This window comes from Monodelphis domestica, chromosome 4, assembly GCF_027887165.1.
Source record: "Monodelphis domestica isolate mMonDom1 chromosome 4, mMonDom1.pri, whole genome shotgun sequence".
Lineage (NCBI taxonomy): Eukaryota > Metazoa > Chordata > Mammalia > Didelphimorphia > Didelphidae > Monodelphis > Monodelphis domestica.
The window spans coordinates 437,300,244-437,440,063 of NC_077230.1; the positions used below are offsets into that span (position 1 = coordinate 437,300,244).

At 47.4% G+C, this 139,820-nt stretch overlaps 7 protein-coding genes across 20 annotated transcripts; 6 read left to right on the forward strand and 1 right to left on the reverse strand.

The window, feature by feature from the left end:
• The first annotated feature begins 125 nt into the window (after positions 1-125).
• Positions 126-7,256, forward strand: LOC130453488 (E3 ubiquitin-protein ligase TRIM39-like). The gene is made up of 4 exons (XM_007492275.2): positions 126-228; positions 4,893-5,021; positions 6,143-6,513; positions 6,919-7,256. Exons 2-4 carry the CDS (start codon positions 4,991-4,993, stop codon positions 6,967-6,969), a joined length of 453 nt encoding a protein of 150 aa, XP_007492337.1. The 5' UTR covers positions 126-228; positions 4,893-4,990; the 3' UTR covers positions 6,970-7,256.
• A 587-nt stretch (positions 7,257-7,843) lies between these two features.
• LOC103103579 (zinc finger protein 570-like) lies at positions 7,844-25,938 on the forward strand. Its single transcript, XM_016422357.2, has 5 exons — positions 7,844-8,836; positions 15,483-15,568; positions 16,623-16,749; positions 17,139-17,240; positions 21,455-25,938. Exons 1-5 carry the CDS (start codon positions 8,773-8,775, stop codon positions 22,423-22,425), a joined length of 1,350 nt encoding a protein of 449 aa, XP_016277843.1. The 5' UTR covers positions 7,844-8,772; the 3' UTR covers positions 22,426-25,938.
• A 6,214-nt stretch (positions 25,939-32,152) lies between these two features.
• LOC100619289 (ubiquitin carboxyl-terminal hydrolase 10-like) lies at positions 32,153-36,748 on the reverse strand. Its single transcript, XM_016422361.2, is given in 3 exon segments — positions 32,153-33,353; positions 33,356-33,928; positions 34,893-36,748. Coding segments are annotated over 3 exon segments (2,418 nt in total). The 5' UTR covers positions 36,364-36,748; the 3' UTR covers positions 32,153-32,979.
• A 2,162-nt stretch (positions 36,749-38,910) lies between these two features.
• On the forward strand, positions 38,911-63,707 carry LOC100019334 (zinc finger protein 260-like). Of its 3 annotated transcripts, XM_056796503.1 has the most exons (6): positions 38,919-39,457; positions 50,752-50,836; positions 53,084-53,210; positions 53,588-53,680; positions 57,170-58,999; positions 59,033-63,707. In XM_056796503.1, exons 1-5 carry the CDS (start codon positions 39,318-39,320, stop codon positions 58,978-58,980), a joined length of 2,256 nt encoding a protein of 751 aa, XP_056652481.1. In that variant the 5' UTR covers positions 38,919-39,317; the 3' UTR covers positions 58,981-58,999; positions 59,033-63,707. The 3 variants fall into 3 exon arrangements, with proteins under 3 accessions (XP_056652483.1, XP_056652481.1, XP_056652482.1); XM_056796505.1 differs by having other exon boundaries at positions 38,911-39,457; positions 53,464-53,680; positions 57,170-63,707; XM_056796504.1 differs by lacking the exon at positions 53,588-53,680 and having other exon boundaries at positions 38,921-39,457; positions 57,170-63,707.
• Positions 63,708-74,790: 11,083 nt separating this feature from the next.
• Positions 74,791-88,790, forward strand: LOC100019153 (E3 SUMO-protein ligase KIAA1586-like). Of its 7 annotated transcripts, none has more exons than XM_016422356.2 (6): positions 74,791-75,310; positions 80,153-80,223; positions 82,615-82,741; positions 83,310-83,411; positions 84,442-84,638; positions 84,719-88,790. In XM_016422356.2, exons 1-6 carry the CDS (start codon positions 75,217-75,219, stop codon positions 84,722-84,724), a joined length of 597 nt encoding a protein of 198 aa, XP_016277842.2. In that variant the 5' UTR covers positions 74,791-75,216; the 3' UTR covers positions 84,725-88,790. The 7 variants fall into 7 exon arrangements, with proteins under 7 accessions (XP_016277842.2, XP_056652476.1, XP_056652477.1 ...); XM_056796498.1 differs by having other exon boundaries at positions 74,836-80,056; positions 85,258-88,790; XM_056796499.1 differs by having other exon boundaries at positions 74,836-79,975; positions 85,258-88,790.
• Positions 88,791-108,476: 19,686 nt separating this feature from the next.
• On the forward strand, positions 108,477-123,142 carry LOC103105276 (zinc finger protein 883-like). Of its 6 annotated transcripts, XM_056796506.1 has the most exons (6): positions 108,502-108,581; positions 110,361-110,525; positions 111,112-111,292; positions 114,749-114,875; positions 115,560-115,688; positions 116,788-123,142. In XM_056796506.1, exons 2-6 carry the CDS (start codon positions 110,497-110,499, stop codon positions 118,392-118,394), a joined length of 2,073 nt encoding a protein of 690 aa, XP_056652484.1. In that variant the 5' UTR covers positions 108,502-108,581; positions 110,361-110,496; the 3' UTR covers positions 118,395-123,142. The 6 variants fall into 6 exon arrangements, with proteins under 6 accessions (XP_056652489.1, XP_056652484.1, XP_056652487.1 ...); XM_056796509.1 differs by lacking the exon at positions 110,361-110,525 and having other exon boundaries at positions 111,112-111,188; XM_056796507.1 differs by lacking the exon at positions 108,502-108,581 and having other exon boundaries at positions 109,714-110,525; positions 115,587-115,688.
• Positions 123,143-126,255: 3,113 nt separating this feature from the next.
• On the forward strand, positions 126,256-139,042 carry LOC103101890 (zinc finger protein 184-like). The gene is made up of 3 exons (XM_056796521.1): positions 126,256-126,758; positions 133,243-134,710; positions 135,796-139,042. The coding sequence occupies exon 2, from the start codon at positions 133,257-133,259 to the stop codon at positions 134,055-134,057; it is 801 nt and encodes a 266-aa protein (XP_056652499.1). The 5' UTR covers positions 126,256-126,758; positions 133,243-133,256; the 3' UTR covers positions 134,058-134,710; positions 135,796-139,042.
• The last annotated feature ends 778 nt before the right edge of the window (positions 139,043-139,820 follow it).

A 139,820-nucleotide genomic window follows, 5' to 3' on the forward strand; every position in this document is an offset into this window, starting at 1 on the left:
ATTTTTTTATTCCACCCCTTTACCTTCAGTCTTAGACACGCTACTAAGACTGTTTCCGGAAAGCTGGCGTTCTGATTGGCGAGTTTGGAAATCTGCGCTCTGATTGGTGAGGTGGATAAGCTGTGCTCTGATTGGTGGGTGGGCGTGGCGGCGTTGATTGGCTATATGCGCCGGCGTGGCGTGCTTGTAGCCATTCCGAGATAGAGATCTAGGCCCAGGTTGCGGGAGGTGAGTGTCGGGCCTGATCTTGCAACGGGTCCCCGGCATAGGGGCGGTGTTAGTGGGGTAGGATATGTGGGGAGCCGGGGGCGCGGCGGCAAGAAAAAGCAGAGGAGGCATCTGCGAGTGGGGTTCGGCTCTCCGCGGGGAGACGGAGCATGCGCACTGGATTAAAAACCCGCGGTTCAGCCCTCAGTATCTGTATAGAGCTAGGCCGGGCAAGGAAGGTCCTAGGTTCGAATCTCCCCTAAGACACGTCCCAACTTTGTTACCCTGGGCAAGTCACTTACCCCAATTGAATAGCCCTTACCGCTCGTCTGCTTTGGAACTGATAGTTATTGCTTCTAAGACAGAAGGAAGGCCAAGGTTTTTTGTTGTTGGGGTGTGTGTGTATGTGTTTTCATTTTTAAAGGACCCCTTGGAGGGTGGCAGAAGGCAAAGAAAGAGGCAGGTAAACGGGGGTCAGGGCGGAGGTTAATACTCCGCCTCGATTCCCTACGTCTTGGGGAAGGATTTAAAACCCCACCGGCCGCCACCCCAAGGTGAACTGGGTGTGTCTAGCTTTCAGCCCTGTTGGGAGTGCTCCATCTCCTCTTGTAGAAACCCTGCCGGCTGCTGTAGACTACCGACGGGACTGTCTGGTTCCACAAGCCCACGGGGTTGGGGAGAAACACTCGGACCCACTAGACTGAGCTGCCCGAGGGCAGGGGGTATCCTCCGCACCCAGCCCTTTGTGGGTGCTTGAGAAATCCTAATTGAGTGACTGCCTGAGATCTAATCACGGAGCGCCTGTACTTTGTGGCTGTGTCAGCCACTCAGTGAGGGAATTCTCCAGTGAATGGGCATCTATATGCTTTAGTTCCGGTTCTTAACTATAACAAAAAGCCCTGCTATCAGTATTTTGGAGTGTAGAAGGCCTTTTTTCTTTATCAGTGGCTTCCTTGGGAAATAAGCCCAGAGGTAGTGTTCAAAGGGTGTGGACATTTTAGCCACTTCATTTACTGAATTCCAAATTGCTCTTCACAATGACTTTACCATTTGTAGCTCCACCAACAAAGTATCAGTGTGCCTGTTTTCCCACACTACTACCAACATTGACTTTTGACATTTTGGGGTCTTTTTTCCCAGTTCACAGGGTGTAAGGTGAAACCTCACAGTTGTTTTGACTTACGTTTTTCTTATTATTAGTGATTTGAAGCATTTTTTTTTCATGTGGTTGTAAATAATTTGCAGTTCTTCTGAGAACTATTTATTCCTATTTTTTCACCATTTGCCTCTTGGGGAATAGCTGTTCATTTTGCATGTATTGTTTGTATGTCTTGGATACCAAATCCTTTATCAGAAACACAAACATTTTCCCATTCTACCCTTTCCCTTACACATGAATATTGTCTGTGCAAAAGCTTTTCCATTTCAAGCTAGCCAAGCCATCTCTTTTATCTTTTGTAATTACCTGTCTCGCCTTTGGTTAAAATTACATCTCCTTCCCATCTGGTATAGGATCTGTTTCTCTTGTAATTTTTTGTAGTATGATCTTTAATATTAAGGTATCTATTTTTCCAAAACTCTTCCCTTCTGTCTTATAATCAGTTCTAAGTATTGGTGCCAGGGCAGAAGAGTGGTAAAGGCCAGGCAGTGAGGATTAAGTGACTTGCCCCCGGTCTCAGGCCAGATTTGAACTGAGGACCTCCCATCCCCTAGCTAGTTGCCCCATATCCATTTAGAAATATTGTAGTGTGAGGTATTGGTCGGAGACTAATTTCTGCTAGGCTTTTTTTATTCCCAAAAGGAAGTTTTCCCCTAAGTTATTTATTTTTCCCTTCATAAAACAGTGGGTTATTGAATTCTGTTATTTCTGAATCTCCCTTGTCTAGTCTTGTTCCATTATTCTCTATTCGATGACTGCTGCTTAATGTAATTTGAGGTCTGAAAGTGCCCTGTGTCCTTACCTTTTCCTCATTTCCCTTGAGAGTCAGGATCTTTTGTTTTTCCAAATGAATTCTGTTGTTAGTTTGTCAAGCTCTGTAAAGAACCCCCTTGGTAGTTGGATTGGTGTAGCATTAAAAGTAAAAATTAATTTTTAGAGTTTTGCCATTTTTGTTAAATTAGCACATCCTACCTATGAACATGAATTAATTATAAATAGTCATTTAATTGTGCTTTGGAAGGTTGCTGAGAATAATTAAGTCCTTCCCAGGTGATCATTGTACAGTATTTGTTACTGTATTCAGTGTTCTTGTTCAGCGCCCTTCACTGTTTCAGTTCATATAAGTCTTTCCAAGGGGAAAAAAAAACTTATAAAGCCACAAAAGTCTACACTGGCAGCTTCTTTGAACCCTGCCCAGAAAATAGTAATGGCTGGATTGTCAACCTTATTTTCATGGGTTTTCTTTACCTTTGCTTCTGCCTATGTGATTTCAACTTCTGGCTGTGGGTTTTGACCTTTACTCTATAACATGTGGGTGCAGATTGCAAATTGTTTTCTAACTGACCAGTTTTCTGAACTCGTTATTTTGCTGCCAACATTGTACACTTGCGATGATCTCTTTTTCCTTGAATATGAGCAAACAACTCTCTTTTGAGTCCCTGGATCCCTTGTCTTATTACCCATCATGCTTTGTCAAACACCAGACTTCCATCTACTCAAGCCCACCATCACTGCCTTTACTCTCCTACACTTATGCTATAGAATGAAAGTTGGGCAAATCATGCAACGATTTTGACAGGGTCAGGGATAAAATTATGTTAAATGACCTGAACTGGGCCCTTTTTGCTTCTAAACAGTCCTTCTCTTCCTCCCTTATCAACTACTGTCCCATTCCCTGTGGTGGTTCCCCTTTTCTACTGTTCTCAAACCTTCCATGGCTTCTACTCTCCCTACCATCTCAGCTGAGGGCATGACCTCACATTCTACTGTAGAATATTGAGGCCATTAACTGAGACTTCCCTCTTCTCCCTTCTTATATTACACCATTCAGATGCCTTCTGCCACTATTTCTTCCTTTAACCCTGTTCAATAGGTGGTCCTTTTTGCCACGGTTACCTGCAAAAGTCATCTCATTCCATCCATTTCCTTCAGCAGAGTTCCCCCTTGTAATCCCCATTCTCTTGCTTTGAACAAAACGAACAAAAAAACAGCTCTTTCCTTCTATCTTAGAGTCAATACTAAGTATCAGTTCAGAGGCAGAAGAGTGGTAAGGCTATTGGCAGTTGGGGATAAGTGACATCATTCTCTCTGCTCATTTGTACGTCAAATCAGCCACTTTTCTGTCCTTCAAGTGTAAGATCATTGCTTTGGCAGAGAGAAACGAGAGTGAAATGATTCTGGCATTGGCCAAAGTCCATCCCATTCTCTTGTTTCTCCCCAATGAACGTTTTTGAGCTGTCCTCATTTTTCCTCAGTGGATCCTGGGTATAAGCAATACCAACCCATTTTGCCTGCCCATCCTACATTCTTTTCTTTTTTTAACCCTTCCGTCTTTGTATTAACTCTAAGACAGGAGCACATGGCACTTGGCAGTCATGGTGAAGTGACTTGCCTATGGTCATATAGCTAAGAAGTATCTGAGGTCACATTTGAACCCAAGTCCTCCCAACTCCAGGACTGCTGTTTTTTGTGGTGAAAAATCACCTTTAAAGATTGTTATAATATTAATTTATGACCGCCAAGGAATTTACTTATGAAATTCCTAAAATGAAACACTCAAGTCAGAATGGAGTTTATGGTGGTTTAATCACAATGGGAGTAGGGAAAAGCACAGGGAGTGAAGGAGAGAGGGTGAAAGGGAAAAAGGTTAACTCAACCTTCTGGCTGAGTCAGAGGGAGATTAGGCCCGAAGGCCAAGGTAGAAAGGAATCAGTCCTTGACTCACGTGACTGATCTGAAGGGAAGCTGTCTGTGGGCCTCCTCTCTGCTCCAGTTCCTAGCACAAACTGGCTTCTTGCTCTGTCCACAGGAAGTGAGCGAATTCCAGAAGCTGTTCCCTACCTCACTTCCTGTGCCTCACACGTGCCAATGGTGGCTCAAGCTTGACTTAGGACAGCCCAGGTGGGCAGTTAGTTATTTCTGATTTGTCATTGACTAGCACATGCCCCTGTAGTGTGGGTGTGCACAATTTTGGGTGCTAGACCAAGCAAGATGGAGATTTTAAAATTCACATGTTGTATCCACTGTTCCACTTGCCTGTACCCACAGCCATATTCTTAGAAACCAGATTACTGGTGGTTCTCAAGGCTGTCAGGAGCAGAGGAGCCATCCTTTCCTCAGGAAGACCTCTTCCCTGGCAGAGGCAGAGCACTCAGAAGCTAGAGCCAGATGGCCCAAGGATGCAGCCCGAGAGAGAGAGAGAGAGAGAGAGAGAGAGAGAGAGAGAGAGAGAGAGAGAGAGAGAGAGAGAGAGAGAGAGAGAGAGAGAAACGACACGATTCTCTTTGATCCTAGAGGATAGAATTAGGAGTAGGGTTGGTAAGACATTTAAGCTCAATGTGAAGGAAACGTTCTCAGAAGGGCTATTCCCCAAAGCAGAAAGGATTATCCCAGGAGGTAGTGAGCAGAGCTTATAGGAGGAATTGACACAGAGGCTGTATAACACCTTGTGAGTGAGCTTCAAATGAATTGCAGCAAAGATCCATAGTGACTCCAACTGACTTTCCAGAGCTCCCACTTCCCACAGGGGAGAATTTCTGTGGCCAGAGAAGTGGACTGAGGTGCCAGAGCCTGGGAGGCAGACTTTTCTGAAGCTGGAACTCTTGAAAACAACACAGAGGAGAGATGGAGAAAGATAATAGCCCTGTCATTGAAGGTGAGTCCCTGCAGGGACAAGTTCTGGTGGATTAGGCCCAAATCCTATCCAAGCCAAGAGTCCTAAGAGTCCATTCTGCCTTAGCTGAACTCTGGAGGATGGGCTTCATTCATGTTTGTGGAATGGACTGGATGAACTGAAAAGAGACTGAATAGTGGCAGAGATCATAAGTTGGAGGGACCACTGCCAACCCCCCAAACAGAGGCAACTTTTCTGCCCGAGCATAGCCACCAAATGCCAGGGAGGCACCTGGGCACTTTGTCCAGGGTTAGCCTTCTGCACTCAGAGTCCTTTGGAGCTTTGGCTCCATGCTTATTCCACATTGGGGGCCGGGGAGGGGCATTCTTGAGCACAAAGAACAAGCAGGCACACCCAGCTTGCTTTTTGATAGAGAATTTTAATGAGCAAACACAGAGTGAGGAAGTTTTCTGATGATGATGACAACAGGGAGTAACCATCAAAGCTGGGATTCTCTTTTTCTAAGTACGACTCCCATCCTGCTCCATCTGACTGCCCCGTATGTACCCCTGCATGGCACTTGCATACGGGAGCCCTGGGACCATGCTTAGCTCCAAACTGCCTGCATGGATGACTTTAGGGAAGTCTCCTCCATGAGGAGAGCTCGGTTTTTCCTTCCCAGGTAATGAAGAGCTTCATGTGTTTGGTCTCTTCTGGAATCTCAGCATTTACCTTCCTCTTTGGAATTCCATCCCTCCTCCTGAGGGGTTCTTAGTTATGTTTTGCTTTGAAACCTTCTTCTGTCTCACAGCCATTCCTTAAAGGATCCTTTCCAAGGCAGAAGAATAGTAAGGACCAGGCAGTTGGGGTGAAGTGACTTGACCAAGGTCACATAGCCAGCAAGTGCCTGAGACTAGATTGGAACCCAGGATCTCCTGTCCCTAGGTCTGGCTCTCCATCCACTGAGCCAACTAGCTGCCCCCAGTTGTGTTTGAGTGTGGACCAGTCCTTTGTCCTCTCTGAGCCTCACTTTCTGGCTGGGGCCTCTGGGGCTCATGAACACTGCCTTGTCTCTGTCCCTGGACTTTGAACAGAGGGGAGAGCATGGTTGAAATGGAGCTGTCTGTGGTGCTGATTCTCATTCTGTCTTCTTTTTCCTGTAGAGCCTAAGACTGACTGGAGACTGTCTAAGGGCCTGCAGGACCTCCTCACCTGCCCTGTCTGTGGAAGCTTTTATAATGATCCTATAACGGATGATTCTGGCAAAACCTTCTGCCGGGGCTGCCTCCCTCAGGGATCCCAGCTTTCCTACCTCCATACCAACTGGAAAATGCAGAGCATGGTACAAGTGGCCAAGCAGCTGAAGCCCTTCCTTGAGCAGCCCCAGGGCCTCCTAGAGGACTGGTGTACCAAACACCAGGAATGCTTGAGCTTTCTCTGTCGAGAAGACAACGAGAAAATCTGCCGGGTCTGCAGCTACTCCAGACTTCACCAGGGCCATACCCTGACCCAACTGCAAGACCCCAAACTGGAGGTAAGTCAGCTGCTGAGGGAGGCTCCAGGGAGGCAAGAGTCCTGGTTGTGACTTACAGGAGAAAGAAGTCAGGAGGAAGCTTAGAAGGACTCCCAGGGAAGCATTCTGGGAAATCTTCCCATCCCAGCCCCTTGCACAGTCTATCCTCCATGTCTACAAGACTCTCTCCCTCTGCATCCAGCTACTTGGAATCCTGGGAATCACATAACAATGAAATCCCTCCTTGATCCTTCATTCTTACTCCTCAAATTCCATCCTTTCCAACGCCCACACCAGATCTCCCCAAGTTCTCAGGGGGGTGAAGGCTCTGAAGGAATCTTTGGGTCCTTAGACCACGGAGTCATGCTTTACACTTAGGAAGCCATTGGTCAGTGCTCTTGGAATTGAGTTCTTTTTCCTTCCCAGGATAATTCTGAAGAAGGCAAAAAGAAGAAGAAGAAAAGGAAGAAGGACTAGACCATGGAATTGTCTTCCACTGGGGCAGGATACAGGGCCCCATATGACACTGTTTGCACCTTTACCCAAACTCTTATGGACTCCTGCCTGGAATCCCAGTCAGTCAGTCAGTCAGTCATGGACCCTTTCTCAAGGACGAGAGGATCCAGGACGGAAGAAATTTCAGATTGAAGCTTCTTCCCAGACTAGATTGTCAAACTGATTCAGCCCTGGCAGCTAGTGGCCTCTTGGGGCAGTACTTGAAGTTTTTTATCTGATGATCATCTAATAAAATGGCTCTTACCCACTGGGCAGTGTCAGTTTGGCCTGTAATTTAGCAGGAAGTGAGATTTAGGGAAGGGAAGGGCAACCTAAGGTGTGTTTGTTTTTTCTTAAGCAAACTGACCAAATTCACCCAAAAAGAATTTGGAAAGAAAACAGTTCCAACTACTTGTCCTGGAGAAGCAGCCAGGATGACAGGCAATGCAGGACGTAGCATCAGTCAGCTGAAACTGGGGCCACTGTTTATTGGTGGGTGCAGTAGTAAATAGGTACAGAGACCACACAGTCACCTCCCTTTATAGCCAAGAAGCCCATCTTTCCATGGTCATTACTTTGGCCAAGGCATATATACCTGACCTGTCCTCCTATGTGTCTAGGAGTACTGGAATCATTGGGATGTTTTTTCTGATATCGGGCCTGAATCTGCCTATTTTCAGCTTCCTTTTCCCAAGGGATGGTCTACAGGGCCAGAAAGAGCTATCCTGAAGACAGCTCCCAAGTGAGTGTCATCTCTTCCAGAGACAACATCCCTATTCTCTTCATGAATTTTATTCAAATGAATGCCCTGAATGGAGTGCAATCATGAGGCCAACCTTTATGCCATAATTGAGAAGTGCTATAAGAAAAGGTCGCCTTAATATATTAAGGATTGCAAATAGCTTCTGACTTGAAGGAAGAGGCCTTGTATGCCTGTATGTATGTATCCCAAGGATCTGATGCCGTTGCCAAGGGAAATAGCAGGAAGGAGGAAGCAAGGGCAGATTCTGGGGGCCTTGATTGGTGAGCTTGAGGACGCTCAGGAAGCAGTCAGACGACCTCGGATTCAGTCTTCCGGGTCACATACCGCCAGTGACCCTGGGTAAAGGGCAGGATATCCAGGCCTGTTTCTCCGCTGGGGGAGCCCCAGGGGCCTTCCAGCTCGCCAATGAGCTCCCTTCTGGCCACGGGAGAAAGCGAAGAAGTGACCGGGGATAGGGAACAGTGGGAGAGGTCTCGTTTCAGGGAGCTCAAAATGTGGAAGGAGAAAGTGCTCCTCCCTTTGGGGGCAGGGCGAGAAGCAAACGTATCTTCTGATTGGCGAGTTTGGGCGGGAGCCGGATGACTCCAATTGGTCGAGTTCCTGTGAGGGCGGGGCGGGGCCTACTTACACTTTTCTCAGTCCGGAAAAGAGAGCTGTGGGAGGGCTTGGAGAAAGGAACTATGCGCCTCAGGGCTGGAATCCTGGCGGGGAGACAGGGCATGCGCACTGACTGAACTGACCCCCTCCTCTCGGTCTTTGGGAGGGAGGAGTACAACGAGGTGGGGAGTCGGCCTTGGGTAGTTGAGACTGAGCATGCGTAAAGCCTGATGAACGAGCGAAACCTGAAACTGACTGAGGGGATGAGACTGATCATGCGCAGAGGTTGGCTAACGGGACTGAAGGAAACCTGAAATGACTGAGGGGATGAGACTGAGCATGCGCGAAGGCCAGTCCTTGACCTTGTGGATGGGCTTCCGGAAAGAAAAAGACTTACTTTGGGGGATCCTGGAAAGAAGCTTGGGATGGAGTGTCAAAAGGACAGCAGAAGAGTCGGAGAAGTGACTGGGAGAAAGCTGGAGGCGGGAGGTGAGCTGGAGCTTGGGGGCAGCGGACTGAGTCCTGGCCATCTGGGGACCTTGGCAGTGTTTGGGGTGCACCTGTAGGGCAGGAGCTCCTGCGGGCCGGGGGCTCCCTAGGGGCCTTTGATTCCTGCGCTGGAGAAATCGCCTCGTAAGGGGGTTCTCAGCCTCATCGCTGGTCCTGGCACAGCGTTCTTTGCTTGACTGGGCGTTTTTCCCGGCTGTGCCCTCTGCTGGAGGGTTCATTGCGACCCCTCATGAGGTTAATGGCCTCCCTCTGCTGACTGTACTTCCTCCCTTTTAAGTCTCGTTTATAGAGTTCTGTTCGCGCGGGCTCCTCATTAGACCGTGTGCTTGTGTGTGAAGGTAGTTCTGACTTGACCCCAGGCTCCCTGGAGTAGTGCTTCATTTTCTGAGGAGAGTTTACCCAAATAGAAGCGCGAAAAGGAGGCAGTAGCTCCTGGGTTTCCTGACTCGGGGAAGGGGGGGCAGTTTTCTTTCGATCCTGACCTGTTGGGTCAGTTGCTAGAACTGACAGAGGTTCCTTTCTCCTCCTGGAATGTCTTTTCTCCGAGCCCCAGCCCATTCCCATAATAGAACCTGAATAGCCAAGGCTGATGCCCTCTTCCGGTGCCATATTCCAGGTGAACTGAATGACGGTTTCCTGCTTCTCTCCTGCCCTCTGTGGTTTAGTGCCCTGGTTTATGCTTAAAATGGATTCCCGCCTCCTCTCTCCTCCTCTGCCATATCTTGCTTATCTCTCCTTCCTCCCAGCCTTCTGATTTGTCATCTGGATTATTGAAGCAGTGTCCTCAGGAGGCTCAGCCATCAGTTACCCTTTCTCCCCCTCCAGCATGTATTCACTTGTCAGTATCTTCATTGTCAGACATTCCAAGGTTTCTCCAGAGTGACTAGTTTACTTCTCTCAGCTTTTGGCCTCCTACTCCCAACCAGAAAGTTCTATTCTCATTAAGGCCACTCTTCCCCCTTGAGGGGCCCCTTCAGGATTTTTTTGTACTAGGAAAAAGAGGAGCTCTGAAATCAGAACCTGGCTTCAGCCCCAGATCTGCTCCCTATGTGACCCCAGCTAGTTCCTTGTCCAATCTTGGCTTTAGCTTCCTCATTTGTAAATGACTTGGTTGCTTTTGAGTCTTCTGAACCATGTTCCCAGGAGAGAGCATCTCCTTGATGATCACCATTGACATGATCCTTCCCAAATTGTCCATAGTGGCAAACAAGTCCTAGAAAAGTCTTTGCCTAGAAATCTTTGGCTGGACCAGTTGATAGCACCCCACCCCCTCCACCTTCTTAGGTTGTTTCCCAGGTGAGACCCTACGGGACTCGCCTACTTGACAGAGACTGCAGAACTAGTATGTGTTAAGTGGTGGCTTCAGGCCAGCATCTTCCAGCCCCCGGATCCTTTGCTTGGCTTTTTCTTGAGCTCCGCCAGGGTCTTCCGCAGTTGTTGAGATGCTCCAGATACAGTGACACTTCCTAGTGTCTCCAGATGCTCCTGAGGAGTGGCAGGTATCTAAGATAACTGAAGACCCAGGCTCTTGCTAGGCTGGTAAGATCTGGCTGAGCAGGTGCAGGCTGTCTGCTGGTTGTTCCTATGCACCTGGGATCAAATAGCACCCTCTGCTGCACAGGGCTGAGGACCTCAAACTCTGGTGTAACCCCTAATGGACTGATTTTATCAGTAGAAATGGCTGGAAAGAACAGGCCTGTAGGGACCACAGGACCTTTTCACCTTACTTGGAGCTGACACCTACAGACACTGTCCTTGAGACAGTATACCAGCTCTTTTTTGATTTGTATCAATATTTCTTCCCACAATGCTTCCCAAATAGTAAGACTCAATAGAGCCTTTTTCATTCATTCGTTTATTCACTTACTCATTTGATTCATTCCTTCACTGGGTGATAAATTGATGGGATTAGAACCATTCACCAACAACTGCCCACTAAAGAGTAGGATGTTGACCCCAGAATCATTTACATGTCCACATGGGCATCCATAGGCATCCCCACTCAGACTGCTGCATGGATTCATATGTGAAGTTTTGGGGCCTACATGGCCTCAGCCCCAGATTCTGATGCTCTCATTATGGAGCTGACAGTGGGTTTTGCCAAGGAACTTCTGCCAAGCATTTGCATATAGGGGATGTGTGAGTTTATCTTTGATTCCTGGGAAGATTCTAGAAGGAATTATTTTTAAAGTATTTACTTAGTGAACATTTTTAGGAAATTCAGACGTGAGTCCTGTGGGCTGGCCTGACATTCTCAAGAAGAGATCCTTAACTGGGTTACTAAGCTCACTGTTTAGAAAATGCTACAGGTAAAGTTGGCTTCAGTTGACCAAAACCTTTGATGAAGCATCTCTTCCTCTCCTTGAGAGATGTGGGCCAGACGTCTGGTTGTGATCAATGTGATGGATTCAAAACTGGCTGAACGGCCCAAATCCCAGAGTACTCTTTAATGATATGTAAGAAAAATTCACTAGTTGGGTTTTTTACATTTTCGTTTTTATTTTGAGGTTATACACTGAAAAAGAGAGAGTATTTCCACAAATGCAGAAGGACACAGAGAGATCATTAGATATAAAACCATGAATTTCTATTTCATACCTTGCTTTAAAAAAAGGCTAGAAAAAATCCCACATTACATTTAAAACTTCAGCATGTTTGTGCCCCACTATGAACTGTCTTCTGGCCCTTTTAAACAGGGTTTTAGCTCCACTGTAGTTAAGCCTTCAACCCCTTCCATTTAAAAAAAAATGAAAAGAAAAAAAAAACCCTTTTAATAAATAAACATAGTCAAGCAGAACATATCCACACAGTAGCCATGGCCCAAAGTGGACTCTTTCTGACCTTGAGTCCATCATCTGCTCAGAAAGCTGATTCCATGATTCCTCACAGGTCCTTTGGAGACACTGGTGGTCGCTGCAGAACTTTGGAAGTTCCTTTTCTTTATTTCCTGTGTCCCTCATATAAAGGGTTCTCCTACATCTGTTCATATCTCTGAAATAGCCTCCTTGATCATCGTATTGTCCACAATAATAATCCGTTCTAGTGAGCTGCCACAGTTCATTTCAGCCATTCCCCAGTTATTGAAGAGCAAATTTAAGGCACCTCCATAATTCATTTTTCATTCTGGTTCTCCCCATTTCTAGAAAGGTGGTTTTTGCCACTCCATTATCTCCAGAAAACTTCAAATGGAGTTCCAGTGAGTCAAACACAACTCAACAACTATAGAAAGTAATAAAAGCAGGGGCAGCTGGGTAGCTCAATGTTGAGAGTCAGGCCTAGAGACGGGAGGTCCTAGGTTCAAATCTGGCCTCAGATACTTCCCAGCTGTGTGGCCCTGGGCAAGTCACTTGACCCCCATTGCCTAGCCCTTACCACTCTTCTGCCTTGGAGTCAATACACAGTATTGACTCCAAGAAGGAAGGTGAGAGTTTAAAAAAAAAGTAATAAAAGCAAATTGAGGACAAAAACAAAAGGTGGTTTTGCTTGAGACTGTCTTCCTCCTGATACCAGCCTAAATCCTGCCTTCCCTATTGTCATGTTTCCTTGTTCAAGTTGATGTTTTGATACTGCAAACTGTGTATATGTTAGTATGTATATATATATGCACATGTTCATTCTTCCTGTGTCCACTTCAGTTCAGAGTGAGATTCTTTGCTGTCCACATCCTGATTCCTCCATATTCATCTATTAAGCTGCTCGGACACCCAAATTATGAGAAATAATGAGTTCCACCCATCTTCCTCATTCCTCTTTCTATACTCCCTTCTCTTTATCATCTTCAAATAGTCAGAACAAAACTAATTCACCCCCCGGACTTCTTGTTTTTCCTCTTTAACTGACAGTATCCTTTGAGGACATTCAGGTTCCAAAGGGTGAATTCCTTCCTTACACAACATTATGCCATCCTGTATAGAACACTCCATTGGCTTAAGTAGATTTTTGATTTCAAGATTACTCTGAACTCTTGCATTTGTATGTCAAAGTTCTGACTCAGCTTTGGTCTTTTCATCAGAAGTATTTGATGGTTTTCTATTAGATGTCTGTTTTTGTTCCCCTGTCAAATTAAGCTCAGTTTTGCAGGGTAAGTTATTCTTAATTACAAACCTCTCTCTTTTTACTTTTGGGGATACAGACAGTTCCTGCTTAACATAAACAGACCCTTCTGAAGCCCCCTCCCTCAGGGCCTACATGTGACCCTGCCCTCTCTGGGTCTCCATTTTCCCCACAGCTGGAGGGGCCTTCAGTGCCTGGAGCAAAGGACCACTAGCACACAGCCACACTAGCTCTGCCACTGCTACTGCTACCCCTGCTGCTTCCTTCTGGGAGCTGGAGCTGGAGCCTGGGCCAGTGCAGGGTCCTGCTACCCTCCTGTTGGGCCATCAGATTACATATTGCAAATTTAAGTAAGACAAGGACTGTATTGTATGCCAAGATCTCCTCTGGTTTTTAGTAGAAACTGTCTTGTCTTGTGTGATCCTGATGGTGGTTCCTTGGTTCTTGAACTGCTTCTTCCTGGGTGCTTGGTCCATTTTCCCCTTGATGTGGGAACTCTGGCTTTTGGTTGGGGAATTCCTGGGGCTTCTGGGGGGGTTCTTTTAGGAGATGATGAGTGGATTCTTTGTATTTACACTTTGCACTCAAACTGATTGCAAGAAGAGAAGGAATAGAGAACTTGGCCAAAATGTGGAAGGAGACAGGTGAGTATTTCATAAGGGGAGAATGACAGGTAGGCAGGTGAAGGGGGAACTTTCCCTTTGAGCCCATTATAACCCAACTCAGGCCACCTTTGCATCTTAAGACCTCATTCCTCCCTCTATGGTCTAGAGTTTAGCCACCCTTGCTGCCTCGCCCATCACACAATGTTCCCCCTCCCTTCCCTTTGTTTTTTGCTTTGACTGTGTCCCATGACTGGAAGGTCTCCCAGAACCGCTTGTTTCCTGCCTTGCCTGCTGCTCTGCCCCAATCAAATGCAAGACCCTCTAAGGCGGGGAATACTGTCCCTGGCACCATGCACTCTTCCTGGAACGTAGTGATGAGCAAAGGAAAGGAAGAAGCCTTTATGAGCCCCCACTGTCTGCAAGCACTGTGCTAAGTACTCTACAAATATTATCTGATTTGATTCTCTCCACAAAGGGAGATAGGTGCTATTATGAATCTCATCTTACAGTTGAAGAAACTGAGACAAGGGCTGTGACTTGCCCAAGGTCAGACGGCTACTACATGCTTGAGACCAAATTTGAACTCAGGTCTTCCTGATTCCAGGCCCAACACTGTATCCTCTGTGCCATTGACCTCCCTCTAGTAGATCCTTAATCAATACTGATAGAAGAGTTGGGGTGGGAGAGAAGAATCTTAGGGATATACTCTTACTATTCTCTGCTTTGCAATTCAGCCTGTGATAGCAGATGCTATTTTGGCTGCCACATCACCTTCTTGGCATATGCTAGTCTTGCAACCCACCAAAATCCCTAGTGATTTTTCACAGAAACCATCTCATGTGCTATGATTCCATTCCACATGTGTAAAGTTGTGGTTTTTTTTAAGCCAAAGTATAGAACTTTCTGATTTCCCCCACTAAATTTGTCTGAAAAAATGGAGCCCATTGTTGTGATCTGTGGAGATTTTTCTAGAGTGTCCATTGTTTCTTTCAGCTGTGTACCATGAAATTTGACAAGTAGTCTTCCTTGTTGTCAGTCATGTCCAACTCTTTGTGACTCCATTTGGGACATGATATTAGAGTGGTTTGCTATTTCCTTTCCAGCTACTTTTACAGCTGAGGAAACTGAGGCAAACAAGGTTTAGTGACTTACCCAAGGTCATATAACCAGTAAATGTCTGAGGTCAGATTTGAATTTGGGTCTTCCTGATTTTAGGCGTGGCCACCCAGCTGCCCTGTTCATCCTTTCCCTTTATTAAGAAATAATAGAATTATCAAATAGCATATGATTAAAGAGAAATCCTTTGGCCACCCTCCTAGAACGTTCAACCATCCCATCAATCAACAAACATTTATTGGACTCAAGGAGCTCGCATTCCCTCGAGGGAAGAGTATCCTATTCACATCCGCTTTGGGGTTCTAGGGCTTCGGGTATTTCTCCATTTGGTTCCCAGAAGAGAGGCACAAGTCCCAAACTGAGCGGGAATTGGGGATGGACAGGATACCTCCAGCTTTGGGTCTGGACAGGAAAAAGAAAAGGAAAGTGGAGACACCGAGGAGGCACCAGAAGGGAATCGGAGAGGAGATAAAACCGTTCCAACTGGATTTTGTCATCCTTGATCCCAGTAGAGTCAGCACAGGTCATGTTGAAGGGGAATTTAGAGAGGGAACTTTGGCTTCAGGTTGGTGAAAAGCACTTGTCCAAGCTGTCATGAAGCCTATCAAAGGGTCCACAGAGGGGATGGACCCGTTGTCAGTGAGGAGCCCGCGGGAAGTGGCGTAGATGTGAAGCTTTTCTGGTCTGAAATAGTTTTATGGCAGTCTTCAGATCCACTTAGCAGCTTAGGGAGGCGGCGGGGAGTGTTGGAGGGCGCCTGGTTTGGCAGAAGGGCGACTCCAGGGTGCTGGGGAGGACTTGGGAGCTCTAAGGTGATGCCGCTCACCTTCATTTCTTTTTCCCTCCTGTAGCTGAGCCTTCTAAAGCTCCTGCCTTGGCCCAGGACAGGAGTCTGGAGAAAGGAAGCGCTTTGGAGTTGCTGACAGCCGGATACCAGGTAAATGAGCAGTTTATTTTCTGAAATGCCCACTTCCATCTTGGATGGCCTTCGCCTAGCCAAGTCCCCTCCATAGACCTCAGCCTTGCGTAGTCTCCCAGGATAGCTTGGCCATTCCGATGGAGGATACCAACACAGGACCCAGGAGCCGTGACTCCCCCATCTTTGCCTTCTGGAGTGACTTTGCTGAACCCTCGATTCTAGCCTTCCATTTAGCCACATTCCGCTTTACCATGGACCGCCTGGCATGTTTGTATCCTGCGTGTGGTGTCCAGTGCAGGAATCGGACCTTCCAGAAAGATTTCCTTTACTTGTTCTGTCGCCGCACTTCCCTTGTTCCCTTATGGACGCCTTTTCCATTCAGGGAAACTTCTTTGTCCCCTTCAAATGGGAATCTGGACGGGCATCCTCGGCTCCCTTCATCCTTTTTTGTTTTTGTTTTTACTTCCATCTTAGAATTAATACTCTGTATCGGTTCCAAGGCAGATTAGCAGTAAATGGGAGTTAAATGACTTGCCCAGGGTCACACAGCTAAGACATGTTTGAAGCTAGATTTGAACCCAGGACCTCCCATCTCCAGGCCTGGCTCTCAATGCACTGAGCCCCCCAGTCCTGGAGCATAGATGGCAGGCTCTTGGCTGTGGCAGAAATAGAAACTCTGCACAGTCAGGGGCCGCTTTCCCCTGCTCTCCCCCCAATCCAGCTCTGCTCAGCGGAGGCTTCTGAAGCAGTTGAGGGGTTCTGCCCTACCCCATGGTATCTCCTTGGGAGCTGGGCGCTCACCTGATGGCCACACCTCATCTTCGCCTCCCATTTCAGGGGAACCAGCCATTTGACTCGGCACTTCATCTAACTTCTCCTTCCTTCTCACATTTGTCCTCCCGCCTTCTTTTTCTTCATGGAGTCCCTCTCATCTTTTCCAAGTTCCCTCCCCGGGTCCTGCTGCCGCCTTCCCATAGTGAGGCTGAGCCGTCAGACCGGCGGTGCTTTGAGATCCCCTTGTCTGCGCCCCTCCTGTGGTCCCCGCTCAGCGGGGCTGTGTTTGGTGTTTCAGCGCCCGCTGACCTTCGGGGACGTGGCCGTGGACTTGTCGCTGGAGGAGTGGAGGCGCCTGAGCCCGGCTCAGCGGGGCCTGTACAGGGAGGTGATGCTGGAGAACTACGAGCACCTGGTGTGCGTGGGTAAGGACGGCCCTCCTCCGCTGACTCCTTTCCAGCAGCTGTGACGCAGGTGGCGCCCGAGGCCTGCCGAGCCTGGAGAGTGGAGGTGTCAGTGCTTGACCCTTCTGGCCCTGCGCCGGAGATTTCCGACACCAACCCTGCAGGAGGAGATCCTCAGCCCAGTGCCGAGACGGCTGGCCAAAGGCAGGAAGAAAAGACCCCCCTCTTAGCGGCCATTCCTCCAATGAGGCCGCTTTCTTTCTGTGTCCAGACACAAGGGTCGCCCTTGAGAGGGCCTTCGTAGCACCCCCTGCGCCTTCTCAGCATTTCTTCTTTTCCCCACAGAGACAGTGGCCAGGATTGGCCCCTGGACGCGGCTTTCTCCAGTCCTTTCCCATCTCTCTCCCCAGGAGCACAGCTTCCATTTCCCAAACCACACGTGATCTCCCTGTTGGAAAGAGGAGAAGCACGCTGGACAGTGGAAGCAGGCGTCCCCAGAGGCCCTGCGCCAGGTGAGGATGGCACGTAGCGATGGATTCATTCGCACTGCAAGCTGTGGGATTCTTGAAATGCCGCGTGTATCTGTCGCCCGCTTGTTCATTCGGGAATGGCTCGTGGCATCTGCTCTTTCTGGCACGGTTCCCTGTAGTAGAGAGAGCCTTTACTAAAGTTCTTTGATGCAGGGAGGGTTTTTGTTCCTTCCGCCACCCATTTTCCTTCTTATTCTACTTGTATTGCTTTTTAGTAGGGCAAAAGCTCTCAAATGTCATGCCATCGCCTCTGCCCCTCTTTTCAAGATCGAAGCTCCTCCTCTTGGCCATAAGCGTTCGAGTGACCTGATCCGGTTCTCTTCTCGGTTTTTCGTGGTGTGCTCTTTAACGTTCAGATAACCCATCCCTTTTCTCTCCCTTCCTGCATCCATTTTGACCCAACTGTCATGCTGTCTAAGATGCTAGCAAGCCTCTTTTCAGATTTCCCCAAATTTCTGAACAGATAAGTTCTTTCTCAAGGAATTTTTGCTCTTGTGTTTACAGAACACTGGGTTTATAGTTCATTCATTTCTAACTTATTCTTATCTAGTCTTTTCCACTTATATATGATTTTAGTTTATTTTTTAACTAAAGACAAGTAAGTTTGAAGAGAAATAGAAAACTTTTTAAAAAATTCTTACTTCCTGTCTTGGAATCAGTGCCTTAGTTCCAAGGCAGAAGAGTGGCAAGGACGAGGCAATGGGGGTTAAATGACTTGCCTAGGATCCCACAGCTAGGAAGTGTCTGAGGCCAGATTTGGACCCAGGACCTATTCTGATCTCTAATTTTGGCTCTCAATCTATTAAGCTACCAAGCTGCCTCAAAAAAAATTTTTAATGAAATTTTATTGATAACCTTTGTGTATTACTCCCCTAGAATTTCTCCTAGTACAGTATTGGCGAAGGTGTGGCACACATGCCCTGAGTGCCAGAGGGGCCTGCTCTGTTTCCCCCTCTCCACCACACCTGTCCAACTCCCCAATGTGAGCACTTCTTCCACTGTCTGGGGTAATGCAGGGGGCTCACAGACAGCTTGAAGGTGCAATTTGGGCATACAATCTAAAAGGTTCACCAACGCTGTCCTAGTACCTCTCCCCATTCCTTTTCCAAGAGAACCATCTCTCCTAACAAATAATATTTTTTTAAACATTCATTTTGGGGCAGCAAGGTAGCACAGTGGATAGACCATCAGGCCTGGAGTTGGGAGGACTTGGGTTCAAATATGACCTCAGACACTTCCTAGCTGTGTGATCCTGGGCAAGTCACTTACCTAGTTGTTGCCTTTCTGTCTTAGAGTTATTACTAAGAAAGGAAGTAAGGGTTTTAAAAAAAATAATATATTAATATTTTAAAATTTCACTTCCAAATTTCCTTCCACCAGCCCATCTCCTCCCTATTCAGAAGGCAAACAGTATGATACCCATTATACATATGAAGACATGCAAAACATAGGAAATAATATTGTTTAAATAAAAAATGAAGAGGGGAAGAGGCAGCCAAACCAATTTACACATCAAAGAAGTCTGAAATACATCCTGGAGGAATGAAGTTGGGGCCTTCTTAGGTCTCTTCTTTAGGGCTTCTTGGTATTTCTGCAACGTTCACTAAGGGTGGCTTTTGTATTCTTGTTTTTTTTTTTATTTTTATTTTTTTGATCATTCGATTTACATTGTTATAGTTCTTGTGTCTACTGTTTCTAGACTGCTTCCTTTGTATCCAATCATGTAAATATTCCCCTGCTAATTTGTGCTCATCACAGTCATCATTTCTTACAGAACCATGGATAGTTTTCCTTTCCCAATGATGGGGTTCCACTTGGTTACCACAAAAAGGACTACCATAAATATTTGGTGGAAGAGGACTTTCTTATCATTAGCTCCATGGGACAAAATCCAGATAGTAGTGGCATCTCTCAGTCAAAGGGGATAGACATTTTAGTCACTATTTGCATTATTCCAAATTAATTTCCAAAATGCTTGTACTGTACCACAGCTCTACCAACAATGTACTAGTGTGTTTATTTTCCTACAGCCCCTCCAGCATTGATTATTCCCATATTTTGTCATTGTTGCCAATTTGGTGGCATGAGATAAAACTCCTGAGTTGTTTTGCTTTTCATTTCTCCTCCTATTAGTGAGTTGGAGAATTCTTTACTATAGTTACTAATACTTTGCAGTTTTTATTTTGAGAATTTGAGAATATACACATATATACTGTAATATTTAAAATGGTTGAAGACCTTAAACTGTAGTGAGTAAAATAGTGGAAGATAGATATAAGAGTGGGTGAGTAAATTGTGACCGCAGGAAATATGTTCTCACCACAGTGTCTTGGTTTTAAAGCAAATATAAGGTGGTTGCCAGGGAAATATTCCCAATTATAAATCTACCCAAGTCAACTGGGTTTTATAGCGAATTTAATTTATAATACAATGAGGAATTAAAGAAAAGAGAGAAAAAGGAAATAAGTATGAAGGGCCCTAAGCCAACATGGCCTAGACCTGAGTCTTAAGAGAGAGATCAGTCAGTTAGTCTTTTATCACTCACCACAAGGTCTGTCTAAGCAAGGATTCTAGTGACAGAGTCTCCTCAGAGAGAATTCCAGCCAGAGTCCTCCTCAAAGAGCCTTCCAGCCAGAGACTGTTTCAAAGGGCCTCTCTCAAGAGCCTCCAGAGGGACACAGTCCCCTCAGAGGAGCTCCAGCGAGACCTCCTTAGAGATTGTCCTCCAAGAGCTTCCCTTCTCCAGAGCCTCTCTCAAGAGATTCTTCCCAAGTGATCCTCATCACTGATCCTCCAAAAGGATTTTTTCTCTCAAGAGATTCTGCTTTTTCTTATATAGGGGGTTTTCTCCTATGTCACCTCCCCTAAGTCCTTACAGTTACCAATCACAGTAGACGTTTTTCCAAAGGACTGCCCATTCTAAAAACACTGCTGGGTCGACTAATCCCTTTAGTAAATTTGTACCAGAAAAAACTTCTGAATAAGTTTTTACCTTTTTGCTCCTGGCAAGTTTACAAGTTACCTGACTTTTAATAGGTACTTAGCACCCCATTGTATTAATTCTAAAAGTAGGCGTGGCTTAAAGAACTTTTTGCCTTATTATAAGTATGGGTTAAAGTACTTTCATTGTTTAGCAAGGAGTTTTTTTCCCCTAAAGCAGTCTTAAGTATGGTGGAGCAGAGGTCCTCCCATTTCTGAACCAAGTAGAGTTCTCACTGTCAAAATGGGGAATTTTCCCAGTAGGGAATTTTTCCAATGGAGAATTCCCCAATGGGGAAATTTTTAACATTCACAAGTCTGAGAAATTTCCAGATTTACAATACCCCATACAAATTTGTATATATATATATACACTTCTTTGTGTGAGTTTTCCAGATATTGTGAATAGCAGACTTTTATGTTTTCAGTCCATCAAGAAACATTAAGTACCTACTATGTGCTAGGCAGAAAGGAGGATAGAGCACTAGACTTGTAATCAGGAAGACCCTACTTCATGAGTTTAAATTTGACCTCAGATACTTACAAGCTGTATGACCCTGGCCCTCTTAACCCTACTTGCCTCAGTTCCTCATCTGTCCAATGAGTTGGAGAAGGAAAGGGCAAATCGTTCCAGTATCTGTGCCAAGAAAACCCCTAAATGGAGGCACAGAGTCAGACATAACTGAATGAAAATGATGTGCCAGGCATTAGGGGCACAAAAAGTCAAAAGACAGTTTTTGGCATTGAGAGGCTCATAGCTTGATGGGAGGCCCAACATGCAAATAGACATACATAGGATAAGTAGGTGATAATTGTGGAGGGAAGACACTGGAATCTTAATTCTAGTGGTTGGGAAAGGATTCCTGTAGAGAGCAGAATTTTATTTGGGACTTAAAGGAATCCAGAGAGATCAGTAGTCAGAGTAGGGGAGGGAGAAAACTCCAGAGAGAATGCCCAAAGCTGAGAGACGGGGTGCTTTATTCATGGAACAACCAGGAGGCTTGTGTCACTGAATCGGATGGCACATGATGGGGAGTAAGGTGTAAGAAGACTGGCGAGTTAGGAAAGGGAGAGATTATGAAATGAAACAGAATTTTGCATTTGATTCCAGAAACAATAGGGGTGTTCTCAAGATGGTAGCATCTTTTATTTAAAAAAGAAAAAAATAGTCCTTCCTAAAGGAATTTATTTTTCTGATACATTTTTCTTTCTTCTAGATTCATTTAATGGGGAGAACGGGTGTGAGAACAAGGACACAGCTCTTACAGAAGCCACTTGCCTGGGAGCATCAGCCAAAGAAAGAGGACCTCACAACAGACCCTGCTGTCTTACTATGGGAGAGTGTGCGACATGTCAGGTCAAGTTGAAGGCCAAGGAAGGAGAGTCCCACCAAATAACAGTCACTCATGAAAGAACATCAGGCCAGGGAAATGTCCCAGGAAGTAATTCTTTGGTGAGACATCTTACACTGGGGCCAGTCTGTTTTGCTGAAGAAAGAGCTACTGTAGGAAAAAGTCTCCACGAATTTAATACACTTGCAAAGAGCCTGAGAGACTTTTCAGACAAAGATCAGTGTAACAGAGGCTCCTCAGGGAAGAAGCTTCATAAGTGTAACATTGGCAGGAAATTTTTCATCTACCACTCAGATGCCATTAAATGTCATATAGCTGGTGAAAAGCTCTATGAATGTAGTGAATGTGGAAAAGCTTTTGACCAGAGGTCAAATATCACTGAATGTCAGCAAATTCATTCTAGAGAGAAACCCTCTGAATTTAACAAATGTGGGAAATATTTCAGGGAGAGGGAAACCCTCATTAGACATCAGGAAATTCATCCCAAAGTAAAACTCTTCAACTGTCACGAATGTGGGAAAGTCTTCAGGGAAAAGCGCTATCTTAAAAGCCATCAGAGAACCCATACTGGAGAGAAACCTTTTGAATGTAATGAATGTGGGAAAGCTTTCAGTGTTAGGCAAAACCTTTCTAGACATCAGGGAATCCATATTGGCCTGAGACCCTTTCAATGTAATGAATGTGGGAAAGCCTTCAGAGTGAAGGATCACCTTAAAATGCATCAGAGAACTCATACTGGGGAGAAACCCTTTAAATGTAATCAATGTGAGAAAGCCTTCAGCCACATAGGAAGCCTTAGTAGGCATCAGAGAATTCATACTGCAGAAATCCTTTGAATGTATTAAATGAGGAAGAACCTTGAATGACAGGCTGGATTGTAATAGCCATCTGGGAATTTCACTGTAGTGTAACTCTTAAATGTAATGAATCAGGGCAGCTAGGTAGAATAGTGGATAGAGCTACAGGCCCAAAGTCAATAGGACCTGAGTTCCAATCTGGCCTCAGATACTTCCTGGCTATGTGTCCTTGGGCAAGTCACTTAACCCCAACTGCCTAGCCCTTGCTATTCTTCTGTCTTAGAATGAATACTAACACAGAAAAAAGGTGGTAAGGATTTAAAAAGAAGAAAAGAATGCAATGAATCTAGGAAAGCCTTCAGGGTGAAGGATCACCCTAAAAGCAATCAGAGAACTATTCTGGAGAGAAGTGCTTTTAAATATAGGGAAAGTAGGAAATAGTTCAGAAGAGGCAGCTTTTTGGTAGACATCAGGGAATTCATCCTAGAATAAAACCTTGAATGTAACAAATGTGGGAAAAACCTTCAGCCCATACTTATCACCTTAGAGTGCACCAGACATCATACTGGGGAGAAATCATTGAATATAATGGATGGGGTAAGCTATTCAGAGAGGCAAACCCTAATTGTCCATCAGAGAATTCATGCTGGAATGAGTCTTTTTGAATGTTAGGAATATAGAAAAGCCTTCACACTAAAGGATCACTTGAAAAGACATCAGGGTACTCAGATTGGAGACAAACTTTAAAATGAAAGAATGGGAGAACCTTCAGTGACAAGCAGAATTTTTTCAAATAATTCCTAGTGAAAGGAAACTGAATTGAATAGATGTGGGAAGTCTTTCAGAAAGAAAGAATACCTTGCCAGCCACCAAACAATTCATACTGACATGAAAAGCTCTGGATGTAATGAATGTGGGATAATCTTCAGCCCCCAAGAAAGACTTAATAAACATTGGAAAACTCATACTGGAAGTAAGCCTTTTGAATGCAGTGAATACCAGTCCTTCACTGAAAAGCAGCTCCTTATTAAAGATCAAAAAGCTCATAAAGTGAGAAAGATGCTCTCCACATTCAGAGGAAGAACTGTGGGAACAGAAACACAGAAGAAAAGCAACTTCTTGATCACATAGGTTGATGGGGATATAATGGAGGATGTAGACTCTAAGCGATCACCCTAATGCAAACATCAATAATATGGAAATGGGTCTTGATCAATGACACATGTAAAACCCAGTGGAACTGTGTGTCAGCTACAGGAGGGGGTAGGGAAGGGGAGGGAAAGAGTATGAATCTTGTAACCATGGGAAAATATTCTAAATTTATTAAATAAATTTTTCCCAAAAAAAAGGCTCATAAAGGAGTGAATCGCTTTGAATATGGTGAATGTGGAAAAGCCTTTGATGGAGAAGTATGTCCTCAAGGCATCAAGGAGTTCAATGTAGAGTGAAACCCTTTGAAAGCAAGGTTCTGGAAAGCCTTCAATGTAAAGTAAGTCCTTTTTAGATACCAGAGAGTTCCTGAAGAGGAACCATTTGAGTGTACAGCCTTCACTGAAGCAGTTTTTCTGTCTATTAGAGGACCCAGTCTAATGTTCAATACTCTGGATGTAATGAATGTGAAAGCCTGCAGCCAAAGAGGAAGATTTATACCTCGGGAAACTTACTGGAGAAAGAGATGATCTGTGAATGCAATGAACATGGGAAAGCCCTCAGGAAAAAAGACTGCCAAAAAGCCTTGCTTTGCCTCATACAAGAGCAAAATTTTACAAAAAATCAGCAAAGTCAATATAATGAAAAATAACTTCACACATTTATAAATAGATACAGATTGACATCATATCTACACACATACATACATGACTGTCACACACACATTGTTCTGTTCTTGTGGAACCTCTTGCCTCTACAAAGGAATAATGAAAGTGTCTTTTCACATGTCTTTGGGGTCAAGCTTATTCTTTTTATTTTGGCAACATTGATTCTTGATTGTTTTGTTTTGGTTCTTCCCATTTGCATTGTTCTAGGATGAATTTATAACAAAACAGGATCAGGGCAATTAGGTTGGCTCCACTGAGGCTCTTTGAGGACACAGGCCAAGCTTTATGGTCACAAAAGCTAAAGAATAGCCCAGGAGGGTCTCACTTACAGGCAGATATTGGGGGTGTCAGCTTATCCCGACTCAGGTCAGGGGTTGAACAGCCACAAGAACAATCTGTGAAAGGGAATTCTTTATTCTCTTTGCCTATATTGAGTTAATCAACCAAAAACTCAAAAACACCCCTACTTAGCAGTAAGTAAGGGAGTTCACAGTCACTTTCTTTTAACTCAGTCAGAAACTTGTGAATCCTTTGCTAAGAGTTGATACCTTCAGAGGATGAGAGGTGGATCCCAAAGACACTGCCCCTGGGCAGTGCTAGACAATTTGGAAACTGTAATCAGCCCCTGTGAAAAGGGGGAGGGACAAGAAGTCACCATAAAAGCAAGCCCCAAACTCCCTCAGAACAGATTGTCTTTGAGAAGATAGTCTGAAGAGATTGTCTTCTGGAGATAGTATTCTGACTGGGAGTCTTGGAGATTGTGGCTTCAACTTGGACTCTGACTCCTGGACTACTTTGTTAGGTGAGTGAAAGGCTGACTCCTTTCCTACTTTCCTAAGAGACTAGCTTGCATCTTGGAGGAGGCCTTGAGGTTACTCACCACCAGCCTTTCTGGTTGAGAGCTAATTAATCTCTGCCTGGATTAAGCAGACCCAGAGTAAACATTTAGATTGATAGGCTAGATAACCGCTCTAACCTCTTCACATTTCTCTACTTTAGTGTTTCCTCTCCATTTTGTAAATATTTGTAAATAAATTTCTGACTTGAGATATAATAAATATTGGCAACCACATAATTTCATAAAATTATTGTCCAACCATTAAATTTAACCCTTACAAGTCAGAGCCCTCTCTATACTGGGGGCATAGTCTAGGTGTCAGGAAAAACAGAATGTGGCTTTGCTGCTTATGCTAGCTACCAGGCATGGTAAGGGACAACCCTATCAATCATTTTGACCAGGTAAAATTGTAACGCTTTTTGTAAAATATAGATGCATTTGGGTGAAGAAAGGAAACCATTGGGGTCCGGGCAAGCTTTATATCACTTCCAGATAAGGATTTGCTTTTCAGGATACGGAGGGCCAAAAATCTATTCCTCAGTAAGTCATTAAAAGATACACAAACACTTCTCAAAGGATGAGTTGTATCACCTTAACAACTGGGGAAAGTGCCCCTAATCACTAAGATGAGAAATATGAATCAAAGCAAGCTTGACGTTTCATCACAGCCCTACAAACTGGCCAAGATGACCAAAACAGGGGATGGCCTTGTGGACGAGAGGCTGCAGAAGGAGACTACAATAATGGATTGGGATATGAAAAAGCCACTGAGAGGTTTCAAAGTTCTGCTTGCAGATTCTTTTTCATGTTGGCAAATGAAGAGGCAGAGGGAGCAGTATCTATTTTCAGTAAACCATGCCTTTTATCCTTTGTCACAAATAAAATAATTTGATGGTACTTTCTTGTTCACAAATGTCATTTTGTGATCCATTCCTGTGATGGAATCACTGATCTCTCATGAGTTGGACTTGGAACAGAATATTTAGCATTATTCAGCAAATGTGAGTTGCAATAACTTTATATTTATGATAATTAAAGTGGGGAAAAGGGAATCTCTGATGACTGGATGGGGTTTGTATTATACGGGGAAGCCTCCCTGTGGAAGAAGCTTACAGAGCTTAACAAGGAGAGTAAAAATGTTGCCAACATCAGGATCCCTTGACTGTTACTGATGACTTTTTAAAAACCTGGATTGCAAGGATAAGGAAAACAAAAATACATTTTCTTTTCCCAATTAAGGAAAAATATAAATGGGCTTTGGATTTGCAGGGATTCTGTCTAGAAAGCAAAGGCCTTAGAAGCCATGGGCTTTGTAACAATATAAGTGAGAAGCCTGGGATTGATACATGTGAAGAGAAGCCCCATAGGCTGCTGCACGTGCTGACCTCTTGGTGCTCCTAGATTACATGTTAAATCCTCTGAGTTTAGGGGGAAACAGGAGGACATTTGGATGGGGAGTAAGGATGAGATCAGTCCAGAGCAGTAAGAAAGTCTTGGTTTGTACTATCTGCCCTAACCAGGAGGAAGAACTTCTTTGCTGAGGGCTCAAAGGATAGTTGGGCTTTCAATTAAGATTGTAAGAGGAATGAAAAAACTAGTGATTACAGAGAGTGTGGTCTAATGAGTCATTTCTTCTGGTTTTAGAGTTCCATTGTCTTCAACTCAAGACTTTGCAAAGTTCAATCAGCTAAAGGTCTTGTCTTTGTCCTTTGTCCCTCAGGTGATTCTCATTATGAGTTATGTAAACATTACTGCAGAAAGAGTTCCTGTTTCCCAGTGACCTGGGAGTCACCAACAGAGGCCAGGTTGTAAAGGTTAAAATTAATGGCTGGATGATGATTATATGAAATTATGTGGTCGCCAGTATTTATTATCTTGAGTCAGAAATGTATTTACAAATAGAGAGGAAACAATAAAGAAGAGAAATGTGAGAGGGATAGAGAAGTTATCTCTCCTATCAATTTAAATGTTTTGCTCTGGGTCTACTTAATCCAGGCAGAGATTAGTTAGCTCTGAACCAGGAAGGCTGGTAGTGAATAACCACGAGGCCTCCTCCAATATGGAAGCTAGTCTCTCCAAAAGCTAGGAAAGGGGTCAGCTTTTGATTACCCAACAAAGTAATTCAAGAGTTAGAGTCCAAGTAGAAGTAGAAGCCCTGCTCCAAGCCCACAATCCAAGCCATCATCTTCAGTGAAGCTCTCTCAAAAACTATCTCCAGAAGACAATCTCTTCAGACTATCTTCTCAAAGACCATCTGCTCTGAAGGAGTTTGGGGCTTGCTTTTTATGGTGACTTCTTGTCCCTTCTCCTTTTCACAGGGGCCAATCACAGTTTCCAAATTGTCTAGTACTGCCCAGGGGCAGTATTTGTAGGATGGACTTCTTATCTTCTGAAGATTAAGTTCTCATCAAAAAGATTCACAGATTCCCAGCTGATTGAATAAAAAAAGTTCACAGTTTCCTGATTTGATTGAATTTGTGAGGGTGTGAATTCTCTAAGTATCTTGCTAGCTTCTCACCTAGTACTAAGTAGGGTGTTTAATCTTTTGTTGATTCAATTCAAAAGTAAACAAGGGGGAGTAGATACAAAAATACTGAATAAAATGTTATCAAAGAGGCTACAACAAGATATTTAAAACTTATGTGCTCTCATTAGATTGGATTTTTATCAAGATTAGGAAAACTCTAAATATAGGTTATATTATTAATAAAAACATTTGAAAACACATGAATATATGTATGTATATGGGTGTGTATATAAATATGGGGAAGACATGTACATAGATTTATGCAATATATATAGAAAATCTTTTGACAAACTATCACATCCATTAAAATCAAGGATTCTATTCTATGATATAGTTCTAGAAAAGTTAACTATAACAAGAGCAGAGAAATTGAGGGAATAAAAGAAAGAAAAACAGGAAAAATGGTTATTTTTTGCATATAATGTGATGATTTCCATAGAAGATTCTTAAAAGCCAACAAAAACAGATTGAAATAACTTCAACCAACTAACATATAAAATAAGCTTATATAATTATCCTCAGTTGTTGAGTTTTTTTAATATTTAGCAAAAAAGCATGCAAAAATATGTGATAGTCTACCTATTAGAACTAATAGAGGAATTTCATGAATACATCAATGAAATGTTCTACAAAAATACATAGAGAAGTAATAGTTCCTCTATTGACTGAAACAATATAATGAAAATGAAAATACTATGCTAAAAGCATTAATCTTTAAGATACATTTGATATTGGTTAAGAATAGAAAATTTCAGATTGTCTTGAAAGTGGAGCCAAGATGGCAGAGCAAAGACAGAGACCCTCTCAGTTCTTCCAAGTCCTTCTACAAACAACTTTAAAATAATGTTTCAAATTTAATTGTGGAGCAACAGGACCAAGGAAAAATCTGGGTTAAACAATTCTCCAACCCAAGACAACTTAGGAAGTCAGCAGGAAAAGTCTACCACCTGAGTGATAGTCAGGCCTGGAGCACAGTGCAGTGCAGGCTATACCAGGCATGCCAGAAAATGTGTGAGTTTTGTGATTTTTAAATCTCCATCTTGCTTGGTCTAGCACCCAAAATTGTGCACACCCACACTACATGGGCATGTGCTAGTCAATGACAAATCAGAAATAACTAACTGCTCATCTGGGCTGTCCTAAGCCAATCTTGAGCCACCAGTGGCACTTGTGAGGCAGAGGAAGTGATGTAGAGAGCAGCCTCTGGAGTTCGCTCACTTCCTGGGGACAGAGCTAGGCACCAGTTGGTGCTAGGAACTTGAGCAGAGAGGAGGCCGGCAGACAACTTTCCTTCAGATGGGTCACGTGAGTCAAGGACTGATTCTCCTTCTACCTTGGCCTTTGGACGTAAACTCCCTCTGGCTCTGCCAGAAGGTTGAGTTAACCTTTTTCCCTTTCACCCTCTTTCCTTCTCTCCCTCTCCTTCTTTTTTACCCCCGTTGTGATTAAACCACCTAAACTCCATTCTGACTTGAGTATTTCATTTTAGGAATTTCATAAGTAAATTCCTTGGCAACTATAAATTAATATATCAGCCTTTAAAGTAATTTCACTATAACAGTTTCTGCATCAGGGCAGTGGCAGCTTTGAGAACTCCCAGCACACAGTCAGCAAGGGGTTGGACAATTGGTCAAAAGGAGATTATAAAGGACCCTTACCTGGTATTAGGTGCAATACTCTGTTGTATCTCCTTTACATAGTCCCAGGAAGAAGAGGAACATTAGTGGCCTCCAGGGACTAGGAACCATGGTTGTATTTCCATCAGGTAGAACAGCAGCATGAAAAACCTAGAGCATTTCCCCTCCACCTCTGAGAGCAGAACCCAACTTTAACAGAAAATTGAAAGGCTAAAGAAATAATCTGGAAAAAATGAATAAATTAATTTTAAAAAGTACTTGATCATAAAAACTTACTTTCAAGACAGAGAAGACCAAGACAAACTCAGAAGACAAAGTCAAAACAGCCATATATGAAGCTTCAAAGAAAAATATGAATTTGCCACAAACCCAAAAAAATTTCTAGAAGAGCTCAAAAAGGTTTTTAAAATTCAAATAAGAGATGGAAAGGAAAAATTAGGGAAAAAATAAGTGATGCAAGAAAGTTATGAAAAGAAAGACAACACTATGGTGAGTCATAAAAATACTGAAGAAAACAACACTTTAAAAAACAAAATTGACCAAATGATCAAAAGGCACAAAAGGCAAAAAAACACCTCATGGATGAAAATAATTCTTTAAAAATTAGAATTGGGCAAATGGAAGCTGATGACTCAATGAGGCATCAAGAAACAGTAAAACAAAAATGAAAAAACAGAAGAAAATGTGTCAGTTGAAAAAATAACTGACCTAGAAAATAAATCCAAGAGAGAGAACTTAAGGATTAATGGGGACCATGATCAAAAAAAGAACTTAGACATCATATTTCAATAAATTATCAAAGAACATGGCCCTGATATTCTAGAACCAAATGGTAAAATAGAAATTGAAAGAAACCATCAAAGATGGCAGAGTAGCATAAAAAGCTAGGATCCTTTTGAGAGTCCTCTCAAATCAACCTTAAAATAATTCCCCCAAATGAATACTGGATTGACAGAACCACAAGGGGACAAAGTGATGTACCTTTTTTGTAGAAAACAAATTGAAGGGTAGATAGAGAGTGTCTATTTCACTGAGGTGAGAGGGGAGAGCAGTCAGAAGCAAAGCCATTTACTGAGGAGTTCAAGGTGCCCTCTCCCCATCTACTGCTCCGGGTTCTGAATTGGGCACAAGCCAATCTCAAGACCCCAAGACTCTGTCTAACCTACCAACAGAGCACCCCATGCCTATCACTAGATACACCTCGTGTAAGGCAGTCCATGGTGCCTGGCTGGTTCAAGCCTAAGGGGAGGTCTAGAGCACTGCCCAATCCTGCACTGAGGTCCCATGCCCCAAGGCAAGACAGTTCACAAGGATGCCTTGCAATAAGCCCAGGGTGAGCCTCAGAGTCCCTGACTAAGCCTGCAGCAAGGCCCCAAACCCCATTCTGCAGTGACCTGTGTAAGCCCAGAGTGAGGCCCAGAGCCCCTGCTTGGTATGAGACCCTGAACACTAGCACAAGGTAGCTCACAGTTCTCTGAGCCCTGAAAACCATCAGCAATCCCTAGAGGAGACTGAATCAGAAGTGGGAGATTGCTTTCAGAACTCCCAGCCCACGGGCCATCATACCACATTGGAAGCACTAAAATTTGCAGAAACATAGAACTACAGCTGAAGATAGCAGTAAGGAAAAACTACGTTTAAGAGGGGTTCTCCTCTACTCAAAAAAGCAGAGCCCACCTTTAAGATAAAAGTAAGTTTTTTAAAAAGGACATAGGAAAACAAAAACCCCTAACAATGGAAAATTATTATGTAGACAAAGAAGAACAAGGTACAGACTCAGAAGGGGACAGTGAGAACAAGACAGTTACACACAAAACTTCAAAGAAAAATGGAAACTGGTCTCAGGCTCTGGAAGAGCTAAAAAAGAAGTTCAAAAATCAAATAAGAGAGGCAGAAGAACAATGGAGAATAGAAACAAAAAGTAATGCAAAAAGAAAATAACTGATTAAAGAGCTGAAAAATGGCCAAATGAGAAAAGAGGCCTCAAAATCCAATGAAGAAAAGAGTTTCTAAAAAAATAGAATTAACCAAAGGGGAAAGGAAATTCAAAAGCTCAGAAAAGAAATTCAATAAAACACAAAACACATACATTCTGAGGGTTTTATGCCAGGAATGCAGGTCTGGTTCAATTTTAGGAGCATTATTAGCATAATTGTCTAAATCAATAACAAGAACAACCAAAATCATATGATTACCTCAGTAGATGCAGAAAAAGCTTTTTATAAAATGACTCATTCCTATTAAAAACACTAGAAAGCATAGGAATCATGGGGATTTCCTTAAAATAATAAGTAGCATCTATTTAAAACCATCAATAAGCATTATCTGTAATGAGGATGAGGTAGAAACCTTCCCAATAAGATCAAGGGTGAAGAAGGATACTTATAACCACTTTATTATTCAAAATTGTACTAAAATGCTAGCTATAGTAATAAGAGAAGAAAACAAAAGTATTGCTCTTTGCAGATGATATGATGATGTAAAGGGTAGAAATGTGAGGATTTTTTATAAAAGGTTGGATTGGGTTATTTAAGAATAGGGTGGCCAGGAATTTAATTAATTCCAAAGAGATTTATTTTAACACTTTATTTATAAAATATGGAAAGAGTGAAAGTAAGAAAATCAGAGAGAGGATAGGGTAAGATATCTAGCCCACACACTAAGTATTTTGCTCCCACCCCTGGATCCACCCAGGCAGGGATTATTAGACCTTGGTTAGAGGGGCCCCATCCTTGAGCCAAAGACCTGGGAATGTAGGGAGCCTCTCTCAAGAGGGTAGCTCTCTCCTGAGGCTAGTCCCTTCAGAAAATCCAGGAAAGGAGTCAGCCTTTTTCACTGGCCCCACGTGGTAGTTTAAGGAAAGTAGAAGCAGTCCAAGATCCTCAGTCAGCGCTCCTCCAAAGTCAAATCAAAGACCAAAGAGGTTTCTCACAAGAAGTCATTGGCATTTTTTTTTAAACCAACTTTGTGATTTTTATTGATGGGCGACAACTTTATATTCCTAGATATCACTAAACTGTGTACAATTAGAAACTCAACATTAAAGAAGAGCAGACAGCAAAATTAAACAAAGCAGACAAATGGAATATCAACCTTCATTATTTTGCCCATTTTAAAATCTTGTGTACACAGAAGCATAAATGCAGTTTGAAATCTTTAATAGCAATAAACTTACAATCGCCCATCTATTTAGTCTAACATTTTAACTCCAAATATTTGATCTGCAATGTATACTTCAGCAGTTTCCCATCGCATAATTATTAAAAAAAATTTTTCCTATTTAGAACCAGCAACTTATTTTTTGTTCTTTCTGTACATTTTCTTTTTTAAAGTAAGAATTCTTGCTCCTCTAAGAACTGGCTCATATTTTTTTTTCCTTTATCAAAAACTAAAGGGGATAGGGAGGAGAAGGTGTTGAATTTTAAAAAGTTTTTCACTTTTATAAGGAAAGATAAAATTCATTCTCACAGAAATTCACAAGTTGTGTTGTTGGTGCAGGATTTCTTCTACTAGGCAATTAAATTGGGAATCAGATGCAAATCCCCTTTATCATCACAGGAATCAGCATTATTCAGAAATAAAGGGGCTTTTGTATTTTTTTAAATCAAGCACTAGTCTTTCAACCAAATGATTTTGATTTGGAAGTTAAAAATCAACGTAAACTATGCTGTGCACAAACTCCAAGAGAATTAAGTTTCTTTTCCATTCTAGCCCATTGTTGCAAAGGAGAAATAAAGTTTCACTCAAAAGAGCCATTGGAGAGAGGAAAAAAAGTTAGTAGAGTTGGTATTCTAGAAAGCAGGTATCTTGCACACACAGCACAGAGAAAGAAGTTTTAGAGCAGGTCAACTCGGCGATAGTACAGGAAGCAGAAGGCTTCACCACCTGGTCATCAACACATAACCAGCCATTCAGACCAATCTGGAAGACGTCTGCAGTAGAATGACCACCAGGCGCACTGTTTCCGTGATGATAGACCACTGCAAAAAGACGATAGTTTCTGTGGCCTTTAAAATGTTTGTTTTTTACACCTGGAGAAAGCAGCTCTCTGCTCATCTCCAAGACCACAGGATACTCAATATTCTTGATAAGCGTTTGACATCCACCAGTCTTTTCATACACAAACCGTTTGAGGTGCAGAACAAGAAGGGGGGGAGCTTTTCCAGGGTCACTCTCTGACTAATCTCAACCTCTTGCTTGGTTTTTGTGGTATATCCTTGGACAGATTCTCTTGCTACCAGACTTTCCAATGCATCCTGGACTGTGTGTATCTTGTCAGACTGGATTTCCAACTGCAAGGTAAAAAATGGCTGCAAAGTGGCAGATTCCTTTGAACTCTGCTGGTAAACTACAGATCTTAGGTGTCCCCCAAAGATGCCAGTAATTGGAGTCTGAATAAAGTCAGCTTGCCGAGTGACTGAAGTTTTGTTCCGGGGACCAACCTGTTCCCATTCATCCTCACTACCTTCTCCTTGTCCCTGTTCATCTTCATGTACAGACTGTGCGTCAGGTCCATTGGAAACTGAAAATTTTTCATTATTTGGTAAAAGAAGTTTCTTTAAGTTCAGCATTTCCTCATGTAGTCCATTTAGAATAAATCCTAGATATTCTTCAGCATCTTCCTGTCGACCCTTCTCAGAGAGGCTTGACTTGATAACTGTCAGTAGTCTATATATATAAGTAGGTTCAAAGGCAGCTCCAGGGCTGTGTGACAAGGAAATCACTTTAAAAGACTGATATATATTAATTTAAGGTCGCCAAGGAATTCAGCTATGTAATTCCTAAATGAAAACTCAAGTCAGCAGTCAACCTTTTATAGAGTTTAATTACAAACAGGAGAAAGAAAGGTATTAGAGATAGAGAGAAAGGGGAGAGAAGGGAATAGGGCTTAAATACCCCTTCTGTTTAGGCTGGGCCAAAAGGCCCAAGCCCTTAGATAGCTGGGGCAAAGAAAGGAGATCAGTCCCTATTACTCACATGACCAAAATGGAGAAACAGTCTCAGGGGCCTCCACCTCCAGCTTCCTTTAGAGCCAACCCTCAAAGCACCACCTCTCAGACCAAAAACCACTCCAACCAACCACCCCTCAGTCCTCAGACCCCCCTATCTTTAAGGAAACCATCCAAGTTCCCTCCCCTCAGTTACCAATAACTGTCCATGTCTTCCCTGTGCCAATGGTGGCTCTAGCTTAACCCAGGACTGCCCAGAGGTCTGTGACTTTGCACATGTCTGTTGAAGGTCATATTCGCAAATAATTAAATCTTGATCCTTTGCTGCAGCCCTTCCTAAATCCTGTTACCCTGAGTAGGGTAGAGATTGGAATAATTAAATTTTGATCTATGCTGCAGCCCTTCCTAAATCCTGTTACGACTGAGTAGGGTGGAGATTGTAATTTCCAAGACCTGGTTCTGTCATTCCAAGTATCTCTATTGTATCAATTCTAAAATCAATCATGACTCAAAGAAATTCCTGTTCTATGCTTAAGCATAGGTCAAAGCCCTTTCCATTGTTCAGCAAAAGGTTCCTGTCCTAAAGTAATCTTAAGAAGGGAGGAGGAGGAACCTCCCATGCCAATGGGGTTCACATTCCAATAGAGTTCCCACTATCAATAGGAAATTTTTCAAGTATGAAATTTCCCAATGGTGAAATTTCCAAAATTTATAAGTCTAAGAAATTTTAAGGTTTACAGCTGATATCCCTCACTATCTTGTCACCAAGAGCTTGTTTGGCTTTTGGAGGTATTGGCATATTGGTGAACTCATTCATTAGTCGAACAAAACTGTCTACCATGGGTGTTGATGTGCATGGCCGCTGCACTTTTGAATACACTGGAATGAACTTCATGAGGTGATACATTGGGGGGCAAGCAACCAATGCCTGCAGTGTAGCATTGATGTAGTACCAGTTTCCTTTATTGATCAGCCCCCAGGGTTGCAAAGATACTGGTTTGTGTATTAGCGTTACATTTTCTAGTAATTCTGCAATCTTTATGGCTACAGGATCCTCTGAAACTGGAACAAGCCCTTCTTTGACTTCAACCTGTTTTTCAGGGACCAGAGCAGATGTGGCAGGAGGGGAATATTTAGTTTCAACATAAGCCACAGGTGTGGAAGCAGAGGGCTTAGAATTGTGAAAAAGGCTAGCCCAAGATTTAGCAGGTTGATTAACAGAAACTGATCCTGTAACAGGGGTTGTGACTTCAGCAGTAGGTGAGGCATTGTCATGCTTAGCTGGATCTGAGTCAGTGCTTTCCACAGTGTACAATTCTACCCCATTGGCAGCTGGGCCCTCAACAGAGGATTCAAGTGTTTGTCCATTAGTAACTCCAAGATTTTCAGTAGTACCAGAATAAGGCTGTGCAACAGCTGTCCTTAATAGGCTACCCCTGCCAGCCTCTGAAGGGATGCAAGACTGTTCAAAATTAGTAACATGGCATACCTCAGGCTGCCCTGCAGTCCTGGTATTGTCTAGTGCTCTAGGAAAAGAATCATCAGTCACAGTGTCACTGATGAAGTCCACAGAATTTTCAGGGCTACAAGTCCTTGGGCTAGCTGATGATGGTATATTTCTCATAAATTCTGTATCCTCTGTGCTTATACTGTTCAGTACTGATGAATTTGCATGACCATTTACAAGGGCTTCTGTAGGGATATGATCACTGCCATCTTTCAAATAACTGTAGTATCCAGGTGGCCTTTTTTTCTTCTTTTTATGTTCCCTTTGTCCAAGGCTGCCAGAAAGGCTGTCATTTTCTATATTTTCAGCTTCGGCATTAGAACCATTATCCAAAGCAAGCACAGGGCTTGTGAACTGGCAGTCGATGGAGTTGTAGTTGGTTTCGTTGTGTATGTCATCATGGTTCTTTTTGGAAGTTGTGCAACCAAGAATAAATTCTGGGGCCTGAGGATTCAGTGTGCTTGAAATACTATAGTCAGTGTTATTCAGTAAAGATTCATCTTGTTCAATAACTTCAGTAACACCAAACTCAATTCGTTGATACTCTTCTCCATCATGCAGTTCCTCTGGGGTTTCAGTGTCACACAAAATTGTTTCATTATATGGTGGAAGCTCAACAGAAGAACGAGGAGTCACAAAAAACTGATTGAACTCATCAGGAATAAAATCTCCAAAAACATACTGGGGGCCGCGGAGGGCCATGTCGCCCCCTCCTCAGGGAGACCCCGCTCGCCGCCCAGGCTTCTCACGCTGCTTCCTCCGTCGCCGCCATCTTCTCCTCTTGCTCGTCATTGGCATTTTAAAAGTGCATTCCTTTTCATCACTTCCTGTGACTTTCCTCCTCCTTACATGTACCAATTACAGCTAAAGTTTTGCTTAGGACTGTCTAGGGGGCAGTCAGTCAATTCTAATTTGTCACCCACTATCGCACTGCTGGGTAACAGACCTCCCCCACTCAAGTGTAAGTGAGGTGTATCCATTTTTGGTGATTAAATCTAAAAATGGGCAGAGGAGAGCTAATTTAATCTTCACAATCAAGGGAGAGTTAATTTAATCTTCACAATGGTATATTTAGAAAGTCCTAGAGAATCAACTAAAAAACTAGTTTAAATAATAAGTAATTTAAGCAAAGTTGCAGGATACAAAATAAACCTTCATAAGTCATCAGAATTTCTATTATTCTATTCTATTCTATTCTATCATATATTACCAACAAAACCCAAAAGCAAGAGATGGAAAAAGAAATTCCATTTAAATGAACTATAAATAATATAAAATACTTGAGAGTCTACCTGCCAAACAAACCCAGGAATTATATGAACATAATTGCAAAACACTTTTCACACAAATAAAATTAGATCTAAACAACTGGAAGAATATTTAATTGCTCATGTGTAGGCTGAGCCAACATAATAAAAATGGCAATTCTACCTAAATTAATCTACTTATTTAGTGCCATGCTAAAGAATCTGCTAAAAAATTATTTTATAGTGCCAGAAAACGAATAAATTCCATCTGGAAAAATAAAAGGTGAATACTATCAAGGGAACTGATGAAAAAAATTGTATAATTGAAAATCTGTTACCCTAAAAAAAGAACTACATTTCCAGGAGCCCACTGACTTCCTGTCCTTGCATACTTCCTGTAGACAGGCTATTAGGCAAGGATATGAAGGATTCCCACCTCTTTACTTCCTGTCCTGGTGGTGGTAAGGTGGGTGTTTGAACTGGCTGATCAGCCCCGGGCATGTGGTCTTCATTATGTATCTTCTTTTATTCCTTGATTTCTAATGATCATTAATAAATGTCTTAAAATATATTTTTATTACTGATATTTAATTTTAACTTTTACAAAATGTGGAGGTGGTGTAGCAGTACCAGATCTCAGGTTATATTACATAGCAGTAATCCTCAAAACAATCTCACTGGCTAAGAAATAAGAATGATAGATCAGTGGAACAGATTAAGCCCACAATGCCTAGCAGTAAATGGCCAGAGTAATTCCCTTAGTGTTTGACAAAACAAAAGATCCAAACATTGTGGATAAGAAGACTTTCCAAGGGGAACTTGAAGTACATGCATTATGAATGAAGGACAATTGCTGAGATGGATCTGTAGAACCTGAGTCAAACTTCCTGCCATCTTTGCGATGAGATAGACCTCTTGGGCTGACTTCTCAGCATCTGTGGCCATCAGTGCTCCAGGGCTCCTTTAAGTCTAGCAAGAATCACAGCCGTTAGAAGCCACCCCACTATTAACTCAGAATTCTCCTGACTGGACTATGGTCCCTCCCAAGTCCAAGTGATCCTGAGCCCTCAGCACTGCCTCATTTTCCCCAGGCTTCACTGCTCATCAGTTCTGGGTGATGTACCTATTCCTGGTGAGCCTCAGATTGCAGGGCATGGCCAGTTTCATTCATCCTCTTGTCTCTGACCATCTTGCCCCTCACTCCCTGGAGAATACCGGCCAAGACTGTCCTGCCCTCCTGGTGGATCCAGTAGAGGTGAGAGAGAGGACAGCACGATGAGCTCCTTTTAGAAGGGTTAACATGGAGAGAGAACACCATGGGAAAACCATGAGGATCTTTCCTTGGCCCAATGAGGGCTGCCATTATTTTTTAACCCTTCCCTTCTTAGTGTCAGTTCTATGGGCAAGGCAATGGGTTAAGTGACTTACTCAAGGTCATCCGGGTCTAAGGCAGGGTCGGGGCCACATGTGGGCCTCTGAGGCCATGTATCCGGCCCCCACCGAACTTCCAGAAGGGGCCCCTCTTTCATTGGTGGTCAGTGAGAGGAGCCCTGGATGTGGCGGTGCTCTTTGTGCCCAGCCTTAGCAAAGGATTCTGTGGCTGCCCGTGGTGAGCGGTGATCTGGAGGAGGAGATTCCGCACTGTGAATACTGCTGCCCGGTTAGGGCTAGGGTTAGGTGTTTATAGTCTGGCCCTCCAATGGTCTGAGGGACACTGAACCGCCCCCCCCCCAAGAAAGTTTGGGGACCCCTGGTCTAAGGCATCTGCCATCCTTATCAGGGTCATCAAGTACTTAGTAAACCCAGGCTGTGCGCAGGGCCAGGCTAGGCAGATAGACTGGGGTCAGGAGACCTGTGGGGGGCGGGGCAGAGAAGCCAGCCTGGCTTCCGATTGGTGAACGGAGGCGAGGCCGATGGGCTATGATTGGCCTAACAATCACGCTCCGCCCCGATTCCTGCGTGCAGATGCACGTCGATTTATGTATCTTTCGCAAATGGGGGGATGAGGTGGGACCTAGGGTGACTCTGAAGTAGGCTGGGAGTAAGGTGGGGGGGAACTGGGTGCGTAGCAGGGACCCAGGCCCAGAGGGGCTGGGGGGATGCAGAGAGGGAAGTACAGCAGGAAGGAACTGGAATCCCGGAGGAGAAACTGAACATGCGCAGAGGCTACACAATTCGCTACCCTTTTGCCCATTGTGGGGGTGAAGCTGAGCATGCGCATTAACTGAATACTACCACAACACTCCTAAAGGATTGTGGGCGGTAAAAAGGCGGAGCAAGGGGGATAGGGTGGTGGAGAAGCGTGTGGGTAAGTGGCTGAGTATGCGCACTGGCTGTGGTCGTCAAGCAGGATTCTGGGCTGCCATAGGACCGGGGATAAGGGCGGAGTAGGGGCGCGTGAACCTGAGCATGCGCAGAGGCCGGACCTTGACCTTGTGGGTGGACCCGGGGAAGGGAAGCTCAAGTCCCGGGGATCCTAGGGGGAGGCCTGCAATGGAACAACCGGAGGGTGCTGTGAGGGCCCGGAGGCTGCAATGCGGAGGCGGGAGGTGAGCCAAGGCCGAGCGGCGGATGCTGAGCCTGGGCGGTGGGGGAGGGAGAGGAGATCCATATAGGAGCGAGCCCGGCGACCCTGCCAACCTGTGACCTTGGGGTCGTTTTGTCCGCAGCCGCGGGCGCCTCTGTTTCCTCCTGGGAGGTGGAAGCCCCCTGAGGGCAGGCTGCTTTCCCCTGGGTCTGGTCTCCACGCACGGCGCGCGGCAGGCGCCTAGTAAGTGCTGGGGGATGGGGGGCGGGTCCTGGAGGGAGCAGGATGTGGAGGTGCTCCAGGGTGGAGGGAGGCGAGGGGGGCCTGCCCGGGTGTGACTGTCAGAGGCTTCCCGGTCACTTGTAGACGTGGACGAGAGGGCCCGGCTCCTGGGGGCGGGCCCTGCTTGCTAACTTGTGCGTGTGGGCACAGCGCGTCCTGCCCAGGGTGGGGCGGGGCTGACTCTAGAGTCCTGGCGCTCCCCAGAAGTAGACCGATGGCAGGAGATGCCAAGCCGCCCTTGGTGCCAGGCTGGGGGTGGCTACGCTGTCCACAGGGCTTAGACATCAGGCGGACCGGAGGTTTTCTGCAAGCTGCAGAACAGCTTGGATTCTAGAGCAGTGAGACTGGCTCAGAAAAGGAAGTGGTGATCCCTGTCTATACTTCGTGTAGTTTCTCCGATCAGAGTTGGAGCTCCTTGAGGCCTGGGAGGGTAGCTCCAGCACTCGGGGCAATGCCTGGCAGAAAGGAGTCCCTCCCACTGCCTAGTGACTGGCAGAAACACCCAGCGTTGCTTCTCAAGCAGAGGTGGCCCTTTTTTTATTTTGGCCTGACTGGTCAGGGAGTGATTTTCCTCTGTTTTAGCCTTTGACTGTCTCTTGTGGTGGTCTTGCAGAAAAAAAAAATAACTGAAGTGAACAATAGACGTTTATCATTGGTGCAATGACTAGACCCAAAGAGAAGCTAGTAGTTTGTTGTCAGCGTAGAGGGAAGACTATTGCAGTGCCCCAGGAATCCGGGAAGACTGTTTCTCTTTGTAGCTTTCGCACTTGGCACAATGCCTGACTCTGGGAAGCATTAAATAAAGACTTGCTGATCCTGTGCCATAAGTGCCCCCATCAGGACTTTGAGAAAAGAAGCTGTGGCGTAGACAGTTCTACCACAAAACCAGGAAGACCCCAGCTAAGATTTTGCCTCTCACTAAATACTAACAGTAATAATAATAAACTGTATTAATTATATTAGCACTGCGTCTCTAATAGTATTATTTTTCTAGCCCTAGTTATTCTTATTAATAGTTAGCATTTATATTTAAGGTTTGCAAAATAGTTTACAAACATATCATTTTGGGACAGCTAGGTGGCACAGTGGATAGATCACCAGGCCTGGAGTTGGGAGGTTCTGGGTTCAAGTCTAACTTCAAACACTTGTTAGTTGTGTGACTCTGAGTAAGTCACTTAACCCTGATTGCCTAGTCCTTGTCCTTCTGTCTCAGAGTTGTTAATAGGACAGACAGTAAGGCATTACACATACATACATACATACACACACACACACACACACACACATGTTCAGTCCATCTTCACAACCTTTGAGATCAGTGCTAATGTTGTCTCCATCTTACAGATCAGTAAAGTGAGGCAAACAGAGGTCTCCTGTCCAGGGTCCCACAGGAGGAGGAGGGGTGTTCTGAAGGGCTCCAGCTTGTTGAGTCTCAGAGTCCTGGAATCTTCCTGATTTTCCCCTTTTCCTCCCAAGCTGTGTTCTCTCCGGATTCTGCATATCCATCCCAGGAGGACAGAGAGCGGGAGGCCCTGGATCCTGGCGAGTCCTATCCAACAGGGATCCGATGAGTCTGTCCCTTTCTTTCCACCCTGCCAGTCCCTTCCTGGAGCCAATAGAGGTTCCTCTCTGCTCCTGAAATGTCCATGCAGAAGCCCTTTGCCTGCCAGAGCAGGAGCCCTTCCTATTCTGGTCCCCGAATCTACCCTGTTTCCCAGCTGAACTGGGAGACTTGATCTCCTGCTTCCTGATCCCTGGTGCATTGGGCCCTTCCTTCTGCTCCCCCAGCTTCCCTTCCTCCCCCTCCTTGACCTAGTCTGCAGTATGGAATCCTCCAGGTCTCCCTGCCTCCACTTAGTGCTCCTCCTCCTCCTCCTGCATGGCCACACGTGCCAAATTAATGTTCTGAGCCCCGCACCCCTCACCCCCCACCCTGTCTTCATTGACGGACATTCCAAGCCATCCCCAAAGGGACCACCATGATCAGTGGCTCTAAGCTTATGTCCTGCTACTCCTAACCAGAAGGCTCTGCTCCCAGTTATCCCCACTGTTTCCCCCATGATGCTCCCCCCAGGCACCTCAAGGACCACTTCTTCCCCGGGGCAAATCTGGGCTCAGGCTTGGATCTGCTCCTGGCTCCCCATGGGACCCAAGCCAGTCCCTTCTCCAGACTCAGCTTTTGCTTCCTTAGCTCTCAGTGAGTTGTTTGTTTTTGAATCTTTTTTTAAACCCTCATCTTTCATCTTAGAATCAGTACTGTGTATTGCTTTCAAGCAACAGAGTGGTATGGGCTAGGCAAATTGGGTGAAGTGACTTGTCCAGGGTCACACAGCTAGGAAGTGTCTGAGTACAGATTTGAACCCAGAACCTCCCATCTCCAGGCTTGATGCTCTATCCCCTGACCTATGCTGCCCCTGCCTTTGAAGCTTCTGATTCATGCCAGGAGAGAGGTCCCTGAGCATCTCCATGACGATCACCATAGAGATGATCTTTCCCAAACCTTCCATAGCGGCAAACAAATCCTAGGGAATGTCCAGCCTAGAAATCTTTGGCTGGGCCGGCGGATAAGCCGTCCACCTTCTTGGTGTAACAGTTAAAATTTAGGGAAACTGAGGCAGGTAGAAATTAGTTTCTCTCTGCAAGGAGTATTATTTTTATGAGGTTTATTAAAGGTCAAGGGTTAAAGAAAATACAAGCAAGAGAAGCACATGTTAGGTGGGCCATGAGGCCTGCCCAAATTTCACTCACATCATGAGACGCGTCTGTTTGCCAGCAGAGACAGGAAGAGAAGAGACCACCATGGGCAGAGACCGTCTAAATAATGATTTTGCTCTCAGCCCAGGTGAGAACCCAGTGAGATTACAAAGCACTCTGGGGAAGTGGAGCAAGGATTTCTGGAGATTGAAGTCCTGGATTCAAGTCTATTTTTACATTGGTTCATTTCTCTGGGTGATCCTCGGGGCCCACATGCTTGACAGAGACTACAGAAGCAACCTTTAGTAAGTGGTGCTTCAGGCCAGCACCTGCCAGCTCCGGGCCCTTGTGTAAAGATTAAAATTTAGGTAAACTGAGGCAGGTAGAAATTAGTTTCTCTCTGCAAGGAGTATTATATTTTTATGAGGTTTATTAAAGATTAAGGATTAAAGAAAATACAGAATAAGAAACACGTGCCTAGGCCAGAGAGGCCTAGACAAGACAATCTCACATCATGGAAGAGCCGCGTCTGCTCCAAAACGGAAGTCCAAAAAAGAGCCCCCAAAAGCCTTTGCAATCGGGTTAAATCCCTTCTCGATCTCGGCCCACCTGAGAATTCAGTGAGATTACAAAGCATTTTGGGGAAGTGGAGCAAGGGCTTGTGGGGATTGAAGTCCTGGATTCATGTCTATTTTTTACATTTACCCGTGTGATCATTTGAAAAAAAAAATAATTTTTTTTCCAAAGGATCATGAAAACACAATCAATTTAAAGATTACAATAATTTGTGGATGAGAAAAAAGAAAAAAAAGGATAAAACCAATAATTGCTGAAAGCATTGACAAAAAAAGTTAGGGGGCAGTCCCCTTTGGCATGAAGGTATACATACAAATAAATGTTCAATCAACCACACCCAAAATTCATTTTGATCTTGTGCAGCTTGTGGTCTGGAGGCTTCTTCATAGTATCTTCTCCAACAGTTCAGTTTCTGGATTCAGAGAGGTAGCATCTTCTTTACCTAAAATTCTTCTCAAAAGGAATTTAAACTTTGCCATTTAAAATATAATATTTTTTACATGTCCCTGTGTTGTGGGTAATTGAAAAATACACGATCACTTAGGGATGCATGGCTGAGGTATGAGGTATATGAATCAATTGGTAAGAGAAATTAAAAAGACATCAGAAAAATCCAAAGAAAAAAAGAAAAAACTCTGGATGAAAATATAGACTATCAAAGTTTTATGTGTAAAAATTCCAAGTAAAAAGAAAAATCTGTAACAGGTCCTTGAATCAGGGCCCAATCAAAATGATCTAAGCAATGATGCATTTACCCAGTTAGTAGCCAGGACTACAGAAAGGTACAACACTATGAGAGGCAGAAAAGGGGACCAGATTATCAGAGCCAAGGTTTTTTGGGATACAGAATCATTAAGCAAAGTCCCATAATTTTTTAAATAATTAGTGGCATCATTTTTATAGTCACAAGCTTTCTGGGCATGTTCTGACAAATGTATTTCAAACTTATAGTACTAAAAAGTCAAAAAGTTAAAGAAAATCTTAATGCTGGTGACATGTGCTTCAAATATAAAAAGGAGAGAAAAAATTAAAAAAATAGTATATTGCACATACAAGAAAAATATAATAAGTCTTTAAAAAATTCAAAAATATAGCTTATAATCATTGACATTCTGTGTCAGCTAAGAAAATATAAAATGCAAGGCTTTCTCACCAAAAATGAGATCCATTTCTTCTTCATGTCTGGCCATGCTCCACTGTGAGTTGAATGCAAATGAATTGAACAAGGTAACAATTTTTCATTTTTAAAAATACATTAGTACAAATATGTAGTTATCAATGTCCCCAAAATTCTCAATAGCCCAATTAATTACAATAGCAAACAAACACACTTTCATATTTCACATAAGTTGCTGTATGGCATTTTTTTAAAACCTATGAATTGATGGATATTTGTCACAAGTTTTTACAGTCATAGCAATCTTTCAACCTTGGTAATAAACATATTTTTTAAACAAAGTAAAACTCATCTTGGGTTAAGAACATAATCAAGAAATCTATATATCATTCTGGTGGAAGTTAAGTAGTGAGCTGAAGAGTATAAATAAAGGGGTACTCCTTTTTTGGAGACTTTTTTAGGGGTACAAATGCCCTGAGATTAACTGCCCCAACTTCCATTCACATATTTAGAAATGCGGGAAGGTGGGGGTTATAAAATGTATTTCCCTTCAGCCAGAATTGGCCTTACACCTTGTGTTAGGGGCAGGCAAAAATAACCAAAGATTGTTTAAAAAAATTACAAAAGTCATGTTTAAAAAACCCTTAAAATCATTTGAGATATTTAGCACATAAAATTTTCCAAAGGTTGTTATAGCAATTGTAACCAGTTCTGAAGTCCATCTATCCTCTATGTGACAATTTACAAAGGCAAAAATAGAAAGGCTGTTTTTTCATATATGGACTTATTCGATAGTATTTGTTCAGCACAGTTATAGGGGAAAAACAACAGAATTTAACAGTAGTTAACTCAGTACATTAAATGAACAGTATAACAGAATAATATTGAATACAGTAATATATGAATTTAAAATCACAAAGTTAAACCTTAAACAAAGCAATTAGGAAAATGCAATACAGAGATTTTTTTTTAATAAACCATTGGAGTCTGAAATGCCTTTGAACCTCCAGTCTTTAAGTTCCTTAGGTGTGTTTTTTAAATTATTAATTATCCATTTAAATGTCTATTGTCCGAAGGCAGAGTGGTAAGAGCTAAGCAATTGGGGTTAAGGGATCTGCTCAGGGCCCCACAGCTGGGAAGTATCTGAGACCAGATTTTAACCCAGGACCGCATGTCTTTAGGCCTGGCTCTCAGTTAACTGAGCCACCCATTTGCCTCCCCAAAGTTAGCTGAATCTTCTCCCTGACATGCAGGTGAAGTCAATAAAAGGATCAATGCAATTAAAAGACATCCTCGTAAAATAGCCATGTTTTTAAGTTCCTGCTTGAAAAAGTCTTCTCCTCTCCCTTTTTTTCCCTCTCTCTCCCCTCCTCTGATACCTCCTCCTGCCCCAGTCCACGTGGAGCCCAGGCCACCCACGTGGAGCCAATACCACTGTTTTGTTACCAGCTGGTAGAAATGAGTCCTGAGCGATCTGCTCCAAGGATCTGGGTTTGTTGGGCAGGCAGGTCACCAGGTGGTCGAGATCCGGGTTAAACAGGGACCCTGTGATCAAGAGAGAGGTCAGGAGCAGCAGCAGGAGAACCAGGCAGGCAGGCAGAAGCGGCTGAACCGGGTGGGGTGGGCAGCAAACACAACAGGTCCGGAGCAAGCCTGTGAGCTATCTAATGGCTGGAACGAGCAGCAGCTTTGCAAGGGTAAAAAAAAAACCTTGGCCAGAGAAACATGGATCAAAAAAATTTCTAGATACTAGCTATTAAAAACTGAACTAAAGATCAGAAAAGAATCAGAAGATTGAGATATTTCATTTTCCCAAAGTGGTTATGCCAAACTGTAACAATTAAAATTTAGGGGGAGACTGAGGCAGGTAGAAATTAGTTTCTCTCTGCAAGGAGTATTATATTTTTATGAGGTTTATTAAAGATTAAGGATTAAAGAAAATACAGAATAAGAAACACATGCCTAGGCCAGAGAGGCCTAGACAAGACAATCTCACATCATGGAAGAACCGCGTCTGCTCCAAAACGGAAGTCCAAAAAGAGCCCCCCAAAACCTTTGCAATTGGGGTAAATCCCTTCTTGATCTCGGCCCACCTGAGAATTCAGTGAGATTACAAAGCATTTTGGGGAAGTGGAGCGTGGTCATGTGGGGATTGAAGTCCTGGATTCGTGTCTATTTTTTACACTCGGCTTGGCCTTTTCTGGAGCTCCTCAGGTGCAGCAATGCTGCCTGTCATCTCCATCTTCTCGTGGATAGCCTGGCTCCTGCCAGAGGCTGTCTGCGGGGTGTCCTGGCTGCCCAGCGAGGGGTCTGGGGCTCTCCTACTCATGGTGCGCCCTGCGAACCTTCTGTTCACTCCTGGGCGCCAGGTGTCCACACCAGCAGATGCCTGAGGAGGGGCCGACAAGCAGCAAACTGTTTTCTACTGATTTCTGTGGTATCAGGAGCTCACCAAGTAGCCCGAAGTCTGATAGCTAGCAGTGCAGAGAAGGCAGGCAGGCAGGCAGGCTTGGTGTAGACACAAGGCTTCAGGGCCCCGTGGCTTTTTGGACGTTCAGTGCTTTTCCTCTCCTCCAGACGTAGCCAGACGCTTCCAACAGCCCCCCCCACACACACTACCCTCTAGATTCTCCCATCGCTTCTCCTTCTCTGTTTAATATTGTCACTGGAGTCCCCAGACTTCTCCCTGAAAAAGACACCATCATCCTAGTGACCCTCAGAGAGCACCTACTATGTGCCGGGCACTGGACTAAGCACTGTACAGGTTGGGCTCGTTTAATTCTCACCACTGTGGGTGGTGGGTGCTGTCGGAGGCAGGCAGGGCAAGTGATTTGCCTGTGTGGGTTTTTAAATGAATATACAACAACTCAACTATTATATTTATAAGATTTATTAAAATTAAAAAAAACTAGAGTAAAACCTGCCAAACTCAACCATGAGGAAGAAGAGAGGGAGGAGTTACAGCCAACTTAAAGCCAAGCATGCCAACGTGAGGACACAGGAAAAGGGAAAAGGATTCTAGGTAACACAGAAGGGAATTCTGGGTAACGTAGTTTTTAGGGGTCCAAGACTTTCCAACTACACACCTAAAACGGCATAGCCAAGTGTGAGACGATTTGAACTTGGGTCTTCTGGACCACAAGTCCAGTTCTCTAACTGCTATCTGACCTCTCTGACACCTTGTTGCACATTAAACGCATAAGCAAGAGCAGGGAGGTGGCTCTGTGGATAGGGTGCTGGGCTTAGAGTCAAGAGGATATGGGTTCAAATCTGGCCTCTTAACACTTCCTCACTATGTGACCCTGGGCAAGTCCCTTAACCCCAAAAGCTTCGCCCTTAGGCTCTTCTGCCCTAGAGTGATATCTAAGGGTTTAGAAGAACCCCAGAGCCCGGGCCCAGCCCAGCATGCACCTGGAGCTCAGGACCTCTCTGCCGATGTTCTGGCTGCTGGTCCCCCTTTGCCCTTCTGACCTGCCTTCTGATCCCAGTGGGTGTTCTGGGGGACCTCTTTCTCTGTCTCTGGAGCTCAGCTGTGAAAGGGTGTCCCTGAGCTAGTCACCGACTTCTCTCTTCTTCGGGGGCGGGGGAGGGTGCAGGGGGGGCCAGTGAGCTGCCCCAAACAGCCTCACGCCACAGCATCTGATGAATGGATTTGCAGTTTGCCTTCTAGGCTTGCAGGGTACAGGGCTGGCTGGGGGCCCCCTTAAAGCGACTGTCTGCTGCTTCTCCACCTTCCTTGTCCCTCTGGCAGCCAGCCTTGTGGCCCAGGACTGGGGAGGGGGGATGAGGTTTGTCTCCTTCAGCCTGGCAGGTATGAAACTCTCAGTCGACTCTGAGGTCGAGCCTGTTGCCACAGCAATGGCACCAGCAGAGTCCCGCCAGACTCCCCGGTCTTGGCTTTGAATGCCGCCGCCGATTCTTGCTCATCCTGTGATTCGAGCCTCCCTGGCTCAGCATCCTCATCTGTCCCACCACTGAGGGGAGGATGGGGAGGAAGAGGAGGAGGATGGAAAGGAGCCAGTGATGAGGGGCTTCGGATGCTAGAAACATCCAAGGGAGGAGAAGTCAGGCTTTATCGAGTGGGCATGAGGAGGAAACGATGGGCTCAGATCTGTGACTGGCGAGGGAAGGGACTTGAAGCTGGGGGGCCAAAAGGCACCTCCTGGGCTATGGGAGGTGAGAGAGCGATTGACCCCTCAAACGGCAAGAGAGGAGTTAAGGGGGGGGAAGATGCCGAGTTCAGTTTTAGACATGTTGAGTTTAAGATGGCCAAGAGATGGCTTAAGAGGTAGCCAGAAAATGGGACTGGACATCAGGAGAGAGCTTCAGGCCGGACAGATAGACCTGAGAATTCTCTGCAGAAACGGGCCCTGAATCCAGGGGAGCTGATGATGTCACCAAGTGAAATGGACAGAGACGAGACCCAAGATGGACCCTTGGGGGCCACCAATGGTTAATGGGCAGGACCCAACGGAGAGGGACCAACAGTACCAAAGGCTCCAGAGGGGCCAAGGAGAACGAGGAGGCCGAGGCGCCATTGGAGATCGTCGGTCATGCTGGAGAGAGCGGTGTGGATGGAATGAGGAGGTGTGAAGGAGAAAAGGGGAGGGAAGGTGCCTGTCATGGACCCCCTCCTCTAGCAGTTTCACCCCCACGGGGAGGAGAGGATTGGGATGGATAGTAGCCAGAGGATGGGCATGATAATGATAGGCACATTTCAGACGACGTGTGGCTCTCCCACTTCCTCCATCTTAGCCGTTCCAGGCTAAACGCCCCCAGTTCTTTCCCCTCGCCTTTCAGGGACGGCAGGGCCCTTTAGCCTCCTGGTTTTCCTCATCTGGACAGTTTTCCATTTAGGTGGGATCCAGGCAGAGCCTCCTGTCTAGCCACCTTCTCCATGGAAAGCTGGATTTTGATGTTTGTCCAGGTTGTTTCTTCTTGATTCTGGCCTCCCTCCGTACTCCAGTTTCTGTGTTAACTTCTTCCCAGCTTTTTGTTGTGGGCATCGTTGTTGGGCAGCCCATCACTGCCACGATCCGGTCACTCTTCCTAGTGTGAAACAACCCAGAGCCCCCACCAGTCCCTGGAGCATCCCTTGGAGGCCTCCTGCCACCTCCTCGGACCCATTAACAACCACTCCTTGGGTCTGACCTTCTCCAGTGGGCTCTTCCAAATGCCAGAAGCAGCAGGAAGCATTTCATCAGTTCCTTGATGAAAATCTAGTCACTCTGCCTACAGCAGTCCCCCCATCTAATTATGTAGAGTGTGTGTGTGTGTCCATGCCTTAGTGACTCTCGCAGTGGTCAGAAGAACCCGGCCTCCCTTGTCCGGATCAGTCGAGCCTTGCAGCCGCTTTGCTGGGTGGGGGGAGCTGCTGCTGCTCTTCCCCTTGCGCCCCCTTTCCCCTCCCTCGAGCCTTTTCTCTCTGCTCTTGGTCCCAGTGGCCTCCCCTCCTCCAGGCCTGAGCCCATCCCTCCATCATCAGAGCCCTTTGGGCCTCCTCCTCAGTTTACTCTACACAAGGGTGTGTGTACTGCCTGCCCGTGGGGGTCCCCTGAGGCAGGGAGTGGCCTTTTGCCTTTCCTCCCCTGCCCAGCACTAAACACTGAGTGTGGACTAACTGTTGTGCCTGCCTCCTGGGGCTCTGAGCTGTCACACACACACACACACACACACACACACACACACACACACACACACACACACACACACACACGCGCGCGCGCGCCACCACTGGGCTGGCCTCCAAGCTTCTCTCTTGCGCCTCTGGCAGCGGGAGCCGCTTAGGACTCTCTGGGGGCGGCTGGTAGTTCTGCTGATAGAAGTCAGGAAGACTCAACTTCCTGTGTTCCGATTTCTTAGCTCTGTGGCCCCGGGCAAGGCACTTCACCTGTCAGCCTCAGTTTGCTTCTCCGTCTAATGGACTGGAGGAGGGAACAGCCAACCCATCCAGGATTTCTGCCGAGAAAACCCTGAACAGAGTCCCAAATAGTTGGACACGAAATGCCCAAGTGTCGGTGGCTTCTAGCCAGGATGCGACCACGTACGGACGTCTCTGTCGATCCTGGTATGCTGGATGTCACCTTCTCGGACCCGTGAGGCCTGTCGGCCTTCTCAATCAAGCGCGTCCAGGCAGTGTGTGTCATCCCGGCTGTGTGCCTGGGACAGAGATGACGGCGATGGCAGAGATGCGTGGTGCAGTGCCCAGAACGGGCCCTTTGGGCACATTCTAGAACCCAGGACATGAATCCATTACCCATGCTTGGAACCCAGAGACAGAAGGAAACCCGATCTTTGTGGCCCCTCTGTGGTGATGGCCACCTCCTTTCTGGCCCATCCCGGGACAAGGTTGTGGATAGATTTGGGGTCGAGTGAGCCCAGGAAGGATCGAGGGCCTCTCTCCCTTTGGGGCTGTGGCTGGCCTAGGTCTCATAGCCAGAGGCTGGGGCCTCGGGTAGGAGGGAGGATGGGACAAGGATCCAACAGGGGAGGAAGGCTAGCATGGACTCGGGCCAGGCCCAGGCAGACCAGCTTGAGGCCACTGCACAGAGCCTTTGGCAGCCCAGAGGTGGGCAATGGGGTCGGGGTGGGGCTGTGAGGCTGGGCTTGGGGAGCTTTGGGGTCTCACCAGTGTCCTCCTCTCCCAGCCTGCATCTCCCAGGACCACAGCCTTCTCCGGGCAGGAGCGTAAGGGAAGGGACGGTTTCCTGGCTGCCCACAGCCAGCCTCCAGGTGAGTGAGTTTCCCTCCTCTTGAACAAGCTGCGGGTTCTCTCCCAAGTCGGGGCCTAAAATACGGCCGTTGTGCTGGGCGTGAAGGCCACCAGCCACAGGAGTCATGATTTCTGCGGCCTCCACAGCTGAGCTATTGGGTCGCAGGCCAGACTTTGCGTTCAGCCCTAGTTTAGCAGGAGGCATCCTGACTCAGACATCGGCTCTGGGGACTCCCCATCCTTGGGTCGCTGTCGCTGTCGGGGGCTTGTTTTCAGGGAAGGTTTCAGACAGGAACTTACTTAGTCGTGACCTTATCATCCCCACAGGGATTTGAACTCCTGGTTTAGCCTCGAATGGGGCCTTGGGGGCAGCCACAGCAGAGCACCCACCATTACCTGGCCCGGCAGTCTCCAGCTGGTGCCCTTAAGGGAGGGGAAGCCCCCCTCCCCCAGCGGTCTGGAAGCTTTTCATGACCCTGGGGGTGATTTTGCCCCGAGGCACCTTGTACTTGTCCCGAGTTCCGCCCTTTGGCACTTGAACAAAGTCTTCCCTTCAGAAGGTCCATCTCATTCCAGCCAGGGCTTGCCAGATGCCTGCTGCTGATCCCTGAGCCCCAACACCTCCAGAGCCCAGGACTGTCCCACCGAGAGCTAAGCGCTCCGGCCAGTGCTTGCTGGCTGGCTTTGTGGGAGGTTTCCAGGTGGGGGTTTGCCTGGGGTCTTCGGGGGTTTGGTCGCTTCTTTCCCACTTCTCATCGCTCCCTCCAACTCCTCGCCCCATGGAGGAATTCAAAAGGCAGCCCTCGCGATCCCGCTCGTGGTCCGGCTGTAGCTGTGGCCAGAAGTAGGCGTCTCGTCCTGTCTGGGGTTGTGGCCTCTGCGAGGGCCTCCAGTCAGAGCCCTACAGCTGCCCAATTGCTCATCTCCGGGGAGTTGCCGCCACTGGAAAAGCAATCAGAAACAATCCTCTTCGTTGCCCTCAGTGCACTCTGTCCTTTCTTTGGCCCCTCCTCCACTATGTTCCTGGGCTGTCACTGGCTCTGGCCATTCTCCAATCCTTTCTTCCAGTTCTGGGCGATTAAGGAAACAGCTAGAAAAATGCTCAATGATGGAAAAGACATTACGTTGAATTTAAAATAGGAAGGAAACTGGCTCATTCTCTTTGGCCGTGCATCTATCCGGGGACAGCTTGAGTGTGGCTGGTGTTCTTCAGTGGTCTCTCCTCATCTGTTATTCACACCCTGGCTCTTGCCCTAGATACTTCACCTTTTCTTCCATTTTATTTTTCACTCCTGGGTTCAAATCTGGCCTTCGACCTGTCTTGGCTGTGTGACCCTGGGCAAGTCACTTGACCCTCACTGCCCACCCCTCTGCCTTAGTAACCTAAAGTTACTAAGTAAAAACAAAGAAAACAACCAGAAGGTCAGGGTAAGGGAGCAAACAGAACTGAGCTGGAAGACTTGCCCCAGGTCTCTTCTAGGCTTAACTTTAATCCTATGTGGGAGGCTCTCTGCCCCGATGATGAGGTCATACTGATTAAATCCAGTCTCCAGGCCTAGCTGCCAACCACTGAGCCCCAGGCTGGCCCAGTTTTCCCTGTTTCTCCAGGAGTTTCCTCCCCGGCTCTGGGCCATCTGTTCCCCTCTCATGTTTTCCTCCCTTGGCTTGTGAGTTCCTTCCGCTGCTCCAGCGGTTCCGGGCTGTGGCGTGTTTTATTCCCTTCCTGTAGCTGTCGTGGGGCTCCTCCTCGAGATGGGGCCGTTCTCTTGATTGTTCGTCCTGGGGATGGGACGCGCCCCCTCTGGGCCTCCCCTCGGCTGGCCCATCTTCTCAACATGATCCCAATTAGGAGTGGGTGGAGGCATGGGCCCTGCTCTTCTGGCACCCCCTCCTGTGGACCCTGCCGGCTCCGAGGAGAGCCCGGCCAGATCCAGCCTCTCCGCAGGGCCCCTACCTGGAGGGGCCGGACGGGCCTTTGGCCACCTTTGCCAGAGGCTGGCTCTTCTGGGTTCCGTGGGGGCACCCTGGGGCCCTCTGAGGGTCTAGACGCAGGGCAGCATCTTTCCAGCCTCTTTGCCTACTTGTTGGGGCTTCTCTGGCCTCAAACCCACAAATCCAGTCAGATCTCGGGCGCCCAGCGGAAGCGGAAGCGGAGTGCCATCCTCCGGGCCATCTTCCTCGACAGCCTGGGGCTCTGGGCAGGAGGGGGGGCCCAGGGCAGCCTCCCTCCGGGGCCCCTGGCTGAGCCGCTGTGTTTGGGGTTTCAGCGCCCGCTGACCTTCGGGGACGTGGCCGTGATCTTCTCCGGGGAAGAATGGAGGCGCCTGAGCCCGGCTCAGCGGGACCTGTACAGGGAGGTGATGCTGGAGAACTACGAGCACCTGGTGTGCGTGGGTAAGGACGGCCCTCCTCCGCTGCCACTCCGGAAGGGGAGGGGGCGGGGCGGAAGGAGAGGGGGAGGGGCGGGGCGGAGACCTGAGCTGGGGGAGGGGGAGGGGGAGGGGAGGGCGGGAGGACCAGAGGGGCGAAGCCCATCAGCGCCACCTGGGCAAAGCCGGCTTTATACAAGCGGAAGTCCCGGAGCTCTGAGGCTCAGCTTTCTTGGTGCCGAGCGAAAAGCTGGTCCCCTGATAAAGTCCCCCCAAAGCCAGGTGGATGGAGTCCCTCCCTGAGCCCCAAGCGGACGAGCGGCACCCTGTTCCCGGAAGGAGGAGGACAGGCTGGAGCCCTGGTGCCCCGGCCCCACCCTTGCCTTCTGTCCCCTCCATCAGGGCTCTCCGGGTCCAAGCCCAGCGTCATCTCCCGGCTGGAGCAGGCGGCGCCCTGGGTGCCGGAGGGAGAGTGTCCCGGGGGCCCTCCGCCAGGTGAGTGAGGGGCAGGAAGGGCTCGTCGAGCACCTGCAGGTCTGGTTGACTCCTCGGAGCCCGTTTGGAGAGCTTTTCCCAGGCTCTGCCCTGCGGAGGCCTGACTAGCTTTTAGACGGGCCTGGAGATAAAGGCTTTGGCTGCCCAGGTAGCCCCAGTCACGTGAGGGGAACAAGGAGGCGGCTCCTCCCTCAGACCTTCCACCCTCAATAGCCATCCCCACTGTCAGGTGGTCTTACCTTCTCCATAAGGCTGGAGAGCGGTCGGGGCTAGGCAGTGGCAGGGACTTGCCCAGGATCACCCAGCTCGGAAGTGTCAGAGACCAGACTGGAACCCAGGACCTCCGGTCTCCAGGCCCGGCCCACCCTCCCCAGAGCCACGGCTGCCCTTACCAAATAAGTGCTTAAGCAGTTGGGTTTAGGGGACAGCCGGTTGGCGGGTTGCCTTCCTTCTTCCCCGGCCGGCTGGTCTGTGCCTCTGATCTAGGACCAGTAACTTTCGGGGGAGAATTTTAGCATCATGAAAGATGAGAGCGTTGGGATTCTAGTCGATTAAAAAGCTTTGGGGACAGTCAAAAGGAAAAGGCTGGGAAAGAAGAGGTGCTCGTTGGGGGAAAGAGTGTGGCAGCACCCTTTCTGGTGAAGGACTAGGAAGGAAGGAGAGCCCCTCGCCAACAAGCGCAGAACAGTCGGGTGTTTTGCTACAAGGCAAAGAGGAAAAATTAGAGAATTAGGAAGAGCCGTGAGAATTGTCAGAGAGGATCAAGAAAAAGAAGGAGGCGGCACTGACTATATTAGTATAACTAGTGAAGACATTTCAAGGCAGTTCAAACTGATGAGTTGTGGCAAATGATCTCAGCATGATATCACTGATGATGTGTGATGATTAAAAATTCTGACTAGCTGGGTGACCCTGGGCAAGTCACTTGACCCCATGGTCAAGCCCTTACCTCTCTTTTGCCTTGGAGCCAATATACAGTATTGATTCCAAGACAGAAGGTCAGAGTTTAAAAAAAAAAAATTCTGAGACTGCTTTCCAAGTAAAAAGATCAGATATATTGATTAGGCTAACAAGAACCAGTAAATTAATCGATCAACAATCTCTCCGTGATCAAAGCCCAAGAAATTCCACTGCACGTGTAAGGGGGGAAAGAAAAGGTTTTGGACTAAACGTGAGAGTGAGGTCGCTAGGAGTTATTACTCAGTTCCAGATGATTTTTATGGTAATTTATTTACAAAAGGAGAAAGAACGAAAGTAAGAAAATCAGAGAGTAGATATTTACTCGGGTCTGGTTCGAGCCAGGCAGGGCTTAAGAGGCCCAGCAAAGGGGGCCCAGAAGTAAATGAAACAAGGTTTCAGCCACGAGGCCTCCTCCAAGATGAGGGGCCCCTCCAGGGGCTAGTTCGTTCAGAACAAGCCAGGGCAAGGAGTCAGCCTTTTTCACTCACCCACGGGGTAGTCCTAATAGGAAGTAGAAGGCAGTCCCCAGCCGGAGCTCCTCCAGGGTCTTCAAGTCAAGGCCCAAGGGGAAAGGACCTCTTCACAGGAAGTTCTTGCCACTTGTGAAGACCATCCTTTCATCACTTCCTGTGCCTTCCTTCCATTTTACATGGACCAATTAGAGCTAAAGCTTTGCTTACGACTGCCCAGGGGACAGTCAGTTGATTCTGATTCATCACCTACTGTAGCACCCGTGGGTCACAGACCTCCCCATACTTAATGATCATTAAGTGGGATAAATATATACACTTCTAGTTATTAAATCTAAAAATGGGCTGGGAAGAGTTCATCCCATCTTCACACAGGAAGCTCATTATTCAGCTCTCCCCTAGACATCCCTACAGGTCTCTAATTGATGAATAGCTAATGAGGAGGCGGTCCATCATTCGGCCCCTTCCCGATTCCTTGATTGATGGTAAACAACAACATGCCTCAAGTCTATGATCAGGTCCTATCCAGTTATGCCTGATAGTTTCCATTTATCCCAATGGAGAATCAAGGACTCTTCTGCTCCTTGTAGACACGCCTGGCCAAAACTGGTTTTTATTTACCAGGCAAGGTAGAACCTTTAATTTCACCTTTCTGTCACCCTACAATGATTCTCTGGGGTGAATATTCCTTGAAATGCCTAAGAACAAAGGAGTGAGTACAGAAGTCAGAGGGACAAATCTGAGCCTCAGTCAAAATACAGGCATAGAAATCATTCAAATAAATCTTCCCAGTTGAAACATACCTCTTTCTCCTGGAAGAGAGGTGTGTGTATGGGGGGTTATATATGGGATGCCACTAGGTAGTGTAAAGATTAAAATTTAAGGGAGACTGAGGCAGGTAGAAATTAGTTTCTCTCTGCAAGGAGGATTATATTTTTTTAGAGGTTTATTAAAGTTAAGGATTAAAGAAAATACAGGATAAGGAAAATGTGCCTAGGACAGAGAGGCCTAGACAAGACCTCACCTACATTATGGAAAGAGCCACGTCTACCCCCAAAATGGAAGTCCAAAAGAGCCCTCAAAAGCTTTTGCAATCAGGTTAAATACCTTCTTGATCTTGGCCCAGGTGAGATTACAAAGCATTCTGGGGAAGTGGAGCAAAGGCTTGTGGGGATTGAAGTCCTGGATTCCAGTCCATTTTTACAGTAGAACAAAGAGAGAACTCTGGACTTGAGTTCAAAATAAAGCCTTGGAAGATTTACTAACTGTGTGACTCTGGGAAAGTCACTGAAGCCATATGTGAACCCAACACTTCAGTTTCCTTAATTATAAAATGAGAGTAACAACAGTGCCTGCTTCTCCATAATTTCACCCTTTACACTTCCCAGGGTTGTTGTAGCCAATAAGATAATATTTTTAAAGTACTAAGCATGTTGTAGGCATTCAACAAATGCTCCCTCCTTTCCCTTCTTCCTTATCTGCTGCTGCCACTGTTCACTTGGGATAATATTTGACAACATGGATTATTCTCACAAGGGAGGATTAATTTGGAGGTGAGGGCTGGTGTACAAACAAGAGGGAATAATAAAACTATTGAAGATCAATGCCCGATAACTATTCAAATGTGTGCAATAGGCTGTGAGAAAGAAAGCCAGAAAAATATAGCTCCAACATGAAAAGAAAAGCTCAGGAGGTGGTCAGTGATTAAACATGTCTCTGTGCCCTTCCATTAGTTGATGCATATTCATTCTCCCTGAATATGGTCACACTTACAACCTCATCTTGGTTGTCAATACTCTTCAACCTGTTCTTTTCTGTCTGTAGCTGTTGTAGTCAGTATGGGTTGTTCTGCTTTCTTCCTTCTAGTCCTTCCCTACTTTTCAAATGATTCATCTTTGTTTTCAGTGGCACAAGATTTCCAATTATTGACTTAGATTTCCCCTTTTAAAATGTTCTACTTAGTTCATTTTAGATATTTTTCCCCTCAATGGAAGAGGCAGAATTTAGAATTTATACAAAGGAGAGAGAATGGATGCTGACTCTTGTTTATTTCTTTCAGATTCTTTTCATCAGGAGACTGGTTATGAAAACAAGGACTCAGTTCTAACCGAGGGCACTTGCTTGGATGCTTTGGCCAAGGAAAGAGTACCACAGGACAATCCCTGGTATCTCAACAGAGGAGAGTTTGGGGAAAGTGAGGTCAAATTTGAGAGCCAGAAGGGCCCCCAGGAGGGAGAATCCCAGCAATTAATAGTCACTCACAAAAGAACATTTTGTGAAACAAATGTCCTTGATTGTAATTCCTTTGAGAGACATTTTAGTTTGGGGCCAGTCTTCTTTCCACAATGGAGAGCTGTCATAGGAAAAAGTCTACATAAATATACTACACTTGAAAAGAACTTCAGGCAGTTTTCAGACAGAATTCAGCATAATGCAGTTGCCTCAGGGAAGAAGCTAAATATGCATGACCCAGACAAGAAAACCTTGGGTTGTCACTCAGACCTCATCAAATGTCATAGGGCATGTGCTGGTGAAAAGCCAGACCCTGGGAAAACCTTTGAGAAAAGAACAAACTTTACTCAACAGCAGGGACTTCATACCAGAGAGAAACTCTTTGAATGTAATGACTGTGGGAAAGGCTTCCGGAGGAAACATTACCTGAAAAGCCATCAGAGAACTCACACAGGAGTGAAACCCTTTGAATGTAACCAGTGTGGGAAAGCCTTCAATGACAGTCGGAACTTAATTAGACACCAGAAAATTCATACTGGAGTGAAACCCTTTGAATGTAATGAATGTGGGAAGGCTTTCAATGAGAGGCAATCCCTCATTAGACATGAGAGAACTCATTCTGGAGTGAAACCCTTTAAATGTAATGAATGTGAAAAAGCCTTTGGCTGGAGGGAAAACTTAATTAGCCATCAGGGAACTCATACAGGGATCAAACCCTTTGAATGTAATGAATGTGGGAAAGGCTTCAGGAGGAAGCATTACCTTAAAAGCCATCAAAGAACTCATATTGGAGTGAAACCCTTTGAATGTAACCAGTGTGGGAAAGCCTTTAATGATAGTCGGAACCTTATTAGACATCAGAAAATTCATACTGGAGTGAAGCCTTTTGAATGTAATGTGTGTGGGAAAGCCTTCAACGAGAGGCAGACCCTTATCCGACATGAGAGGACTCACACTGGTGTGAAACCCTTTGAATGTAATGAATGTGAGAAAGCTTTTATGCGGAAGGATTGTCTAAAGAGCCATCAGAGAACTCACACTGGAGTGAAACCCTTTGAATGTAGTGAATGTGGGAAAGCCTTCAGTCAGAAGGGACACTTTATCATCCACCAGAGAACCCACACTGGAGTGAAACCCTTTAAGTGTAATGAATGTGGGAAAGCCTTCAATGACAGACAGTCCCTTATTAGACATCAGAGAACCCACACTGGAGTGAAACCCTTTAAGTGCAATGAATGTGGGAAAGCCTTCAATGACAGGCAGAACCTTATTAGACATCTAAGGACTCACACTGGAGTCAAACCCTTTGAATGTAATGAATGTGGAAGAGCCTTCAATGACAGACAGAACCTTATTCGACACCAGAGAATTCATACTGGGGGGAAGCCTTTTGAATGTAATGAATGTGGGAAAGCCTTCAGTGCCAGCCAGAACCTTATAAGACATCAGAAAATTCATGCGGTAGGGAAACCCTTTGAATGCAATGAATGTGGGAAAGCCTTCAGTCAGAAAGGACATCTTCTTAGTCATCAGACAATTCATACTGGAACAAGAGCCTTTGAATGTAATGAATGTGGGAAAGCCTTCAGCCAGAGGGGAAGCCTCAACAGACACCAGCGAACTCATACCAGAATGTAGTCCTTTGAATAGTTGGGATGTGGGAAAGCCTTCAGGTAGAACAGATACTTAGAAACCATTAGAGTTCAGATTGGAATGAAATCTGTTTAATGTGAGGATGTCTTCAGCCACACAAGAGGCCTTATTTATCATCAGAGAACTTCATACTGCAGTGAAACCATTTGAATGAATCTAGAAAAGCTTTCAGTGAGACCAATCATTAGACATATACAAGTCATAGTGGAGCGAAGGCTTTTTAAATGTAATGAAAGTGGAGAAGCCAACAGTGAGAGGGGACCCTTGGTAGGCATAAGAGAATTTATGTTGGAGTGAAACTTTGAATTCAGTGAATGGGAAAACCCTCAGATCTTTCTGTAGATGCCTTCTTGGCCATTCAAGAATTCAAACCAGAGAATCCCTTTTAATTCAGTGAACATGGGAAAGCCTGTAATATGAATGGTCATTAGAAGAGATGATTCTGAAATGGAGCCCTTTTAGTGTAATAAAAGTGGGGAAGCTTTCTGGCCAAGATCCCTTATTTACCACCAATAGACTCATATTGTTCCAAAACCCATTGAATCAATAAATAAGGAAATCACTATGCACCTACTCACTGAGGCTGAGCTTCTGAATTTTCCTCCAGAGAGCATGCCAGAATGTTTATTTTGTTGCAGTGTACTATTTCTAGTATCTAGGTAGCATAGTGAATAGAGTGCCAGGCCTGGAGTAAAAAAGACCTGAGTTCAAATCTAGCCTCAGATGCTAGCTATGTGACCCTGGGTCAGTCATTTAAGCCTGTTTGCCTTGGTTTCCTCACCTGTAAAGTGACCTGGAGAAGGAAATGTCAAATCACTCCAGGATCTTTGCCAAGAAAACCCCAAATGGAGTCACAAGGAGTTTGAACATGACTGAAACAACTGAAAAAAAAAACCTAATTCTCCTTAACTGAGATTGTCCTTGGTTGACATGTTTGTAGAAGCAACTGTATGATGAAAAATGTTACAAGTTCAAAAGATAGGAATGAACCTGCAGACCCAAGAATTGTTCTTTAGAGGACACCTTTTGAGCAAATGTATGTATTTGGAACTATACATTGCAGCAAGGAATTGTGATCTAGGTGCTAAGTGACAGCTGGTGCTACTGAGGGCATAGTGCTCTATCACCATGAAAGCATTAAATGATATTGGATTTTTAAAAAAATACTTGGATCAAGAGAGAACTCTAAGGCAAGCATCCTACTAGAGCAAAAGGACAGCCAGTGTTTATATTATAAGGCTTGGTCTTGTGCTCAGTGTCTTTAAAGGAATGTGCAACCAGCTTATTCAACTGACTTTCAAAGTACCACCAAGCCTTTGGAAATTTTGTATATAGACTTTATTTCTGAAAGAAGGTAGAAAAAAAGTAGTGCCAGACCATTTAAACTAATGTACTCATCCAGGGACCCAAATTATTCAACAGTTCTAAAAGCTTAAGATTTATGGAATTAAATATTTCTCTTCACAGCAAGCACTATTGTCTATAGGCAAAGGAAGCAGATTCCCTAATGTGAACGAGTAAAATGATGATGGAAATTCAGCCAGATGGACTCCAAAAAGGGCCTATTTGCCAAGATGATCCATTGGATTTAAATGAATGTTGTCAAGAAGGGGACCTCTTTCCAAAGGGAAATAGAGGTTCCAAACATAGAGTTAACCCTTTCTTGTCTAATACTTGAACTACAGGGATTCTGTGAGTTAATTAGGAGAGGCGAGTAATGTGGGACTGTGAAAAGATATTCGATTTCCAGTGTGAGGTCTCAGGCTCCAATCATGGCTCAGTGTACCTACTAAATTTGTGACCTTGGACCAATTCCTTGGCGTCCTTTTCTCATCTATAAAAAGAGTGGGTTGTACCTTGTGAGAGCCCTTGGAGAGCCCTTCCAGCTTTCATGCGGTTTCTATGATCCTTTGAAGTAACAAAGCTAACAGTACATTTTCTAGCAATGGAAGAAGCGCTTGCCCATTGACCCAAATGACCCCCATTTGTTGGAGTGAATGTAATGGTTGCTCTGTATCTATCAATAGGCGTTTCTCAAGTGCCCTGGACTCAGCCTGCTGGTGATTCAGCGATTAGTGAAAATCACAAATACCATGAAGTCAACACTTTGTTCAGATTCACACTATTTAGAGTTAGGTCTAAAATATGGTTGATTGTTTCCAGCCTTATGAAAATATGCAATGAAATCTTTTAAAATGAGTTTTTTAATCTTTTTTTAATGTGACAATAACAAAGAAAATATATTTCAGATTCATATTTATTACAAAATAATAGAGAAGCTATAGAAAGCAAAACTTTTTAAATGACTGAATGTCATGCCTAAAGACAAGCCTATTCTCAGGATATAACAGAAATATAATTATTGTCATTATAAAAATATTTTGGCAGCATAGACTGAACTATCTTCTCTTTCTGTAATTTTTTATCCACATGCTGATAAATGCAAGGAGCTTTTCCCACATCTCATGTGAAGAACTGGCTCAATCACATTCTCACATAGACCAGGAGTAGTTGGGTGACTGCCATTATTTGAAATCACTAATGCTTTAGATGAAATGTTGTCTTTGTGATATTTTTCAATAGGTGGGCTAACAGAACTTCAGTCTTTGGGAAACTGCCCTAATTCCTCAGGGTTTCTTATTTCTCTCACTACCGAAGAACTGGTGGAAGCCTCCCAGAACACAAGGATTTTAATACTGATAAACAAGCCTTAGTTTTGCTTTAAAATTCCTTTCTGTATTACCTCCCAATAAAAGTGATAGGTGATTGAATGTACTTTAAGTGCATTAAATTGGGTGGGACAGGGGGGATGTTATATTTAAATAGTTGTCTGCCATAAACTGTGGCAGTTAAAATGGTTGAAGATATAAATTGTGATAGATATAAGAGAGGGTGAGTAAATTTGACTGCAGAAAATATGTTTCACTACAGTGTCTTGGTTTCTAAATCAAATATATAAGGTGGTCGCCAGGGAAATAGTCCCAATTATTCAATATACCCAAGTCAACTGGGTTTTATAGAGATTTTAATTAATAATACAATGAGTAATTAAAGGAAAGAGAGAAAAAGGAAATAAGTATGAAGGGCCTTAAGCCAACATGGCCTAGACCTGAGTCTTAAGAGAGAGAGATCAGTCAGTCAGTCTTTTATCATTCACCACAAGATTTGTCTTAAGCAAGGATGTCTGGGGAACAGTCTCCCCAGAGGGAGTTCCAGCCAGAGTCAGCCTCCCAAGGGACTTCTTCTCAAGAGATCTTCAAAGGGCCTCCTCCAAAAGGTCTATCTCCAAGGATCTATCTCCACGGATCCAAGGATCTCCAAGCCTCCAAGGATCCTAACTCCAAGCCTCCAAGGAAATCCCTTGCTCTAGAGATTCCTTTTCTTATATAGGCGGTTTTTTCCTATGTCACCTCCCCTAAGTTCTTCCATCTACCAATCACCGTAGATATTTTCTAAAAGTCAGCCCATCTGAATTCCAGCTAAGTTGACTAATCCCCTCAGTAAGTCTGAACCAGAGAAAACACTGCTGTGTCGACTAATCTCATTAAGAGAAAACCTGCCCAACCTTTATAGGTACCTAGCATCCCATTGTATCAATTCTAAAAACAGGCATGGCTCAAAGAACTCCCTGCCTCATCATAAGCATGGGTCCAAGTACTTTCATTGTTTAGCAAGGAGTTTTCTGCCCTAAAGCAGTCTTAAGTATGGGTGGAGTAGAGGTCCTCCCATTTCTGATCCTGACAAGTTCTCACATCAAAATGGGGAATGTTTCCAGTAGGGAATTGTTCCAATTAAGAATTCCCTGATGGGGAAATTTTTAACATTCACAACTCTGAGAAATTTCAAGATTTACAGGGAGGTGGTTCCTATCTTAGAAATGTAAGTTCTAGGGGCAGCTAGGTGACACAGTAGATAGAGCACCAGGCATAGACAGGGAGTCCTGGATTAAAATCTGGCCTCAGACACTTTCTAGCTCTGGGCAAGTCAGCAAGTCACTTAACCCCAGTTGCCCAGCCGTTATTGCTCTTCTGTCTTGGAATTGATACAATTCTAAGACAGAAGGTAAGGGTTTAAAAGCTTAAAAGAAATGTAAGTTTTAGGAGGCATCCTTTCCCAAAATAAGCCTGTTTCAACCACATTCATATTTTAGGGATCAATGAATCCATCTTTTTCACTTTCATCAGAACATCAGGATATGTAGCTTTTACATTCTCGAATGCTCCGACTACCTCTCTTACGATTTTATGGCCGGTTGGACTCAATTTTTAAAGTCCTTCAATCAACGTTTGTAGGAAGAGTTTCTTCAGCCTCCACTGCAATTCCACTTTCTGCCATTGCCTTTAAAAATGTAGCATACCAGGCATGTTAGCATCTGGGAAGTATGACTGATGTATTGATATTGTATCACCAAACACATGGTCAGACCTCCTAATGGTCATTGTGTAATAGGGACAGTTCAGGGGACTAGCCAGGGTTGGGCAAATTCTTGGGCTGGGAGTGGACAGCCACGCTGCCTCAGCTCTGAGTACTGTCATTAACATAGGACGGTTCTATTAGAGCCCTCAGTGTGGAGTACACTCATTTGCAAAGCGGGATGGATTAAACTCCACCTCTTTGATCTCGTCATTGTCAACTCAACCAATGTTAAAACCTATGTCATGTGACATATACATTCCTAAAACCCTCAATAAATACTGGGAACAAGTGCGAAACTTCTCTCTTTCTAACCCCTCTCTTACTCTCACTCACTGGCTCTTGCCCTTCACTGCCTCTCTTTCTCTCTCCCTGGTAGCTAAGATAAGGCAACCAACAGAAATGCAGAAAACCAAGAGCCTTCCCTCCGAGAAGTGGAAAAAAGACATTGATGACGGGTTCTCAAAGGAAGGATTTGAAACTCCACAGATATGATGCTCCCAACAACTAAGAATAACAAATGCAAGTCAAAACCATTCTCAAGTTCGTTCCACTTCTGGCAGTTGGTGGTACAGTGGCTATAGTGTATTGAATCCATTGGAGTGAGGAAGAAGACCTGAGTTCAAATTCAGCCTGAGACTGTGACCCTGGACAGATCACTGCCTCCATTTCCTTATCTGCAAAATGGGGATAAAAATAGCACCTACCTCGCAGGTTTGGGAGGACAACATGAGATCATATTTGCAAAGTAATGATTTAAGACACTGGAATATGGAGCCCCATCTATGCATCAGACTTAATGATGACGTTTCTCCAACCATACCATCTGTCCTACAGGCCTGAGGAGATCAGTATAGCAAATCAAGTATAGTTGTTCATGCATATAGACACTCAAAATGATGGGAGGATGCACAGGCCTACTCGTGTCAGGTAGGTGAGGATGATAAGTAGATTTGGGTGCGTCCCTTGAAACATGGAAATGAAATCTCTTTTGAGGATTGCTGTATGGTCACAGAGGAGCCCACCATTATCAAACATACTCTTGCGATATCTAAGAAGAACACTAGAGTAAGTAGTGATCAAGAAATTCAAAGTGAAACTACAATAAGCACAGTCATGAAACCCAGTGCTCTAGAAAGCAAGCAAGAAAGATGAGCTAAGTCTTTGGCCCATCCAGAGCTCCCCTCCAGAAAACAATAACAAAGCCTGGAAAACATTAAAGAAAATCAGATAACAGCACGGCTCTATTAAAACCAAAAGACAAAGGGAAAATGGAATGAATCCACCAGTCACTTCCTTAAAGGAACTCCAGAAGAAAAACTCCCAAGAATGTTGTGCCCCAAATCCAGAACCCCAAACCTGCATGCATCCAATACTAATGAACCAGTCAGGATCACACAAGACTTGATATTTGTTATTATTAAGGAAATGGAATAGTCATGTCAATATTCCCAATGGCAAAATATATATGTTTACAACCAAGAATAATGGTTCTTTAGTCAGCCTGATTCTAGAGGAGAAAAATGGACCTAATGGAAAAGGATCTGAAAGGTGGTCTTCATGAGAAACTTCAATACAGATATAATACAGATATAGAATACAGATAAAATCCAGATGGGCGAATTCATCGGAATAATTGAAAGGGGCTGTAATGATGAAGACTTGCTGGCTTTCTTACCCAGGGGAAAAGGTTCCCAAGAGTCCTAATGTCTTCAAGGGTCGCAGAGGGAGCAGACATAGTATGAAGCTCACTCTCCTCTGAACCAGGAAAAAAATGTTGGAACAGAGTGAGAAGACGGTCAGGGGAGATGTTAAACCCAACGGGGAGACAGGCATGGATGGGAAGAGTCAGAGTTTAAGAGAGAACCTCTTATTGGTGGAATAGTCCAAGGAAAATAGACTTCCACTTCTGAGTTGAATCCAGCTTCAGGATTCAGGGGAGGATTAAAATGGAAATGGAGTCGGGGCCTGACTGAGGGGAGACGTATCACTGATAGCAGTCACATTCCTTCTTTTCTATCACCCAAGTAAAGAGAGGTGGGGGGGGTGAAGGGAAGAGAGAGATGATGGAGGAAAATTAAGTATTAGTAATGATGAATGGGATAAAAGAAGAGGATAGAGTCCATCCTGGAGCAGATTTGTCAAGTTTTATGGAATGGAGGGGGCAGCTGGGTGAATCGGTGGATGGAGAGCCAGGCCTAGAAGGGGAGGTCCTGGGTTCAAATCAGACCTCAGACACTTCCCAGCTGGGTGACCCTGGGCATATCACTTAACCCCCATGGCCTAGCCCTTAGCACTCTGCTGCCTTGGAACCAATACACAGTATTGACTCCAAGATGGAAGGTGAGGGTTTTAAAATAAAATAAAATGGAATGGAGTAGAATTTACGCTTCAGGTGAAGCAATTGAGAATTCATGCAAAAGAAGAGTAAAAAGTAAACTTGGCTTGAAGAGATCAGGAGGGAAATGGCTTAAAGGAATTGTGGGCAATTAAATAACTTGAATATTTTATATATGCACATGATAAAAGAGCATCTAAGTAATAGAATGAAAAATCAAGCAGGCAGCTAGGTGGATAGAGTCGGATCTATAGTCAAGAGGACTAAAGTTCAAATTCAGCTTCAGATTTGCTAGCTGAGGCAACATCCCTGCTAAAACTGTAGGAATTACTGTTCTGGGTTGGTTTGTTTAACCTTTATCTTCCATCTTGGAATCAATACTGTGTATTGGTTCTAAGGCAGAAGAGTGGTGAGGGCTAGGCAATGGGGGTTAAGTGACTTGCCCAGGGTCACTAGGTCAGCTAGGAAGTGTCTGTGGCCACACTTGAACCTCCGACCTCCCGCCTCTAGGCCTGGCTCTCAATCTACTGAGCCATACAGTTACCTTCAGGAATTGATATTTCTAAGAGGGAAAGAAAGGGATGCAGGGGGCACAATCTACAAGGCAAACACAGAAGGTTCTTTTTAGAAGGAACCCAAACTAGATACCTTAAAAGTTTTCATTCCAAGAGAAACAGAGACTAAATCAAGAAGGAGGAAAGCACGAGTCGTAGATCAAAGAATTTGGTCAGGAGTACAAAGGAAAGAAATAATGAAACAAAGGAGGGAAAGAAATGTTTAGAGAAAAGGACAGAAAATGAAAGCTAAAATGGAAGAGTTAAAGGAAAGGCGACTTAAGTGGGATTTTACTTAACTATTTAACAACTTAAGCAGGAAGAATCAGCTAGATAAAAGCAAGCAAGAAAAGGAGAAGCATTAAAACTTTGAAGCCAAGCAGCACCTGGGAGGGGGATGGCTTTTCCCAATCCCAGGAATCAGCCTTGCTTCCTCTGCCTCATGCACCATATCCCAGCGGTTGCCAAGGCCTGTCAATTTAGCCTTGGTAACTTGTCTCCAATATTCCTCCTCCTCTCCTCTGACCCTGCTACCACTCTGCTGCCAGCCCTCATCAGCTCACATCTGGACCACAGCAATAGCCTGCTGCAGCCACAAACAAGCATCTCATCCTTTGACTCCATCCTCCACTGATTTGTCAAAGTGATCTTCCTAAACTACATCTGATCATGTCACTCCTTACTCAGTTCTGGCAATGGCTCCCTATCACCTCTAGGAGCTAATACAAAATCTGTTTGGTGTTCAAGCCCTTCACTACTTGCTTCACTTCCTCCTCTCTAGTCTTAACACCTCACCTCTTGTTCCTTGAGAGCAGAGATTGTCTTTTCCCTCATTTTTCCCCCCTCAGCACTTAACAGTGCTTGGCACATAGTAGGTGCTTAAAAATGCCCCTTTACTGACTGACCCTTTCAGACCCATCCAAATCTAGCAGATAAATAAAAAAAAAGAAAGAAAGAATTCAAGAACCTAAAAGGATTTTTTTGTTGTTCAGGGATTTTTCAGTCATGGTCAACTCTTCATGACCCCATTTGGGGTCTTCTTTTTTTTTTTAATTTTTATTTGGTCATTTCCAAACATTATTCATTGGAAACAAAAATCATTTTCTTTTCCTCCCCCCACCCCCATAGCCGACGCACGATTCCACTGGGTATCACGAGTGTTCTTGACTCGAACCCATTTCCCTGTTGTTGGTATTTGCATTAGTGTTCATTTAGAGTCTCTCCTCAGTCATATCCCCTCAATAACTGTAGTCAAGCAGTTGCTTTTCGTTGGTGTTTTTACTTGCACAGTTTATCTTCTGCTTGTGGATAGTGTTTTTTAGATCCCTGCAGATTGTTCAGGGACATTGCATTGACACTAATGGAGAAGTCCATCACCTTCTATTGTACCACAGTGTATCAGTCTCTGTGTATAATGATTTCCTGGTTCTGCTCCTTTCTCTCTGCATCACTTCCTGGAGGTTGTTCCAGTCTCCATGGAATTCCTCTACTTTATTATTCCTTTTAGCACAATAGTATCCATCACCAACATATACCACAATTTGTTCAGCCATTCCCCAGTCAAGGGACACCCCCTCATTTTCCAATTTTTGGCCACCACAAAGAGCGCAGCTATGAATATTCTTGTACAAGTCTTTTTCCTTATTATCTCTTTGGGGTACAGACCCAGCAGTGCTATGGCTGGATCAAAGGGCAGACAGTCTATTAGCTCCCTTTGGGCATCGTTCCAAATTGCCCTCCAGAATGGTTGGATCCATTCACAACTCCACCAGCAATGAATTAGTGTCCCCACTTTGCCACATCCCCTCCAGCATTCATTACTTTCCATAGCTGTCATGTTAGCTAGGTGAGAGGTGATACCTCAGAGTTGTTTTGATTTGCATTTCTCTGATTATAAGAGATGTAGAACACTTTTTCATGTGCTTATTAATAGTTTTGATTTCTTTGGCTGAGAACTGCCTGTTCATGTCCCTTGCCCATTTATCAATTGGAAAATGGCTTGATTTTTTGTACAATTGATGTAGCTCTTTGTAAATTTGAGTAATTAAACCTTTGTCAGAGGTTTTTTATGAAGATTATTTCCCAATTTGTTGCTACCCTTCTGATTTTAGTTACATTGGTTTTGTTTGTACAAAAACTTTTCATTTGGGGTCTTCTTGACCAAGACACTGGAGTGGTTTTCCATTTCCTTCTTTATCTCACTTTATAGAAAGGAAATAGAGGCAAACAGGGTTAAGTGACTTGCCTAGAATCACATAGCTGGTAATTGTCAGGCCAGATTTGAGCTATAAATATTTTTGTACAAACAGGTCCTTTCCCATTTTAAAAAATCTCTCTGGAGATAATAAGGAAAAAGACATATGGACGAATATTCATAGCTGCGCTCTTTGTGGTGGCAAAAAATTGGAAAATGAGGGGATGCCCTTCAATTGGGGAATGGCTGAACACATTGTGGTATATATTGGTGATGGAATACTATTGTGCTGAGGGGAATGATGAACTGGAGGGATTCCATGTGAACTGGAAGGACCTCCAAGAACTGATGAAGAGCGAAAGGAGCAGAACCAGAAGAACATTGTACACAGAGACAGATACACTGTGGTACAATCGAATGTAATGAACTTCTCTACTAGCAGCAATGCAATGATCCAGGACAATTCTGAGGGACTTATGAGAAAGAACACTGTCCACATCCTGAGAAAGAACTGTGGGAGCAGAAACACTAAAGAAAAACAACTGCTTGATTACATGGGACAAGAGGATATGGCTGGGCATGTAGACTAAATAATCACCCTAGTGCATCAACAACATGCAAATGGGTTCTGATCAAGGACACATGTATTACCCAATGAAATTGTGTGTCAGATATGGGAAGGGTGGGAATAGGGGAGGGAGGGAAAGAATATGATTCTTGTAACCAAGGAATAATGTTCTAAATTGACTAAATAAATTAATTTTAATTAAAACAAATTTTTTTAATCCCTTTGGGATACAGACCTTATAGTGGTATTGCTGCATCAAAGGGCATGCATTCTTTTTTAGCCTTTTGGGCATAATTCCAAATTGCCTTCCAACATGATCAAATCAATTCACAACTCCACCAGCAATGCCACATTCCCTCCAACTTTTACTATTTTCCTTTATTATGTATGACATCAGATGGTACCTCAGAGTTTTAATTTGTATTTCTCTAATCAGGAGGAATTGTGGCCAGATTTGAACTCAGGAAGATGGGTTCTGATGGGTCTTCCTGAATCCTGCTCCAGCATTCTATCTACTGTGCTACCTCGCTGCCCTGAATGGAATTTTAGAAAAGTTAGATATCTGGTGATTAAAGGGAATAAGGAATATGTTTAAATATATTGATGGGCAAAGAGAGATACAAATATAGTACAGATTTAGGTATATTTCTCAGCTATAGATGGCATTTTTAAAAAATGGCCATATCCTTATATAGCTCAGTCATATAGGTGACTCAGTAGAAATCCAGGAGTCAGGAGGTCCTGGGTTCAAATTTGATCTCAGATACTTCCTAGCTATGTGATCCTGAGCAAGTCACTTAACCCCCATTGCCTAGCCCTTACTGCTCTTCTGCCTTGGAACTAATACTTAATATCAACTCTAAGACAGAAGATATGGGTTTAAAAAAGAACAAACACCAAAATAGAAATCTGGAAAATCAAAGAAGAGATTAACAAAATGGAAAGAGAAAAAATCTATACATTGAATTCATAAATAAAAATAAAGTGTTTTAATTTAGGAATCTCAAATAGATTTTAGCTAATTTGATTTTTTAAAGGTAAGGAAACCAAATTATTAGGATAGAAAATGTAAATTTGCAAAAAATGAAGAAATTAAAGGAAAAGTTAAAAACAATTCTGGACAATAACATACCAACAAACCTGAAGACCGAAATGAAATGGACAAATGTCACATTCTCTCAGAAAAATGCCCAAATTAGCATAACAAAAAAGATAGGATCTAATGCAATTACAGAGGAAAAAAGAAATTAAACAAGCTATATATGAACTCCCAAAGGAAGGGTGGCAAACCTGGAACTAGATGGATTTTGTGAATTATTGGTTATCAATTATTATGCTCTTTAACTCTAATTTCACATAACTTCAAGATTATTTGAACTCAGAATATCACCCCGACCTTTGGGAATGTTGGAGATAGCTACAATGAATGTGGGATCCCTGGGTTTGGGATTCACCCAAACACTCTAGTTTGGATTCTCTATACCAGTCTTTTTTTGATTCCATCCCACTTTGTGTTTTGGATTCCACTTGTATTTTGGCTTTGCCCAAATTTTATTGAATGTTTTCACTTACTGATATCGGCTTGCTTTCAAGCTGCCTTCTTATCAAAACTGTTTAACTGCATACATGTGGTTTGCATGCAGGTACCCTTGTCTAAATCCGAAATAGATAAGCCTTCCAGTGCCCTGGGAGAGAGGAGCCGCCCCTTCTTTCTGATTTATTCTCCTCTACCAAATGACCTAATAAATTTCTTTCTAAAACTATTTCAGATTTTGGGATTTGTTCTCACAATGTATAAGCAAATCCTATAGAACTTTCAGAGTAAGCTTAGTCATAATGTTACATAGTCTCTATGAAAAAATGGAAAAGAACAGGGGCCTATTAAATTTCTAAGGAGAAAAAGAACTATAGACCCCTACCCCTAATGAACATTGATGGGAACTAGTTAAACAAAATACAATCAAAGACGCTACCAGAACATGTCATAAAGATTATACACTGTTGATTGGGTGGACTTGTACCCAAACTTCCAAATTGCTTTCCAGAATATTTTCCGTTTCACCAACAATGTATTAGCGTCTCCATTTTCACATTTGTCATTTCCCCTTCTACCATTTTAGACAATCAGATAGGCAGGCTTCTATTAATGTTAGGATTGGCATCCATAATCTGTTTGATAACCTGCAGTGTGGATGAGAGCTTCAGTTTCTTGGAGAGTAAACCAATTGCACATTATTCTCTTCTTCCTCCACATCCGGTTCAAACAATACTTCCTCAAAAACAAGTTCCTCAAATACTTGATCTAAACAAAGATCATAGTCAATTTTTCCAAGTGTGAATCAGGCAGTTCAATGCTGGACATCATCCTAATTCATTGGTTCATCAAAACTAAACTTCTTACATGAGCATTGGATCTGGGAGTGGGGAGGGAAGAGAGGAGGGAAAAGTTAAAAAAAATGTAAACATAGAAAAATATTTTTAAAATTTAAATTTAAAATGTCTTGGAATCAATAATGCATGTTAGTTCTAAGTCAGAAGGGAGGTAAGGGCTAGGCAGTGGGGATTAAGTGACTTGCCCAGGGCCACACAGCTGGAAAGTGTCTGCAGCCAGATTTGAACCCAGGACCTCCCGTCTCCGGGCCTGGCTCTCAATCCACTGAGCCCGCTCGCTACCTATGCTTCCTTGCCCCACTGCTAAGGAATTGGAAGCAATCGAGTTTGTGGCCTTCTGTAGCACAAGAATGTTAGACTGAGAAACAAGCATGAGTTTTCATTTAAAACGCCCGTCTGCACGTCTGAGCAATGACAGTTTGAGGTGGTCCTCAGACACTTTAGTCCAGGATGGGTTTTTCTTGGCAGAAATGGATGTTCTTTTCCAGGATGTGTTTCCTCGACGTTAAAATGTCCTGCCCACGATAGCTATCCTCTTCGGGTGTTTGCCTTGAAACAGGGCCGTTTGGCTGCTGTGTGGTCGGTCGTCTGCACTGATTGCTTCTCTGGTCATTTTAGCGGTATGGAAACGACTGTTAAGCCAGAGACCCACCAGGGTTTCGCTAAGGACTTCATCTCCATTTTCTTTCTCGGTGTTGTCACGAGTGCCCAGTGCCGGGGACGCAGAGAGGAATGCATTTGCTATTCCACTGTAATCCCCACAGCTACAGGCGATTCCATCCCGGTGACACTTCTCGCTGCTGCTGCTGCTGCTGGGTTCGTGGCCTTCTTCCTTTTATTCTGCCTGGTTTGGGGGATTCGGGGCCACCCGTTCAGGTGTCCGACGTCTTCTCTTTTAGCATGACTAGGACCACGTGTCTGCCATCTGATCACACCAAGGCTCCTCTGTTCACTGACGGGCGAGGCGGAGAAGTGAACCACGCCAGGGGTGTAAAGGACACAGCAGCCGCGCCATCGGCCTTCCTCTTAGCATCGGTTCTAAGGCGAAAGAGCAGCAAGAGCCGGGCAACTGGGTGTAATTACTTATCCAGGGTCAAACACCTGGCGAGTGTCTGAGGTCACATTTGCACTCAGTTCCTTCTAACTCCAGGCCTGAGACACTCGTTGTTATCTAGCTGTCCCATAACAATGCCATGGGAAAGAAAATCAATTTTCAAAGATTTAAGAACTCTGATCAATAACATGACTGACTGTGATTCCAAAGAACATCCCTACTTCCTGACAGAAAGATTATCAACTAGAGGTAGCATGGTTACACAGAGGGTAGAGATCACAGGACCTGGAGTCAGCAAGACTTGAATTCAAATCCAGCCTCAAAAGCGTACTGAGTGACCCTAGACAACTCATCTAACCCCATGTGCCTCAGTTTCCTCATCTGTAAAATGGGGATAAAAATAGCATCATAACTCCCTCTTCTGAGTACCAAGTGATATGTTTCTAGGACATCATATAAACCTTAAAGTACCCCATGAATACAGTGTCTCAGTCTCTGTGTACAAGGTTCTCCTCTTTCTGCTCCTTTCGCTCTGCATCCCTTCCTGGAGGTCATCCCAGGTCACGTGGAATCCCTCCAGTTCATTGTTCCTTTGGGCACAATAGAATTCCATCACCAACATATACCACAATGTGTTCAGCCACTCCCCAATGGAAGGGCATCCCCTCAGTTTCCAATTTTGGCCACCACAAAGAGCGCAGCTAGGAATGTTCTTGTACAGGTCTTTTTCCTTAGGATCTCTAATATGTTGTTGGTGAAGGTGTGGAATTATTCCCCTTGAACTAGAGCCTCCATTTCTGAGCTTATACTTCAGGGCTCCATCACTAAAAAAGGATCCCCAAGCGCTCTGAGCACTGGAAACAAGGTAAATATCCATCAGTTGTAGAACGGCCAAACAAAGGTGGTAAATGAAGGTAATGGGGTGTGTGCTCTAAGAACACATGCAGAGAAGCATCTCCAGGAATGAAATCAGAGCGAAATGAGCCAGGAGTGAGACAGTGACTGCAGCAGTGCACACAGAAAGAACAGGCATACAAAGATCAAAGGGGATTCCTAGAGGTGCGAGAAGCCACCCCTTCTGGAGGGAAGAGGTCCCCAGGTGTCACCCATGGCTTATAATTTCATGTATGAACCAGGAATGCTGGTTGCTTTTTTTTCTCTCTAAAAATACTATTTGTTGGGGCAGCTGGGTAGCTCAGTGGATGGAGAGTCAGGCCCAGAGACAAGAGATCCTGGGTTCAAATCTGGTCTCAGACACTTCCCAGCTGTGTGATCCTGGGCAAGTCACTTAACCCCCATTGCCCAGCCCTTACCACTCTTCTGCCTTGGAACCAATACACAGCATCGACTCCAAGATGGAAGGTGAGAGTTTAAAAAAAAAATCAAAGTACTCTGTTATATGGGATCCTCTCTAGGAGGGGAAGGGGGGGATGTTTGGGGTAACGATGGTGATGTCAAACACGAAACCTCAACTAAAAATTCATTTTTTAAAGGAACCAAAGATGATTTGTTCCAAGGGAGCTCCTGGTCTAATGGGGGAGACAATATGCAAAGAAACATGTACAAGCAAACCAAATGCAGGAGAAATGAGAAATCATCCACAGAGGGGAGCACTGGGACGCTATAGGGAATGGAGAATGGCTTCTTTAGAAGGTGGGACCTGAAGGAAGCCAGGAGCAAGGAGGAGGAGGAGGAGGGAGAGCGTTCCAGGGCCGGGGGCTGCAAGTCAGGGACAGTACCAGGAGTTTGTGGGAGAGGAGCTGGAATCCAATCTCGCGAGCAGGTGACCTTGGGTAAAGCATTAACCTCTCTGCCTCGATGTTCTCCTCTGTAAGGCCTGAGAGCCCCGTTTTTGTCCCGTGACCTCGGAGTGGAGAGGGGGACCGGGTATTCGGTGTATTGGCAGGAGCACATTTCTTAGGGCAGAAAGTTGGAAGAAGTGCTCACGTTTCGCTCATTCTTACCCTTTTGGGAGGAAATGCAGCTGGTCTGGGCAGAGTATTGGCACCTGAGGAGAGCCTCTGCTTTACTGGTAAATGTTTAACAACCAGCTCTCCGCCTCCCCCAAGATGCACCCACGCACCGTTAAGTTTGATTTGCTGACAGTTTCTCCATCGCTTTGAACAACAAATAAAGCTCGGACTCCGAGCGTTTGCTCGTTTCCCAACAAAATGCTCACAGGGAGGATTTAGCCATCGGCCGAGCTGGCTCCAGCACAGCCCAGCTCTCAGGGCGGGACCGGACGAGTTGGGTCCGTGACTGGTGGGTTGGGAAAGGTACTGAGGGCTCTGATTGGTCGGGGCATCCTCGGTGCGCCTGTGTGCGGCATGGGGCCGCCATTCGAGAACGCAGCTGGTGAGCCTAGCGTGCGGCGTTAGAGGTGGGATCGGGAGGGAAAATGGGCAGCATGGGAGCCACGCATGGAGCTAGGGCGGGGAATGAGAAGAATGGAGCTGAAGGATGGAGAGCTGAGTAGGAGGGGAGCTCCCAAACCGAGATAGGGTTGGAGAAGTCAGAGGCGCGGACTGAGCATGCGTAGACTCCCGCTACCCCCCGCAGTCGGCCTGACCATCCGGAACGTGGGCGAACTTCGGAGGAGTGCGACTGAACATGCGCAGAAGTTTCTCAGTGGGCCTGGCAGTGAGGGCCCAGATGCGTTTATAAAAGAGACTGAGCACGCGCAGAAGCTCTGCGGCCAGACTATCTGCAATGTGGGCTATCTCCGGAGGGGGTGAGACTGAGCATGTGCGGAGGTTCCGCGGCCAGACTGACCATCTGGAATATGGGCGACCACAAAAGCGGGGTGAGATTGAGCATGCGTAGAGACTCTGCAGTCTGACTGACCCTCAGGGCATGAAGTTTTTACAGAAGGTGGGGGGATGAGCATGCGCAGATGGTCTGTAGCCAAACATCTAGGATTCGGGGAGGCCGTAGTAGGGGTGATAGTGAGCATGCGCATTACCTTGGCAGCTTCGAGTAAGACAGGGAACTGAGGACGCGGGTGGGGGGCTGAGCGAGCATGCGCAGAGACTCCGTATCCGACCACTTCAGGAACGTGGGCGACCAAAGGAGGGGGTAAGAGTGAGCATGCGCAAAAGTTTCCTAGCCCCATACCCACAGGAATGTGGGCGACCAAAGGAGGAGAGAATGAGCATGCGCAGAGACTCAGCCCTTAGACCGAGTAGAAGGGTAGGGACTGAGACGGCCGAGGGAGGGGTCGAGGCAGCTCTTGAGCAGAGGTTCGGCTGCTCTGTGTGGGCAGCTCGGGCCTCTCTTACTCCATCCCGGCCTCTGGCACGTGGACGGTGCTGGCCTAAATGTCGCTTGATGCCAGGAGACTCAGATGAACGCCGGGCTTGTGTGACAGCTCAGGTCGCCCCCGAGCCCTTTCTGGGCACATAACGCCCCTCACTGCCTTCTCAGGCTCTGCGTCTTCAGAACCCCGGCTCTATGGGCAGCCTCTGAGCCTTTGGCCAGGCTGTGCCCAGGCGTCCTTCCAGGCTCACTCCGCTCCCGCCCCCCACTGGGGTTTGAAGCATCAGATGGGCCCACGGGGGACAGAGCTCTCCTTGGCTCCCTCCCCTGACGTGGAGAAGGTGTGGGAGGAGTCACAGCCCGTGTGGATGTTCCCACATGAGTAGGGACTCGGTGCCCCCTTTGACCCTCACAGCGGCCATGGGGGGAGCCTCTGGTGTGCCGTGACCGGCCCAGGGTCACCCTGCAGGCACCGATGAGGGCCAAGGGGGGCATCCCCCAGTCACCTTCTGGCCTCGCCTGGGCATAGCGCTGTGCCCACACCCTGGCACAGGACAGAGCCCTGGGAGGACCAAGCAGGCCCCAAAGCCCCGCCTCAAGCCCCAGGGAGGGCATGAGACAGACGCTGTCTGAGAAATGGGCCCCGGCCAGCCGGGCCCAAGATGGAGCGAGGGCGCAGGGCTGCAGAGCTGGAGGGCTGTGGGAGGCCCCCCTGGCTGACCCGGGAGCAGTGGGGCAGTGCGGACACCAGCGGAGCCTGGAGGCGGGGAGGTGTGGCTGGGAGAGTGAGGCGGGGCCACAGCGGGAGTCAATGGATGCTGGGCAGGAGCCGCCACTCTGGACAGCAGCCAGGAAGCCTGGGAGAGCTGACCAGGAGGGCGGCTCTTAGCCCGCCTGGCCCGAGAGAGGCTGCGGGTATGCCAGCGCCCTCGCCTACGGGCGCCTCTCGAGATCCGTCTGTATCAACGTAGGGGCACGGAAGACAGCCGGAGCGTCCTTCCCCCAACCTCTAGGAATACAGACGCCTCTGCGACAACGTCCATATTTAGACCAGGGTGGACAGGATTTGTATGAAGCCAGGTGGGGCAGTGGGTAGAGCCCGGACCGAGTCAGGCGCCTCCTACCCGGGGGCCCTCGAGCTCAGGCAGCACCGGAAGTGAGAAGGCACGGCCACCCCCTCCGCATCTGCGCCAAGAAAACCCGCCAAACCCTCGGGATGAGTCGAACCCAACGGAAATGACGACGGCAGTCGGCGTCCTCTGCAGCCACATCGGGATAGTTTCTCTCAACTCCTCGCTCGGCTATTGGATCTGGCAGCTAGAGCCGAGACCTACCTCCACAAAGATGGCGCCGAGGTCCGCAGCAGCGCCCAGGGGCAGCCCAGCGGTGCTTGGCCTCAGGCTGGGCCGCGGGTGCCAGGGCTGTGTCTGAGGGCGGGAGGGAGGGAGGAGGAACCACGCCCAGCTGCAGATCCCGCGGGAAGTGCCACATAGTGCTCTCTATGCACTCACGCGGTCCTTGGAGATCTCGCTGCAGACCCGTCCAGTGTTTATATGGACAGGAATCCTCAACCTGGATGGGCTGGAGCCTGGGAGGTCGCCAGGTTTCCTTCTGTCTCGGCTCTCCCCGGCTGAGGTTCTAGGTAGGCCAAAGCCTCCAGTCAGCTCTGCAGTGGAAAGTGAGGCACCACAGGGGCAGCCCTAGAGGGAGGTGTGTGACCCTGGGCTAGTCACCTGACCCTGTTTGCCTGGCCCTTACTGCTCTTCTGTCTTAGAATTGATACTAAGACCCAAGGTAAGAGCTTACAAGAAAAGGGGCTCCCCCTGGGAGCAGCCAGGACACGCCCAAGCTGAGTGCCCAGGGCCCAGAAGTCCCCAAACGGGGGGGGGGGGGGGGGGGGGCAGGGAGGGGGCCCTTTACACCCCTCCAGCACTTAGCTGAGTGCCCAGCACACACAGCATGGGCTCTCCGCATGTCTGTGAACTGCCTCCGTTCTTGCCAAAGCCAGCCAAGCCCTCAGAGAGACACCTTCCCCAGTATCGGTTGGGGGTTTCTGGCTGGGCAAGGCCAGTTAAAGCCGCCTGGTACTGTTCGGTTGCTGCTTGTGCCTTTCCTGTCTCCGTCTCCTTTCAGAGGTGAAGGAAGGGAACAACCATTCCTTAAGCACTGTATAAAGGGGGTCTTGATCACCATTTTACAGATGAAGAAACGGAGGCAGGCTTGCCTGCAATCCTAGAGCTGTTATATATCTGAGGTTGAATTTGAACTCAAATCTCCCTGCCTCTAGCCTGGTGCTCTATCAGCTTGTCAGCTGCCTCTAAAAATAAAAAATAAAAACAAAAGTACAGACTTCAGAGGCTTACCTAGTACTTTATCACCTTTGGCAAACAAATGGAAAAAATGTCTGAAGCATTCACTTTGCGCCACCCTTTTTGCCTCAGTTTTTTTCAGCTGTAAAATGAGAGTAACAGAGCACCCACCTCGTCAGGGTATTGTAAGGATCAAATGGGAGAGAATATTTGTGCAGCGTTTAGCATGGGGGCTGGCACATAGTAGGTCCTATATAACTAAGTGTTGATCCCCTCCCACCCCCAGGTGAAAGTCTTTCTCTGATAGGAAACAGAAGCACAATCTAATGCCATTAAGTGCCTGCTCAAGGATGGAATGGTTCTGCCTCCCCCTTTTGCCATTTCCTCTGCCTTCCTCCAACCCTTTTTTCCTTAGCATCCCTCACTGACTGCAGCTCCCAGCCAGGGTCTGCACGGCTGCCCCCTCATTTATAGGACCAGCCACACTTACAGTCTCCCTTTGTTGCTGGTTCTTTCTTCTATCTTGGATACGTATCTCCTTAAAACCATTTTTTAAAGGAATATCTTTGTTTCCATCGTCTCGTTTCCAAATATATCCCTCCCTAGAAAGGCATCCCTTATAATAAAGAATTTAAACAAATGAAAAGGGAGAAACAGCACAATTCAGTGTCAGCCCACCGTAGCATATGCCATGTTACATACCCACGGTACCCCACTTCTGTTGTGATAAAGGAGGAAGGGAGATTTGGGGCCAAGCTTGGTCGTTGTAGTAATACGTCTTTCCGTTTTTTTGCTATTTCCCATTCTTGTAATTTTGGTACGTGTTTTAAAATGACCCCCTTATCAGAGCGCCCACTGTGTGCCAGGTGAGGCAGGGGCTAGTATTATCCCCATTTGACCATTGAATGCCTCTTCTTTTCCTACTTCTGCTGCCTTCATCTTCCCACACGTCTCTACCCTCCCGGTTATCTTTCCTTAACTCCCAGGAATATTCTGTGCCTTTCGTGCACCTCCATTGCTCAAGGAGGTAACTCTTTGGCCCTCGTTGGGACCTCACTTTCTGCCCAAAGGGGTCTCTGGGGGATTGTAGGCACATTTCATCTCTAATTCTAAACTTCTTTCCAGAATGGTTGAAGAAGTCACAGCTCCTCCGGCAGCCTCTCCAGCTTGGCTCGTGTGGTCTTCCGGCTTCTTGGCCAATTTGCTAGTTGGGAGATGAAACTGCAAAATTGTGTCCTTTTGTGTTTGTCTCACTTGGAGTAATCTTAGTGCAACAGGTTCAATACAAGAGAATAAGAAGCAAACGTCGATTGATGCGCCTCCTGTGTGCCAGACCTGGGCAAAATCCTGGAGATACAAATACAAAAGAGCATCTCTCAAGCTTCTCCTTATGCTCTAAAGATATAACCTCCCCCTTGTTTTGGCACTGGTTTAAAAAGAGAAGAGCACGTGGGAATAAATACACTTATTTAAATGCAGCAATGTGAACTCAACTCCATGTTAGCTGAAGCTGCTGGGAAACCTAGAAAGAACTTTGAGGCAAGTTAGGGTTGGACCTGTGCCTTATGCCACACTAGTCAAAATGCATGCATGAGCTGAATATTGAAGGCCACACCATAAAAGGTTCAGAGTAGAATGAAACCAGAACATTTTTGCAGCTAAAGCCAGGGGGCATCATTCTTTACAAGTCATTGATAGGAGTCATCACAAAAGCTAAAATGGATGAGTTTGATGACATAAAATTAAAAAACCAAACACTTCTGCAAGAACAAAATCAATGCAAGTAGCATAAGAAGGGGAGTGATTGATTGGGAGAACAAAATCTTTGTGACCAGTATCTGTCCCTCAGACATTTCAGAACCACCCAAAATGCTGGGGAGAATGTGATGGAGCGTGAGCAGGAGGTGAGGGGAGCCGCCTCTGGAGCACACCCGGCCCACACCACACTCCTTTTTGAGTGCCTGGAGCCCTCGGGGCAGCACGTGGTAGACACAGAAGGGTTTGGAGACTGGCTGGTGGGGACGGTGCTTGGGAGTCCAGGGGATCTCTGGTGGCCTTCCTCACTCTGATCTCTTCCCCAGACCCTGCCCTTCCCCAGGACAGGAGCCCAGAGGAAGGAATGACTTCTGGATGGCTGCCAGTCAGGCTCCAGGTGAGTCATCGCCCTTCTCTGTTCTCGGACGGGCTTGGCTCGTCTAAGTGATCCGCAGTTACTCCCCCAGAACACTTGGGCCATGTGCATGGCTGAAGCCTGGCTCCCCTGCTTTTTCGAGCTCCTGGGCCACATGTTGGTTACCCCTGTTCCATTTCAGCGTGCCAGCAGCGGCCGAGGGCCAGATGTGGCCGCCACCTGCTTTGCTTCAGCCCTTGGCTGAGTGGTTTGTCCCATTCTAAATCTGAGCTTGTGAGGAGTCCAGATTCTGACTTCCAGGGCCTTCGCCTCCTCCCGAGGGAGAGGATAGGCAGGCTCCGTTAGAGGTGCCAAGCCTCATGCCAAGTGGGGCCCCGTGAGTGGAAGGACCAGGGCAGAGCTGAGAGATCTCAGGGACTGCCTGGGCTCGTCCAACCCACTGTGCTAACCCTGAACCCCAACTAAGTGTGGGCACTGCCTAAAAAGAAGGCCCTCGTGACCCAAGAGGAGTCCAGCCAGGCAGAGGGGATGCCCGCCCACCCCTGGAGGAAACCCCCACAACAGCCTGGATTCCACCTCTGCTTAGAGACCTTCTATGGAGGAAACTCACTTTATTCCCTCCTGGGAAAGCCAAGCTTGTCCTGGCCTGGCCTGAGTTAGCCCCTTGGGTTCTGCCCTTCCCTCGGGGGCCAAAGAGAAGGAGGTTAACTCCTCATTCAGGTGTGCCTCTGCTGAGCCTCCTCCCCAGGTTACATCCTCATTCGGCTCTGGATTGAAGACCTCTGCACAGTCTAGGGTACCGGGGACCCTCTTGGACTGTGGCGCCCAGAACTGGACCCAGTCCTCCCTGTAGAGGCCGATGAGGGCAGACAGTAGAGGTTCCCTCACCCCCTCCTTCCTGCAAGCCCTGTCTCCTTGGGTTGTGCTGAAGTAGCCGTTGGGATTGGGTTTGGGCCGGCCCCCTCAGGCACGCACTCTCAGATGGGTCGGAGAGGCCTCTTTGCTCTTAGACCAGATGCTACTGCCAGTCTGGAAGAGACAGCTGGTGCTGGGCCCTCCCCGCTCAGGCTTCATGCCTGACTTCTGCCTCATTCTCCTGGCTGTCCACTGTGGATTCTCCTCTGCAGAATCCTCCTCTAGTTCTTCTTCCACTGCACACCCTTGGGGGATTCTGCAGCTCATGCTGGTCCCTGGACTCCATTGACAGCCCTGTCAAGGCTGGCCTCTGTCCCATAGTGCTCAGAGGAGTGCAATCGTGCCTCACTGGCCTGGGGAGCCTGGGCTGGCTAACACTGCCCACACTGCTGGCTGGCTTTGGCTACATTTCTGGGCTGCCCTGGCTCCCCCCTCCTGCCCTGATACTTGTCGAAGAGCTCAGCTTCTCTGTGACCTCTGACCCCTTGATCTTGACCATAAACCAACAAATCCACTCCTTCTGGTCATCAGAAGGTACACCTGGCCGGGAGGTCTGTCATTCCTCCAGGTGGAGCCACAGTCCCATGCTCGGGCGCCATCTTCCTAGACAGCCCATGACTGCAGACCTCCATCCCTCGCCTTCAGTGGGCGGGAGTGAGGAGGAGTACAGCCACGTCCTGGCCTTGGCTGTCTCCTGTTCCACTTCCGAGTCTCCTGGAGCTTCTCTCATGGCCATGCGAGTTCCTGGAAGCTCGATGCATGTGTTGGGAAGATAGTTGGGAAGACCTCCCTCTTCAGTTATCATTCCAGACAGTTAGCCGGGGAGTCACCCCCTGAGCCCGGCGATGTTTCTCTTCTCCCTGGAGAGTCACATCAGGAGGCCAGAACAGAGGAAGGACTGAGCCAGCCCCGGGGTTGGGTAGGCCAGAGGAGGCAGAGCCCAGGACCCCAGCCCCATCTCACACATGAGAAAGCTGAGAACCCAAGGCTTGTGGCCTCCCAGCACTATGAGCCCTGCCAGGAGGTCGCTGTGGAGCCCCCAGATGGTGACTCAGACTTGCGATTAGACCCTGGAGTCCCAGGAGCCAAGCACCCCAAGACGTGGCTCCATGTGCCCAGCCTGGGCTGGGGGACAGCAGCTTAGTGACGTTTCGGAGACCCTGAGCGCCCCATCTCCAGGGCCTTGGGGGGGGGGGGCATAGAGCCCTAGGAGGCTTGCTGCACAAGTCAGGATACAGGGACGAAGGGGCCAGGCCGTAGAAGAGGATGAGAAAAGAAAGATCTCCCTTCTCTGGGAAACGCTGTTCGCTCTCGGCCTCACCCGGGATGCTAACAAGCCGAGGGGCCACATCAGCCATAGCTCTGCCCTGTCTTGCCTCTGCCGACCCAGCTATTGGATAAGAAAAAGCCTTCGGTGCTTTAAGACCCCCTCCTGGGTCACCCCAGGACAGTGGGAGGGACGGTCCCCGCTCAGCGGGGCTGTGGTTGGTGTTTCAGCGCCCGCTGACCTTCGGGGACGTGGCCGTGGACTTGTCGCTGGAGGAGTGGAGGCGCCTGAGCCCGGCTCAGCGGGGCCTGTACAGGGAGGTGATGCTGGAGAACTACGAGAACCTGGTCTCTGTGGGTGAGGACGTGTTCAGATGAAAGTTTCGTTTCTCTGCTAAAAGAATTATATTTTAGAGGTTCATTAAAGATTAAGAAATAAAGGAAATACGACTATAGAAAGCCCGTGGCTAGGAGGGCCGAAAGGCCCATTCAATGACACTTGCCCACATCTCGAGAGACGCGTGTCCCTGAAGCGGAAGCCGAGAGAGAGAAGTCCGGGGTTCGAATCTCCATGTTTAGACAGCTGCCTCCTGAGCCCCCTCTGCCTTCTCCCTTTTGCCTTCCTGGTTTTTGTTTAAGGGCCAAAAATGTGTATCATTTGGGGTGCGACTGTCTGTCACTTAGGTGCTCCCCGCCCACAGGTATTCCCAGCTTCCTGTGGCTGCCCTGAGGTTGTCAGTTCTCTTCACTCCTTTCCCTTCCGTTGCTTAGAAGAGCCTCCTCCCTCCGTGGGCTAGGGGGCAAGAGAACTCGTTTCCCTTCCCAACCCAGATCGGCTGTGTGACGCGCTTTGGGATTTGGACGGATTTAGCCTCCCCACCTAGGACGGAACGCTGTCCCCAGTCCTTTCCCCTTTCTGTCCCCAGCGGCAGGGCTGCCGGTGACCAAACCCGACGTGATCTCCCAGTTGGAAAGAGGAGAAACTCCATGGACGCTCGAAGCAGAGCTCCCCAGAGCCATTTATCCAGGTGACCGCGGGGGCGATTCCTTGCGATATTTTATATTGCCGTATTGATTTATTCTAATAGGGCCCTCCTCCCTCCCTTCCCAGAGAGCCATCACTTACATTGTTGTTCTTCAGTCATGTCCAACCCTCTATGACTCCATTTGGGATTTTCTTGGCACAGACCCTGGAGTGGTTTTCCATCTCCTTTTACAGATGAGGAAAAGGACAAACAGCATTAAGTGACTAGGATCTTAGCTGTGTGACCCTGGACAAGTCACTCTACTCTGCTGGTCCCAGTTTCCTCCTCTGTCAAAAGGGCTGGAGAAGGATATAGTCAACCAGTCCAGTTTCTTTGCCAAGAAAACCGCAAATGGGGTCGTAGAATCAGACACAACTGAATGACTCAAACCCCCCAAGTTTTCAGTGATTGCACATGTGTCTGTAGACTTGCGTCGTCCATCGTCTGCCAACTGCTGCCCTTCCCTGAAGCCTGGTGAGGCCCACCTTGTTTCCATCAGGGTGCTCTCGGCTCCCCTGGCTCACTGTCTGCTGCTGCCTTTCCCTGCCTCGGCCGCCCTCCTGTTCAGTCTTCCTGCCGGCGAATGCCTCATTTTTGTTTTTGTGTTTTGTTTCTAGTCCCAACCTGCCGACCGCAGCCTGTTGTGTGTTTTATTTGAACAAACATTATGCTTCTGGGGATGTTTTTGTTTTGGTGGATCAAGATTTCAAATTGTTTTCCATTTGAGGAATTTTCCGAGTTCTTCCTTCGGGTCTGGCTTTGTAGCCCCCAAGAGTTTAAGCGTATTATTGTCAGCGTATTGTTTTCAGTGAAATCTGTACGTTCTGGCAGGACCCTGGAATGGAGAGGATTTGGCCGTGCGCACATGGGTCTATTTCTTTTCTGTCCCCATCTCACGTCCCTGTTGCCCCTTGACTGTGTTCACTGTACCTGGTCCAGATGGAGTCTCTTCTCTTTGCCGGAAGAGACAGAACTTAGAACTTGGAGGCCACGAGGAGCTTTGCTGACAGCTCATCTTTACATATCTCTTCAGATTCCCCGCAACAGGAGCCTTGGGATAGAGCCAAGGACTCCACTGGAACATGGAGCACTTGCCTGGGACCGTCAGCCAAGGGAAGTAGACCAAAGGATACCCTCTGGTGTCCCGCGACGGGAGAACGTGGGGTAGAAAACACAGAGGGTGAGGGCGGCCAGGACGTGACAGGCCCTCCCCAGAGCACTTTGAGTGAGGTGAGTGTCCCTGAAGGTAAGACATGTGGGAGACGTGTGGGCTCAGCCGGGGGCCAGTCTCCATCCTCATTCCAATCTAGACTTGAAAAAGCCACGGAGAAGACGGGGATAATGCGGACTCTACTGAAAAGTCTGGCATGACTGCAGCTGTTACACTGGGAATAAACCAAGAAACTGTGGAAGTACCTTCCAGAACTCGGAAACTATTGCCCAACCTAGCAAAGATGTCGCTTGCATCACTGACAAATGAGCGACAGATTGTTTCGCTTTGTCTTAATTATGAACGTAAATGAAAGTATCCGTCATCGTTTGTGTTGGAATTCTTTTTCTCCATTTGTTTGCTAATGAAACGAATGACTTCTTTGCCGCATCAACTGATAATGGAGCGTTTCTTGGTAGTCTGATTGTGGCACTGTAGTCAGCCGTAGGATTAGAAAACCTGATCGTGAGTTTTTCAAAAGTCCTACCCAAGTTGTGGGTGAAAACTGAAATACAAGTTAATATAAGTATTTTAGCTGAAAGTTTGTGCCATAGAGAAATCGATCGCTACCAGGATTTTTATAATAATCCTCAAATGCTATTGTGAATTTTACTAACCTGCGATGAAATTATTTTTCAGGTCATTTTCCCTAAAATACCAAAACGACAAAGTGATCTATTGGGTTGTTTAAGTGTAAAGAAGGTGAAAACAGATACAGAAAATAAGGGTAGGAACGAAAGTCATCGTGAAGCTCTGAAGCCAACGGAAGCCGCGTTTGAATCTGTCGAACAACCTATCGCTGGAGAAAAACCATCGTGTTCGCCCAAGGAAGACCTCGATAATCTTTTGCTTCCAGACTGTTGGAACAAAAAACAAGCGTTTCTGTTTACAGAACAGTACAAATGGCTTGAAATAAAAGGAGGTAAATTAGGGTGTAAAGATTGTTCCACAGTTCGGCACTTAGGAGTGACAGCAGAAAAGCACGTCCATGTCTCCAAGGAATGGAGCGCTTATTTAATAACTCCAAATGGCAGTAATAAAGTTACAAGGCAGGCTGCTCTGAGAAAAAAAATTAGGGAACACGATGTGTCTAAAGCCCATACGAAAATTCAGAATATATTAAAAGAATCCGGTGATGACTCAATCTCAAATATAGTGCGTAAACTAAATAATAAAAATATTGATGCTACTGTAAGAGTCTTCAAAACCGTTTATGGTTTAGTAAAACGTAATAGGCCTTTATCTGAGATTGAGGGTGCAATAGAACTACAGGAGAAAAATGGAATAGATATAGGCAATTGTTTACGTACGCGATACAGTGCAACAAGGATAGCGGAACACATCGCAAAGGAGATTAAGATTAAGCTCTTTAAGAATATCGTAGAAGAGAATGCCAAAATCTGTATCATAATTGATGAGGTATCTACAATTTCAAAGAAGAGCACCCTAGTGATTTACCTCCAGTATGAGGTTCAGTCTTCCCCTGCACCCATAATGTTATTTGTTGCTTTAAAAGAATTGGTGTCAACCACAGCGGAGTGTGTCTTCAACACCTTGTTGTCTACTTTGGTTGACTGTGGCTTCACTAATGACTATTTGAAAGCGAATTTAATTGCGTTTTGCTTTGATGGTGCTAGTAAAATTCTGGGAAGAAAGTCCGGAGTACCTGAAAAGGTATTAGAAACCTTTCCTAAAATCATCTTTTGGCCCTGTTTAAATTATCGGTTGCAATTATCACTTGATGATTCAATATTGGAAATAAAACAAGTTAATCATTTAAAAAATTTTCTGGACAAAATGTGTTCTATTTATCACCAATCAAATAAAAATCAAACTGAGCTGAAAACTGTGGCTAAAGAACTTGAAATGGAAATAATGAAAATTGGTCAAGTCCTGGGCCCGGGATGGGCAGCATGCAACTTGGGAGCTGCTACTGCTCTTTGGCGTGTGTATCCTACATTATATACACATTTTTCCCAATCTTCTTCCTATTCTGGTTTGGTGAAGAGATTGGCTAACATTAATTTCTTGCAAGACCTTGCTTTAATGATTGACATTCTTGAAGAGCTTTCATTTCTTTCAACTGCAATGCGTTTGCCGTCGAGATCGACTAACATTCAGAAAGCGCAAAACTTGATCAAATGCACCATCAAAGCTTTAGAAAGATTAAAGACTGTCCCCGGAAAGCATGAATCTCAGGTTGAAGATTTGATGAAGTCAGATAAGTTTAAAGGCATTCCATTTAACAAGAACAATACACTCAATCCTCTTCCTAGGAGTACGTTACTGGAAAATATAATTCAACACATGAATTCATGCCTCTTACCGGATGATGAGAACATTTTTCATTATTTTGATTTATTAGAGCCATCTACTTGGTCTTTTGAACAAGTAACTTCACCATGGAGAGCTGCTGAAAAAAAATTACATCACTTAAGTGAAATTTTAAAGTACGAAATTGATTTGAATGATTTTCGTGATTTTGTAGATAATAATGTCGAATCAAACAATGTTCCAATACCTTCAACTATACAGAAAGCTAAAAAGATCATTAGCATCATTGCCATCGATACATCTGAAGCTGAGAGAGGTTTTGGTTTAATGAATATAATTTGTACGAGGGTGAGAAATAGTTTAACAGTAAATCATGTATCCGATTTAATGACAATTAATTTATTGGGAAAAGAATTAGCCGATTGGGATGCAACTCCGTTTGTCAAGTCATGGTTAAATTGCAACCACAGGCTGGCTACAGATACAAGAGTTCGGCAGAAGTCAACGAGAACATTCTGTAAGAATCCATTGGCTCTCTGGAGTTGACGAATAGAGAATATATTTCATTATGGATTGTAAATTGTGTGCTCTGCATCCTTTGTGTCAGTAAAAATTGTAACTGTATATATTCACTTAACCCTGTTTGCCTCAGTTTCCTCATTGGTAAAATGGACTGGAGAAGGAAATGGTGAACCACTCCAGTATCTTTGCCAAGAAAATCCCAAATAAGCCCCAAAGAGTTGGATGTGATGAGGATGAACCCATTGAGAAAAGAAAGTGATGTAATAATAAAATATAGAAATGACATTGAATAAAGACCTATCGCCCCTAATTACAGAATTGAAATGGTTTAAGCAACATGTCCCGGAAGCAACTGAACAGAGTCAACGAGGGTTCAACAAACCAAAGGCTGGAACTATTGAGGGAAGAACACTTTCTTCATGAGAGCTGCTGGGCAACAGTCAGAAATTAGATTGGGAGCGTTGTTTCCTGTCATGGAATGTTAATGGCCTCCCATTGATCCTGTCTATATTTGGTTTAGTTGTAGTCGTTATTTACATGTTTCCTCTCCCGTTAGACTGGAGGCTCCTGGATGTCAAGACCTTTTTTCTTCTTCTGGCATCTCTCTGTATTCCTAGTGCTCAGAACACTGTACCTGATGCACTTATCCAGGCCTGTTGACTAACTGTGACGAGTCCTTGATTGGTTTGGAGGAAGAGAAATTGGGTCATGTTTCACTGTCGGCATATCCAGATTTGCTCAGGGTCCCTGTAGGTCTTGCATAAACAGCTGAAGAGATCAGAACCCAGCATTCTGTGTAAGCCAAGCCCCCGAGAATGAACTCTCCTTGGCCAGAAGGCAACATTGTAGAGCTCAGAGGTTTGGAGTAGTTTGGCTTCTCATCGGCATCCTAGCCGTGTCCCCAAAGGAGGGTCCACTGGCAGAATCTGCATCCGGACCCCGGACAAAATGGAATCCCTGAGGAAGAGCAGATCGAGACTCAGCGAGGAGCTGTTTCTGGAGGGCCCAGGAAGGGGAGGAAAGGACTCCAGCAAAAAGGGCTTCAGGAGCTACAAATGACTCGTTTTGTCCCACGAGCTCTGAACTCTGTGAGAGAGTGTCACAGGCTCATGGAGAGGCCATGTACCAACTATGGCTCCACTAAATTTTTGTCTCTAAATGTGGCCCTCAGAAGATCCAGAGCCCCTTCGTGACTGATAATGGAGGCTTGCAAGACGAGTGGCTCACTCATTCTACCAGAGCTTGGCACAGGGGGCTATTGGAAGGGTGAGCCAAGAGCTTATGGGCTACAGGAGGAAAGGGTGTGGGGAGGGAGGCCAGCTCGCCCTGTGTTTGACAGCTGTTTCATTCCCAGCTGAGTAAAACTATTTTATCTACCTCTGTCTACTGTTGTCTGTATGTTCATTATTTTGATACCTGAAGTAGCAAACTACAAAAGTGGCCATCAAGGCTCTGTTGGAGGATTTCCAAGAGGGAAAAGCAGCCCATTCAACTTTGGTGGCTGTTCAGTCCTTTCAGTCACATCCATCTCTGCATAACCCCATTTGGAATTTTCTTGGCAAAAATCCTGGAGTGGTCTTGCCATGTCCTTCTCCAGCTCATTTTACAGATGAGGTAAACAGGGTTAAGTGACTTGCCCAGGGTCATACAAAAAGCATCAGAAACAAGCTTTGAACCCTGGAAAATGGAGTCTTCCAGACTTCAGACCCCACCCACTATCCACTGTAGTGCCACCTAGTTACCACTTTTGAGACCGCTGTAAATGCTAGGAAGTTTGTTTTTTTGATAGTGAGCCTAGATTTGTGTCTGCAACTTTCCCTCCAATGCTTCTATAGCAGAACCAGACTATCCCTGCTCCACATAAGAACCATGTGCATATTTGGAGGCATGTTTTATGTGCCCCCAACAGGCTCAATGTTCTGTGCTCTGGTTGCCCTTTTCTGGACATTCCAGAATCTGAGGTCCTTGAGCCACAGCACGGAGTACTCAGACAATACTGTAGGGGTGGAGTGACAAAGTAAGATGAGCCTATCACATCTCTGTTCCTGGAAGGTGCATCCTTTATGCATCCATAGCCCCAAATTCCATTAGCTTTTTTGGCCTCTCTAGCACACTGTTGGGTTATGTTGTTTTGTTTAAATCCTCACCTTCCATCTTGGAATCATCCAAGGCAGAAGAGTGGTAAGGGCTAGGCAATGGGGGTTACATGACTTGCCCAGGGTCACACAGCTAGGAAGTGGCTGAGTCTAGATTTGTACCCAGGATCTCCCATCTGGCTGGCTCTCAATGTGATGAACAACCTAGCTGCCCCCAGTTAGCTCCTATTGTTCTTGTGGCCATTGAAACCTCCAGTTCTTTTTAAGAACAACTACTCCACATTGTGCTTGTGATGGTGATTTTTGCATGCAAGTGCAGAGCATCATATTCATCCCGTTATATTTCATCTCCTTTTGGATTCTTATCATTATCCACTGTGTTAGCAATAACTACCACTTTGGGATCATTTGAAAATCTCATTAACACACTATCTATGCCCTTATCGAAGTCATCGGTAAAGATCTCAAAAAGGACAGGGCCAAGCATCGATTCCCAGGCCACTCTTGGAACCATTCTACCATGATGCCATTGAAACATTAATAGTTACTCTTTGAATCTGGCCATCTGACTAGTTCTGAATCTATGTAATTGTATTATCATCTAAGCTACATCTCTCCACATATTGTACAGGAATATTGTGAGATATATTATCAAAGGCTTTGCTGAAATCTAGGAAAACTACATATATATCCATCTCTCTATATCTCAATCCTCTCATCTACTAATTTTGTAATAACATTAAAAAAGGAAATGAGATTAGTGTGGCATAACCTGTCCTGAATGAAGCCAGGCTGGCGCTTTGTAATCATTGCTTCCCTTTCTAGATGGTCACCAACCATCCCTCTAATGATCCTTTCTGGGTTTTTGCCAGGAATCAAAGTTGAATTTACTGGCCTGGAGTTTTTTAACTTTTCTTCCCTTTTTTGGGAAATCAATACAACTTTTGCTTCTTTCCTCTTTGTGTGGTACTTGCTCCAATTTTCATAATCATTCTGTAAGAATGTAAAATGTAAGTTTTTATGCTGATATGAGAATTCTAAAGTAATATTGTGATTCTCAATTTAAAGATATTATAGCTTAAGTCAAAATGATTTTTAGTAGCTTTATTTACAAAGAGGTAGAAAGAGTGAAACTGAAAAATGTAGCTAAAGAGACAGATTTTAACAAGCCACCAGCCCTTCTCCAGTGAAATGAGGCTCAGCCCCAGAGGGGCTTCCCCATATCCAGTGGTGTCTTTAGCTAGAGTTCCACCAATGCAGCCAAGGCAGGAATCTCCAGAACCAATCTCTACAGAAGCCAGGAAAGGAAGGCCAGCTACTCACCCACCCAAGACGAACTCCAAAGGAGAAGACCAAAGACCAAGTCCCAAGGCAAAGTCCTCCAAAATTAAAGTCCAAAGGAGAAGATTCAGAAGCAGTCCTCCAAGAATCAGCCCAAGAGCCAAAGTCAAGGTCCTGGGAGAGGAAGTTCAGGACCTTTTATAGTCCTTTTTTTCACATCACTTCTTGTCCCTCCACTTTACGGGAACCAATTGCAGTCTTTCAATTTGCCTAGGACTGCTCAGGGGCAGGGCAGTGGTTTCTGGAGTTGTCACCCACTTTAGTAAGTGACTTGCAACTCTATACCTAAGTTTCGAGTAGGGGTACTTGAGTTTTTGATTGATTAATTTAAAAGTTGCTGATTGATAAACAAAGAAAGTTTGACTTACTCTCTAAACAATACAAATATCATACAAGTTCGCCATTGTATCTGCCATTTCAAGATATAGTTCTTCAGGGTGATGTGACTTGAATTCATCAATGGCAGCTGTGTGCTCTCTTACCATCTTCCTGCTCATGTTGGGTATCAGTTTCCTGTTAGTCATTTTTGTTCTAACAATTCCAGAGCAGTGGTCACTCTCAGACAATTTTCTCTTCTCTCAATCCCCAGGTACATTGTCCTATCCCTCCCAGGTAAAAGTCCTAGCCCTGCCTGATCGTCCCTTTTCTACCTGCAGGGCATTTAACAAACAGACAAAACTCATTTCTCTTCTCTCCTCAGGCTTGGCTCACTCTGAGTTTTAACGTCCCTGACGCTCCTTTTACAGGACCACCCCGCTATCTTCTATTTGTCTTCTCTTACCTGGCCTCGCTTTCATCTTCTCTATATTTCTTTTTTAAACCAAGTTGTTCGGTGAGTTCACTTTGCATTTGCCTCCTCAGACAAATACCATGTTTCACCATCATTGGAATTTTGTCCCTTTGTGACTTGAGAATTTCATTTTTGAGTCTTTTCTATCCCTTCTGGGTTGACTTCCTCAGAAGCATTTTCTTCACAAGATCTCACCTCCTTTCCTCTGAATTCTTGGAAATGCGCTTTCTCAAAATCTAGGGGTGCACTTGGACTATGCCACATTTCCTCTCCTCTGGCACAAATTCTAGTATGAAGTGCTTACTTCTCTAAAAAATTCTCCCCGTTTCTCTCTAGTTCTTCTCTGTTAGTGAGAATCGGACAAAATGGGATTTCCTCTTGTTGGTTCTTCCACTTTTTTTTTTTTTTAAACAACCCTTACCTTCTGTCTTAGAGTCAATACTGTGTATTGGCTCCAAGGCAGAAGAGTGGTAAGGGCTAGGCAATGGGGGTCAAGTGACTTGCCCAGGGTCACACAGCTGGGAAGTAGCTGAGGCTAGATTTGAACCTAGGACCTCCCGTCTCTAGGCCTGGCTCTCAATCTGCTCTTCACTTTTTTGAGGGACAAAATTATCAATAAGGCAAGTCAATGAAGTTAATAGCCACTTTATTTTTGGTAGAGAGAGAGAGAGCGCCGACATACGACTTGCTAGTTGAAGTTCACGATCACGACTATATCATGTCTCAGTACCAGGGTCATTTTGATTCATTTTCCAAACTGCTCATATATTTCCTTTTTTCTCTCCAGATGGTCTGTTGAATCCACTAAGAACAAAATGATTTGGTTTTCCTTCTTGACATTCAGTTAGATACTCTTCATCATTCTCCCCTTCTGTTTCCTAGATTTTCTCATGAGTGTAATTTCTGTTGTAGACTAGGACACACACACACACACACACACATCAGCAATCAGGATCAGGACTATTTGTCCTGAAAAGGGCTTGGCAAGCCCTCACATTAGAGGTTCTAGTCTTGTCTGAGCACCCCATTCACCCACCAAGGGACTATGATGAATACAAAGATGGAGGGCCAAGACCTACATGAGATCTCAAACTGAACTCAGCAGAGCCAAGCAAATAATATACACAGTGTCTGGTTCAGTCATTTGAGTCCTGCCCAACTCTTCGTGACTCCATTTGGCGTTTTCTTGGCAAAGATACTGGAGTGATTTGCCATTTCTTTCCATTCATTTGACAGATGAAAAATGGAAACCAACAACGGTTTAAGGTGTCCCAGGTTGCACAGCAAACCTGAAGCTGTTTTTAAATTCAGGTCTTCCTAATTCCAGACCCTGCCACTCTATCCACTTTGCCCCCAAGCTGCTCAATGAATAGAACAATGTAAATGGAAAGAACAGCCCTGCCTCCACACACCCATCATCCTCATCAAAAGTGAATGCAGCAAATCATAAGATCAAGCATGGCTCGAAAGAAGAGATGAGAAAAGGCATCCCTGATATGCTCTTTCATGGAGATGGGAGGGTCCGCAGGTGTAACACATTCATTGCACATGCTTTTAGGCTGTTTCAATATATGGATCCGTTGAATTTATTTTTTCCTCCTTTATTTTTCTTTTTGTCTTTAAAAATATTATTTGTTACATAAGATGGCTCTTGGGGAGGAGAGCAGGGGAAGGAATCCTGGAGGAAATGATGATAATGTGAAAAACCAAAAGATCAATTTAAAAAAAGAGCCATGGAGCAGTTCTAGGAAGTTAGCTTGTTTTTATTTTTATTTTTTTATTTGTTTTGTTATAAGAAGTTTTTTTTTTTTTCATTACAGTATTTCTTTTTCTTTTTAATTTTTATTTAGTCAATTTAGAACATTATTCCTTGGCTACAAGAATCATATTCTTTCCCTCCCTCCTCTCCCCCCCTCCCCCTTCCGTAGCCAACATGCAAATCCATTGGGTATTACATGTGTCCTTGATCAGAACCCACTTCCACGTTGTTGATGTTTGCACTGGGATGTTCAGTTAGAGTTGACGTCCATCAAACCATGTGATCAAGCAGTGGTTTTTCTTCTGTGTTTTTACTCTGGCAGTGTTTCCTCTGGATGTGGATCATGTTCTTTCTTGTAGATCCCTTCAAGTTGTTCAGAATCACTGCATTGACACTAATGGGGAAGTCCATCACCTTCGATTGTACCACAATGTATTAATCTCTGGGTACAATGTTTTCCTGGTTCTGCTCCTTTCACTCTGCATCACTTCCTGGAGGTTGTTCCAGTCTCCATGGAACTCCTCCACTTTATTATTCCTTTTAGCGCAATAGTATTCCATCACCAACATATAGCACAATTTGTTCAGCCATTCCCCAATTGAAGGGCATCCCCTCGTTTTCCAGTTTTGGGCCACCACAAAGAGTGCAGGCTATGAATATTCTTGTACAGGTCTTTTTCCTTATGGATCTCTTTGGGGTATAAACCCAGCAGTGCTATGGCTGGATCAAAGGGCAGACAGTCTTTTGGCGCCCTTTGGGCATAGTTCCAATTTTAGCTTGTTTTTTAGCAAGTGAATCTAGAACTCAGCTATGAACTCTGTGAGTGAAGAGACTAAAGAACAGTTTGGAGAATTTGATGAAGGAGCTCTAAGATCTCCTTCCTGATCTTCTCTAATTCCTCTGCTCTTATTTCCTGAACTGACTGTTAACACCTTGTGGATTCTCTTTTACGGGGCAGTTGTTAGGCATTTTACTAAAAGGGCTATTCGAATCCTTGGGCCCTATGTTATCTTTTACAGTACTTTTAGAGTAGGAGCAGAGTCTAAATACCTTCTGAACACAATAGGACCCCAGGCCTCCTTTCTCTAGCCTTTTCCTTTTGAATTAGGAATGCTATTTCTGACAACTTTTCCTCCTCACAGGCCAATCCTCTTAAAATTCCTTACCACAAAGCTTGCGATGCACCAGATAAGGCTGAGCCAGTGGGTAGAATACAGGACGGGCTGTGGCCACTATTGCTGTAAGAGCTCCTGGAGCCACCCAAACACCCACTACATCCAACCCTTTGGTGACAAGGTTGCAAAGATTTTCAAGGAGAACTTTTGGCATTAAAACCATCTTAAAATGGCCCTAAAAACTGAAGAATGAGTTTAAAACAAACAAAAATATAACACAATGCCAACTGGGGCCTATCCACGTTGGTGTTGGAACTTACTGCCACCCATTTAAGGTTCCCTGGCCCACCAATCAAAACCGAAGGTGTCAATAGCAAATGGTAGCCCCATTAAAGGCCTCTCCTGAGAGCCAATCATATTCTTCCTTTGGGATTGGACCAAGACCCTCCCTTTCAACGAAGGGCCAATTATTGTGAGGATCAAATGAGCTCGTATTTGTAAAAGCTACATGTTATCATCATGTGACAAATGTTCTCCAAGGTCACCACCATTCCGACCACACCTCATTGGTCATTCTTCATTCATTCATTCATTTGTTTACATTTCTCTTGGGACTGCCCACATTTCTTTATGTTCAACCTCCCTCCACTCTCCGACTCCTCCGTACCAGAAAACACTCCCAACAAGTAGCATCCCTTAGAGGATGCCAGGCTATTTGGGAGGCATGGATTCCCTGTCTCCTCCTGTTTTGTAGGCCCCAATTCTATAGAGTCCAAGGGATGTCCTCCATTCCCATCTGAAAAAAGGGGCAGCTCTTCCACATGGGTAATCAGCAAAACTGCTAGACGATCCCTTGACTTCGGTACACATTTTTGAAAAAGTAAAGTCTTCCCTCGTTATCTCTAATGGCTTCTATCTCTATGGACAACTCAAGAGCTCAATGAAAAGCTCATTTATCTGTGCCCTTAGTTACTTAATCTCCAAGGGCAACTTGGGCTCTTTCACTTGCTTTGACAAGAGAGCTTTTCCATAAATGACAACAGGAGCCCTGGGCCTGCCTTCTTCTCTGACTTAATCATTCCGCCAGTCAGTAGGAACTTTCTCCCCCTTAGTGACAAGGTCCTAAAACTTTTCCAGGAGAATTTTTACCGTTAAGACAATCTCGAGAGGACTCTAAAAACTCAAGAATGCATTTTGAAAAACATATAAAACAGCAGCACCACTGAAAGCAGTGCGGCACTCACGGCAGAGATGGTTCCTAGAAATTTGGGACGAAATAATTGTGGTGGTCAGGAGCCTGAGCCAGGAACTTCAGGTCTTTCGTGGCGCCCACCTCCATCACAGAGTTCAAGTTCTTCATGGCTGCTCAGCAAGGCCTTTACCATTGAGAAAAAGAATGGTTCCAACAAAGTCTCTCTCAATTATCAAACCACGAGATATTAAAAAACAACAAACAAGCAACCCCCACAACTCTCTGCTTAGAGCCCCAAGTATTAGGGGCCAAGCCGACAGTTAGCTTAGACCAGCAGTTTCAGATCTTTATTTAAAAAGCAAAAGGCAACATGGAGGAGTGAATTCAAATGTGCAGAGCAAAAGGTAGCTGTGAATCATAAAAACCCAAGTCAGACCAACAATTCACGTTGTGAAAGAGAATGGAAGAGTTCAAGATATAAACCACAGCTGAAGGACGCCTCCGGAGGCCGTCCAAGCTCAAGAAAACATTTTGCCATTCAAGTCACCATTCTGAAAGTTCTACCGAGTCCAAGGGGAGGAGGAGGAGGATGGCCTGTGGCCACAACAGCTGCATAGCGCCATGATGTGCAGATGGCATCAAGCCCCACCACACGAAACAACACTGCAGAACTCACAGGAGTATGGCTCGTCCACCCACACAGGAAAGACTGAATTGATGAAGAACATCTGGTGCCCAGATTTCAGGCTGAATACCCGATAGTATTTGACTAACAATGAGTGTCTGGGATAGAGTACAGATGGACAGTGAGCTGGCCTCAAAGTTGGAAAGAAGGAGAGGCAGCTGGATTGCCTTTAGGAAATTACAAAGCCTTTTTCTGGACCCCAAGCTTCCCAAAAAAGCAAAGGCCCATCTGTTCTCTCTCATATTTCTTTCTTTCTATCTCTTTCTTTTTCTTTTTTCTTTTTCTCTTTCTCTCTCTTCCTTCCTTCCTTCCTTCCTTCCTTCCTTCCTTCCTTCCTTCCTTCCTTCCTTCCTTCCTTCCTTCCTTCCTTCCTTCCTTCCTTCCCTTCCTTTCCTTCCTTCCTTCCTTCCTTCCTTCCTTTCTTTCTTTCTTTCTTTCTTTCTTTCTTTCTTTCTTTCTTTCTTTCTTTCTTTCTTTCTTTTTTCTTTCTTTCTTTCTTTCTTTCTTTCTTTCTTTCTTTCTTTCTTTCTTTTTCTTTTCTTTCTTTCTTTCTTTCTTCTTTCTTTCTTTCTTTCTTTCTTTCTTTCTTTCTTTCTTTCTCTTTCTTTCTTTCTTTTTTTCTTTCTTCCTTCCTTCCTTCCTTCTTCCTTCCTTCCTTCCTTCCTTCCTTCCTTCTTCTTCTTTCTTTCTTTCTTTCTTTCTTTCTTTTCTTTCTTTCTTTCTTTCTTTCTTTCTTTCTTTCTTTCTTTCTTTCTTTCTTTCTTTCTTTTCTTTCTTTCTTTCTTTCTTTTTTCTTTCTTCCTTCCTTCCTTCTTTCCTTCCTTCCTTCCTTCCTTCCTTCCTTTCTTTCTTTCTTTCTTTCTTTCTTTCTTTCTTTTTTCTTTCTTCCTTCCTTCCTTTCCTTCTTTCCTTCTTCCTTCCTTCCTTCCTTCCTTCCTTCCTTCCTTCCTTCCTTCCTTCCTTCCTTCCTTCCTTCCCTTCCTTCCTTTCTTTTCTTTCTTTTCTTTCTTTCTCTGTCTCACTGTCTCTCTCTGGTCTCTCCCTCTGTGTCTGTGTGTGTGTGTGTGTGTGTGTGTGTGTCTCTCTGACAAGGATTAAAGTGATTTGCCCAAGGTCACAGGGCTAGGAAGTGTTTTGAGATTTGAATCCAGGACCTCCCAACCCCAGGCCTGGTGCTCTATCCATGAAGCCACCAAGCTACCCCTTAAGGCCCATCTTTTCATACAAACATTGTGCCTTGTAGAATAACAGCAAGATTAGGACTGTTACTGGCTCCAGAGAAGCAAACATAAAGATCATAGAGGATAATAGCCCAGAGAAAACACTTCAGAACTGTTGCCTGATGATGGCCACATCCATGGTTGGTATGAAGAGTCAACAACATATACCAAAGAAGAACAGTGAAGGATACCAATGAGGAAGCACATGACAGAAAGAGAAGGAAGATGAACTGGTTATCAGGTTAGAGGGAGGGAGGATGGGAGAATGGTCAAAGAGCTCTATTGATGTAGCACAGGATGCCTCCAGCATGTTGAGTGGAAGCCCTGGGATGGACACAGAGAGGACAAGGATGGGTAGGCACAGGTGACTTGTGTTCTTCACTGCTGGAGGGACATTTGGGGGGCAGGGAGAGAGAGACAGATCATCTTTTGACTCAATTCTGTAGCAAGCTTAATTCTATTCAATTATGAGTCTAGTCCAATTTCTGTCTTGTGAAAAAACTTTTTTTTCAATTATAAGGGCTCCGTCTTCTTCAAGAGGCCTTTTCTGTTCCCAGTTTCCCCCACCATTCCCTCCTGTATAATTTTCATAAAACCCAAGATTTTAAAAAATTTTAGAGAAATTTCAGGAAAAGAAGCTCACTAACTCCTCAAATCAAGAAAATGAACAATTTGGAGAAAGTTCCATAAAGAAGCCTCCACTGCATCAGGAGATCCAGAATGAACTTTGGGATGTAATTGATGGAACTGAAGGGGATTGAATATACCATTTATTCTGAATGTAAACTCTTATGCCAAAGGAATTGTCCTCTAATTGTCTATTTGTCAATGTGCCTACTAATCATTGGTTTTGCTCTCTCTCTTTTATTTCCATCTTATCTCCAACTGTTGTAATTTCCTCTTAGAAAATGCAATATTGTATGCACCTTTAGCTAGAAGATCTTTAGAGGTATAAGCTGGTTATGTTAAAAGATTCATTGGGGAGACTAGTCTCCCAAAGAATCACAGGGGGAGATGGTGAAAGGGAATTCTTTATTCTCTTTCTCTGTTTCTGCACAGAAATATATCTGGTCAGACATAGCTGTTTGCATGTTTCCCCTCATTAGGCTATGGGCTTCCTGCGGGCAGGAACTATACTATGGCTGAGCATAGTACTTAGCACATAGTAGGTACTTCATAAATTTTTTTTAATTAATATTTTTTTCAATTACATGTGCAAACAATTTTGACAATTGTTTTGACATCTTACAATTCAGATTCTTTTGCTCTCCTTCCCCCCATTCCCAAGGTGATAAATGATCTCTTATAGGTTATACCAGTGCTTTTAAGACTATCTGTGTATTCCCCATGTTGCTACTTGAAAAAACCTACCATATATGTAATAATAAAAAAAACTCATGAAGAAAATAAAATGAAGGGTGCTATGCTCTGAACTGCAGTCAAATCTCCAACAGTTCCTTCTTTAGTTATGGAGAGGATTTTTTTTTTATCATGAATCTCTTGGGGCTATCTTGGAAACTTGTTTTGCTGATAATAGTTTAGTTCTTCATATTTGATCATTGTACAATATTTCTGTTACTGTATGTATTGTTCTGGTTCTGTTCCCTTCACTTTGCATCCATTCATATAAGTACAGCTTTTTCTGAAATCATCTTATTCATTTCTTATGTTGCAATAATAATATTTCATTGCAACCATATACCACAATTTGTTCATCCGTTCCCCTAGTGATGGACCATCCCTCAGTTTCCAATTCTTTGCCACTACAAAAAAGGGCTGCTAAGAAGATTTTGGTAGAGGCCAGTTTTTTTTCTCTTATCTCTAATCTCTTTGGTTTACAGTAATGGTATTGCTATTGCTGGGTCAAAAAGTATGCCTAGTTTTGTGACTCTTTGAGTCTGGTTCCATATTGCTCTTCAGAATGGTTGTATCAGTTCACAGTTCCATCAATAGTGTATTAGTATCCCATTTTTCTGGCAACCCCTCCAACACTTATCATTTTCTTTTTTGGTCATGTTAGCCAATCTGATAGGTATGAGGTGATATCTCAGAGCCTTTTTAATTTGCAGCTCTCTAAACAATAGTGATTTGGTGCATTTTTTCATATGACTAAAGATAGTTTTAATTTCTTCCTCTGAGAATTGTATGTTCAAATCCTTTGACCATTTTCCCATTGGGGAATGCTTTGTATTCCCATCAATTGGACCCAGTTCTCTATATGTTAGAGAAATAAGGCTTTTGTCAAAGACACTCACTATACACTTTTCCCCAAAATTTATTGTTTCCCTTCTAATGCTGGTTGCATTGGTTATTCTCTATGCCTTATTTGACCATAAATTCTTCCCTTATCTGTAAGTCTGACAGGTAAACTTTTTCCATGTTCCCTTCATTTGTTTATGGTGTCACCCATTATTTCTAGATCAAATATCCATTTTTTACTTTACCTCGGTATATGGTGTGAGATATTGGTCTCTGCAATGCTATTTTCCAGTTTTCCCAACAGTTTTTGTCAAATAGTGAGTTCTTTCCCCAATAGCTTAGATCTTTGGGTTATCAAACACTAGAATACTATGATCATTAGCTATTCTGTGTGTTGATTTCTTAAGCTATTCCATTGCTCCATTACTCTGTTTCTTAGCCAGTACCAGATTGTTTTGATGATTACTGCTTTATAGTATAGTTTGAGATTTTTAACACTAGTTCTCTTTCAAATTTTTTTCATTAATTCCCTTGATATCCTTGACCTTTTGTTCTTCCAGATGAATTTTGTTATTTTTTCTAGTTCTAGAAAATAATTTTGGGGTCGTTTGATTGGTATAGCACTGAATAGGTAAATTAGTTTAGGTAGGATTGTCCTTTTTATTGGCTCATCCTATCCATGAGCAATTAATATTTTTCCAATCATTGCATGACTTTATTTGTATGAAAAATGTTTTGTAATTGTGATCGAATAGTTGCTGGGTTTATTTTGGTAAGTATACACCTAGGTTTTTTATATTGTTGAGTTATTTTAAATGGAATTCCCTTTTCTATCACTTGCTATTGAACTTTGTTGGTGGCAAATAGAAATGTTGCTGATTTACATGGGTTTATTTTGTATCCTGTAACTTTGCTAACATTGTTAATTGTTTATTAGTTTTTTTCCGTTGATTGTCTGGAGTTCTCTCTGTATACCATCACATCACCTGCAAAGAGTCATAGCTTTGTTTCCTCATTGCCTATTTTAATCCCTTCAATTTCTTTTTCTGCTCCTATTGCTATAGCTAGTGTTTCTAGTACAATATTAAATAACAGTGGTGATAATGGGCATCTTTGCTTCAACTCTGATCTCATTGGGAAAAGCTCTAGTGTATCCCCACTACAGATAATGCTTGTTGATGATTTTAGATAGATTCCCTGTTTTTATTACAATGTTTTTGTAAGAAAAGGGGGTTGCATTTTGTCAAAGGCTTTTTCTGCTTCTATTGATATAGTTAAATGGTTTCTGTTCACTTTGTTATTGAGATGTGTGAATTACAGATCTGGGGGAGCTACAAACCATTCCAATTCGGGAAGTCTTAAGCCAGAGGAGTCACAGTACCATGTATCTTAATTTGCCAGCATAGCAGGTGAGATTCCTGACTGGTAGAAGTCAAGGATGTCAGAGGATGTGACCTGTGAGGGCTGAGCTTAAACCTTGGCCAATTGGAGGATCTTGGGAAAGGGTTTAGACTGAACTTGAAAAGCCAGCACAGTTTAGCACACTCCAGTGTTTAACCATTCTTTGGACATTTGAAAGTAGTTTTCTCTCAGCCATCCTGCCATTTATCCATGTAAGCCATCTCTGGCAAGCAGAGCAGTGGAACCATGCCAGGCTGGGAATCCAGGAACTCAGTCTCTTGGGCTCTAGTCCCTTCCTGAACTCAAGGCCACTCCTTGGCTGGCTTTAATTTGGATGGCCCAACCATGTGGTAGCTGGGCCCCTGAATCCTAATCCATTTCACAAGCACTTGGATTATCACAAGCTAAAATTATCTCTATTGGGGGCTTACTTTAAGTTATAAAGTCTGGAAACCTTATTTCTCTCTTTCTTTCTCTTTACTGATGAATACTTATAAATTTAGTATTAAGTCTCCAAGATTAATTTTTATTCATAACAGATAGGATCAATTATGCTGACAATTTAAAACATAGAATCATCCCTGAATTCTTGACATAAAATTTACTCTGGTTACCATGTAGTATCCTTGGGCTACAATGCTGTGTCCTTGCTAGAATTGTATTTAAAATTTTGGCATTAATATTCATTAGGGAGATTGATCTATAAATTCTTGCTGATGATCAAAGTAAACCATCACCTCATCTGAAACAAGAAATCATTTTGTTTCTTCTTTGCTTCTTGTGTCAGGGAAGTTCATTCCTTTCCCCTCCTGGAGGGTTGGTCTGTCAGTCAAGATTCCTCAAATGCAAACGCAGGGTCTGCAAACATAAATAAAAGAGAGGGGAAAGGGACTGACCAGGCCTTTTGAACCAACTGGAGAGAGCAGGCAGGTGAGAGGGAAGAGAAAGATTAATGGAGGCTAGGACAAATGTGGTCTGAATTTAGAGTAAGAATGAGATTTAAAACTATGATTGTATACCCTTTCTAATAAATTTTATAAAATTTAATAACTGGGTAGATATATTAATTTAATTATAACACTTCTACTTATTCCATCCATTTCACTTTCTTGTCATATTTCTATAGCCAACATTTCTGGAAGAATAACAAATAACAGTGGTGGAAAACACCATCTGTTCTTGATCCATGATCTTACTGGAAAGGCCCTGAACCCACCTCTCTGTACCATTTACATTATTAAAGAGAGGTTCATTTGTTCCTTTGCTTTTTAATAATTTTAACATAAAACAATATAATTGATCAAATTCTACTTCTATGAATGAATGAAAAATCATTTTTTATTTTTTTATGTAATTTTTGGGCTTTTTAATTAATATATTCTATTATCTTTATAGCTTTCTTTCCTAAGTTTATTTAATTAATTAATTAATTTTGAATATTTTTCCATGGTTACATGATTCATATTCTTTCCTTCCCCTCCTCCCACTTCCCTTCATAGCCAATGAGCAATTTCCCTGGGTTTTACATGTGTCATTGATCAACACCTATTTCCTTATAATTAATATTTGTGCTAGGGTGATCCTTTAGAGTCTACATCCCTAATCATATCCCCATCGACCCATGTGATCAAGCAATTATTTTTCTTCCCACAGTTCTTTCCCTGGATGTGGATAGTGTTCTTTTTCATAAATCCCTCTGGATTGTCCTGGGTCTTTGCATTGGTGCTAGTAGAGAAGTCCATTACATTCGATTGTACCACAGTGTATCAGTTTCTGTGTACAATGTTCTCCTGATTCTGCTCCTTCCACTCTGCATCAATTCCTGGAGGTCGTTCTAGTTCACATGGAATCCCTCCAGTTCATTATTCCTTTCAGCACAATAGTATTCCATCACCAACATATACCACAATTTATTCAGCGATTCCCCAATTGGAGGGCATCCCCTCATTTTCTAATTTTTTTGCCACCACAAAGAATGCAGCTATAAGTATTTTCGTACAAGTCTTTTTCCTTATTATTTCTTGGGGTATAAACCCAGCAGTGGTATGGCAATTCACAACTCTACCAGCAATGCATTGATGTCCCAATTTTGCCACATCCCCTCAAACATTTATTATTTTCCTTTGCTGTCATATTAGCCAATCTGCTAGGGGTGAGGTGATACCTCAGAGTTATTTTGATTTGCATTTCTCTAATTATAAGAGATTTAGAACACTTTTTCATGTGCTTATTGATAGTTTTGATTTGTTTATCTGAAAATTACCCATTCATGTATTTTGCCCATTTATCAATTGGGGAATGGCTTGATTTTTTTGTACAATTGATTTAGCTCCTTATAAATTTGAGTAATTAGACCTTTGTCAGAGGTTTTTGTCATAAAGATTTTTTCCCAGTTTGTTGCTTCCCTTCTAATTTTTGGTTGCATTGGTTTTGTTTTACAAAACCATTTTAATTTAATGTAATCAGAATTATTCCTTTAACATTTTGTAATATTTCTCTATCTCTTTCTTGGTCTTAAATTTTTTCCTTTCCCATAGATCTGACAGATATACTATTCTATGTTCACCTAATTTACTTATAGTTTCCTTCTTTATATTTAAGTCATTCTGAATTTATTTTGATGTAGGGTGTGAGATGTTGATCTGAACCTAATCTCTCCCATACTGTTTTCCAATTTTCCAAGCAGTTTTTGTCAAATAGTGGGGTTTTTTCCCAAAAGCTGGGTATAGCTTTCTTAATACTAATCAATGTTGCATTCCTTATGTAAACCTAATATGTTGTTGCAGCCTCTTTGCTAATATTTTATTCAATAATTATGAGTCAATGTTCATTAGAAGTATTGATCTATAGCTTTCTCTCTCTGCTTTATCTTTCCCTGGTTTAGATGTTAGGACCATATTTAGCTCTTGAAAGATATTTTGTAGGATATTTATTTTTGCAAAATATATGCAATATTGGAATTAATTGTTCTTTGAATCTTGATAGAATTGAAAAAGGATTTCAGAAAAAGAGTGAGACCATCCATGAACCCATTGAATCATTATCCCTCTATACTATCACTTTTTTACACTTACGCTCAGTGTCAGAGACATTGCCTATGATGGGGATAGGTAGGGGCAGACAGATAGCAGGAAAGACCATGGAATTCCAGTTCCAAGCCTAGCCTTCTCTAGAAAGTCAGATTTTTTTGGCCTGTCACTGGTAACCTTAAAGAGAGTGACTTCAGTTGAGTGGTGGGGTAAGAAATCAGATTTTCAGGGACTGAGAAATGAATGGCTGGTGAGAAAGCAGGAGCAAAAAGCATACAAAACATTTTCTAGAGTGTTATTGAAAAATAAAGAAGGGATCCAGGATGCACCATGGTGAAGTGGGTAGAATCCTTAACATGGAGTGAGGAAGATCTGAGCTTGAAATCTAGATTTAGAACTGGAAATACTGAGTACTCCAATTGCCACTGTCCCTGTAGTACATCTGCCTTGTGAAAAGTGAATCAAATTTTCTTTGTCTATCAATCAGCAACTTTTAAATTAATCAACCCCAAACTTAAACACCTCTACTTAACACTAAGTAAGGGAGTTCCCAAGCCACTTACTAAGATGGGTGACAATTCCAGAGGCGACTGACCACACCCTGGGCAGTGCTAAGCAAATTCAGAGACTGCAATTGGTTCCCATAAAGTGGAGGGGCAGGAAGTGATGTGGGAAAAGGACTATAAAAGTCCTGAACTTTCTGTCCAGGGATTTTGGGTGGATGACGTGACTCTTAGACTTTGTCTTTGACTTGGGACCTTGGCTCTTGGACTGCTTCTGGGAGGCCTGCTCCTGGATCTTCTCCTTTGGACTATGTTTTAGATGAGTGAGTAGCTGGCTTTTCCTTTCCTAGTTTCTGGAGAGGTTGGTTCTGGAGATTCCTGCCTTCACTTTGGAGGAGGCTGCATTGGTGTAACCCTTGCATAAAACGCCACTGGATGTGGGGAAGCCCCTGAGGGGCTGAGCCTCACTTCACCAGAGAAGGGCTGTTAGGCTTGTTAAAAATCTGTCTCTTTAGCTTCATCTTTTCCATTTTCACTCTTTCTACCTCTTTGTAAATAAATCTGCTAAAAATCATTTTGACCACAATATTACTTTAGAATTCTCATATTTTAGTCAAACCCCTAAATTTAATTTCTTACAGCCTAGTAGGTATTGTTTGTATATTGTTAGTTGTATGTGTGTCCTTATGGATTTATCTAAATGTGTCTTACAAAGAGACATGAATAGATATCTCTGAATTTCATCCAGCCCTCTGAAGGAGGGATTTTGATTTCTGCCTGCAGAGAACCAGAGAGTTTATATTCCAGCCAAAATAACATGCTTATTTTCTGACCTTAGAACTTCCTATCTATGAACCTTTGAATAATCAACCCCTGTTCATTCCTGCATAACCTCCACCCTTAATCTCCCTCAAGACTCAATGAATGTGCTACCTCCTTCAGGAAGCCTTCCCTAATTTTAGTTGCTTGTTTTTTCTCCTTTCTCAAAACATCCTTTTTCTTATCTGTTTATATGTTATATCCATTCAGATAATTAAAGTTTCTTGGGTCAGACTTTTTTTTTGTTTTGACTTTGTATCCCTATCATCAGGCACAGAACCTTCCAAAGAGTAAATGCTTAAAGAATACTTGTTAGTTAGTACCATATGCAAAAAATACTACAAATCACTGAAAATTGTTCTTGTTCCGTTGTTGTCAGTTGTGTGCAACTCTTTGGGATCCCATTTGGGGTTTTCTTGGCAGAGATATTGGAGTGATTTTTCTTTTCTTCTCCAGCTCATTTACAGAGAGGGAATTGGGACAAATAGGATTAAATGACTTGCCCAGGGTCACATAGCTAGTAAGAGTCTAGGGCTGGATTTGAACCAATAAAGATGAGTTTTCTTGATTCCAAGACTAGTGCTCGATTCACAAATTAAAGCAATTTTAAGGTCCTCCCTCACTCTCATCAGATGGGCAAAGACAACAAAAGCAGGAAATAACAAATGTTGGAGTGGCTTTAGGATAACAAACCCATGATGGTGGAGCTAAGAATTGGTCCATCCATTCTGGGATGCAATTTGGAACTATGACCAGAACATTCCCAAAGTCTTCCTACTTTTTGACCCAGCCATGCCACTAGGAAGCCTGTGCCCAAAAGAAAGAAGAAAAAAGACTCATCTCTACAAAAATATAGGTGCTCGTTTGATGGTGACAAAGAACTAGAAACTGGGGTGGGGGTGCCCTGCCCATCAGTTAAGGAATGGTTGAACCAAGTGTGGTCTATGAATATGATAAATTATGATTCGGTCGGTCATGTAAAAACAGGAAAGGCATAGTTTTAGTGAAGCCTGGGAGTCTTCTGTGAACTGATGCAGAGTGAAATGAATAGAACCAGGAGTCAATGATTTATACAGTCACCACAGTGTAAAGAAAGACCATTTTGAAAACCTTTGAACTGACCAACCACAACTCCAGAGTATCAGTGATGAAGCATACCCACCACCCCTGGACAAAGTGCTGATGAGCCCAAGGGGAAGAATGAATGAGACATACATTTGGGGGCAATCCATGGTGGGAATTTGCTTTGTCTGTCTATCATATTTGTTATGACTTTTGAGATTTTTAAAAAATTCAGCATGAGAAAAGGAGAGGCTAAGTTTAAAGTTAACAAAAGAAAGAGAAAGTGGAAGCTAGGTAGCACAGCATATAGAATGCCAGGCCTGGAGATGAGAGGATCTGAGTTCAAATTTGACCTCAGATACCTCCTAGCTATGTGATCCTGGGTAACCCCTTTGCCTAACTCTTACCATTCTTCTATCTTAGAATTGCTATCAGTTCTAAGACAGAAGGAAGAAAAAAAAGAAAAGGAAATGAGGGTTAATGAGGCAGGAGAAAGGCAAGAGGAAATGCCAAATATAGGAAATACTTAAAAGGAAAAGTAAGCTAAATATAATAGACATCCAGTTTCAAGTATAATCCTCTTTCTTTGGTTCTACTTAGTATATGGAAATGCTGGTTCTATTTGATGTTAAATTCTGAACACCCCCCCCCCCCCAAAGTGCTTTTTTGATTTGTATTGGATTAGAAGAACCAAAGGATTGCGAGGACCAAGTGGAAATAGTCAATAAGGTCATGTGGCTTCATCCAGTGTCCTTGAAGGCATGATAGAAGGAGCAGAAGGGGCTGGTGGTGTGGAGAACCAAGGGTGGGGGTGTGGTGACAGACAGGCGGACAAGGGATTTGAAGACTGAACAGAATGTAAAGCTGGTTGACTACTGGGCTTTGATTGTTAGGGGATATCAGAGCACGTGGAATTGCAGAAGAGCGAAGGGGGCGGAGAGCGTCAAGGCTGCAGTGAAGGTGAAGAATCCATCCAAGAGGGACAGCTCTAAGCAGTGAGGACCATTGAGGCAAGTTATGACGGTTGATGGTAAAATCTCAGGAATTAGTGGCTCTAAAGAACTGGAAGCTGAGGGGCTGTCCATCACTTGGGGAGTGGAGGGACAGGAAGATGAGGTGTACGGTTGTACTGGGATACTGCCGTGCCACAAGGATGGAGGAGCACAAAAGCCTGGAAAGACTTGTAGGAACCGATGCAAAGTGGAGGGAGCAGAACCAGGATCTCCCCGGACGAAACCATTCTCAGCAAAGCAGGGGGTCCCCAATGAAAATGCCGCCTGCGGCCCAAGAAGGAAGTCTGGGGTCTGAGTGCGGATGGAGGAAGCCCCTCTCCCACTGTTCTTCCTCCGTGACTTTTCTGCTGTAGGTGTGACCGTGTCAGGGCACGGAAGTACGCTTTGCATGAACATCAACGACTAGAGAGGGGAGCCGGGGAGAAGAGCTCAATTTGATGTCAAAAACTGTCAAGGGCGCAAGTTGTCCTCATCTTCGTAGTCCTCCCCGCCCTTTAGCACAATGCCCGCAGTCTACAATGTAGGTCCTTTTCTGCGCTTTTGTCCTTGCTTTCCGTACCCACTTCCCTCCCCACCCCTCTCCTGGTTCAGGAGGCTAGCCACGAAGTCAAACACACTCTCGGCTACTCTCCGAGCCCTGACTGGATTCGTTAAAGCGCCTGCGCACCTTCAACTCCTCCCCCTCGTTCATGTTCCTCCCTCTTTTCGCCTCCGTCCCTCCCCTTGGCCCCTCCGGAGGCCGCTGGACTCCATTTCCCACAATCCACGGCGGCTTCTGAGTCCTTCAGAGAACCGAGACGGCGCCAGGAAGGCCTCTGGGTAGCAGAGTCCGGGGGCTCGGTACGAGCAGGCGCAGTAGGAATCCGGCCCGGGCCCGGAGGGAGGGAGTGAAGAAAGGAAGCGGCCTTTGTCCTGGGCCGGACACTGCAAGCGCGGGCGGGGGGTGAGTCCTCCCCGGGGGGCTGCAGAGGGAAGGGATATGGAAGGGAGAGACAGGCAGAGGGGAGCCGGGGGGGAAGGGGATGAGAGGGGGCTGGGGACGCGAGCAGAGAAGACCAGGCCCAGGAGGCGGGGATTGGCCAGAGGTGGGAAGGGGAGGAACCAAGAGGCTGCTGATTGGGGCAAGAGGGGAGGTGCCTGGAATGACCCGCCCTTGTAGGGCGGGGCCAATGGCGCGCCCCGCCCCTGCCGACACTCACCCACTCCCACCCCCAAGGGTGCCCTCCACTGGCTGCTGAAGTCCATCGGTGAAACTGACCAGCTTGGCACTTTCAACTCTTTTATTGAAAAAACCTTCCCCGGGGCTCCCGGGCCTTGCTGTGGGGGCGGGGCACAGAGCACCGGCTCTGGAGCGGAAGACCTGAGTGCGAATCCCTGCTCTGCCACCGACCCACCCCGGGGACTGGACTCGGTTGTTTCTTCCTCCGCGGCATGAGGGGGCTGGACTAGTGGTTTCTCGTTCTCGAGTGCGCGCGTGTGTGCGTGCTTGCCTGGGCTGGGGCTGCACGCGTGTGGGTAGGGATCTGACTGTGAGCGAGCGCGGGGCACCGAGAGCCGGCCCGGATCCCCCTCGCTGCCACAGCAAGCCTTGGGGTTGCGGCCCCGGGAAGGTGCTGGTAAACCTCCAACAGCGTGGAGGTGGGCGCGGCGGGCTCCAAAGGACGAGCGAGGCGAGCGTCTGCCCGCTTCTCCCTCCCTGCTGCCGCGATCAGCCCTGAGGAGGAGCCGGGAGCCTGGACGGCCTCTTCTGTGACCCGACAGCGGGGGGAGGCTCGCCGGGCTCCCGGGTCCCGGAGCTGCATGGACAGCAATGACCGTTACTGCTGGGGCCCCCCTGGCAGCTCCGGAGAGGCGGGGCGAAGGCGGCTGGGGGGGCTTCTCCCTGGCCGGCCCGAGCTCTGTCCCAGCCCTGAGGCTTTGGGGTCCTTCCTGGGACCCCTTCCGGGCTCCTCCCGGCTCAGAGCAGGGGCCAGGTCTTCCTCCCTGGAGGAGGCCGTTGGGTGGCCTCGGGTCAGAGTCCCATTCAGAGGGGCCCTGAGAGCTGCGGCCCCTCACGGCCTCCGACCCCATCCGATCCTGTGGAATCCACCCCCTCCCCGCGCCGGGCTCCAGCCTTAGCCCCGCCCCGCCCCGCCCCGCCTCCAGTCCGCCTTACCCCTCCGCTGTCCCGGAGCCTCTTCTGGGTTCCCGTCAGGAAACTGGGTCTGTCGCCCCCATGGAGGCCCCGGCAAGGCCGCCCCTTCCTGGTCTTTGGGCCTCCTCGCGCCTCCTCCCCCAAGACATCTTTCAGCTCCCGCCATTTCTGCCCCTCCGGCTCCTCTGCTCTGACCACTGCCCTCTCCGGCGCCCTCGAGTTCTCCAGGGACCCTTTATGGGCCAGAGCCGTGCTTAATTCATGCCACGTGACCGTCAGGGCGGGATGGCGCCTTCTTTACAATTCATAGCCTTCGAGGGCTGGTGACTGGCCCAGGGTCTCACAGTCAGGGGGTGTCCGAGGGGTCTTCCTGTCCGCTCCGCCGGCTGCCTTTCCCTGTTTCGAATGCTCCCTTGGCCCCGGAGGAGGGGTCGCCCTCGCCGTCCCCGCTCTGGGGCGGCTGTGTTCAGGTCTCCTTGGACTAGGGAGCTCCGGGACGCTCCGACATCCGAGATGCTCCCCGCCAGGCCAGGCCTGCTGGGGAGGGCCAGCCACCCTGCTCCATCTCCTCCCGCCTTCTCTCTGCAGCCAGTGACTCTGGGTCCCGGGGAGAGGCCTGGCCTGTCCCCCCCCCCCTCACCCCGTGACTCCCCGCTGAGGCCGGCTTTCCTGCCTGGAACGTGGCCAGCGTGACTGTGGAGGAGGCAGGGCTGACCCCGGAGGAATGTGCAGTCCCGGCCCTCGGGGACAGGGGTAGGTGCGGAGTCTCCCCGGCGCCGCCTCTGGGCGCCTCCTCCGGCCTGGGGTCTTCTGGGGCCTCCTCGGCTCCCAGGTCACTTCTGCTGCCTGGGGGCGCCTCCGCCTTCTCAGCGGCCAGATGGGAGGAGCCGGCTCTGCGCCCGGCCCTGGGCTCCCTCCTGCCGCGGAGGGCTGCGCAGGGTCCGCAGGCCCATCGGGCTCTCCCCAGAAGGGGCTCCCTTGAAGACTGTCTGCTTGGAGCCCAGGAGGCCGTCCCTGCCCGCGACCAGGAGCTCTGGAAAGGGCCGGCTTTGCCCAAGACTTGGCAGCTGGCTGTGTGCGGGAGTGCAGAGCGCGGAGAGGGAGCACGAGGCAGGAGGGGCCCTTTGGGGAGGACTCCCAGACGGAGGCCGGTGGCCCTGCCTTTGACATGGGCTCTCAGGACCCAGGCTGCGCCCGCAGAGGTGGTCAGACCCCTCACTGGTCATCTCGGCCGTCTCACCTGGCCTGCCGACTCCCGAGGGCCGTTCAGGGAGGGAGCCGCCTCTTCGGTTCTGCCCGCCGGCCCGGCCCTCCTGACCCCCGCTCTGTCTCTCCCCAGCTCCTCCGGCTCCAGTCTGCTCCCTTCCTCCAGAGGAGCCCGGGATGGCTGCCAGCCTCGTGCCGCCCAGGGCCCAGGTACGTTGGGGGCTCCTCGACTCCCCCCCAGCTTCTCTGTCCCGGATGTAGTTTCTTCTTGCACCCGGAGCCCAGGAGGCGCTTCGATCCCTCCCTCCCTTTGTGTGAGCCCCTCTCTGCACCTCTGGGGCTCTCTGGGGATCCCTTTCCCTTTCTGTGATGGGTGGGGCCGGGTGGCGTGGCCCCTCGGGTTCTAGTGCCCAAGTTTCTGGACCAGAAGTCAGGGATGTGAGAAACTAGCCGAAGGAAGGCCAGCTCAGGGATAACTGGACTGAAGGTCTCCCGAGGGCTCCTCGGCTCTGAGTCTGTTATTCTCAGAACTTCCTCATAATAGAACCCTCCAGAAGTGAAATAGGCCACTTTGATAGGTAATGAGCTCCCTGTCCCTTAGAGGTATGCAGATAGACTGGAAAAGATGCCCCGCCCCCCCCCCAAGCAGGACCACAGAGGGGCTGGGGGGGTCTCTGATGAAGGGACAGGCCCCCTCACGCCCTTGTCATCTCTCGGACTCCGGGGCCCCTCCTCTAGGCCAAGTGTGTTCTGCTCCCTGGTGGGGGGAAGGGAGAGAAGCCCCAATCCAGCCATCGGTGCTCTGGCTTGTCACTAAGCCCAGATGTTGAACTCTGGTTTCTCCCTCTGAAGCTCAGTGCCCTTCTCTGCGTGTTTGTGGACACCAAAGCTCGTCTCTGGAGGACAGAGAGGCCCCCTGGACCCTGAGGTCCCGGGTTCGGATCCTGCCTCAGACACCCGTGGGCTTTGGACTGCAGACGTGTTGCTTGCATTCTCGATGCCTAGGGAGCCCTCTGACCCTGGCAGTTGGGGAAATGCCACGCGCGTTCCTCCACGGGCCAAGCCTGCAGGGGCAGGAGGTGGTACTGGAACAGCCAACCGTCGATGGGGCAGATGTTGGAGGCCTGGATAGATGCTTCTATGGGCTGAGGGTGGCTGCATCCAGCCTTGAAGAGGGGAAGAAGCTTCCATGGTGTCCCCAGAAGGCAGCCTTGAGGGCTAGCTTGGATGCTGGGGGGGAAGGGATGCCAGACGCAGGGCAGAGCTTGTGCAAAGGCCTGGAGATGGTAGATGAAGCATCATGGATGGGGCACAGCATGCGGGTCGGCAGACACAAGAAGGGGCCAGATTGGGCAGAGACATCTGAAATCCCAACGTGAGGGCCTGGGTGGCTACAGGGGCCTGGGCGGAGGGAGCTTCTGTTGGGGACACATCTGGGAATGGGCATGTGGAGCAGACAATCGTGGCCCTGTGGGAGTGCCTCCTGCGTGCCAGGCACTGTGCCTGCTGCCGGGGACTCCCAGAGGCAAAAGGCAGCCCTGCGAACAGATGCAGCCAGAGCGTACTTGAGATGGGACAAAAGAGGGAGGTGCTGGGATGAAGGAGGGATGGGGAGGCCGAGGGAGAGGGCAGTGGAGAGGGGGCGGCCAGGAGACCCTGGAGCGGTCAGTGGAACAGGAGCGAGCTGAGGTTCAGAGCAGGAGAGCCAGAAGTGTGCAGGAGGAGGCCCTCAGCGGGGTCAGGGGCCGCAGGGAGGTACCCAGGGGGGAAGGCTTGAGGAGAGGCCATCAGACCGGTCCCTGGAGAACACAGAAGCCAGGCAGCAAGGCTGAGCAGGGAGAGGAGGGGGAGGCCCATGGCCAGCCTTCTTGGGACCTCGGCTGGGAGGGGAAGTGAAGATCCAGGACGATGGACATTCCCGGTGGAGGCTTGCAGTGATCGTGGAGCTCCAGGCACGTCCATGAGCAGCAGGGAAGGCCCGGGAGGGGACCTGTGGTAGGGATGGTCGGCCGGAGAAGGCAGGAGAACGTGTGGAGGTCTTAGACAAGTGAAGGAGCAGCCGTGGGATGTGAGCAGAGGAGAGGAGCCTCCGTGAGGGGCCTCCCAGCAGGGCCTCAGAGCAGGGGAGTGTGACTGGAGGGCTGGAGAGGAGGGAAGGGCCAAAGGCCTGCCATGAGGACCCAGCTAGGAGGCAGGTCAGAAGATGCACAGCCTCTGGTAGGAGGCCTCCAGGCCGGGGCTTTGCGTCTGCTGATCGGTAGCATCTGCCCATGCGAGGTGTGGAAGCCGGCTCCGGCCCTACCACGCCAGAAGGTGTCGAGGGATCCTGGCAGAGATGGCGCAGAGCTGAACGCCAAGTTCGAGGTTGGAAGGGAGGAGGGACGGAGACGTCTGTGGACACACTAGAAAATGGCTGCGCATGCCCGGGAAGCTCGTCACCTGGACTGGCAGAGGAGGCAGGCGGGCTAATGCTGGCTCGGAGCTGGGCAAAGATGGACAAGGATGGGAAGGGGGAGGGGGGCTCGGCTTGTTTGCAGCCACCGAACACGAGGAAGAGATTCGGGGCTGCGCCCGGAAGACGAACAGGCAAAAGGAGACCCTCAAGGCAGAAATGCTGACCAGGAAACGGACGCTTGGTCTGAGTCGGGGCGCAGTAAGATGGGCAGCCGGGCTGAGCTCAAGCCCCTGCGCCATGCCTGCGGAAGCCATGTTGTGTGGTGGTGAGGGGCTGCGAGACCAGGCTCGGCGTGTGATTTGGGGAATCTGAGAGACTTCAGGAATGGCGGAGGTCGGATCGGGCGGGGCGAGGCTGCTCAGAGCCCTGGCCAAGTCCATTCGCCTCCGGGGCAGGACCCGTTCTGTTCGCCACCTGCCCGGCCCAGACCCGCAGCACGTTTGTTCAGTTGGCCCGAGTGGTGGACGAGGACAAGGTCAGGCCGGCCCCGAGCGGGTGGAATGGCTGCAGGCATACCTGGGCGGCTCTGCAGGGAGAACCCCTTGGCCTGTAGGCCACGCGTGTCAGTGGCTGTGGCTGAGGCACGGAGGACAGCTGGGGATCCCACAGGATCACTGCACCGTCCTGCCTCCCAATACCAGACGGACGAGCAGCCGGTCTGAAGAGACTCGGTGCCGCCCCTGCCGTTCCCCCGGCCTCAGCGGCCTCATCTGCAAGGTGGGGCTGAGGCCTCTCCACGGAGGGCTCCCTGGAAGAGGCAGCCCCGGAGCTGGACAGGGAGGGAAGTGGGGGAAGGCAGAGGCGGCCAGAGAGGGCAGAATGTTGAAAAATGGTGGATCAGAGGAGAGAGCCTGGAGGGAGGGAGGGAGGCCTCTTCGGAGGCTGTGGCCGCTAGGGACGGAGGTCTGCCCGTCCTCCCAGGGCACACGCTCTCCTCCTCACACGCAGCCTCCCCAGGGGCAGGAAGGAGGCTTGGCCATCCCCGGGAGGGACCTAGTCCTTGCTGGGTGATGCGGTCGTGGGTGCGGATTGGAAGGGGAGCGACCAGGGCCTGAGGGGCCAGCGTGGCCGGAGCCAGGCAGGCAGGCGCAGAGGATTGTCTGGTCGAGCCTGGACGGACGATGGCCGGAGACAGACTTCTGAGTTCGGTTTGGTACAAGGGAGGGCTGAGGGCCAGAGAGGGATGCCGGCCAGGCGGTGCGGCCCGAGGCCTCAGTTTGCCCATTTGTGAGGTGGGAGGGCCTTTGGGGGAGCCTCCCCGTGGGGGTGCGGAGGCCCCTCCCCCAGCCCGGGCGCTGCCCGCTTGGTGTTCCAGGAGGCCGTGACCTTCAGGGACGTGTCTGTGGACTTCACGCTGGAGGAGTGGGAACGCCTGGGCCCCGCTCAGAGGGGCCTCTACAAGGAGGTGATGCTGGAGAACTACAGGAACCTGGTGGCGCTGGGTGAGGAAGCCTTTGCTGGGCCTCAGAGCCCCCCGACCCCTCCCCAGCCCCGACTTCCCCCGGGCCCATCGCCCCCCATCACCCCCCTGCCTCACCATCGCCCCCCCATCACCCCCCCCCCGGGGCCCATCGCCCCCCATCACCCCCCCCCGCCTCATCATCACCCCCCCCATCACCCCCCCTGCCTCATCATCGCCCCCCATCACCCCCCCTGCTTCATCATCACCCCCCCTCGGGCCCATTGCCCCCCCCAGCCCATTCCCCCCCCAGCCCATCCCCCCAGGCCCATTGCCCCCCTGTCCATCCCCCCCCCGCCCATTTCCCCCTCCCCGCCCCATTCCCCCCTCCTCACCCATCCCCCCTGGCCCATCGCCCCCCCATTGCCCCCCAGCCCATCGCCCCCCTGCCCATCCCCCCCTGGGCCCATCGCCCCCCCCCCCATCTCCCCCTGGGCCCATTGCCCCCCCAGCCCATCCCCCCTGGCCCATTGCCCCCCCATCGCCCCCCCCGCCCATCCCCCCTGGCCCATTGCCCCCCCCATCGCCCCCCTGCCCATCCCCCCATGCCCATCGCCGCCCCAGCCCATCACCCCCCCAGCACATCCCCCCCTGGCCCATCCCCCCCCGGCCCATCGCCCCCCCCCCCGGCCTCGTCTAGGCTCACCCCCTTCTCCCTTCCCTGGAGCCCTGGGCGGACCCCCTCTCTCCCCAGGAGCCGAGTTCCCGAGCGCCAAGCCGGAGCTCATCTCCCAGCTGGAGCAGAGCCGCGAGCCCTGGGCGGTGGAGGGAGAAGACCTCGGCGGCCTCCGTCCAGGTGAGCCGAGCCGAGGCAGGGCTGGGGGGAGCGCCTGGCGGGCAGCGGCTGCCCCTTCCCATCCGGCTCGCGGTGGGTGCTGATAAACGTGGACTGACTGACTGACGGAGGACCGAAGGAGGGCGCAAGAGCGCGTCAGTCAGTAGCGCTGTGAAGGCGGACCCTGCCCTCGAGGAGCTCCCGTCCGAGGGGGGCAGCAGGGCATGCCAGGAACACCTCGGGGGGCCCAGCGGAGGGCGGCCCGGGGCTCTGTCCGAGGAGGGAAAGGAGCGATCTGGGGCGGGCCGCGGCGCCATCTTGGATTTGGGCGAGGAGGCCGGAGGGCTCCTCCTGCGGGGTGAAGGCGGCAGGGGAGGAGATGGTGCCCGGCTGTGCCGCACGTCCAGCCAGGGAGCCGCCGGAGGAGGGGCCGGAGGGAGGCCGGGACGAGCCTGGAGGGTGGGATGGAGGAAGACCCGGGTGAGAGGCAGGAAGGGAGCCAGAGGAGAGATGGCCGAGGCTGCAGACGATCAGCTGGCCCGGAGGGGGCAAAGGAGGCCCGGCGTCCGGGGCCCTCTGGGGAGTTTGGCTACGTGGGCAGAAGGGCCCCAGGGAGAGAGCCAGGAGCCGAGGAGCGGCTGGGAAAGGGGAGGAAGGGCAGGTGGGAGGCTGGGCAGGTCCTGGGTTCTGATCTGGCCTCAGGCGCTTCCTAGCTGCGCCCCCTGGACAAATCACCCAGCCCCGGCCCTTCTCTCTTTTAAACGCGGAATTGATGGTAAGTGTCGTTTCTAAGGGCTCGCTGGACAACTGGGCTGAGGTGACTTGGCCAGGGTCACCCAGCTGAGATTGGAACTCGGGACGTCCTGACGGCAGGCCTGGCTCTCTCTCCCCTGAACCTTCTCTCTTGGAATTGATGCTCAGCCACAAGGTTTTGTTTTTTGTTTTTCCCAGAGAGAAGGGCTTCCCATCGGCCCCTCGCCTCTTCCCGGGCCACGCGCTGCGGGTGCCTGCCCTCCTCTTCCCCGGGCCTGGGAGTCTTCCCTGAAACAGGCCTCTTCGTGGCCCTCCTCTTCCCCGGGCCTGGGGAACGGGGATCATTCCTTTTCTCACTGGCTTGCAGATGGGCGCCCCAAGCCTCGAACTCGGCCTGAGACGTCGTCGCCTCGGGGAGAGAGCCCGGAAGGGCTCGGAGAGGGCCCCGCGCGCTTCGGAGCGGGAGACGCCTGGGAAGGGGACCGCCGGGACGTTGCCACGACACCCCTTCTTGTCCCCCAGCGAGGCCTTGGATGGAATGGCTCGGGCCGACCTTCGGGCCCGAGAAGCCCCGCTGCAGCCCCGGGCCCGGAGGGCAGTGAGAGCTCCCGGCCGAGGCCTTTCGGCTGTCCCGTCTGCGAGAGGACCTTCCTTTACCAGTCGGACCTCCTGATCCACCAGAGGAGCCACACCGGGGAGAAGCCGTACAAGTGCGACGCCTGCGGGAAGGCCTTCAGCAACAGCTCCTACTTCATCCAGCACCACATCATCCACACCGGCGAGAAGCCCTACGCGTGCGCCATGTGCGGGAAGACCTTCAGCCAGAGCTCGTCGCTCACGGAGCACCAGCGCATCCACACGGGCGAGAAGCCCTACGCGTGCAAGGAGTGCGGCAAGGCCTTCACGCAGAGCTCGTCGCTCATCAAGCACCAGCGCTGCCACACGGGCGAGAAGCCCTTCAAGTGCAAGGAGTGCGGCAAGGCCTACACGCAGGTGTCGCACGTGGCGCGCCACCGCAAGATCCACACGGGGGAGCGGCCGCACAAGTGCAGCGAGTGCGGGAAGGCCTTCTTCCACACGGCGTCCCTCACCCAGCACCAGGCCATTCACACCGGAGAGAAGCCCTACAAGTGCAACGAGTGCGGGAAGACCTTCAGCCACAGCTCCTCGCTGACGCAGCACCAGCGCGTCCACACCGGCGAGAAGCCCTACGAGTGCAGCGACTGCGGCAAGTCCTTCAGCCACAGCTCCTCCCTGACGCAGCACCAGCGCATCCACACCGGCGAGAAGCCCTACGGCTGCAACGAGTGCGGGAAGGCCTACACCCAGATCTCGCACCTCATGCGCCATCAGACCGTCCACGTGGGGGAGAAGCCCTACGTGTGCAACGAGTGTGGGAAGGCCTTCAGCCACACGTCCTCCTTCACCCAGCACCTGACGGTCCACACCGGAGAGAAGCCCTACAAGTGCGGTGAGTGTGGGAAGACCTTTAGCCAGAACTCATCCCTCACGCGGCACTTGAGGATTCACACCGGAGAGAAGCCTTACGTGTGCAAGGAGTGTGGGAAGCGTTACACCCAGGTCTCCCACCTCATCCAGCACAAGAGAATTCACACTGGGGAGAAGCCGTACCGCTGCGGCGAGTGTGGGAAGGCCTTCAGCCGGAGCACACACCTCAACGAACACCAGAAGATTCATACTGGAGAGAAGCCCTACACGTGTCACGCGTGTGGGAAGTCTTTTAGCCACAGCTCGTCTCTTAATCAGCATCAGAGGATTCACACCGGGGAGAAACCCTACGAATGCGACGACTGTGGGAAAACCTTCAGCCAGAGCATACACCTGATTCAGCATCAGAGGATTCACACTGGGGAGAAACCCTACAAATGTAATGAATGTGGAAAGGCCTATACCCAGATTTCCCACCTCCTTCAACACCAGAAAACTCATGCCGGAGACCTCCTAGGAATGTAGCAATCAGCCGGGATGCCCGCCAGACCAAGCATGAGAGAACCCCAGCAGTGTTGGTTTGGAGGAGCTTCCCCAAAGAGTGGACCTTCATTGCACAACGCGCTGAAGGAAAATCTTAGCAGACACCAGAGGCTGCATCCTGGAGATAATACAGTTTGGGGGAAAGTCCATCTCTGAGCATTCGCTTTGATTAATCCCCATCTTCCCTCCAGATCGCCCATCTCTGGACCGCTTTGTTGTGGGGATGCCATAAGAGAAAATGGTTTCTGCCACAACCCTCCCCCAGCTCCACTTCCTCCGTGCCGATCCATCTGCTGCCGTACAGTTGCTTCAGATTGAGCGTGAGGAGGCTGCTCGTCTCCGGAGAGATGATCTCCTTTTTCAGAACCAAAGTAGAAAATTATTTCTTGAACCTGCTACAGCGAGAGTATCACGGAAAACAAATGAGCAGGCAGCCACAAACAGTCCCTCCAGGGTCCACTTTATCTCCACCACAGAGGGAAGGAGATCGGAGGCAGCCAGCCGACTTCACATGCCCACTGGCATCTGAACAACACAGCTGCCACGACGTCTGTGTCAGAGAGAGCCCTGCATGTCCCCACGTGGTCTTCTTCATTCGCTTTGCTGTCTTGTGTACCTTCCTCTTCTCGTGTCTCCCTTTCTTAACCAAAAAAAATTCCTTTTCCAGTGTTTTCCTGATTTGTGCCATGTCAGGGGAGGGAACGTCCTCACTGCCATTTTGGGGGTTTCTCATTATTATCCCACACCTCCATAGGTTGTTCCCATCAGTCGCTGTGCCCTTGATGGCCAGTGGGCTTCCTCTTGTTTTCCTCAGTGACACTTAGCACATTCCTCTTCTCATTCCAACATGTACTCGTTCCTCAGTCCAGTCTGGAACTCCAGAACCCACCTTCTCGCACAAGACGTTTCCAGATAGCCAGCCATCCTCCCACCAGATTGTCGGCTCCTGGAGTCAGACATCAGTGGCCACACCAAAAGGGAACAGCCCCCCCCCAAAGTCCTGATCCTTCCCCCACTTCAAGAAGGTCTTCAAGCAAGAAGTGGGAAGATCCTTCAGTCTGTTCCTGGATCAGGTAGAGGTTAGACAAGATGTCCTCTGAAGGCCTTCGGCTGCTGGATTCTGGAGTCCATTCGTGTTGGCCACATGAGGTCCTAGGTTGACCCTTACCTTCCAGCTCCATTTCTCCTTTTCTTTCAGAGGCTTATGGAATTTTGCCCCAGAAGAGCCCTAGGAGGTCATCTAGTCATGTTACAGATGAGGAAACCAGGGCTAAGAGAAATGATTTGTCCAAGGTCATACACGTAGTAAAGGGCAAAGCCAGGATTCTAACCCAGATCCCCCAAACCGAGCACCCAACCTCTGAGCCATGTTCCTTCCAGCCATGTTTTCCAAAATATTCCTTCATAGCCACATGCCATGTAAGAAGCAAGCTTCCTTCTTGGCCATAGTCTCCTGCCTTAGGGATTTCCACTGGATTGGTGGAGGGTGGAGGGCAGGGCCCCCTTCAGTGGCCACAAGGTGACGACTTCTGGCGATGGTTTTTGTTGTAAAAGCCTTGTTTGAATCTTTTGTGTCGTGAGCTCACAAATGCCTGCTTTGAGGCCTCTCTGGGACATGGCGGTGGCCCTGGGTTCCCAAAGACACGCTGGATGGTGGCCCAGAAGCTCTGGCCTGTGCTTCCAGCTTGGGAGGGCCTGGAATAGGAGTTGGATTCTGTCATCGGAGGGCTGAAGTCTCAGCAGGTCCAGAGACTCGTCGCTAAACTGGCCGCAGAGTGATGAGGTTTGTCAGCCACAGCAGCTTGGGCCAACGTTGTTGTCGGCTCAGCCCTGGGTGGCTCAGATCTGTACCAGAGGGAGGTGGATTCAAGGGAGAAGAATGAAGGTGGGACATAGGAGGTCGGAGCTGAGAAAGCCCTGAGAGATCCTCAGTCCAAGACTCATTTTACAAGGGAGAAACTGATGCTCAGAGAAGGGAAGGGATTTGCTTCAGGTCACACAGCTAGTAGGGGGCAAAGCTAGAACTAGAACCTGGGTCTCAGCTCACCCCAGTGTTCCATAGGCACCGCCATGTTGCTTCTCAGGCCGCTGAGGGTCAAATCCTGACTCCTCTGTTTATTAGAGGCAGCTGGATGGCACAATGGTCTGGAATCAGGAAGATCGGGGTTCAAATCTGGCCTCTGATATTTAGCAGCAATGGGACCGTTAGCAGATCACTTAACTTTGTTTACCTCAGTTTCCTCATCTGTTAAGATAATAGCACCAATTGTGGGGATAAAATGAGATGATACTTGTACAGTGCTTGGCAGTGTCTGGCATAGAGAAGGCTCTATGTCAATATTAGCTCTTCATATTTTGATCAGCTTTATGACTTTAGACAATTCCCTTACTCCCACAGGGAGCCTCAGTTTCCTCAGCAGTCAAGTGAGGATCATCCTAATGCTTGTATTACCTACCTCACAAGGCTGTTATACGGCTCAAATGAGACACTGTGTGTGAAGTGCTTTATCATCATAAAGAACTATGGAAGTTTACGTAACTATCCTTGTGGCCTCTTTGGGGACCAGAAATTTGGGAATTTTGCAGAATCGAAGAAATCCGTGCAGCCTCGCACTAAGTCCCTAATATCGTTTGCATCTTCTTTCAATCGATCCGTGTGGGTGTTCCCTTTGTCACGGCAGCTCACCGCCTACCAACCTGTGCTCTCCCATCTGCCTGTCTCCTCCTGTCCATTCCTTCCCCAAATCTTCCCGAGAAGATCCGAACATTCTTCGGTGTCAGGAGAGCACTTCGACATGGCCGTCTATTTTGTCATCTTCCTAGCTCTCGGGTGTGTCTTGCCCACTTCTGTCTCCAAGCTGGATGACCTCCCTCGCTCGACTCCTCGGACATGAGTCATTCTGGAGAACGCTCTGCAGCAGCCTCCTTACGTCCGCCATGCCCCTCGGGTTCCCGACAATGTGGGTTCTTCAGAGATTATGATATTTCGGACCACTCTGTGGCCAAAGTATTTAAGCTTCAGCTTCCATATTTGATCTTCCAGTAAACAGACTGAACGCATTTCTTTAAGGATTAACTGATTTGATCTCTTTGTTGTCGAAGGGCCTCTCAAGGCTCTTCTCAAGCACGAGTGTCCATTCAGCAGTGCTCAACTTCTCTTACAGTCCAACTCTCCCAGCCATATGTTGTTCCGGGAAAAACCATTGAATCCAACTCATTTCATTTTACAGGCGAGAAAACTGAGACCCAGAAACAGGTGGCAAGTGGCCTAAGGTCCCCTAGCTCCTTACAAAGCCTCATTTTACAGAAATGGAAACAGAGCTCAAAAAGGGATGGGAACGATGGCCATCCAGTGAGGTAGGGGCAAGGCCACCACTAGTAAGGGCTTAGACCAACCAAGCTACCTTTCAGCTCCAAGTCCTGTGACCCTCTGACTTCAGGTCTTCTGGCACCCCAGGGCCCTGTGCCTTGCTGCCTCTCAATCCTTGCCTTCATACTTTCCTTTGTCTCAGTCTTTGCCCTTCCTTCTTAGTCCCTTATAGACTCTTCTGCCAATAGAATGGCTGAGCCATAAAGGATCCGACTGGCCATTTAGTCCAACTCTACTCCATTCCCGGCACTGCCACCGCCGCCCTTTGTAGTTGGGGAAACTGAAGTGGAGAGAAGAAAAAGAGCCAAGGCCAAGGTCACGTGGTGATTTTAAATATAATCTAGTCACTAGTCAGAGCTGGAAAGGACCCCAGCAGATTTAGACCAATGAACAGGAATCTCCGACATGTAGCCAAATAGACTTTCCTTAAAGACTTCCAATGGAGGAGAGGGTCCAATCTTTACATGCACCCCTTTGCAATTCCCCCCCATCGCTCCTGGGTCGAAGTTCAGTGGCCAAGCTGAACAAGTCTCTCTACCATATAAGAACCTTTCAAGTACCTGAAAGCAGCCGTCCGAAGCCTTCTCCAGATTAAACGTTCCCAATTCCCTGAACTGATCGGCATGGGACACGGGCTCAGGCCTCCTCGCCATTCTGGTCATTGTCCGCTGGTCACTCCCCAGTTCATCCACATCCTTCCTAAACTGTGGGGCTTGGGACTGGACACAGATCCGAAGAGAGCGAGATTCTCAGAATGCAGCCCAGGATTGCACTGGTTATTTCGACCCCTCACCGTTTCAAGCCTGCAGTCCATGAAAGTCCCCAGAGGCTTTTCAGGCAACTGGCTCTCGAGCCATACTTGGCCCACCTGGGTCCTGTGAACTCAATTTGAGGGACCCGAATGGAACATCTTAAATGTATCCCTAAATTTCGGCCAAATGTATCGGCCTGTCGAGACCTTTTGGAGATGGGATCTTGCCATCCAGCGAATTAGCTCCTGATCTCCCCAGCTTCTCTCATCTCCATATTGGATAAGGATGATGTTTCTAGTTAGACGCCCGTCACAGATCTGAGCACAGGTCCCTGGAGGGCTCCGCTGGGGAGACCTTTTCAATCCCCCCAAACTGTGAAAGACCCTCCATTCCTTTAGTCATTTTGGGAGGAACCCAAGAGTGCTGCTCATCGCGCAGCTCACGTCTTCTCCGTCTTTTCCCCAAGGATAGAATGCAGTATTGTGTTAGCCGCTTAGCTGCAACTACGACGGGCTCTGTCTCTTGTGTTCCTGTAGTTACCAGTTTCGAAACCCTATCCTAGAAGGAGAGGAATTAAATCTGGCGTTCCCGGGCTTTGGGAAACCGTGCTGGCTCTGGGAAGTCATTGTCTCCTAGGCATTCCTCATCTTTTCAATAGTTTCTTCTAAAGGTTTGCTAATAGTTTGCAGATTCCATTCTATTTTTGGAAAATCAGGATATTTTGCCTTTGTCCAACCCTGTAGTAGTGCTAACAATAATAGCTAGCATTGATATAGCACTTGAATTGCGAAGTACTCTACGAATATGATCTCATTTTATCCTCACAACCCTGGGAAGTCGGTGCTATTAGTGTTGCCATTTTTATGGATGAGGCAGAGACAGAGGTTAAGTGTTTGCCCAGAATCACAGTTAGGACTCAGGTTCAATTTGAACTCGGGTCTCCTGTTCAAGTTGTAGCGCTCTATCCACTATGCCACAGAGTTTGTATCTCTTCTATCGACTATACATTTTTAATTTATCACTCACAGTGACTTGGGTAATCACATGGGGTCATAGATATAGGGCTGGAGGGGACTTTAGAGGCCATTTAGTCCACCTCCTTTGTTTTACAGATGGGGAACACAGTCTGGAAGGATTGAGTTAGTTACATAGCTAGTATTCTGCAGACCTGGGATTAGAACCCAGGTCCTCAGATTTCAGTCCTCTGGATTAAGTGACTTGAATTTATTAAGAGTGGATAGGTGGGCATCTGGGAGCTCAGTGGATTGAGAGCCAGGCCTAGAGATGGGAGGTCCTGGGTTCAAATCTGGCCTCAGACACTTCCCAGCTGTGTGACCCTGGGCAAGTCACTTAACCCCCATTGCCTAGCCCTTACCACTCTTCTGCCTTGGAGCCAATACACAGTATTGATTCCAAGATGGAAGGTGAGGGTTTAAAAAAAAAAAGAGTGGATAGGTACTCTTTTACCATCTTCTTCCTTATCCTGGTATCAACTCCATTATCCATTTTGGTTCTGTCCCATCCAGGTCAAAGACCATTGTCCAGGGGCAGCTGGATGGGCACAGCCGATAGAGCACCAGGTCTGGAATCAGGAGGATCTGGGTTCAAATTAGTTACTTCTTCACTGTGTCCCTGGGCAAGTCACTTAACCCTCTTAGCTTACTTAGTTGTTACTAAGACAGAAAGTAAAGGCTTAAAAAAATTAAAGACAATTGTCCTTAGCAGAGCAAACATTCAAAAAAGCCAGCATCCACACTCAGCAGCAATTCTATCCGTTCTGCCTCCAACATCCTTTTGGTTGTCCTCAGCCTCCCTTGCCAGCCCCAGGTCATTCTGGGCTTTAGCAATGATGATACAGTTCTTGCAGGCCTTCCCTGGTATGTGCTCTTCTTTCATCCATACATGCCAACTCGGACTGAAAACTGGAGTGAACTGCTGAGTCTTCGGTGCATCCAAATCAGTCTGCTCAGAAAACAGCTTTTCTTCATCCTCACAACTGTTTCTCTGGGTCTTCGGAATTTTAGTTTTGAGTTTCCCATCCCTCCTCGGCCGATTTCCCCAGTAGAATTTGATTCCATCAGTTTGTTCTCTTTCCCTTGGGCCCTTTGGATCTAATCTCTACAAGTCTCTCTTGGCAGGCCCCACTTCTCCTTTATCACAGTCCCCTGGAAGGCACAGTCCCTCCTGCCCAGATATCAGGCAATCCCTTGTTGTTCCCCATTATCCCCCTTGCTGAACCCTCCATTTTCTGAAGAGTGATGTTACCATTTGGGCAAATCATCGGCTTCTCTCCATTTGACAGAGGAAGAGCTCAGAGAGATGGCTCAAAAGCTATAGCCTCCTGATCCTATTGCATTCTTCTTCTCTGCCAGGTGGGTGGCGTTTCCAGAGGCCCTCTTCTTTCTGTAGTATATCCCAGGGGCTGGATGGCTGTGCCCTCCTTTGATCTTCACCCAAACTCTCTCCACACCCCTTGTCCTCTCCAGTTCCTGGCTTCCCTCTCCAGAATAATAGCTGGCACTTAATGCTTTCCTTGTCATCCCACTGGGGCCTCTTTTTCATATCTAACCAATCATCTGGTTTCCTTTGAATAAAGCAGCACATTCCAGGCTGGGGGCCCATTCCACCAAGTACCATTGACACCTCGAGGTCACACGTGGACCCTGGCTTGCTGCTTCTCCTTCTGTACACTTATGTTGGTGGCCCTGGGACTTCCTATTGGTTCCTGCCTTCGATTTTTGTCTCCTCTGAACCTTGGGTAGATTTTAGTGGCTCTGGAGAGATGAAAACTTCCTCCTTCCCCCTTCCTTGTCCCTTCAACTCCCTTTAGAATGAATGAGCAAGCCACCAGGCAAATGCACACAGTATTCTAAGCACTGGCCCCAACTTTCCATTCCCCTGCCCAGGGACTGCTGGGGCACGCATAAGGGTGGCCTGCCTTCTTAGGACTCTCAATAGTAATCCTCCAAAGATGTTCTCAGATTCCTGTGACTCCAGAGGCCTGAATTCGAATTCAGCTTCAGGCACCTCACCTCATCTCTGTCTCCCTCAGTTTCCTCCTCTGTAAAACGGGATGGCTATAGCCCCTCCCTTCCCGGCAGACCATAGAGCCTTAGCGAGGGGCTGGAATAACGCACGGACTGGGGAGGTCCAACAGTCGAAGTGCCATCCTCAGCAGCTCTCGGGAGGGCCTGGCCCGGGGCCCCAACACTCCTAGGGCACGAGTCCTCCCCTCGGTGATGCTCCCAGGGCAGGGGCCAGGCCAGGGAAGTGCCTGTATTGGAGAGAAGGACCTTGTGCCTTCCCCCGAGCCATCCTGCCCTCCCTCCCCCGTGCAGACATTTATTAAGCGCCTATGGTGTGTGGTACCCGGGGCCCAGGGAGGAACACAATGCCCCGAAGGCCATCAGGCGGACCCTCCAGGCCCGCCCTGATTCCGGAAGTCCTCCCAGAGCCTGCTAAGTTCCAAGACCCAGCCGCGGATTCATGCAGTGCCCGAAGGCCGGCCATTTCATGGGCTGCCCCCAGCCCAGCCCCTCGTTGTAGGAACAGGGAGTGCTCCGGGGACCGCCCATCTGACCCAAAAACCGAGCCCCAGAACGGGGAGGAGGGGCATAGGAGACGCCTCCACGTGGTGTCCGCTTTGGCTGCCGCCCGCGCGTCCTAGGGGTTGCCATGGAGATCCCTGGAGCCGTTGCTCTGATGGACCCCAATACAGACATGCGCACTGGCGAAATCCTGTTGCCATGGAGACAGCTCCCTCCCATACCCCCCTGCGGGTGTCCAGGAGAAGGAGACGCAGAGCTTAGACGTGGTCCCAAGAGGCTCTAGAGCCCCGTGGGCTCTGTGGGCAGACTGGGCTCGGCGTGCAAGCGCAATGGTGATGCTAAGGCGCCGGGAGCCGAAGGGGGACCAATCCCGGGGGAGGATCTACGTTAGACCCGCCCCCCACGCTGTCGCTGCGTACCACAATCGACCAATCAGGAGAGAGTATCGAAAGCGTGTTGGTGACGTCACCAGGGAGCCACCTCCTCTGGCAAGCCCCTCTCGGCCCCTCCCCCTCGCAACCTCCCTCTGCACTAAGGGTGCTAGAAGATCCCCGGGACCCAGCCCCGAGGTGCCACGATCCCAACCCACTTGGTATGCGGGGAAACTGAGGCCAAGAGAGTGTCACTCAGCAGGGCCCGGGTCCTGAGCTGGCTGACCCCCTTCGACTTAGAGAGGGTAAGCGACCGCCTTCCTGTTAAGGAGCACAGCCAGCCCTGGAGGTGATGGTGGGGAGAGATTCCCGGAGGGAGAAGGGTAGAGTTTGGGAGGTGCTCGGAGATCCCTGGCTGGAGAGCGGGAAGGAGGTGCTCGGAGATCCCTGCCTGGAGAGCCCTGGGAGGTGCTCAGAGATCTCTGGCTGGAGAGCGCTGGGAGGTGCTCAGAGATCTCTGGCTGGAGAGCGCTGGGAGGTGCTCAGAGATCCCTGGCTGGAGAGAGGGAAGGAGGTGCTCAGAGATCCCTGGCTGGAGAGCGCTGGGAGGTGCTCAGAGATCTCTGGCTGGAGAGCGCTGGGAGGTGCTCAGAGATCTCTGGCTGGAGAGCGCTGGGAGGTGCTCGGAGATCTCTGTCTGGAGAGCGCTGGGAGGTGCTCAGAGATCTCTGGCTGGAGAGCGCTGGGAGATGCTCAGAGATCTCTGTCTGGAGAGCGCTGGGAGGTGCTCAGAGATCTCTGGCTGGAGAGCGCTGGGAGATGCTCAGAGATCTCTGGCTGGAGAGCGCTGGGAGGTGCTCAGAGATCCCTGTCTGGAGAGAGCGCTGGGAGGTGCTCGGAGATCCCTGTCTGGAGAGAGGGAAGGAGGTGCTCAGAGATCCCTGGCTGGAGAGAGCCCTGGGAGGTGCTCAGAGATCTCTGGCTGGAGAGAGCCCTGGGAGGTGCTCAGAGATCCCTGTCTGGAGAGCGCTGGGAGGTGCTCAGAGATCTCTGGCTGGAGAGCGCTGGGAGGTGCTCAGAGATCCCTGTCTGGAGAGAGGGAAGGAGGTGCTCAGAGATCCCTGTCTGGAGAGCCCTGGGAGGTGCTCAGAGATCTCTGTCTGGAGAGCGCTGGGAGGTGCTCAGAGATCTCTGGCTGGAGAGCGCTGGGAGGTGCTCAGAGATCCCTGTCTGGAGAGAGCGCTGGGAGGTGCTCGGAGATCCCTGTCTGGAGAGAGGGAAGGAGGTGCTCAGAGATCCCTGGCTGGAGAGAGCCCTGGGAGGTGCTCAGAGATCTCTGGCTGGAGAGCGCTGGGAGGTGCTCAGAGATCCCTGTCTGGAGAGAGGGAAGGAGGTGCTCGGAGATCCCTGGCTGGAGAGAGGGAAGGAGGTGCTCAGAGATCTCTGGCTGGAGAGCGCTGGGAGGTGCTCGGAGATCCCTGTCTGGAGAGCCCTGGGAGGTGCTCAGAGATCCCTGGCTGGAGAGCGCTGGGAGGTGCTCGGAGATCCCTGGCTGGAGAGTGCTGGGAGGTGCTCAGAGATTCCTGTCTGGAGAGAGCGCTGGGAGGTGCTCAGAGATCCCTGGCTGGAGAGAGGGAAGGAGGTGCTTGGAGATACCTGTCTGGAGAGAGGGAAGGAGGTGCTCGGAGATCCCTGGCTGGAGAGCGCTGGGAGGTGCTCAGAGATTCCTGGCTGGAGAGAGGGAAGGAGGTGCTCGGAGATCCCTGGCTGGAGAGCGCTGGGGGGTGCTCGGAGATCCCTGTCTGGAGAGAGGGAAGGAGGTGCTCGGAGATCTCTGTCTGGAGAGAGCGCTGGGAGGTGCTCAGAGATCCCTGTCTGGAGAGAGGGAAGGAGGTGCTCAGAGATCTCTGTCTGGAGAGAGCGCTGGGAGGTGCTCAGAGATCCCTGTCTGGAGAGAGGAAAGGAGGTGCTCAGAGATCTCTGTCTGGAGAGCGCTGGGAGGTGCTCAGAGATCCCTGGCTGGAGAGAGGAAAGGAGGTGCTCAGAGATCTCTGTCTGGAGAGCGCTGGGAGGTGCTCAGAGATCCCTGGCTGGAGAGCCCTGGGAGGTGCTCGGAGATCCCTGGCTGGAGAGCGCTGGGAGGTACTCAGAGATCTCTGGCTGGAGAGCGCTGGGAGGTGCTCAGAGATCTCTGGCTGGAGAGCGCTGGGAGGTGCTCAGAGATCCCTGGCTGGAGAGCCCTGGGAGGTGCTCGGAGATCCCTGGCTGGAGAACGCTGGGAGGTGCTCAGAGATCTCTGGCTGGAGAGCGCTGGGAGGTGCTCAGAGATCTCTGGCTGGAGAGCGCTGGGAGGTGCTCGGAGATCCCTGGCTGGAGAGCGCTGGGAGGTGCTCAGAGATCTCTGGCTGGAGAGCGCTGGGAGGTGCTCAGAGATCCCTGGCTGGAGAGAGGGAAGGAGGTGCTCGGAGATCCCTGGCTGGAGAGCCCTGGGAGGTGCTCGGAGATCCCTGGCTGGAGAGCGCTGGGAGGTGCTCAGAGATCTCTGGCTGGAGAGCGCTGGGAGGTGCTCGGAGATCCCTGGCTGGAGAGCGCTGGGAGGTGCTCAGAGATCTCTGGCTGGAGAGCGCTGGGAGGTGCTCGGAGATCCCTGGCTGGAGAGCGCTGGGAGGTGCTCAGAGATCCCTGGCTGGAGAGAGGGAAGGAGGTGCTCGGAGATCCCTGGCTGGAGAGCCCTGGGAGGTGCTCGGAGATCCCTGGCTGGATAGCAATGGGAGGTGCTCAGAGATCCCTGGCTGGAGAGAGGGAAGGAGGTGCTCAGAGATCCCTGGCTGGAGAGAGGGAAGGAGGTGCTCAGAGATCTCTGGCTGGAGAGAGGGAAGGAGGTGCTCAGAGATCCCTGTCTGGAGAGCGCTGGGAGGTGCTCAGAGATCCTCCTGCCTCGCTTTCCCCAGTGTCCTTGGCCACAAGTCCCAAAGGGTTCGGTATGGAGGGGGAGTTTCCCAATGCTCAGAGAGGGTCCGGGGGTGACTGTATCTGTCAGGCCCCGGAGCGGGCGGGCGGCCTCCCTGCCCTGGTGAAGGGGGTGGGATGCCCTCTGTGGGCACCGGGCCTCCCACGATCCCTAGCGAGGCTGGGCTGCGCCCCATCTCGCCATCGGAGCCCCTGCCACAACCGAGCTGGTAGCCGCTGCCGCACCCGGGGAGCATCTCCTGCCTTGCCAGCGGGGCGGGCTCGCAGCATGGGCAGTGCCAGGCAGCCGTGCCAGCTGCTGCTGGTTCTCTCAGGCAGGCAGGAGCCGAGTCTCTGGCGGGCAGAGGGAGAGGCGGGCAGCGTGGAGGCCAGAGGCAGGGGCTCTTGGAGAGATTCCTCCTGGTCAGGAGGGCAGGCCGGGCGGCCTCAGAGCCGCCCACCCAGAGGCGCTCCCTGCCTCTCTTCCTCCCCAGGGTCAGGCCTGCTCTCGCCCCACGGGAGGGTCCAGAGGGAGCGGCAGGACGGCGGCCCAGATCCGGGCCCAAAGGGCAGATGGAGGGCCCCCAGGGAGGATCCCGGGGATCCGTGAGGCCCCGCTGACTTCCCAGAGTTGCCAGTGACAAAGCTGGGTTCCCTACCTGGGAGACCTAGAACAAGGCTAGAACCCTGGCCCAAAGCCGCTCCCCAAGTGTCCTAGATGGGAGTGAAAGCTCATAGGGGGTTCCTGGGTGCAGATGAGGAGAGGCATGGCCAGGGGTGGCCCTTCCCACAGAGACTGACCAGAAACTGGGCTGGGGCGTGGGGCGTTGGGCCACAGGGAGGGAATGGAGTCCGGGGCTGTGGGTGCCCGCTCAGAGCCAGCTAGAGGCCGCCAAGATGGCGGAGGGCCCAAGGGCCTTCCCCAAGGCCTCTCCGCCCTGCTGCTCTGCACTCAGGCTCCAACAGCCATTCTAGCTCTGGGGGTCCATGGTCCGAGGTCCCCACGGCTCCCTCCTGGCCTTGGCTGTCCCTGCTCCAGTGGCGCCACAATCTCCGACTTGCTTCCTGCCTCTGGGCCACCCCATGAGGAAGGGTCAAAGGTCGCTCCTGCCCCCAGGAGGGCCTGCCCTCTGTGCCACCAAGGGGAGTGGGAAAGGAAAGGTGTGGAGGATGAGGGTGCCCCGTCAGCTGCTGTGACTGGGGCCCACGTGTAGGGGAGGAGCTGGAGGCAGTGGGCAGAGTGCTGGGCCTGTGTTCAGATCCACCCTCCCACTTACTCATTGTCGCAATATCTCTGATCCTGCCTAGTGTTCTCCTGGTTCTGCGCATACAAGTCTTTCCGGGGTTTCCTGAATCATCCTGCCCACCATTTCTTAGGGCGCAGAGTATTCCATTAGAATCGTATATCGCAACCAGTTCAGCCATTGCCCAATGGACGGACGTCCCCTCATTTCCAATTCTTTGCCACCATGAAAAGAGCTGCTAGAAATAATTTGTCCAAGAAGATCCTTCCCGCCATCTTTGATCTCTTTGGGACATGGACCTAGCAGTGGTTTGGGAGGCCGTCAAAGGGTCTGCCTCGGTTCACGGCCCTCGGGGCATGATTCCATGTTACTCTCCATAATGGCGGTGCGGCTCACAACTCCACCAACAGCGTATTAGTGTCTTGATTTTTCGGCGTCCCCGCCAGCATTTATCCGTTTCCTTTCTTTATCTTTTAGCCAATCTGACAGGTAGGAGGCAGTCTCTAAAAGGTGTTTTGATTGGTCTTTCTCTAGTCAATAACGATTTGGAGCACGTTTTCATGTGACAATAGATAGCTTTGATTTCTTCATCTGAGAATTGCCTGCTCATGTCCTTTGACCATCTGCCACTTGGGAAATGCTTTGTGTTCTTGTACTTTGACTCACTTCTCTATCTACTTGAGACCTTTTGGCCAAGAGACATTTGCTCTCAAAATGGTTTTTCTTTCCCTTATAATCTTGAGGTTGCATTGATTGTATTTATGCAAAACCTTTTTAAAATTTAATGCATTCAAAAATTAACCATTTTCTACCTACGAATGTTCTCTTATATCTTATTGGCCCTAAATTCACCCCTTATCCACAATTCCTAGAGGTCAGTTATGCTCTGCTCCTCTAATTTGTTTGTGATATCACCCTTTAGTTCTAAGTCATGTATCCATTTGGCTTTCTCTTGGCATATGATGCGACATATTGATCTATGACTAGCTCCTGCCATACTTTTCTCCAGTTTTTTCAGCAGTTTTTGTCAGATAGTGAGTTCTTCTCCCCCAAAGCTGGTGTCTTTGGGTATGAAACCCTCGGTTATTAGGGTCATTTCTTGCTGGGTGGCAAGGGCCTGATCTGTTCCATTAAGCCACTACTCTGTTTCTTAGACAGCCCCAGATGGTTGGGATGATTGCCACTTCTTAATACAGGTAGGGCCCCCTCCATATTTTTCCCATTATTTTCCTCGATATTCTTGACCTTCTTATTGTTCTAGATGAATTATTATTTTTACTTTTTCTAGCTACATGAAATAATTATTTGGTAGTTTGCTTGGTGTGACACTTAATAGGTAAATTAATTTAAGTAAAATTGTCATTATTATTATGTTGGCTCAGCCTACCCATGAGCAATTAATGCTTTTTCCATTGATTTTTCAATGGTTTTAGTTGGGTAAAACTTGTTTTGTAATTGTGTTCATATAGTTTTGGGTTTGTATTGACAGATAGATCTAGGCTTTTGTACAAAATGTATAATTGGAATTTCTCTTTCTCTCTTGCTGTTGGCCCTTATTATGCTGGTGATTTAGTGGGTTTATTTTATAACCTGCAACCTTGCTAAAATTGTTGATTTTCTTCCAAGTTTCTTGGTTGATTCCCTGGGATACTCTAAGTATACTATCATATCCTCTGCAAAGAGTGATAGCTTTGTTTCCTCCTTCCCTAATCCAATTCCTTTGATGTCTTTGTCTTCTCTTATTGTTAAAGCTAGCATTCCTTATTGGTGGCGTTGTGAACTGATCCAACCATTCTGGAGGCCAATTTGGAACTATGCCCAAAGGACTATAAAGCTGCAAATTCTTTGATCCAATAAAAAAAAATACCATTACTGGGTCTACCCCAAAGAGATAATAAAAAAGGGGAAAGGACCTACTTGTACAAAAGTATTTATAGCCACCGTGGCAAAGAATGGGATATGGAGGGGCTGCTCTCCGAGGAGGAATGGCTGGACAAATTCTGTACATGTTGGTGACGGGATACTATTGTGCTATTAGAAATGGTCAGTGAAATGATTTCAGGAAAAGCTGGAAAGATCTGTGGGAACTGATGCAGAGGGAAATAAGCAGAACCGGGAGAACCTTACTTCACCCGATCTTATGGAGAACCTCTTCTATCCCGAGCCTTTGGAATTCTCTTGGATCGCTAGGAGTAGCTACATCATTCGCAGTTGATTATCATACAGTGTTGCTGTTCCTTGATAAGGTCCTTGTCTTGGTTCTTCTCACTTCACTTTGCATCAGTTCATGTAAGTCTTTCCAGGTTTTCCTGGACTCCTCCAGGTCGTTTCTCATAGCCCGAATGGTAGAGAAGTGCCTTTCTGGTCTTATCCAAAGCACCAAAGGAGATTAGACCTGAGTTCCGTCAGCCCAACCGCTCCTTTGGCCAAGGAACAACCCAAGGCCAGAGAGAGGGAGGTCATCCGTAGGAAGGCTGGTGGCAGAGCCGGGTCTCCTTTCTTTTACTCTTTCCGTCCTAACTTTCCCCATTCCCTGGCTTTCATTTTCCTGGCCAAGAGATATTTTGGTGACGTTCTTCTTTTCCTTTTCATTCAGCCCCAAAGACTACTATGGAGGCGAATGAGTCGCCTCCAAAGCCCCACTTTTCGGAAGACGAATCCCAGGAAGCAACGCTGGAAGAGCCCGCAAGGCCCAGGCTCGGGGGCCCCAAATGTGGTCAGAAGGCAGACTGCACAGCTCGAACCCAGGACGAATCTGTCTTCTGGGAGAGAGAAGGTATCAGGCAGTTAGGAGTCCGTCAAGCAAAAGCCCCCGAGGACGAGAGAGGACCCCACGGGGACTTTGGGAGGCGCTTCGATCTGAGCTCAGACCTGGCTCACACAGAGCCTCTCCGAGGGAGACCCCGTCCGTGTGAAACGCGTGCCGAAGGCGTTAGGCAGATCTCTGGCCTGCTGGAACAGCCGCCAGCCCACGGCCGAGCCAAGCCCCACGCGTGCAGCGAGTGCGGGAAGGCCTTCCGTCTCCGCTCCAACCTTTTTCGACACCAGAGGATGCATGTGGGAAGCAGACCCTATGAGTGTTCTGCGTGTGGGAAACTCTTCAGACACAGCTCGTCCCTCATCCAGCACCAGATAACGCACAGCGGAGAGAGGCCCTTCCGGTGCCAGCACTGCGGGAAGGCCTTCAGCCGGAACACCTACCTGACTCAGCACCGGAGGATCCACACCGGAGAGAGGCCCCACCAGTGCCGCGTGTGTGGGAAAGCCTTCCGCCTCCGCTCCACCCTGACTCAGCACCGCATCGTCCACACCGGAGAGAAGCCCCACGCGTGCAGCGCCTGCGGGAAGGCCTTCAGCCAGTTCTCCACCCTCACCCGACACCAGAGGACCCACTCGGGAGAGAAAGCCTAGCAATGGCTCGGCGCCACACCGGCTTGGGCTGAGCAGAAGCCGCGGGCTCCGACTCGGCTTCTGGTCCTGGGTCTGCGGCCTCCTGCCTCCATTCCCTCAACCACTAAGGGAGGATTCAACAAGATGAATGCGAGGCGAGCCTTCCTTCAGCTGGAAAGCTAAGAATCCATGATGGCCAGGATCCCTTCCTGCTGCTTAACTCTGCCATGCAGGGACGGCCATTCATCCCATTCATTCATCCCCATTTAGGGAATGAGCAAGGGGCTTCCGTCGTGACAAATCCTGTGACTTAGTGCCCAGAGAATGGAGTTCCAAGCACAAAGACCTGTGTTCAAGTCCTGCTTCCAACATGAAGTTCCACAAACATTTATTAAACCCCTGCTGTATGCCAGGCACTGGGCTAGTTTTTGTAGACTCAAAGACCAAAGCAAAAAAAAATCCCTGCCCTCGAGGAGCTTCCCTTCTGCGGCGGGGAATGACCCAGGGATCAGCAAAGGCAAAGAAACATCAGTGTACTGTGTAACCTTGGACCCTGGAGTCTGTGCAGTCTGGGCAGCACAAGGCTGTTGCTGTCCTCAGCTCCCCGAATCGCCCAGAATTGGTGCCAGGAATAAGTCATTGATATCGTGCAGGAAGGTCCACACCTCTGGAAGGTAGGTAGATGGTGTTGTCATCCCCATTTTAGAGATGTGCAAGTTGATGCACAAAGTTGGGACATGCCCCAACTCACAAAGCAAGACAACCAGAGCCAGATTGCGCCCCAGATTCCACAACCCACTGAGAAGGGCAGCCTCAGACACTTCTCAGCCTTATGACTCTGGGCAAGTCATTTCACTGATGCTAGCTCACTTTCCTCAACTGTAAAATGGGGGTAATAACAGGTAATACCATTCAGGATTCTTGTAAAGATCAAATGAGAGATATTTTTAAAGCATAAACACAGTGCCTGAAAAATAGTAGGTATTAGATAAATGTTCCCTCTTCCTCCCTCCCTCCCTCCCTCCCTCCTTCCCTCTTCCCTCCCTCATTTCCTCCCTTCCTCCCTTCCTCCCTTCCTCTCTTCCTTCCTTCCTTCCTTCCTCCCTTCCTCTCTTCCTTCCTTCCTTCCTTCCTTCCTTCCTTCCTTCCTTCCTTCCTTCCTTCCTTCCTTCCTTCCTTCCTTCCTTCCTTCCTTCCTTCCTTCCTTCCTTCCTTCCTCCCTTCCTCCCTCCCTTCCTCCCTTCCTCTCTTCCTCCCTCCCTCCCTCCCTCCCTCCCTCCCTCCCTCCCTCCCTCATTTCCTCCCTCCCTCCCTTCCTTCCTTCCTTCCCTCCTTCCTCCCTCCTCCCCCCCTCCATTTTCCCATAATGCCAAACTTCCAAAGTGTCATTGACCAGTGAGAGCTTCAGTCAGGAAGTGGAGAGTCCCGATGGCCCTGGAGATGCTCAGTCTCTAGCCATCCCTCTCCTGCCTTTTTTTCCCATAAGGGAATTTGGGCCCCTGTGAAATGGTGGCCCAGTGGGCTATTGGCTAGGGAGCAGCAGAGCCCCGGAGGCTTGGCCAGGCCGCGGTGCTTTCCCCTCCAACGCTAGAGACAAAATGGCAGACGTGGGAACCTTCAGAGCAGGACCAGGCCCCTGTTTGTGGCCCCAAAGTCCCTGCTGTTGTTCACGTTGTTGAATGGGACCAACATGGGCCCCAACAAGCAGAAGCGGGCTAGACGCCCTGATTTGACGCACATTCTTTTCCTATCAATTCAGGCTTGACATCAGGAAGACTTTGTCCGAAGGAGGAGGGGTGATCCGGGAAGGCTTCTTGGAGGAGGCACCCTGGAGTGGAGGCCCAGGGATGGAGGAGGTTCCAGAGGCAGACGCAGGACATGTCGGTTTGACACATTGTCATTATGGGGAGAGCAAAAGCCGGCATGAGAACTAAGCCTAGAAGGAGCTGCTGGATGGCCAAGATGTTGCCCAGCAAACGAGGGAGGCTCTTCTGGGTAGGTGGTAGAGAACGGGGAGGACGGCGGAGGAGACAGTCCAAACTGGTTGGAGCTGAGAGCCAAGTCAGGAGGGGCAGGGGACGGCCTGAAGAGGCTGTGGGGCAGCCCCTGGCACGTGGGGAGTGGAGTGGCAGCAAGAGGGAGCAGCCCGAAGTTCCCCGGTGTCCCCCTCCTCATTCTCGCCCCCTCCCCCCGACCCAGCAGAGCTCATGCACCCCTTTGAAGGCTTGGAGAGAGCCGCCTCGTCCCGCCCCCCTTCGGACGAGCGAACACCAGCTCACCAGGCCCTCCCTCGACGGTGTGGAGGCTTTCTAGCACAGGGCTGACGCGCACCGAGCTGGCGGTCCACTCAGACCCGAAGATCCTCCACTCACTAGGGCGGATCGCGGGGCCTCGGCAGAGACCTTTCCCTTTCTCCCTCCTGGAATGCAGTGGAGAAGGCTTGGCTTCAGATCTCTCCCGGACCTCGTGACCGCCGATCCCTTCCAGCTCTCGCTGTTTGGCCGCTTGTCCCAGGCCTCTCGGATCCTTGTACATCCCGATTCCTCAAACCAGGGAGAGCTGCCTTGGAGGGTCCTGCGAACCCTCATGTGAAGGGCAGGAAACCACTCGTCCGGGATACGGCGGAGACGCTGCTTGGCTCAGTCCTGGCCCGGAGGGGCCTGTGAAGGCGTGCTTGCCCCTGCTCGACTCCTGTTGCAAATACTGGCGAGAGCCGATGACGACCTAGAAGTAAAGCACTTCCCCTTTCCAGCAGTGAATCCCCCTTCACTGGGGTTCCCAAAGTAGAGGCTGGGCACGAAGCATCTCGTATCACATCACTTATTTTCTCAGGGAGGAAGAAATGGAGGGAGGGAGGAAAGGAGAGAATTTGGAACTCCAAATCCTCTAAAGAAGATTGTTCAGAAATTATTTTTACATGCAAGCGTGAAGAAAATAAAATCTTATTTAAGAATAACAACGGAGCGGCACCAGACCTTAAACGGCACCACGAATGGTGACCATCAAAGCAACATGGTACTGGCTAAGAGGGAGAAGGGGAGATCAATGGAGTAGGCTTGGGGTAAGTGACCTCAGCAAGACAGGGTTTGATGAACCCAAAGGTCCCAGCTTTGGGGACAAGAACCCACTATGTGACAAAAACTGCCGGGAAATTGGAGGACAGCATGGGAGAGATTGGGTTTGGATCAACACCTCCCACCCTACATCAAGATCAACTCAGAATGGGTGAAATATAAAGAGGGAAATGATAAGTAAATGAGGTGGACATATTATACCTGTCAGATCTATGGGAAAGGAAAGATGTAGACCAAGCAAGAGAGAGAGAATATTACAAAATGTAAAATGAATCATTTTGATTACATTAAAAAGGTTTTGTACAAACAAAGCCAATGCAACCAAAATTAGAAGGGAAGCAACAAATTGGGGGGGGGGGATCTTTATAACAAAAATCTCTGACAAAGGTCTAATTTCTCAAATTTACAAAAAGCTAAGTCAATTGTACAGAAAATCAAGCCATTCCCCAATTGGTAAATGGGCATGAATAGGCAGTTTTCAGATGAAGAAATCAAAACTATCAATATACACCTGAAAAAATAGGTTCTAAGTCTCTCATAATTAGAGAAATGCGAATCAAAACAACTGTGAAGTGCCACCTCACACCTAGCAGACTGGCCAGTATGACAGTATAGGAAAATAATGTTGGAGGGGTTGTGGCAAAATTGTAACACATTGGAATGCATTGCTGGTGGAACTATGAATTGATCTAGTCATTAAGGAATGTAATTTGGAACTATGCCTAAAGGGCTTTAAAGAACTGTCTGCCCTTTTATCCAGCCATAACACTGCTGGGTTTGTACCCGAAAGAGATAATGGGGAAAAATTCTGCACAAAAATATTTATAGCCACATTCTTTCTGGTGCCAAAAAAAAATTGAAAATGAGGGGATGCCCTTCCATTGGGGAATGGCTGAACAAATTGTGGTATCTGTTGGTGATGGAATACTATTGTGCTCAAAGGAATAATAAAGTGGAGAAATTCCATGGAGACTGGAACGACCTCCAGGAAGTGATGTTTAGTGAAAGGAGCAGAACCAGAACAACATTGTACACAGAAACGGATACATTGTGGCACAATAGAATGTAATAGACTTCTCTACTAGCATCAATGTAATGATCCAGGACAATCCTGAGGGACTTATGAGAAAGAATGCTATTCACATCCAAAGAAAGAACTGTGGGAGTAGAAACACAGAAGAAAACACCCTGGAAAAGGTGTCTGAAACCAACTCAGACCAGCTCCATAAAGTTGTTGTTCCCTTAAAATCAGCAAACACTCCAATCAGGGGTTAGACTTACTATTTTGTTGACTTGTAAAAGGGAATTCTTTGTTCTATGTTTACATTTGTGAATGGGAATCCTTTATTCCCTTTGTCTATTTGAGTTAACACTTTGGCTAACAATAACTTAAGTACCTCTACTTTGTACCTTACTAGATTGTGAAGACAGGATTAACTCTCTTTGTCACTTTTGAATTGAATCAACAAAAGCTTGAACTTTTAACCTCCTTAGCACTAGGTGGAGGAGCTCTCCACCCTTTCAACTCAATCAGCCAGGAAGTGAGAATTTACACTCAGTCAGTCAGGAATTTGTGAACCCTTTTGATGAGTATTCACCTCTCCAGAAGGTGAGAAGTGGTTCCTCCAAGAAGGAAGTTGGCTTTAAGAAGCAAGTCAGCTTCTAGAAGAAGGTCAAATCAAGGAAGAAAGTGGGCTTCAGGAGTCACCTTCAGTTTGAGTCATCATCTTGACCCGCCTCTTGGAGGGAACTTGGGTGAGTGGATCGTAACTTCCTGTCTTCTGAAGGGAGTTTAATGCCAGCTGAAGGTCAGCAAGTCCTGGCTGAGTCTAGCAACAGAGCAATATTTAGATAGACAGGCTAAATGTCTACCTTTCTGCATTTCTCTACTTTCACTCTACCTCTTTTGTAAATAAAAGCTATTAAAAATCATTTCAACTTTTTGCAATAATACTTTAAATCGGCAACTATCATATTATAATTTTCATATATTTTAGTTGAACCATTAAAATTTAATTCTTCCACTGTCTAGGCTCAAGAAAGTGATATGGGAAACAAGCATGCTGCTGATTAAACTGAAATGGGTATTTTGAGGGCAGCTGGATGGCTCAGTCGATGGAGAGTCAGGCTTGGAGCCTGGAGTTCTGGGTTCAAATCTGGCCTCTGCCACTTCCTAGCTGTATGACCCTGGGCAAGTCACTTAGCCCCCATTGCCCAGCCCTTACTGCTCTTCTGCTTTGGAGCCAATCCATACCCAATACTGCTTTCAAGACAGAAGATAAAGAGTCAGAAAAGGTGTCTCCTGGCATACTTGTTTTTCATCAATTATTGGCACATCCCTAACTGGTCCACGTGTGAGGTAAGGCACAGACAGGAAGAGAAGGGAGCACAAAGGGCTCTAGATGCCAATAGGAGCTTCTAATTGATCCCGGAGGCAATAGGGAGCCCCTGGAGTTTACAGAGAGGGGCTGCCATGTTCAGACCTGCCTGTGCTTTAAGAAAGTCCTGTAGATGTGTTGTACATAAATACAGGTGTATGCGATTTCCCCCAGAGAAGGGAGGCCCCAAGGACAGTCCGCATCTCTCCGCATCAGAGAATGCTAGCCAGATTTGGAGTTGAAAGGGACCTGGGTAGCCCCCGAGAACTCTCTGTAGCCACAAAGGGTGGCTTCTTCAACACACCAGGATGAGCCAGTGGTCCTTGGTCCCT

Excerpts from the sequence above, each read along its gene's own strand:
- LOC100019334 (XM_056796503.1), top strand. The coding sequence starts at position 39,318 with ATGCGCAGAGGCCGGACCTTGACCTTGTGGGTGGACCCGGGGAAGGGA. Across the intron at positions 39,458-50,751 it reads CTGCAATGCGGAGGCGGGAG|CCTGCATCTCCCAGGACCAC; the intron begins GTGAGCCAAGGC and ends CTCCTCTCCCAG. Across the intron at positions 53,211-53,587 it reads CGAGCACCTGGTGTGCGTGG|GGCTCTCCGGGTCCAAGCCC; the intron begins GTAAGGACGGCC and ends CCCCTCCATCAG.
- LOC130453488 (XM_007492275.2), top strand. The coding sequence starts at position 4,991 with ATGGAGAAAGATAATAGCCCTGTCATTGAAG. Across the intron at positions 5,022-6,142 it reads TAATAGCCCTGTCATTGAAG|AGCCTAAGACTGACTGGAGA; the intron begins GTGAGTCCCTGC and ends TTTTTCCTGTAG. Across the intron at positions 6,514-6,918 it reads TGCAAGACCCCAAACTGGAG|GATAATTCTGAAGAAGGCAA; the intron begins GTAAGTCAGCTG and ends TTTCCTTCCCAG.
- LOC100019153 (XM_007492265.3), top strand. The coding sequence starts at position 75,217 with ATGTGGGCTATCTCCGGAGGGGGTGAGACTGAGCATGTGCGGAGGTTC. Across the intron at positions 82,742-83,309 it reads CGAGAACCTGGTCTCTGTGG|CGGCAGGGCTGCCGGTGACC; the intron begins GTGAGGACGTGT and ends TTCTGTCCCCAG. Across the intron at positions 84,639-85,257 it reads CCCAGAGCACTTTGAGTGAG|GTCATTTTCCCTAAAATACC; the intron begins GTGAGTGTCCCT and ends ATTATTTTTCAG.
- LOC103105276 (XM_056796506.1), top strand. The coding sequence starts at position 110,497 with ATGTGCAGTCCCGGCCCTCGGGGACAGGG. Across the intron at positions 110,526-111,111 it reads CCCGGCCCTCGGGGACAGGG|CTCCTCCGGCTCCAGTCTGC; the intron begins GTAGGTGCGGAG and ends GTCTCTCCCCAG. Across the intron at positions 114,876-115,559 it reads CAGGAACCTGGTGGCGCTGG|CCCTGGGCGGACCCCCTCTC; the intron begins GTGAGGAAGCCT and ends CCTTCCCTGGAG.
- LOC103101890 (XM_056796521.1), top strand. The coding sequence starts at position 133,257 with ATGGAGGCGAATGAGTCGCCTCCAAAGCCCCACTTTTCGGAAGACGAA.
- LOC103103579 (XM_016422357.2), top strand. The coding sequence starts at position 8,773 with ATGGAGTGTCAAAAGGACAGCAGAAGAGTCGGAGAAGTGACTGGGAGA. Across the intron at positions 8,837-15,482 it reads GAGAAAGCTGGAGGCGGGAG|CTGAGCCTTCTAAAGCTCCT; the intron begins GTGAGCTGGAGC and ends TCCCTCCTGTAG. Across the intron at positions 15,569-16,622 it reads TGCTGACAGCCGGATACCAG|CGCCCGCTGACCTTCGGGGA; the intron begins GTAAATGAGCAG and ends TTGGTGTTTCAG.